The sequence below is a fragment of the Amblyomma maculatum genome, chromosome 11 (assembly GCF_055883805.1).
Source record: "Amblyomma maculatum isolate TAMU_Amacu chromosome 11, ASM5588380v1, whole genome shotgun sequence".
NCBI classification, from domain to species: Eukaryota; Metazoa; Arthropoda; class Arachnida; order Ixodida; family Ixodidae; genus Amblyomma; species Amblyomma maculatum.
The window spans coordinates 72684310-72828488 of NC_139354.1; the positions used below are offsets into that span (position 1 = coordinate 72684310).

General features: G+C 43.0%; 1 protein-coding gene and 1 non-coding gene across 2 annotated transcripts; both read left to right on the forward strand.

The window, feature by feature from the left end:
* Positions 1-4790: 4790 nt before the first annotated feature.
* Positions 4791-65660, forward strand: LOC146174155 (uncharacterized). The gene is made up of 15 exons (XM_084585328.1): positions 4791-4806; positions 7251-7414; positions 13223-13312; positions 14429-14561; positions 14910-15485; positions 18437-18496; positions 30353-30474; positions 37481-37555; positions 43793-43938; positions 44415-44464; positions 47743-47851; positions 48940-49107; positions 63612-63753; positions 64101-64202; positions 65607-65660. The coding sequence occupies exons 1-15, from the start codon at positions 4791-4793 to the stop codon at positions 65658-65660; spliced, it is 2007 nt and encodes a 668-aa protein (XP_084441454.1).
* A 51406-nt stretch (positions 65661-117066) lies between these two features.
* On the forward strand, positions 117067-117139 carry TRNAS-AGA (transfer RNA serine (anticodon AGA)). Its single transcript has one exon. It is a non-coding gene; the product is annotated as a tRNA-Ser (tRNA).
* Positions 117140-144179: the final 27040 nt, after the last annotated feature.

Sequence of the window (144179 nt, forward strand, 5' to 3'; positions counted from 1 at the left end):
CGCAAAAGAAGCAATGACGCAAAAGAAAGAGAGGAACTTTGGAAGGCGAGCCATTCGGTCCTCGTATCATTAACGCTGACAATCGAAAAAAAAAATTCAAAAGACGGTTCCCACGGGCTTATTGTGGCTTCAGTGTGAGCAAGGTATCAGGTGCGAAGAAATGTATTGGGATAAAATCTACGCTGATAATCAATGATAGCTGCATTGGCTGAAAACGTTCTACACCAGGGCGGACGGTGCTAGATACACGTGCAAAGGCATATGACAATGTGTCAAACGCCTGGAGAGTTAACAACATGGAAGATACTGGAATTTTTTCACGTTTAGAAATATGTTTTACTCTTGCTTTACTACGAGGTATTATCTTTTCGGCCAAATAAGAACATATTTAGAAAAGCACAACGTCAATAGCTTTCACGCCTTTTAGCGTGAAACTAAGTTATGTTCAAAAATATAAAATGTTTATTTATTAAATGATAACAACACAGACCACTCACTGAGACCTACATGGGCCAAAACTTTATCTACAACTACTAATAACGCATTGTACATGCATGTTCACGAAGCAGGCCAAGAAATTGTGGCGCAGAAGTCGAGATTTGTTCACATGGCAAACTATAACAGAGGAAATGTGGCCGGGCTGAGAGCCCCCAGAGCCTGAACTACTTGCATCATGTAAGGGAAGTGATTGGCTTCCTAAGACAAAAAAGTATCAGCCGCAATGCGCTTGAACAAACGAATCTCATGGAGAGAATGAGGGGCTCGTGGCGATATACCTAGGCGACCTGTATGGCCAGTACTTCATCCCAGGTATACTGTAGCAAATCAATGCCATAGAATCAAGAAAGAGCACTGGGTGGAACTAGTAAGAACAAATATAAAAGAAAGGACAAGACTTACGAATTCCCCAATAGTTCAATAATAGACACAGTTGAACGCTATGAGTGAAATTATTCAATATTGAAAAGAAACAAGAATGGAGGAAAAAGGGTTTGCTTTTGCGGGGTTTAATGTCCTAAAGCGACTCAGGCTATGAGAGACGCCGTAGTCGAGGACTCCGGAAATTTCGACCACCTGGGGTTCTTTACCGTGCACTGACATCGCACAGCACACGGGCGCCTTGCTTTTCGCCTCCAGTAAAATGCGGTCGCCAAGGCAAGGAGCCGATCCCGCGTCCTTGGGCACAGTAGTCGAGCGCCGTAACCACTACACCACCTTGGCGGGGAGGAGAAAAAAAACCTCCAGTGCTATTTCCAGATGTCAGCAGCTAGGTTCAAGCTAACATGAAAATTATATGTTCGGCTCCCATGGCCTAAACAGAGATTACAACTAAAAAGGCTACTAAACTTCCTCGTGGTGGGTAATCAGAACACAACCGGTGATTGATAAAAAGTTTCTAATTTTATAGCTTACGCAGCCACATCGGGCATTGGAACGGGTGAAGAAATGATAACCGTTACGAAAACATTCAAAATTTTTAACACACCATGATTACGTAACGCACCACCCACTTTTATTTTCAATGGACCTTAACGCTCTCTGTGAAGCAATAGAGTCTAACAATGTCATAACATCTCTAAATGATGTTGACATTTACGCCAACTCCTAACGGCTATGAAATGACTCGAAAGATACAAAAACTTTAGTATTACTCAGAAGAAACATGCCGTGAATAATAATGTAATACAATATATTCAGATACATCGGATACAAATGCCCCAGTTAGTTAAGAAGAAACTAAACAATCATTTCTTTATTTTAATATTGTGTCGGTATGTCATGCAGGGTAAGATCTTTTCCTTCCCAAGCAAGCACCGAAATGCTCAAATACTTTTTGGAGTATAGTTGTACACTTACGCATGCAAAACATCAGAGTTATAATGAACTTTTGCTTTTTCTCGCAGCCATCACCTATTTGTATGGTTAAAGACTGTAGCAGGACATACATGAATGTGGGTGCTATATATTACCTCTAGATATTTGATTACGAAGGGATGTCGCAAAGATATATGGAAGCGTCTTCCTCATGCAATAAAAGGAGGGCGCACATAGTTTTCAAAAGACAAGCCACTAATACCACTTGACCACAAACCCTTTTTATTGATGTATTTTAGCCCATTTAATGACTCCGGCCCCACCCCGCAGCTGGCACAGTCGTTATCGCCTTCCTCTTTAAAGGATGTTTTGCGGCACCGGATGACATCATAGCACTCCCAGGACAAAAATGTACAACGAACAAGTACTAACATTTAGTAGGAAAATGAAACACTGGTGAAACACACTTCTTCAAGAGTCTTCCCATCTGGCTTCTTAACACGTACCAAGAAGTGAACAAAGTACCGCGATTAGCCTCCATGTGGTCACGTGAGACCATACTTGACACCTAAGTGACCAGCCCTCGTATCCGAATAAGAACAGCTCTTTTTTTGCTTTTTTTCTACTACTACTGACATGAATACATCCAAGCGCACCAACAAAAGGTCTTTTTTTTTATAATACCTTCATAACACTTTCATAATAATTCATAAGTTTCAGTTAGCTACAACTTCACTCAAAATTCTATAGTAATTTTATATTGCGTCCTTTAAATGCACAGTACGGACTTTAGTTAGGTTTATCTGAAAATTTATTCTGAAAATGAAAATAACCAAGCTTACCAGCAACCACAATATTCTTGGTCAGCCTTTGATATGGAATAAAAACGTAATTTCAGTCAGGTAAAACTTCGCTCCAAAAAAGTTACCACATCGAATTTGTTTTGCGGCCTTGTAATTTGTTTTGCAGCCTTTGTGTTAACAGCTTCAGATTTATTTGAACGTTTATTCTCACTACGAACATAACCATGCCTAGAAGCAACAAACATTTTATTTATTATTCTTTTATACTAAACAAAAAAATGAATTTCATTTAGTTGGAATTTCTCTCACGAAGTTATCAGACTAAACTGGTTGTGCAGCCATTTAATGCACACAAATGCCTGTCATTTCACACAACTCTTACAGCTTCAGCCAAAAATTTATTCGCATAATGAACAGCCAAGCCTCCTAGCAAATAATCTTCTTGATTATCATTTGCTATTGAAGGAAACAGTGAATTTACGTTTGGTAAATATTCACTCACAAATGTGTCTTAGTTGATTTGTTCTGTGGCCTTTTATTCAGCACAAATGTTTGTGTTTATCTGCTACAGATTTACCTGAACAGTTATTCTCACTATACTTCAGCGCCGCGACTGGCTGTTTAACGTATCCAACAACTACCTATTCTACTGGTATGTTGACTGAGGTAGCAAAGAAAAGTAAATTTTACTCGTTAATAAAGCTGCAGGCTTCCCATTGATGCCGTTTGGATGTTCCAACGTTCGCATTCGATTCGGTTCTGATATTAGGTCCACGCAGTTCGCAATGGAGGTTCACCTTTTGTGAAAGTCCACATTAGGAAAATCGAAATTACTTGCCAGCAGCCATCAATCAAAAGAACATAGACAGAAACAGCGGCCTAAGTTGCCTAAGTTACACTACCTCGCCAGCCTCAAATTTCATGAGGCGTTCAATATTCCATACATAAATTTAATCTAAGCCGTGTCATATAATTTGAAGTTTGCAGTATTTATTGATGTACGGAGCAAGCACTTCCACCCAAAGCACAGTGCACTGAGCTTTCCTATGTGTCAAGTTCAGTTCGAGTTTGGGTTCACTAAATTTATTTCATAGTGTCTTTTTTCTCTTGTGACGAGTCTTATTGCTCTTACTCCTAATGTCATGACGTACGCGCATTGGTGGTTCTTTTATTGACATTTTCTAACGTTTGCTTTCGGTCGTACCTTTAAAAAGCTGTGCTGTGTTATTTTTGAGTATTGATTTGCATGTGATGCAGAAAAAATTTCCTTTGACATTCCATGTGTAGATCGTTGAGTGTAACACCCCATGTATATAAAGCTTTAGCGCCAACTCTCCATTCAGTTCATTAGCTCATTTACAGACATGAATAATCTGGGTGTTGCTTGGTTCATCTTTTCGCTTGCAGCATGCTCCTGCAGGGAAAGAACAAAACTTTGTATCGCTTACTTCTTTAAGTGCAATTTAATTCGTCGCCCTTTTCTTGTGGAAACAATCTAACGCATACTTGACGAATGCGGCTGGGCTAATATTGAAGTGTGTGTCTAGTGGTTGATTTTTGGTTTCGCACTTTGTCGTAGCTAGTTTATTAGCCAATTACGAACCACAGCGCTTCGCAATCCTCCACCGGGTTAAAAAACAAAAAAAAAACATTCTTGTGCTGATGGAGCCATACAAACAAGATCGGGGTGTGATCTGATGCCGGTGAGCACCTCCGACAACGCATTCTCTCACCATAACAGGAGTTCGCCACCCTGATGCAGTGATTGACCACAGCGTCCCATGATCAGTCCTATAATACCCTGGCCCTCAGTCTCCAGTGGCTGCGGAGCAACTGACTACGGCGGTGGTCAGACCTGTGACGCAGCGGAGGGCGCTAAGAATATCTGGCCCCGTACAGGCCGCCATTGGAAATTGAGCACGACAACGTTTAATGCTAGACCGTCGCTAGTGAAGCCAGATGAGCAGTACTGTTAGAGGAACAAGAGGGTATGAAATCAGATCTCATAGGCCTTAGTGAGCTTAGGAGTCCGGATGATGCATATACTGCGTTGAAGTGGTGGCATGACAGTGTTAACGAGGTTTACTAGGGAGCAGAGATCTAGGAGTAGGTTTTCTTGTCAATAAAGATATACCTGGCAATATAGAGGAACTCAATAACATTATTGAGGGGATGACAGGCAACGCAAGTAGGCTTAATAGGCGATATAAACCGATGTTTGTACAGGACTACGCACCTACATGTAGTCATGAGGAGCAGGCATTTGAAAGCTTCTACGGTGGTATAGAATTGGCAATGCGGAAAGAAAATACAATAGTGTACTGCAGTAAGTGGCGACTTCTATTCCAAGGTAGAGATAAAAAGAAGCAGGAGACCAGTAAGTGGAAAACTATGGAATTTCTTGTAGGAATAACAGGGGGAGTAACTTGTTCAGTATGCAGAGCGTCAAAAATTAAGAATAATGACTATCTGCTTCATGAAACGGAGGTGCCGGAAGTGGACATGGAAAAACATAAGCAAGGGGAGACTAAAATAAATTTGGCTTCATACTGCATTCTAACCCCACTATTATGTAGCATGTAGATGTAATCGGGAAAGTGTGATTCAGTGACCACAGGATGATGAGGTCTCGAATTAGTCCAAACCTGAAGAGCGAACGAAAGAGATTAACAAAAAAGTCTATCGACAAATTAGCGGTGAGGGAGAGGGCATAAGAGTTCAGGATCTCGCTACAGAACAGGTATTCGGCTCTAAGCGAGGATGACTATTACCCTTGAAGCAAAGAGCAACAACATCAGAGATATCGTTACTGACTGCGCTGTAGAAGTGGGTGGTAGAATAGTCCAAGGAGACGAACGATTTGATTAATAAATAGCAATGTATAAAATCTTCCAAATCAGCAGACCAGATAGAACTGCAGAGATATAAAACTAATCAATAAGCGTAAAGGGGCGGATACAATGAAGTATAAGATGAAAATAATGCATGCTGTGAAGAACGGGGGAAGCATTAAAGCAGTGAAGAAATAATGAAGCATAGGCAGAATCAGAGGTATGCGCTAAGGGACAATGCGAAAAATGTCGTCAGGAATATGTACAAGATAATCAATGTTGCGAGGAGTTCGATATTGATCTGTATAGTATCCGAAGAAGCCAGGACAATAATGAGGTTTGCAGTAGGGAAAAGCAGCCAGGCGTTCCGTCAGTGACGAAGGATGAGGTTAAAAAAACTTTAGATGCTGTGAAAAGAGCGATAGCCACTGGAGGGGATCAGGTAACTGCAGATTTCTTGAAGAGAGAGGGAATATTGCGCTTAAATATCTGGCTTCCCTGTATACGCAAATCATGGTGTGATCGACGGTACCAGAACCATGTAAGAAAGCGACCGACATCTTAATTCATAAGAAAGGGGGTGCTAGGGACCTTATAATGTACAGAACACTCAGGTTACTATCTCTTACGTATAAGGTATTTGTTAAGTTGATCGGATATAAAATCAAAAACCGTATACTTCAATAAAGGAAATGGTTAGGCAGGTCATTGGAAAGGGTACTCTATTTTCGATCATAACCATACCATCAACTACGTGATAAAAAAATGTTCGGAATATATCCACCCTCATGCATTGTATTCATTGAATAAGAAAAATATTTTCGCTTTTCTAATAACTTCGGCAGTCATGTAGCCATTACAAAATCCAGGTATAGACGAGCTGTTCGTGAAAATACTGGAAAATATCTATAGTTGCTGCACAGCAACCATACTTATGCATAAAAAAAGTGAAAATGTTTCTATAAAGAAATGTGTTTAGAAAGGGGACATGATCTCTCTATTACTATTCACGCTTGTTGATAACATTGCCTTGCTGAGTAACTCAGGGGATGAACTGCAAACAATGATTGATGACCTAGACCGTAAAAGCAGAAAGGTAGGATTGGAAATCGATATGCAAAATACTAAGGTAATGTTCAACAGCCTCGGAAAGGAACAGCAGTTTGCGTTAGGTAGAGAAGCACTGGAAGTAGTAGGCGAATATGTCTACTTAGGGCAGGTAATAGCCACAGACTCGGACCATGAAAGGGAAATAACATGGGTAATAAGATTGAGATGGAGGTCATTTGGCAAGTACTCGCAGATTATGAGCAGCAGCTTACCGGTACCGCTTAAGAGGGAAGTATATAACACTTGCATCTTACCTGTTATCCCATATATTGGCTGAAACATGGGGGCTAACAAAAACGACTGTACTTATTGTGAGGACAACGCAGAGGGCTATAGAAAAGAAAGGTATAGGAGTAAGGTTAAGAGATAGGACGCGCCGAGGGGGTCCGAGAAATAACTCAAGTTACTGTCAACGAATGGAAATCAAGAAAAAATAGGCTTGGTCAGTACATGTAGCGCGAAGAGAGGATAACCGATAGTTGCTTATTGTAACACCCTGTATTCCAAGAGTTGAATAGCGTAGCTGGAGAGACAGAAACGTTGGCGGATGAGGTTAAGAAGTTCACAGGAGTCACGATTATGCACCTAGCACAGGACCAGGTTTATTGGAGGCATATGGGTATAAACCGTCGCCCTGCATTGAGTATAGAACGGGTAGATGATGACTAATTAAATAATTTCTTTGGTCCAGCACCAAGGCTTGTTTATCCTCAGATGCTTGAAAGCAGGACTTCAAATGGCGGAAAAGTGCTCAGAATAACCGATGATCTCACGCTGAATCTCGAAAAAAGTACGATTTTTCCAAAAGAATTCTTTGTTTATACAACTCTGGAGAACACACCGATAACTTACCACGTACGTATATTACCACGTTGCACCGAAGTATTTCTAATGTTTTCTTAAGGCTAATGTATGTGCTGGGATATAGTCATTTGTCGTGCCTGCCTCACCTTTGTTAATACATGCAGATGTATCATTCGTCGCCTCGCCTCTGAATGTTAAGCTATAATACGTGAGCGGAGACGCTGAAGGTAATGCAAAAAATCTTGTTCTCTGTACCATTGCTCAACGTGGTAAGAAAGGAAATCTGGAGTACTTTTTGACACCCTTGTCCACTAACCTGCCCCTTCTAGATAGCGTGAAGGTTTTAACACAGAGCCCGCGCATGGATGCCAAAAATTTACTTTAACCGTGTCCTTTTATGACTTCTTTCTTTACTCTGGTATGCTTGAATCGAGTAGGCGTAACGCCTACACAATGACAGTTTGCCGCCATGCTTGGCTGTCCTTCATGCAATATGCTGTATATTGAACCTCTCCTCCCGTTTAACTTGTAGGCATTGCTTTTAAGGCATAACCTGCGAGTTCATAACAGTGAAGAATATGTCTTCTGGAGCGTGACATTTTCCTTAGCGCCATCATTTTATTGCACTGTAATAATCGGTTTGGTTTTGCTTGTGGGGTTTACCGTCCCAAAGCGACTTAGGCTCTGAGAGACGCACTATAGAATTCATTGTAAGAAATTATAAAGGGTCCTAAATCACCTTAACTTTCAAATGAGATTGCAAAACAATGCTGCTGCACGTTTGGGCTCCTACAGCTCGAACCACTCTTTAAATGTTGAACCACAGCTGATGAGTATTTCAAATCTGAATAGTTCATTAACCTTTCTGACCCCTCCGTTTCAGCTGCCGCTTCGTGCAGCATTTATCTGTGCCAGGAAATTTTACCTTGGTTTATAAACTCTTTAATCAAGTTATGGATTCGAGAGGAAGATCTCGAATCGCATTTTTGTTCCGAAGCTGTTATTCGTTTTTTTCTTAGCTATTATATATTAGCTTGTTCTGAATCCGGCACAAGGGCATTGTTTTGTTTTAAGTGAGAGGGTAAGGGCCCGTGTCACAGAAAGGCTGGTGTCGGCATTGGTGTTGTCCGGCATAACGTAAGTGTCCACAATTGATAAAAGAAAAATATTAAAAACATCCTCCGTGCTTGTGAAACGCTATTGCATAAATAATGATGATGTCTCCTCGGCGTTGCATAAACACTTAAAAAACTACTTTAGCGTGTGTGAAAGGCTATCGCATCTAAACCTTAATAGCGGAGCTACGGCGTTCCCCTAGTTTTGTTTAGCAATAATACACACATTCGTGGTCGAAACCTACACCTTTACATCCTGATTACCGCAGTTCTCGAGTTTCGTCTGCACAATGCTGCTGAGTCCATCGCCGTGAATAGCCTTATCTTATAACGTGTGCATTTGCGAACTGCCACTGCAAGTCCCTTTTCAGCAATGGATTGTGGTATAGTTTTGTCATATAAAACGCTGAACAATAATGACAGGCCATTCTACCAGGTTCCTGCTATGTGCCAGTGAACTTGCTGTCTTGTATAAAATAACTCTTTCCCCTTCTTAAATTAAGACAGCAGTATTTAGCCATATCAGGTAACGTTTTAAAGTCATCCACTTCTCTACAATCATATATTGTCTTCGAACAATCCCACACCGTAAAAGCTTCGAATCTTTCATAATATAAAAACTTTGATTTGGCCCATCTTCTTGTATGTCACTTAGCTCCCCGTCATTTGTAGTGAATTGATACAGGATAAATATTGAATAAATCCTTGTGTGCAGGCAGCACTTATACCTGCTAAAGAGCTTAACCCTCGCCATTTTGGAATTGCTAAATATCCTTTCTCCTATATCATACGTGCTGGCTAAAATTGATTTAGGCTTGTGTTAAGAATAAAATTCATGAAAGCGCACAATTGTTTTAGCAAGAAGGCAGTGCAAAAATGAATTTCATTGGTAACACGGAAACATGAAAAGCCTTCAATATATTTTAGGACTTTACAGGTTTGAAGTAAAAGAAAACTACTCTAGAAAGAAGCTGCCCGTTTCTTTGCGACGCAAACAAAACGTTTTCTCTTTCCAGTGTTAGAGTGAAGCAAATGAAATCTTCATATTGTTCTGGCAATTCAGCATTATAATATTCACAGGTTTCTAGTAATTAAGCCCTAATAGTGGCTTTAAAAGCGTAGAGTTTTTTCAGCGCCATCAGTTACTTAATTTCTTGTTCTTCTCATCTATAACTGCAATTTATTTACTAATAACCCCAAAATTCTGTTTTTAAGTCGCACTTAAAACAGAGCGCTCAAATGTATGTTTCTGTTTAGGGTGTATGACATATCCACTTATTTTCGGCACTACGTATTGCGCAACGCGGAGCGGTGAATATACTTACCAGACATCATATGACCAAACATTCTAGAAATTGTATTTACTACAAGAAACTGAAGTTATGTTCAAGGAATTTCACAGCAGAAAGCACCGGGCGAAGAATTTCGCCTTCAGCGCGAATCACTATCGCGGCACATAAAAAAATAAGGTGATAAATAAACGAATTCTTTCATTGGTACAGGACAGAAAGCTTAGGAGCGAGGAGATTTCGCGCTGACTTCACGGCAGGAAGAAATAAATACCTTAAAATCAATCCCCCAATTATGCCATTCCGAAGAGCGTCGTTCTGACTTTTGAATTGTACATTTGTATTCTGAATTCACGTAACGTATGGGAGTAGTCATTATTGATTTGGGAGATATAGCTCCTATCAAGTTACCGGATAATTGGCAGGTTTGCGGCCGTACTATTCAATTAACTGCCTAACACGGTGAAGGTGAGAGCGGCAAGTGGAGAGTTTAGGCTAGGCGCTAGTATCAGAGTGGAAATGCAGGAATTTACATTACTTAGCTGCAAGAAAATTGTTTCAATAAACAATTATTTTATAGTGTTGTGAAGCCATTAGGCATTTCACTTTCTACACTGTATTAGGGCTATATTTCATTTGTCATTGTTGGGAACCGCTTTTGACATGAAAGTTGCTTTAATTCAGAAACGTTTAGAAATAGTAAATAGAGTAAATCTCCTTCCGGCTATCCAAAACACCAAGCAATGATTCAGCAATTAAAATTTTATGCAAGAGCAAATCTAGTTCGATTTGTGACATCTAGTAAAAGCGATGCAAAATGAGAACAGCAAGATAAAGTATGATATCTTCCACACTGCGTGCAATTCTAGAAATATTTTCTTGTTGCGGTGTTACACAGTTGAAAAATAGAACACCTCCACAGAGCTGCATCTCTGTTTCCTCCAGCTAATGCTGCACTGTTCTTAACACATCCATACGGTAGCATAGCAGAGGATACCACGTTGTTCTTTATGGCGACGTACAGGTAGGTACAGCAAGATCAGTGCAGGGGAAAGCAGCAGCACACGTGGTTGTAAGTAAAAGTGTTCAAAGCCAAAGAAACCATTTCTTACTCAACAGAAGCGATCAGGTTTCTCTTAGAAGGACGCCGCTATATATTTGGTCTAAGCACGCAGAAGCCGAAACGGTAACTTCTGAAATTTGCGTGCATACGGTAAACTTTTTTCGACGTTCGTGTTGTACTTTCTGGCACTTTAGACTCGTTATTCCGCTAAGCACACAATGTAAAGTTCTCTAATGGCCATCATTATTGTCGTCTCCCGCTAGAGTTGGAATTTTTAGCTCGGCCGCCTCGACTTCTATGTCGCCCTTCTTTCACGGTTATTTCAACCAAATTCTACAGCAAAAGGGTAACCTCTAATAATGAGGCATTTCCGATGTGCGTTCAACACTTTGAGGACCAGCACTCGTAAAATTTGCATTTTGACACTGTGCTAATCAATGAGCGGTACTACGACCTCTGCTCGTACCACCAGCACAAAAGCCAAGCTCATGCAGGTGATTTCGTATCTGCCGACTAATGTTTAGATTTTTTTTCTTCATTTTTCACGAGACCTTAATACGATGCTGCTTTATAAAACTATCTCCCTTTGAGTATTGGTGTCCACTCAAACCAATGTGCTGCAAATATGCATAATAATATACGGGGTGTGGTGAACGTTTCTTGAAGCTGTTATTAGTTTCAATTGTATTGCGTTTCGTATTGTGCGTCATCCTATGTTAAAACAATATTGAAGGAATATAATATTTTAGTATGATTTAACATTATGACCACTTGTCGGCGACAATACGTAATGCGACACAACGATATCTCTCAAATTCTTTGGAATGTTGAAGGCTTACCATGACATGCATGTCGTCAAACTTCGTAATCATCACCTTTTCATTGTACTCAGCTCGGAAATCTAGGTCTGGCAGCATATAATGTCATAAACATGCTTATCACCAAAATTTGTATGACGTAAAATACATGAATTATTTGTAGTGTAATTTAAAAAATGTAGTGAGAGTCGTATTAGTCCTACATGGTAGTATGCCTAGGTCGAAGAGGAGCGACCATACATTTTCCTAAATAATGTGCAGTAGCTGCAATTAAGATATTGGCAATCCCCCATGATACAAGATCGATATACGCGTTTTGCAAGTGAAATTGTCTTGTGATGTTGACATGCGCGTTAAATTGACTCTGTCTCTATAGCTAAAAAATGAGGCTTTGATAACTGAGGTTTTTTGGTAAAAGCGGTGTGCACCGTGCATACACGAATAACTCTGTATGTCCACAGTCCCTATTATATTGCGGGCCTATAGGAGCATTTCTGACAATCATCGTGCCAAGGACCAAATTATAACGCATGAGACATGCATACTAAAAGAGGCATTGACAGAAAAATTCCTATTCTGGCCGAGAATGTGGACGACATGAGAGTCTACTGAGATATTTTCAAGCGCTTCAGACTTGTTTTCACTCAAGTGATATCTTTAGGTTGAAAACAAAAACGGCTCTCACATTTTTAATTTTGAAATGAGGCTGCCGCAGCGGCTACCTTCAAGAACATTGTGTCCTCGTAAAGCCAGTGTGAACGAGGAAGAGCAACCAAGGCTGCCCTAGAGAACCAGCCAAAGCGGCTGATATCTTCCCAGTGCAACATGAATGAAACCTTACGGTCAGTTCCTAAGGCACTTAGCTTTACTCATATCCCTCGACAAGCAGACAGGCAGAAAATTGCTCCTGTCTAAAACAAATCATAAAATGCTGTTAAAAGTTGCTACAGGTAAAATTGTGGGCTAAGCTCTAAGTATTGTTAATCCAGGGGTGGAATGTGAGTTGTGTGCTGTCAGACACGTACTTCTCGTTAGCTGGATTTAAATTACAATTGTTCCAAAATTACAAAAATGTTTTCTTTTTAAAACTATCAACGTCTGGGTATTGAAAAAATTACCATTTATTGATAAGCGGCTTTAATTATTTGATGTTTGTTAAAAATACAGCAGTTTATTCACTGATACATTTTTAGATTCTATACTACAGATGAGATCAAAAAGAAAAATCACTATAATTGTTTTAAAATACATCTGAAGTTTATAATAATGTGCATATATTATGCATTGGAAACATTTCCAATTTATTTACATTAACCGGAACCGGACCCGTTAGTTACAAGGCATAGATAGGCCTTTCCCCCCGGAGCACTTTACTGTTTATCAGGCTGTTACGTTCAGCTGTGTGAAATCTGCAATCTTTGCGGTTATCTAGTTAAGGTAAAGCTAGCTTGATTTTGTAGATAAAAGTTCCTAGTTGTAAATGCTCACCCGCAGTATTTTTTGGTGAAGAGATTTTATTTCATAGCATTAAAAATATTTCCAATAATGTGTTCCCTGGCTCTATTTTCTTGCAGATGTTGGGAGCCCAGGCGGAAAGGTTTTTGTACCATGACGCAAAAAATTTAGCATCATTGCATGTATCCGATGAAAATGGCCTAGAAATAGTAAGTTCCTAAACTGAAGTGATGAATGCCCTTCTGCTAATTAGGCTGCACATCACTTTTCCTCGTCTGTTGTTGAGATAAAAGGCGAAATAGCGAAAAACGATGAAGCTTTACAGAACATTTACGTTGTTTTATTGTTATGTTTTGAATCTTGTGATAGTGGATGAACGTCTTCGACATTTCATGAAGTACACCCAGTGTTTTTGTTTTTCTGTTTCTTGTTGACTACAAATTTTTAATTTGTACGGATTGTAAATTCATCCACGTCGTAGACATTTGGTACTTTTTTAAGACAACTGGTTTTAATTTCAGGATAAACCAGGACGGCTGTTTGGGAAAAGAGGCCAGAGTCTTTTAACCGTCCATTTTTGGTATTCATTAGGTAGATCGTACCAAACATTATTTCAAAGCTGCCACCAACTAACTCGTGTTCCTATAATTCTGCTTGTGGCCTGGTTCCGAAAATGTCACTGCTATTCAAGAGATGAGCAGTAACCAGAGGAATATTAGCACAACACCGCACCAAGTTTCTGAGGACAGGAAATATTCCCGCAAGTTTTTTCTCAGTTCGTATTGGCATACATGGGAAAAAAATATGCCAAATGAAATCTATAAATATTTGCGTGCGAAAGAAATCACCGGCAATATTGCGTGATTCAAATTGCCCCTGTTCTCTATTTTCCTTCACCAGATATCCCTTGGCGTCTAAGCATAATTATCGTTTTTGGCATCTGTTCCTTGTATGGAAAAGGCTTGGAAGCCTCACTGTAACTAATCAACATTGCATTGTCGATGCCCATGCTATACTTCCTGAAACATTAAAATGTTTCTAGCCAGGGATAAAAAACTGTATTGATTCCAAATTTTTGGCTGCTTCGATAGTCGTGTTCAGCCCTTCAGCTGGATCTTGCTGCTCCTAAATAATCTGTCAATGTTCCTCCATACATTATTACATTCGCAAGAAGATCTTAGGGGAATATCCCTAATATCCTCTAGACGGAAAGAAGTCATTACTGTTCAAAAGTACTGTTGATGCTGTGCACTAATTGTCAAACTTGTAAACAACTGCTTTTAAGATAGAAATTGTTTATTTAAGACTCCATGTGTTTTATACAGGAGGGTACTCTTGGTCACACTCTGCGCATCAAACCAGCAGATCACGAGGAAAGATCAACTGAAGGCCACAGAGTTCACATCTTGTACCACGCAGTTGATTTACAACACGATGAGCTGTCGCTCAATGATTACGGTAAGTGCGCCCTTTCAATACATACTGTGCACCATGTTCAAATTTCAGACGACATCCTTAGCGCAAAAAAAAAACACACGCACACGAGAGAAAAGGCGGGACAAGGGACAAGCGCTACCAACATCTGCCTCATTCTTAAGAAAACTAACAACGCATCAACGTGCCGCGCAAGATACATCGCATTCTGCCTTCGAAAGGGTCTTGTACCATCGGACGTGAGTGCCTTGTTTGGGTTTTTGAGACCATCTCTAGGGCTACTCAGGCGTGTTTGCAGGTGCTTGAAATCTGAACTTTGGCGGCAGGTGCGACGCTGTCAAGACATGTTACGTGTTCTATGTTTTGCCTTAGATCCAGGTCGGCTGACTGAGATTAAGCTGCGTTCGATCAATCAGCTTTCCGCCCGATTGACAGACCTTTGGTGGCGCCTAACCCTTAACTCCGTGCTACTGTCTGAGAGGACCAAGAAACACAAGGAGCCTCAGAAAAAAGATGTGCTGAAGGTGATAGGCGATGTGCAGGTTCCTGACGATGTTAGCGAGGTACTGGAGAAAGGGCCTAAATTCAGCTTTGAGCCGCGCGTTGTAGCACATGAGATGCTTGCGCTGAACCGGCGTATTGCAGGGAAGACTAATGAAGAGGACTCCCAGAGGTGCCTTCTTGATGGGGTGGATGCCTTGATGAAGTCTACGAGCTTCAACTCTACTAGAAGAAGCACGGATTACACAGCCAGCGTGGTTTCTTACTTTCGGCAGAATAAACTGAGACTTCTGCAGTCCGACAAAGAAGGTGGATTTGTGGTTGTTACAGGAGAGGAATACCGAAAAAGGGCGGATGAAGCTATTTCCAAGAACTTTGTGCCTGTGAAGTCCAGTGAGACCAGAGTTAAAGGAAAGGCCGTGGGGTTGTGCAAAAGCTTGGAACTCGGCAAGTTGGCTAACGCGATTGGTGATAGCAGGTGTAACTCCTTATCGGTTTTTTTCACAGCCAAAACACACAAACCGGGCGTACCTTTTCGGTCTGTGGTCAGTGAGAATGGTACCTGGCAGCATGTCCTGAGTTTGTTTCTTAAAAAGCACCTACACACCCTTAGTGTGCATGACCCCTTCTTGACAAAGAGTTCGATCGATGTTGTTAGTTTTCTTAAGAATGAGGCAGATGTTGGTAGCGCTTGTCCCTTGTCCCGCCTTTTCTCTCGTGTGCGTGTGTTTTTTTTTTTGCGCTAAGGATGTCGTCTGAAGCTGAAAACCATCTAGCCCGTCTAAAACTTCTTTTAAACCATGTTCAAATTAGGGGTAATTAAGCTCTTGAAGAGAATAAGGGGTTTAGCCCAGTGCAAGCTTATAAGCGATGCTGAAATTCACATGCTTTATTTAAAGTGGTTTGCCAAAGATGTTAGTAATGAAACAAAACTTAGGCACTTGTCTAATTACTGACTAGAAGAACAAACTGTAAACGCACGTTTTTAGATGTGTACAAAAATTTTAAAGCTTACGAGCAGAGGGATATAGCGTATTACGTTTTACATATATGCAATATTGATTGAAAATCTATCGAAATACACCTGCACCGTTCTAATGCATAAAACAATCACTGCGCTACAATGGGCTTGCCTGTACTTCTCATTAAAGAATTTACCTTGCAATTTAAATAATTGAAGTTAATAGATAAACTTCCCTACATTTTATAGTAGAGCATTGATATTCCATTATGCGAATATAAGGACATCTACAACCTCTATAGTATTTAACTTAAACAACATATTACACTTAACTATACATAGCATGCTGCTCCCATGTACATTAGGGAATCAAGCTATGTGCATGTTACGCTATTCCGGACACTGAAATAAGAGTTACATTACACAGCATAATACGCGCTTACTGTCAGTACTGTTCTTTGCCTGTATTACGATAAAGCATGCTATGTACAACTACTGTACGCACACCATTATATTATAGAAGGGGGCATGTGTTAGCTTCCGCACAAACGCAGCTGTACCAACGAGCATTGCCGCTTAAGAGTAGTCCTCCCATCGGGCACGAATTGCGTTCGACTCAAAGCCTGAAATTAAGGCTCGTGGTAGACATTTCTTATATATAATTTATTTATTTACAGTTTCAATATGATTGCTTATAGATGTTATTATTTACCCTTTTTTATTTATATTTCTTGAATATTCCATGAGACTAGCCACCTTGCCCATTCTGACGCAACTGTACCGTAAATGGTTGAAAGGTTTTTTGAATCCTCAAATTATTATACTTGACTTACCTCAAAACCCCTCTGCAAAATTCCAAAAGTAAGCCATTATTGGGAGCTGAAAATCTCAGGTATTTAACGTTAACCTTTTCATTCTGCATTGCCAAACGGTACGATATAACCTACATTACACTTCTATCTTGACTGCATTCATATTGATAAAAAAGTTGGACCCCCAAAATTTAAGATCAAAAGTTAAACAAATATATCGGATAATCCGCATTGCTGTACATTATACCTAGACCGATTGCATCGACCTTTTCTTGAAGGGATTAAAATAACGACCTGAAACGTAAAAAAAAAATCATGCGGTACATTATCGCACTACCGTGAAGCGCCCCGTTCTGTCATCTCGGTGTTATCATCGTCCCCGTTACGAGGAAATATTTTGAGCCTGCTTGTACGAGGTGGTAGTTGGCTGGCGATATGACCTCTCGTTCCTCGTGGAAGTGTGTTGAGAAGCCACAAGAAACACATCACATGACAAGATTATCAGGACCGCTTCGCTCAGAGAACTCAGGTGAGAAGGGAGACCAACGCTGTTATTGCGTGGACGCTTTGTTTGGTGCTGTCATGCAAAAGACGTCCTAAGCTACTTCCCACTCTTAGTGATTTCTTTGACACAGCCCCGATTAAATGACATGATTGCTCGTCTTATGTGTAAGGCGCCTGGAAAAGCATATTGCTGTGGTCCAGATCTCTAAGACGCCGCTGGCAATGCGGCTTCTATGCTTTAAGATCGGTTGCCTTGGTTTTGTATTCGTGCCCAGGATAGCGTCAGGCAAATTGACGAACCTTCAGGGTAGATGACGTGAGGCCGGAAAAGGTAGTAGCGAAAATGTTGCGATTACTCAGCTGAAGAACAGCTTCTTTTTGTTTAAATGTGTGCCGTCTTCTACGGCTACTGAAAGTATCTACTGACAAAGGAGGCAGTATTGACCTTCTTAGCTGTGAATAAAATTTGTTTTATTTCGCATTATTGGATATTGCGCTTACTGTGTCCACCATATAGTAAGACGATTTAGTGCCGCTGAAAAAATTGTGTTATGCAAACAACGTGGAGTAACCGTTGGTCATAACGCATGCGCAGACCTACTGGCAGCTAATTATATGTATATCTTGACCTGGGATGCAATAGGTATTTTTAGCGCTCGGTATTGCTGTCGTTTGGCCTAAATATTCCTCAAACTTCATAAGCTATATGGCTCAGCGACGCGCTGCAATTCATTCTAAAAACGTTTCTAAAATATTGTCTGGGGCGTTTTATACAAGACATTAGTCAAAGGCTTATATGTGTCCAAAACGCTTAATCTGGGAACTAATATTTTAAGCCTATTGAACATATTACTCAGTTATAGTATTTCAGCAACTCTTTAATAGCAGTGCACTTTTTGAGGCGTTTTGGGGAAGTAAGTTGATGGAGGAGAATCATTTTTAAAAACATGTTCTCTGTCAAAAGCAAGTACTACAGTATACAAGAGGTGATAGTAAAATATAAGTAGAATATTTATAGTAATTTCTGCAATGCATTGGATATCTTTATCGAAATGCAAATGTTTTTCCCACCCTCTGTATGAATTCTAGCGCTGGGTAACGATTTCAATTTTTTTCAACAGGAGTACCACCTAATAACGCAACTTCGCCTTCTTTAGAATCCAGAAGCCTGAAATCCGGAGGTAAGAGAAGCTCAGGTACCAAGAGTAGTTTATTGGGGCAAAGAGAACGGGCATCACAACTGGAAAGACCATAGCACGAGTTATACGGATCTTGGTTGGCAGACTAATGTCTCTGCTCTTTACTAGGCGGTCAAGGCTAACCATTGCTCTCTTTCCCAGAAGCAGGCGTCTCCTAATTTCATGGCTGCAGTCACCTTTCGAGGCAATCTTGGAGCCCAAGAAGAGAAAATCTGTCATAGCTTCCACTCCTTGTCCATTGATGCTCCAAGACTTGATAGGGCAAGACGCCATGATCTTTGTCTTTTTAATGTTCAGTTTAAGCCCAAACTTCTCACTCTCTTCTTGTGCGCGCATCAGAAGTCTCTTGAATTCCACTTCACTTTCTGCCATTAAAGTGGTTTCATCCGCATATCTGAGGTTGTTGATACGTTTTTCAGCAATCATCACTCCAGCTGAAGACTCGTCCAGACCGGCCTTCCTCATGATGCACTCTGTATATAGTTAAATAGGCAGGCCGACAGTATGCAGCCTTGCCTCACTCCTTTCTCAATCGGAAACCAATCAGTAAGACCATGCCCAGTTCTGACTGTGGCCTCTTGTCCTTCATACAGGTTCCTGAGGAGACAGATGAGGTGAATTGGAACTCCCATCTCTTGGAGAGCTTGCCGCAATCTGCTGTGACCTACGCTGTCAAACGCTTTCGCATAATCAATAAAGCAGAAGTAGATGCGTTTCTGGAACTTTCTTGCTTTTTTCATGATACAGCAAAGGTTGGCAATTTGGTCTCTAGTTCCTCTGCCCTTGCGAAACCCAGCTTGCACGTCCGGAAGCTCCCGATGCACATACTGCTGCAGCCTAACTTGGAGGATTTTCAGCATCACCTTACTAGCATGCGAAATAAGCGCGATCGTGCGGTAGTTGCAACAATCTTTGGCACTGCCTTTCTTTGGAATGGGGATGTACACTGACCTCCTCCAATCCTGTGGCCACTGCAGGGTTGTCCAAATCTTCTGACATAATGTATGCAGAATATTAAGAGCGTCATGGTTGAGGTTTTGAAGAAACTCAGCTGGAATGCCATCAATTCCGCTAGTTTTGTTCTTAGCAAGGCTGGCTAAAGCCCATTCAACTTCACTCTTCAGAATGCCCGGCTCGAGATCAGTAATCACAACCGTCGTATGTTGGGTTTGCACATTCGGGTCCTTCTTGTACAGTTCTTCTGTGTATTCCTGCCACCTCTTCTTTATCTCTGAGTCTTCAGGGAGGTCCTTGCCTCGTTTGTCCTTTACCACGCCCAGCTCAACACAGAAGCTTCCTTTGATATCTGATTGTATTATACAGAGCTCTTGTGTTCCTTATTTGGCTGTTGTCCTCAACTGCTTGGCACTGTATGTTCAGGAAGACATTCTTATCTCTCCTTGCTATTTTCTGAAAATCTGCATTGAGAACCTTGTATCTTTCTCTTTCCCCCATAACTTTTGCCATCCTCCTTTCCTCAGCTATTTGCAAAGCCTCTTCAGATAATCAGTTTGCTTTCTTGCATTTTTTTTGCTTTGAAACCACCTTAGTAGCAACTTCATGTATTATATCACGAACATCAGTCCACATCTTTTCGGGCTCTCTGTCTTCTAGATCTAATTCTTGAAATCGATTCCTCACTTCCACAGCATATTCTAATGAAATTTGATCCAGATGATACCTGAAAGGCCTTCCAGTTTTCTGCGTTTTCCTCATTCGAAGCTTAATTTTGGCAACAAGAAGCTGATGATCGGTGCCACAATCGGCCCCAGGCCTTGTTTTTACTGCTTGTATTGCGCTTCTCCATCTCTGCCGACAAAGAATATAGTCCATCTGATTCCTGTACAGACAGTCCGGTGAAGTCCATGTGTACAGGCGCCTCTTGTGCTGTTGAAAATGAGTATTCCCTATGGTTAGGTCGTTTTCTTGACGAAACTCTACTAGCCTCTGCCCAGCTTAATTTGGCTCGCCAATACCGAACTTGTCTATAATTCCGAATATTTGTCACTCCCGACCTTAGCATTCCAGTCTCCTATGAGAAAAACGACGTCTGATGATGGGGTGCAGTCTAAAAGGCATTGTAGGTCCGCATAAAATCTCTCAACGTCCGCTTCTTCAGCAGTAGTGGTCGGTGGATAGACTTGGATAACTGTGATGTTGAAAGGGTGACATTGGATCCGAAATGAAATCATTCGGTCGTTTTTGGGGTTGTACCCTAGCACTGCTTTGCCCATTCTTCTGTTTACTATGAGAGCGACCCCATTCCTTCTCTTGGATTCGTGCCCACAATAAAAGACATAATGGTCGCCGGAGTTAAATTCTCCCATTCCGGTCCACTTGAGCTCGCTGATACCCAAGATATCAATGTTCAATCTGTCCATTTCTCGCTTGACGACATCCAGTTTACCTTGCGTCATAGATCTTACATTCCATGTTGCGATGTGATATATCTCCTTGCAACATCGGACTTTCCGGTCGCTTCCCGACACATCCACAGCTGAGCGTCCTTTTGGCTTTAGCTCAGCCGCTTCATTCGTCCTGGAGCTTCTAGGAATCGCCCTTTGTTCATCCCCAGTAACATGTGGGACGCCTTCCACCCTGGGGGCTCATCTTCCGGCGCCATATCTTTAATGGTATTGTGACTGGCCATAGGGTTTTCTTGGCAGGAAATACTGGAGTGGGTTGCCATTACCTTCTCCAGTGAATCACATTTTGTCAGAACTCTCTGCCGTGACCTGTCTATCTTGGGTGGCCCTACACAGTAGGGCTCACAACTTCATCGAGTTTCGCAAGCCCCTCCGTTACGACAAGGCAGTGATCCATGAAGGGGAACCTGATCCTTACATAGTTCAATACTGAGGTGAAGAATCTGACCTTAACAATAATGATAAAAAACTATAAACATATGTAAAACTTTTAGAAACATTCACAACTCAGAACGTCTTGCAGAACTCCCATTTGTGAAAGAAAAAAAAATTACATAAAGCCGGTGAAACAAAAGAACCTATACATATACCAGCTTCCTGCAGAAACAAACTGCTGGTCGGTTATTATAAAGCAGATTGTAGGTAAAATTGAAAAATGCCTACCATATTATCAACGTAGACGCCCACAATGTTCTGAAAACAAACACGGTCATTTCTTTTATTGCGATCTCTGATAGCATTAGGCAAGGATTCGCGAGGAAGAAGAAAAAAAATCAACAATGTTCTTTGCAAAGGCGCGATAAATATCTGGTTTGTGACTTTAGAAAAAGGTCAACTTAAGTCTTATGTTTTCGTAAAAAACAAGTCTTCTTTTATCAGATATATATAAATATCAAACAAGTACAGGCTTAGCTGCGTCTGCTGTTACGACCATGCATCCGCATTTGCGCGCTCTATTGTTCGCCTGTGGGCATGGATAAGTGCTGTGAATATGTGGTGATGGTCCAATGGCTCTAAGTGAGCCTGTTTCCAGGAATCCTGTTTTGTAAGCCTGTTTTGCTTTGTGGACTCCCTGCAAATGCCAAATTGACCCTGTCAAGAGAACGTCTGGAAAAACACAAAGAAACGTCCCCCTGCGGGAAATGCAGGAAGTGCTTTCTTTCTTTTGTTCACCCTTCCAGTCGAGAAGCCCTATCGTCCAGTGAGGAATGCCTACTTTCCAAAGGAGACGACAGAGTGACATGTCCGCTGACGTGCAGGACAAGAAAGGAGCATGACGCATACAGCCATTAAGTGATTTCCCAGGAATGCAGGAAAGATTTGCAATTGTCGAAAACGGACAATGCTGGGAGCGTATGCGGCGCCCACGTGCACTTGGGTTTCTGAGAAGTAAACCCACTTGTCAGAACCAGCCTGTGGTTTCTTTGCTGAAGAATAGAAATGTACCTCCTCTCCTCGCCGTTCCCAAGCTTTTCCCGCCAACAAGTGATCACGCCCAACGAATTAATGCCGGACCAGTCAGTGCTTCAGACCATCAGTGCAGTGATGTGTTCGATTGGATGCCGATATCTGAGGGGCGTGCCCTGGATTTGGTTGGTCAGCATCTTCAGAGAGGGGCTGGACATAGGGGGTTTTAAGGACGCTGCAGAGCACGAAATGTCGCTCTGGGCCCTGGGTAAACGGCTCATCCAGTCGCTTCTCGCTATGAACTCTTAACGCTTGCCATTTTACTGATGTACCCTTCTTTTTCGTGTAAATAATCTTGTAAATAACTTTCTTAAAGTGCCATTAAACCTGCTTGTACATATTTCACCAACTTCGAAGATTCAATCCTACTTCAACCCCGAGTCTCTGCACGCTACCAAGTGAAGGCCGGGTCGACGTAGCCCCAGCGTCACGACAACTGGTGACCAGCGTTGGGATCTGGATCTACAAGCTACAACAACTGGTGACCAGCGTTGGGATCTGAATCTACAAGCCACAACATCTGATGACTGGAGGTGGGATCTGGATCTACAAGCTACAACATCTGATGATTCGAGGTGGATCAGAATCTACAAGCCACATCTTGTGATCGGAGGTGGCATCTCAAGCAACAAGCAGGCGCAACAATCGGCCAACAAGAAAGCAGCTCGGAACATCGATCGCATGTGTGGGTGAGTGCTTGGCTTTTCTTCTGATGTGGACCAGGTTCTAGAACAGGGTTAGATTTTAGAACTGGTAAAAAGTGTTGAAACGCCTTTAGGTTTGGTAGTTTGCACTGTTGTTTTGGAAGTAGCCGACACTCGGAGCGATCATGGACCTACAAAAGCTGCAGAAACCGGAACTGTTGCAATTGTGTGAGGAATTGGGAATTGATACAAGTGGTTTGGCACGAAAACCTTTGATTATAAAGGCAATCACAGATTTGGGAACCGATGATGAGGAGCTCAGTGAAGCATGGAACCTCATCGGTCAAAAAAAGGAGCAGCTCAGACAGCAGAAAGAGCGGGAAAAAGAGGAAAAAAGGCGTGAGCGTGAACTTGAGAGGGAAAAAGAGGAAAGGGAGCGTGAACTTGAGAGGGAAAAAGAGGAAAGGGAGCACGAACGTGAGAAGCTTGAAAGAGAAGCAAAAAAGCTGGACCAAGAAATTGAGCTCCGGAAATTAGAACTAGAGTTGAGCAAGAGGTCGGGCGATTGTCCCCAGCTAGCGGTACCTCGTCTCAACAAGGAGGCAGATTTCAAGATGTCAAAGTACATGCAGCCATATGTGATATCAGGGGATATCGGTCTGTATCTGGCTAACTTTGAGCGAACCTGCGAAAAACTGTCCTTCCAGCGAGACACTTGGTCTCAGAGATTATTGACGGTTCTGCCCAGCGAGGCAACGGAGGTTGTCGCGCGGCTAAGCAAGGAGGACGCGGACAACTACGAGAAGGTCAAAGCTTGCCTTCTGAGAAAGTATAGGCTTAGCGCCGAGGCGTTCAGACAACGTTTTCGGAACGCTACTAAGTCCAGGGACGAGAGTTAGCCTGAATTCCTGTACAATTTAAGAGTAAATTTGGGCGAGTGGCTAAAGAGCACAGATTCCTACAGTGATAGGGACGCTGTAGTCGAGCGAATTCTTTTGGAGCAGTTTTATAACTGCCTCCCAGAAAAAGAAAGAAATTGGTTACAGGACCGAGGCGAAATCAAGTCGGCAACTGAAGCTGCCGAATTTATTGAGGAGTATGCTTCGCGCCGACAATTCAGCAACCCAGCAGTGGATAGGCCCCGCAATCCCAAGTTCAGTGTGAAAAACCGTCAGGAAAGGCACTTTGCTAGAGTTGGAAACGAAGAAATGAAGGTTTCTTCAGGCAAATTCCCTAGAAAGGACGGCAGTGAGAAAAGTGGGGAAGTGACCAACGTGCAGAACACAAAGAATAAGCTTGAGGCTAGGAAGCCGCTCACATGCTTTAGGTGTAATGAGCAGGGTCACATTGCCGTCAACTGCCGGAAAGAAAAGATTGCTTTCTCGTATGTCAGGGACTGCGATGAAAATATGCAGCTTTTAGAACCCTACCTGCATGACCTAGTAGTCAACGGGAAGCCTTGCAAGGTACTGCGCGATTCGGCCGCAACGATGGATGTTGTCCATCCGGCGTATGTATCGCCTTCCGACTATACAGGACAGTGTGCATGGATCCGACAGGTAGTTGAGGAACAGAGTGTGTGCTTGCCGATCGCGAACGTGGTCATCGAGGGCCCTTTCGGCGAATTAACAACCGAGGCTGCCGTTTCAGGAAAGCTTCCTAAGTGCTATCCGTATTTGTTCTCCAACAAATCGGACATGCTGCTGCGAAAGAGGGGCATCCTTTTCGGAGACAGAGTTGTGCAAGCATTAACACGTTCAAAGGCGCGAGAACTAGCTACACTGCTCATTCCAGAAAAATCCACAGCGGAGGAAACGGCAGTTAAAACAGTGGTAAATGCGGAAGATAGCAGGTCAGAAAACTTTGAGAGCGAGGCATCTCAGATATGTCAACTTGAAAGGGAGCTTGATGAGACGCGGAATGAGGACGTTCTTGAGAGTAACCTCTTGCCGCCAGTGTCTGGTAATCTCACGAGACTTTTAAGTGGAACCCGAGAGGACTTAGCTATAGAGCAAGCCAATGATCCCAAGATACAGGAGATAAGGGAGCGCCACCGCGCCACTAAGACAGCAAACAATATTTCTTTCGAGATGAGAAAGGGAGTGCTGTATCGCTTATTCAAGGATAAGCGCGGAGTAGAGCGGGACCAATTAGTCGTTCCCCAAAAGTACCGCGGAGACTTACTGCGACTTTCCCATGGCAGCTCGTGGTCATGTCACCTTGGAATAAAGAAAACAAAGCAGAGGCTGTTGCAAGAATACTATTGGCCTGGATGTTTTAAGGACACGGAAAATTTTGTACGGTCATGCGACACGTGCCAGCGGGTTGGAAAGGCGCAAGATAAGTGAAAAGCTCCGATGGTGTTAGTACCAATCATTACCGAGCCGTTTCACCGGTTAGTAATAGATGTAGTTGGGCCGCTTCCTGTGACAGAGTCAGGGTACCGTTATATCCTCACTATGTTATGCCCAGCCACAAAGTTTCCAGAGGCTGTTCCGCTGCGCGAGGTGACGTCCGAGAGTGTAGTGGATTCGCTGCTGTCAGTGTTTGCACGAGTTGGATTCCCTTCCGAGGTCCAAAGTGATCAGGGTAGCGTTTTCACGAGTGTTCTCACCACCTCATTTCTCGAGCGATGCGGCATTAAGGTAGTGCATAGCTCGATCCATCATCCGCAGAGCAACAGCGTAGAAAGATGGCACTCTGTTCTCAAACGAGTTCTGAGGGGACTGTGCTATGAAAAACAAGCGCGAATGGGATACCTGCCTGCCTGCAGCGCTTTTCGCTTTGCGGTCAGTGCCGCACGAATCCACTGGATTTAGCCCAGCCGAGTTGGTGTACGGAAGGTCACTGCGCTCACCTTTGCGAATGGTGCGCGAAGCCTGGGAGGGGCGCGGAGAAGACCCAACAGTAGTAGAATTCATTCTGAACCTCTTGAATCGCTTACATAACACTAAGGAACTCGTTGAGGCCAGCATGAAGTCAGTCCAGGCTCGTTCCAAGGTGTACTATGATAAGACAGCCCGTCAAAGGACGTTTTGTATCGGGGACCAGGTGATGTTGCTGAGAAGTTCAAGGCAGAATAAGCTCGAAGTACAGTGGGAAGGACCGGCTGAAGTCGTTGCAAAGCTTTCTAACACTAACTACGCAGTGAAAATTCCCGGTAGGCGTAAAGAAGTGCGCATTTATCATTGCAATCTTATGAAGCCTTATGTGCAGAGGGAAGCCGTGGTAAATCTAACGTTAAACCTTCCCGAGGAGATGGGGGACAACTTGATTTGCCTCAGCGGAAAAGGAAGCAACGCTCAGGAGCTTCTCAGAAAGACGGAGCAGAGAGGAGAACTAAAGAAATCCCAGCTGTCCGATCTGGGCGAAATAATAACAGAGTTTGAGGCCTGCTTCGTGGACAGGCCAGGCAGGACTGATTTGACTGAGCACGATATTGAGCTGACTTCAGACGTGCCAGTGCGATCAAGGTGCTACCGATTCTCTCCAAGGCAAAGAGAAATTCTGGATAGGGAAGTAAATCGCATGCTGGAATTGGGAGTAATAAAACCCTCGAAAAGCAATTATGCTTCGCCTATGATCTTAGTAGAAGCTCCAGGTAAAGACCCTAGGCCTGTGGTAGACTACCGAAAGCTAAATTCTCTCACCTGGGATCAAGTGTATCCTATTCCGAATATTGAGGAGAGAGTAGAACAGGTCAGTAGAGCGGCATATGTGACTACGCTGGACCTTACTCGAGGATACTGGCAAGTACCGCTCACTGAACGCGCCAGCAGATACGCGGCTTTCGTCACTCCGACGGGCAGCTACCAGCCAACAATGATGAGTTTCGGACTCAAAAATGCTCCATTTTGTTTTTCCCGACTCATGGATAGGGTTTTAAATGGGTGTGAAACATTCGCGGTGCCTTATTTAGATGACATTGCGGTTTTTTCCGACTCATGGGCGGACCATATGGTACATCTAAGAGCTGTACTGAGCCTTTTGCGTCAAGCTGGACTAACCGTAAAGGCCGAGAAATGTTGCCTGGCAAGGGCGACCGTGGACTACTTGGGTCACAATGTAGGTCAAGGTTTCAGGAAACCCAGCGAGATTAAGATTTCTGCGGTAGCAGACTACCCGCGGCCGAGCACGAAGACGGAAATTCGAGCATTCCTGGGTCTGACGGGATACTACAATCACTACATCCCTAACTATTCAGCTTTGGCTAGCCCTCTGACCGACGCTCTCCGCAAGACAGAACCGACAAATGTAGTCTGGGACGAACAAAAGGAAGCCTCCTTCGTAAACCTGAAGGCTGTGCTGATTAGCCGTCCGGTATTGCGAGCTCCAGACTATGACCGAGAATTCACGGTCCAGTGTGATGCCAGTGATCGAGGGCTAGGTGCTGTTCTCTCCCAGAGAGATGACGACGGTAATGAGCACCCCGTGCTCTACCTGAGCAGAAAACTGAGTTCTAGAGAGAGGGCTTATTGCGCGTCAGAGAAAGAGTGCGCTTGCATTGTATGGGCCATTCAAAAATTGCAGTGCTATCTTGGAGGGGCCAAATTCACCGTAGAGACGGACCATTGTCCCCTGGCTTGGCTGCAAACTGCGACATCGAAGAACAGTCGCCTTCTTAGGTGGAGCTTGATTTTACAGCAGTACAATTTTGAAATAAGATACAAAAAGGGGAAGTTAAATGGGAATGCGGACGCGCTTAGCCGCTCTTTCTAAGCGGTCCGAGATGTTCCTCACCATGTATCCAAATTGATAATCAGGTTTTTTTTTTTTTTTCGTGCGCTTGTATATGTGTGGCTATGTAAAGCAGCACGTTTGGTTTTCTAGGAATACGTGGGTCCTGAACGTCTTGAGAGTGGGCTTTTCTCGAACAACAATGGCAGTTTTCTTTTGACCTGGTCACTTCAGACGGGAGCCGAGTGCTTGCTTCGACATGTGGTTGAGTTTCAGACAGCTCGAGCAATTTGGCCTACGACAATCAAGACAACGCGACAAGCAACAGCGAGCTTCAAGCGTTCACGTGCAGGCCATTAAGTCGTCTCTTCATGCAGCAGCTGCGGCTGCTGCCCTCCGAGACTCTTCTGGCGGGGGAGGAGGCTGTTACGACCATGCATCCGCATTTGCGCGCTCTATTGTTCGCCTGTGGGCATGGATAAGTGCTGTGAATATGTGGTGATGGTCCAATGGCTCTAAGTGAGCCTGTTTCCAGGAATCCTGTTTTGTAAGCCTGTTTTGCTTTGTGGACACCCTGCAAATGCCAAATTGACCCTGTCAAGAGAACGTCTGGAAAAACACAAAGAAACGTCCCCCTGCGGGAAATGCAGGAAGTGCTTTCTTTCTTTTGTTCACCCTTCCAGTCGAGAAGCCCTATCGTCCAGTGAGGAATGCCTACTTTCCAAAGGAGACGACAGAGTGACATGTCCGCTGACGTGCAGGACAAGAAAGGAGCATGACGCATACAGCCATTAAGTGATTTCCCAGGAATGCAGGAAAGATTTGCAATTGTCGAAAACGGACAATGCTGGGAGCGTATGCGGCGCCCACGTGCACTTGGGTTTCTGAGAAGTAAACCCACTTGTCAGAACCAGCCTGTGGTTTCTTTGCTGAAGAATAGAAATGTACCTCCTCTCCTCGCCGTTCCCAAGCTTTTCCCGCCAACAAGTGATCACGCCCAACGAATTAATGCCGGACCAGTCAGTGCTTCAGACCATCAGTGCAGTGATGTGTTCGATTGGATGCCGATATCTGAGGGGCGTGCCCTGGATTTGGTTGGTCAGCATCTTCAGAGAGGGGCTGGACATAGGGGGTTTTAAGGACGCTGCAGAGCACGAAATGTCGCTCTGGGCCCTGGGTAAACGGCTCATCCAGTCGCTTCTCGCTATGAACTCTTAACGCTTGCCATTTTACTGATGTACCCTTCTTTTTCGTGTAAATAATCTTGTAAATAACTTTCTCAAAGTGCCATTAAACCTGCTTGTACATATTTCACCAACTTCGAAGATTCAATCCTACTTCAACCCCGAGTCTCTGCACGCTACCAAGTGAAGGCCGGGTCGACGTAGCCCCAGCGTCACGACACTGCATTATCTATTTTTCATAACTGTAGTTCTTAAAAGTATATCTGGCTCAGCATTTTTGCCGAGCAATACTTTCAAAGCAGTTGTTATGCTTTTCGCAATCTGCTTACCAAGAGGGGCAAAACAGACTCCTAACCGAAGTGAATTTCACTGTTCTTAGGTTTTGGAGATTTCACTCTAATAGACTTACTTTTCTTTTACACTGCCTCGGCTACTCTTTCTGAGCTACTCGGCTACTCTTGAGACATCTACACAAACCGGCCCTCTTTATTCCATTCCACTTTAACATTTGTGCTTTATTCTTGAACGGGTATTATTTCAGCTGATTCATTAGTATTAGAAAAATAGGCGACGTCTTCACAGCATGAACATGCGGGCTAGAGTAGAGTGATACAAAAGCAAATTATAACATCTATGTGATGTTATGTTCATCCATTATGGTAGCACATTGTCCGTGAGGAGATTTCAGCTTTCACCAAATGTGTTCATGCCAAAAACCAGGTGCACAACGCCGTATTAATAGAAGACATCTTTTTTCACACTGATATATGAGGGCCGATGTTTTCTGTGATCACTGCTGCAGCGTTGCGTTAGCTTTGCCTGAATACAAAAAAACCTCCTTCGAATTTTTTAAGATGCCTTCAGAATTACGACCAGATTTATTGCTTCCAGTGGTCCAATTTATTTCATCATTTAGTAAACAATATAGACGAATGGAATTTCTAAATTCAAAGTTTTGTGCGTGACGGAAGAATTTCACTTATATTTGATGTTACGCAATGGACTTCAAATTGTAAAAGCTTCACAACCTAGGATTTGAATGCAGTCTTATTCCATTTCGAAGTATAATGTGCGAAAACGTTGGAAAAAAAATGGAATGTATGCAGTGCTGAAATGCCTGCCGGTCATACACGCGTTAGAATGACTCAAATTATTGCTCTAGTAGATCCTACTTGCAATTGAGAGTAACTCCGTAAAGAAATGTTCAAAACGTACAGCGTGCACTGAATCTTTCTTGCACATACCATTTCAAAGTTAGGTGGGTTTTCCCATGAATACTTGAAGAAAAGTTGAACACATCTCCACTGGGAAGCCACACACTTATTTTATTTTTAGAAACACATGTCAATGTTTGCATTTTAGTGAGTGATGTAGCAACGCCATTAGAAAATGTCTGTCTCTTTCATTAAAGTCTAAACTTCTAATTCCAAATATGCACAGGGGATCGCCTTCCGGACAAGATATACCCAGAAGTGCATATCGTTGCAGACTTTGAGTTCTGCAAGGAGCTCAGCTTCAACGTGCCTAAGATTCTGAAGTATTTGGCAATAATGGGAAATTCGGTAAGTTATATGTCACCACATCAGCTGATAAGTACAATGCCCATCAAGATGTGCAATGTTAACGCGGCACGTAAAGGAGCTCGTGCGAAGAAGCTCCTGTGACATCCTTAGGTCCGGAATCTGCCAGAAAAAATGATACAAGATATTCACATTAAGGTCAAGATTGAAGAGTGCTAAAAAAAGCTATGATGTATTTACTACTGATTCAAAAGTACTGATGTTTTTTAACATAATGCGGTTTATATTAAGGTTTTTGATACCAAGTCAAATTCCTATTCGTGCAGAACGAGCACGCAACTAATTGGCCAGAAATAGAGTTTAGCAAGTGTGTAATGGTCCTCCTGCAAACTCTTTAGAGGTGTGTGTATCGTAGTATAAATGTGTATGACTACTGCAGGCGCGTACATAAAAAGAGAAAAAACAAAAATAGGCTTTATCAAATTTCACCCCAGATGCGAAGATCAAGCAATCTTCATTTTGTTACAGATTTTGAAATGAATCAATACTAAATATTAACTAATATTTACGTACAGCATATAATTTTATTAACGTGGAAAGAACGGATAGTTGATCTTGACATGACGATTACATATTTTAAAGCAAAAAACGTTGAGCAACACACGAGGGCAGCGCTGCTTCCAGCAACAGAAAAATAGAGAGGTGTTGAGGCCCTTCAAATGCATAACGAAGGCAATAATTGCGTTAGCAAGCAGTGCCTCTGCATTCTTACCTTGAAAACATTCGGAATATCTGAGCAGTAGGATACGTGCATTCTGGTAATTCTGGCGTTGTAACGGATGCGAATGTATGGGGCACGCGCTTGCGTGAAGGTGTTATCAGTCTCTTATTGTATATATTTGATGTTCTTGCTATAAAAAATCACTTGAACCTCTGCGTCCGCCTTGCGTCTGCCTCCTTTCTTCATTATGTGGTTTTACGCTGAAATATGCATTCGTCATATCATTTGGCTTTAAATAACAGAATTTTCTTTGTACGGAAGGTACTTGTTTTCTTTCTGTCTCTTGAAAATCAGATCCCATTAACATTACATACACCTTAAGCCTGATGTCACGCGTTTTGTTTAAACGCACAGCACGGAATAATATTTGTCAGCCAATGACTGCTTGACTACATGAGATGGTATTGTGGCAAAACGAATATAGCAAATACCGAAACATGAATGAAAATTCCGAAATTTAATTTACAGTGTCGGTCATCTCCGATGTGATAAATAAGCTTTTATCAATGATAAAATGAAGAGGGTTGAATGATTTAGTGTATAATGTGTGCATATAATATGTATCCCGGAAGGAGACTGCAGCCATGAAATTAGGAGACGCCTGCTTCTGGCAAAGAGAGCCATGGCTAGCCCTGACCGCATAGTAAAGAGCAGAGACATTACACTGCCAACCAAGATCCGTATAACATGTGCTATGGTCTTTCCAGTTGGGATCTATGGATGCGAGAGTTGGACTGTGAAGAAGGCTGACCGCCGAAGAATTGACGCGTTTGAATTGTGGTGCTGGCGGAGACTCTTGAAAGTTCCTTGGACTGCCAGAAGATGAAATCAGTCGATATTGTAGACCATATACCTGACTGCTCATTTAAGGGTCAAATTCTAAAGTTAAAGCTCAGCTGCTTTGGTCATATGATGAGAAGAGAGGAGTCGCTGGAGAAAGATTTGATGTTGGGAAAGGTTGAAGGTCACCGGAGAAGTGGTAGGCAGCGAACGCGATGGCTAGATGGCATCCTCGAGGCGCTGCAGATGAAGTTAGGTGATGTTAGGAAGATAGCGAGAAACCAGAAAACGTGGAGTGATATTGTCCATAGGGTTACGAAGAGTCGGACACGACTGAACGCCTGAACTGAACTGATGTGCATAACATGCTCTTTACAATGTGCCTATATCTCATAGTATGTGGATATTTGGTTTTATGCCTTTGTCGAATCCTAAAGGGGAGATCTGACTGGCCCCATGTTTCGTTAACAGAGCAACCACCAAAGTAATGCCCTACCAGGCACATAAAATGTTAACTGCTATAACTGCTGTAACTGTCTATTAACTCGTAAAGTGTCTTTTAAACGTAAAAAAATGGCATATTACCTAATAATTTAAAGCTCAGTGCTAAATATGGCGCTTTAGTACAAAATGTTTTTTGCCGTAATATTGTTTTAGGTCTCTACGTCTGATGATAAGCGCCGCGCTAGCCCATGCTTCACGTGGGGCCGCGGTAAACGGAAGCAAATCTTCCATTTTGACATTTTGAACCTTTCTTGTAAGGCGAGGGCGGGCAAAAGCAGGGACCGCTAGCGATGCGAGGCAGGCACTTTTCTCTCCTCCGAGGTAGTGAGGCCCAGGGAAAACGTTCTGGCATTGTTGCATCAGACAGTAGGAAGCAGGATCGGCGCGTTTTTTTTTTTTTTTTTTTTTTTAAGAGTTTGATTCCCATAACCTCTTCCTCCCAAATATTTCCTCCAACTAATGGTCGCTTTTGGTAATGCTAACGCCACAACGAAAGATTGAATGGTTCCTGACTGAGGTTGAGTTTATGACACACCTCATGATCGGTGTGTTCAATTCCTTAAACCAAAAAATAACCTATTCAGCTGCGCCTCCCGGTCAATTTATGACATCGCACCAATATCTTCACGCCTTGACACTTCAATACCGGCGCTCGATCACATTCCTGTGGGAATATTAGCACGGGATGTTCTGCTGCTTGACACTAATTGCCGCAAACATACTATGATTATATTACGAACATAAATAAGTAATGCAGTGGTAAGACTCTTGCAAAATACTTGGCTGAACTAATCTCATGTAGTTTGAGAGCTCTTTTCGGCTTTCAGATATCGTAATCATTACAAATAAACGATATCTTCTAAACGCCGCCTAGCTACTATTAGGTAGTGTTTCTCCAACTTTAGTGGCGTCATTACAATAAACCCACCAGCCATGCTAATAACATATTTATCAATTTTTGTAAGGTTTATAGCCTCGCATACTCGCGGGTTTTCACCTCAATGATGCAATCGTTAATAAACTGCCTGTTTAATAGCTTTCAGCGGCGCTTAATCTCAGTTCAGTTCAGTTCAGTTCAGGCGTTCAGTCGTGTCCGACTCTTCGTGACCCTATGGATCATGTCACGCCACGCTTTCCGGTCTCTCACTATCTTCTTAACATCACATAGCTTCATCTGCAATGCCTCGAGAATGCCATCTAACCATCGCGTTCGCTGCCTACCCCTTCTCCGGCGACCCTCAACCTTTCCCAACATCAAATCTTTCTCCAGCGACTCCTCTCTTCTCATCAGATGACCAAAGTAGCTGAGCTTTAACTTTAGAATTTGACTCTCCAATGAGCAGTCAGGGTTTATGGTCGACAATATCGACTGATTTGATCTTCCGGCAGTCCAAGGAACTCTTAAGAGTCTTCGCCAGCACCACAATTCAAACGCGTCAATTCTTCGGCGGTCAGCCTTTTTCACAGTCCAACACTCGCATCCATACATCACAACTGGAAAGACCATAGCACGGGTTATACGGATCTTGGTTAGCAGACTAATGTCTCTACTCTTTACTAGGCGGTCAAGGCTAACCATTGCAATCTTTCCCAGAAGCAGGCGTCTCCTAATTTCATGGCTGCAGTCTCCTTCCGAGGTAATCTTGGCGCCCAAGAACAGAAAATCTGTCACAGCTTCCACTTCTTGTCCATTGATGCTCCAGGACTTGATAGGGCAAGACGCCATGATCTTCGTCTTTTGAATGTTCAGTTTAAGCCCAAACTTCTCACTCTCTTCTTGTACGCGCATCAGAAGTCTCTTGAGTTCCACCTCACTTTCTGCCATTAAAGTGGTGCCATCCGCATATCTAAGGTTGTTGATACGTTTTCCAGCAATCTTCACTCCAGCTGACGACTCGTCCAGACCGGCCTTCCTCATGATGCACTCTGCATATAGGTTAAATAGGCAGAGCGGCAGTATGCAGCCTTGCCTCACCCCTTTCTCAATCGGAACCCAATCAGTAAGACCATGCCCAGTTCTGACTGTGGCCTCTTGCCCTTCATAAAGGTTCCTGAGGAGACAGATGAGGTGAATTGGAGCTCCCATCTTTTGGAGAGCTTGCCACAATCTGCTGTGATCTACGCAGTCAAACGCTTTCGCATAATCAATAAAGCAGAAGTAAATGGGTTTCTGGAACTCTCTTGCTTTTTCCATGATCCAGCGAAGGTTGGCAATTTGGTCTCTAGTTCCTCTGCCCTTGCGAAACCCAGCTTGCAAGTCCGGAAGCTCCCGATCCACATACTGCTGCAGCCTACCTTGCAGGATTTTTAACATCACCTTGCTAGCATGCGAAATAAGCGCGATCGTGCGGTAGTTGGAACAATCTTTGGCACTGCCTTTTTGGGAATGGGGATGTAAACTGACCTCCTCCAATCCTGTGGCCATAACAGGGTTGTCCAAATCTTTTGACATAATGTATGCAGTGTGTTAACAGCGTCATGGTTGAGGTTTTGAAGCAACTCAGCTGGAATACCATCAATTCCGCTAGCTTTGTTCTTAGCAAGGCTGGCTAAGGCCCATTCAATTTCACTCTTCAGGATGCCCGGCTCGAGATCAGTAATCACAACCGTCCTATGTTGGGTTTGCACATCCGGGTCCTTCTTGTACAGTTCTTCTGTGTATTCCTGCCAGCTCTTCTTTATCTCTGAGGCTTCAGTGAGGTCCTTGCCTCGTTTGTCCTTTATCACGCCCAGCTTAGCGCAGAAGCTTCCTTTGATATCCTTGATTGTCTTATACAGAGCTCTTGTAATTCCTTAATTGGCTGTTGTCCTCAACTGCTTGACACTGTATGTTCAGGAAGGCATTCTTATCACTCCTTGCTATTTTCTGAAAATCCGCATTGAGAACCTTGTATCTTTCTCTTTCCCCCATACCTTTTGCCATCCTCCTTTCCTCAGCTATTTGCAAAGCCTCTTCAGATAACCAGTTTGCTTTTTTGCATTTCTTTTGCTTTGGAACTACCTTAGTAGCAACTTCTTGTATTATATCACGAACATCAGTCCACATCTCTTCGGGCTCTTTGTCTTCTAGATCTAATTCTTGAAATCGATTCCTCACTTCCACAGCATATTCTAATGGAATCTGATCCAGATCATACCTGAAAGGCCTTCTAGTTTGCTGCGTTTTCCTCAATCGAAGCTTAATTTTGGCAACAAGAAGCTGATGATCGGTGCCACAATCGGCCCCAGGCCTTGTTTTTACTGCTTGTATAGCGCTTCTCCATCTCTGCTGGCAAATAATATAATCGATCTGATTCCTGTACAGACCGTCCGGTGAAATCCATGTGTACAGGCGCCTCTTGTGCGGTTGAAAATGAGTATTCGCTATGGTCAGGTTGTTTTCTTGACAGAACTCTACTAGCCTCTGCCCAGCTTCATTTGGCTCACCAAGACCGAACTTGCCTGTAATTCCGGATATTTCTTCACTACCGTCCTTAGCATTCCAGTCTCCTATGAGAAAAACGACGTCTGATGATGGGGTGCTGTCTAAAAGGCATTGTAGGTCCGCATAAAATCTCTCAACGTCAGCTTCTTCAGCAGCAGTGGTCGGTGCATAGACTTGGATAACTGTTATGTTGAAAGGCTGACCTTGGATCCGAAGTGAAATCATTCGGTCGTTTTTGGGGTTGTACCCTAGCACTGCTTTGCCCATTCTTCTGTTTACTATGAGAGCGACCCCATTCCTTCTCTTGGATTCGTGCCCACAATAAAAAACATAATGGTCGCCGGAGTTAAATTCTCCCATTCCGGTCCACTTGAGCTCGCTGATACCCGAGATATCAATGTTCAATCTGTCCATTTCTCGCTTGACGATATCCAGTTTACCTTGCGTCATAGATCTTACATTCCATGTTGCAATGTGATATATCTCCTTGCAACATCGGACTTTCCGGTCGCTTCCCGACACATCCACAACTGAGCGTCCTTTTGGCTTTAGCCCAGCCGCTTCATTCGTCCTGGAGCTACTAGGAATCGCCCTTTGTTCATCCCCAGTAACATGTGGGACGCCTTCCAACCTGGGGGGCTCATCTTCCGGCGCCATATCGATATTGGTATTGTGATTGGCCATAGGGTTTTCTTGGCAGGAAATACTGGAGTGGGTTGCCATTACCTTCTCCAGTGAATCACATTTTGTCAGAACTCTCTGCCGTGACCTGTCTATCTTGGGTGGCCCTACACAGCAGAGCTCACGACTTCATCGAGTTTCGCAAGCCCCTCCGCCACGACAAGGCAGTGATCCATGAAGGGGCGCTTAATCTCACTATGCCTTAAAGTCTTATGTTCCTCTGGTCGCAGCATTAGCCATTATTTACGGCATAAAAGCACGGTTCTAAAACAGTTTGTTCCTCTGCGCTTCTGCATATCCCCGTACTCTTGAAAATACATCCGTAGTGTGTTCAAAAGCCAGAGCACAGTATAACTGTTAACGCAGTGCAATAATGAAACAGTAAAACGCGGCAATGGGTTTCATCTACGTTTCTTTCTTGTGCTGCCACTGCCCTATGCAATTTCATGCAGGATCTGATAAGCGATACTGCATTCGGAAAGAACTTCCTCCTTTTATTTAATCAGTACGAGATCGCCTTGTTCATGGCTTTAGGTGGGCACTTACACTAAACATCCCTTGGTTTTCGCTAAACAGAGTTCTAGCTGCTTTACTTATACACATGTTTATATATGTTTATTTCTCTAGCAGCTGCCTTCGCCCAAACTAAACCCTTGTCTCCCGTAAAGGTGTTCCTATGCTGAGATCTATCTTCAGGTAAAATTATAGAGCATTCGTGAGACGTAATTTTCTGTTATGGAACTATGTTGTACTAAATTGTAGCCCATCTCATGGGTGCACCTTGTTACTGCATTTGATATCACGGTGTAGTAAGATTGGTAAACATGTATTTGAGTGATTAATTGGAGAAAACGCCTTTTCTCGCGCGTTATTTTCAGGCGAACCTTAGGTACAGCAGCATTGTGCAACCCAGAGTACAGCTCAAGATTGTAGGTGTTACGGTAACCAAAAGGGTAAGAAATCATCTTTTTTTTTTTGCAAACATAGTGCCACCCTTATCTAAAAATAAAAAATTCTGATTTGGATCCCAACGTAGCGGCTGACCGTTGCTTCAGCTCATCAGAGACTGCAGCGCTTCCGTGTCACTGTTGCTAGCGTCCGTGTATGCCTCCATGTTTGTCTCGTCCTTGCTACTACTGCGCTGCAAGCTGCAATCTGCAATGTGCTTTTGCGTTTTCCTCGCTAAGCGCCTGAACCACACGAATTACAATGCACACATTTAACACGAAGCGCACAAAAACAAAAAACAAAAACGGACGCCAGAGGACTGGTTAACGCTTTCTGTTTACTGTTGACTGGTTTTTGAATAATATATGAATTCCTTATTCAGAAAGACCAAAAAATGTACTAAAATGATGCTAATTTCTTCTCTTTTATATGCCTTTCGTTCTTTGTGTTCACAGTGAATAACCAACAATTCCGAGCTCACTTTACTAAAATTAGTTACCGTGTGGTCAATTCGGCTACAACAGCTTTTTGTAGAATGATAATGATTGCTTTCAATATGTGGTCAGATACATCATAGACATTTACATAGGTTGTTTTTACAGCTGAAGCATTTAGCTAAAGTTTAGTACACAAGTTCGACGATATACCTTTACCGGCGTTCAATATTTGTATGGCTATGTAAGAAATATATTCTTTAACGGCAAGAAAGATATATGGTCGTATGCCGTGATCTTATAAGGCCCGATATAGTATTAAAAGTTTAAATTTCTTTCAGTAATGTGTAACTACCCGGTTCATTAATATCAACTGACGTCCAAAATAACAGGAGTATATCTGTTTTCCTTACACCATAAAAAGGATGCTTACATCAATTTGAATTACGTCTTTATACTCAGTACTCACGCTACTAATCATTCCGCTTCACTGGAGGTCCCTAGTATTCACGACGACTTCATATGTTTAGGTGTGAATGTTCCGGTTCTAGTTACCCAACACCTATCTATAGTAAACCATGCAAACTTCTATGTTGCAATTACTTCAACATGAAGTGTCAGTTCGAAAAGCGATGCCGTCTCAGCGACCAGCCTTTTCCCAATGCGAAGTGCCATAGACTAGGGCTTCTTAGAAGGGACCCTACTCCTTCACTTTCTTTTAGAATATGAAAATATTTGATGCATTTCAAGATATAAATGAACAGCAGGCGGCAGAAAGAAATGAGATTTTTATGTGACTACAAATACTGACGAAGTATCGGTACCTAAAATAATGAGTACCATGAATACAATGCCTTGTATGAAATTATATCTATACTCTTTAACCGCTGTCGTCAGTGCCGCAATAACAGCCGCTATTGCGATATATGCTGCCCGGCCACAACCGTGTAGTATTTCGACTATTCAGTGTTGCGGTGCTGATATTGCTGCAGCAGATCAATCGCAAGTAATAAAGCCCTCCATTCTGCTGTCCTTATGCAACACAGATATTTTTCCCAAACGCCCTTTCTTGCAATTCGCCCTAAACAACATATATCAAGTGCTCGCCATTAAAGACATAATTCAGCCGAAACATGAATGGGAATTTGCGGGCAGTCGTAGACCAGAAATGCATTTATCGTACACAGAGGAAACACCATTTCTCAGGACTTCGCATAGAAAGCTGACAAACAAAAAATGATTGTTCAGTGACAGACATCATGGGCTACAGCACACCCTTTCTGTACTTCGGTCACGAACAGTGAAGGATGGCCATGTTTACTGGGTTGAAAATAGGGAGAACTCAGAAGAGAGAATAGTGACAAATTTACTTCTTAAAAAATGACAGCCGAATTTTTTTCTATTTCAGAATATCCATTTGGGTATCCATACAGATGATAATTGTGTAGGGAGCTCTCAATTATGTTGGGAGTGGAAACAACGCGAGCAAATATTCAACTATATCATGTAGTTATATTGAGCATAGAGACAGGCAGCGGATGTAAAAGTGTTATCGGCAACTGCGCGACAATTTTAAAATAAATCAAACAATTATTTGTAAATCATAATTTCCACAATTTGCACACCCAGTAGCGAATGTAGTCACTCAGGTTTGCGGACAGGAATATTTTATTAAAACCATCGGCTTCCTCGTGCATTCTCTTTTACAAACTTGGATAATATCTTTGTGCATAGCAAATCATTGGGCGCGTACTTCTCGCTGTATTTCTCCGAGAAAATTCAAGTAAGTCAAACTGTTTATTGGGGCACCCTGCTCACTTGATATCTGCGTGTGGCGCTGTATAAAGCAGGCGAGCAAAGTCAGAGAACGGCATAAACTTATGCAGCGCGGCCCACAACCTGCCTCTATTCGGCTTATTCGGCTGTTATTGCTTCTCTGCCCTACAACATAGCGCGCGAGCTAAAGAGGTGCTGGGGGGTTGGTGCCTAGACAGGATTGCTCTGTGAAGGCGATGTTCTCTGCTCAGGCGCGAAAAAGATTTGGAAAGAGGGAGCCCTTAGGGTTCGAACTACAGAGAGCAGGAATGATTTCCGCTGATTCCGTAGTTTCTGGGACGGAGTAGTTTGTCCAGTTCAAATACGTGCTTCGTTTTCATCAAACGTTGGAATATCCTACAGCGCTTTCACCGCTCAGTTTAAACACACAAAACTAGAAGAGGTTCTTTATAAGAATAAACTAACCATTGGTGCATTAGAGCGTGCTTCATTCATTTCACAGTCACAGGAAAATATCAAATTATGTAGTAAGAATAAACAGCATGCAAAGAGGCTCTGAAAGTTTACTGAATGTGCGGTTTTGGCAGGACAATGCGAGTGATTAATTGTCCCTACGAAATGTCTCGCTGACATACGCCATAAAGATCTCTTCAGTTTTGTTCGTACCTCCTGTGCAGCTTAGTTCGAACTTAGTAGAAAGTTTAACTTCTGAAAACTCTCCGCCTGCGCTGCACATCTCCTGTGGCGCCGTGCCGCTTTCCGAAGTAGGTGCGCGGCGGTCGAAACAAGCTACTGACTGTACCCGTGGTGTAGACGCGCAAGCTAGGACCTGATGGGATGAATCAGACGAAGGGAAGCCATGATCACCCTAACCAACCGTTGTTTTTGATAAGGGAATAATTATTTATTGTCATCCACCCAAGAGCAGCCATGCCGCTACAAAGGAAAGCTGTACAGCTTTCTCAGAAACCTTGTATTGCACCGTAGTGCACTCTTTGTAGTGCACTGTAGTGCACTCTTTGTTGTGCGCTGTAGTGCACCCTTTGTTGTGCGCTGCAGTGCACCCTTCGAATGCACCAACTGCGGATCCACTGCAAAGTTGGACTCTACCAGATGTGACCAGACCCGACAGCTGAAAGAAACCACCTTTCCTGGACGAGATGGCCAAACTAGAATCATGTACATCCGCCCACCCCGCTATCAGCGTTGGAAGAGCGGGGTATTATCTGCAACCGGACAGCGTTTTCTTGGGGCACGACACCACTTTCACCATGAAGAACTCACCGTTTGTGTTTTTCAGGTCATTTCAATCATGACACTTGATTTGCTAAAGCCTCGATTCGTTTTTTGTTTGTGGTGCCGTGCCCCAGACACTGGTTGTATGTTTTCATTGGTTGTAGGACTGGAGTGGCACTCTGCATTAGCAGCATTTTTGTTGTACTTTCTGGAGATTAGAGGTAAATCCTGGTCCGCGTGGCACCGATCAGGAAAGCGTCCTGACAACTGTACTTGGGACAGTGCAGAGAATTGAATCTTGAAAGGATAACATCAGGGAGGACATGTGCCCTAAAACAGTGGCATGCATCAGTGGGCGTGAGTTAAAACAAATTTCTGCAAGAATTCGCATAGTCGAGGTCGAAAGCGTAGAAGTGAAATCAAACAATTCTACACCATACACAGAACTGTCTGCAATAGGTCCCTCAAATATATTATTACCTCACGATGTGAAGACAGAGAAAACAGACTTCTCCGCTCCAACCTGCTTGTCTTTGGTATGCCTGCTCATAAACGAAGGTGTTGGAGCTGTGTGGAACACCTTCGCTAGACACTTTAGAAAGCACAAATTGAAAGGGACCATCGACTTTGTCGATGCCGAAGAAAAGTAGACCGATCATTGTCATGTTCGCGCACTATAAGGACAAACTGCAGATCATAGATAAAAGCCGCAAGTTTAAAGACACGCAGTAAGTCGTTCGCGACTATTTTTCTTTCCTAAAACTCCTGGCCAGGAAAAACACTGTTAGATTTCGCAGTCGGAAGGCGGATCGTTTAAACTTAGAGTCGATAAACTGCACATGAGCAATACTGTATACATGTACGACGCTACTTCCGACACTGTCAAGCAATGCACCCGATATCAAAAACGGTGAGCGGTTGTACACAACGAAGACTATCATCCTGAACCTCAACAGGGCGGTGGTGCCCAGGTGCTTCGCTTTCCATATCATTTACTAGCATCCTCCCGAAGCGCATCGAACTCTAGTAATATCCAGAAGATAATAATCCTGACATCTTAACTTTAACGAAGACGTCGGTGCATTCGGATATAACAGATGATGAAATCTTATTGATTCACGCGATTTTGTTATTTACCGGAATGACAGACCTAATAAAAGAGGCGGTGGTATAATGATCGCAATATAAAAATACATTCCTTCCTTTTATGTCAAAATTTCATCCCCTCTAGAAATTTCGTGGGTTTACAATTTGTCCTCATCTTTTCCTCATTACCGACGTGACCCACCTGGGGTCCGTATGAGCAAGTTTGGCTTGGGCAACTACAATAACACCCATGAAAGCCCTCTTTAAGGACCAAGCGGGCAATCACAAATTGGGCTTGCCCCTGCTTTTTCTATGTGGGCATCACATAGGCATGGAAACGGCTGAGTACATATTTCCACATCTGGCCTTCAGAGGTACCGCTTCGGGATTTTAGAGCCGATGCAAAGAAAATTTGGCGCTTTCTTTGTCATTTCTTACTTTCGCTCTTCACGTTGTTGCACTAGGATCTTCCCATATGCACACACGTATTTCAGAATGTTTCGGAACATCATGGGCAATGCGAATTGGAGCCCACCGGTGCTTTAGCGCGCGCTTTAGCTTGCTTATAGCGAAGTCAAGGGTCTTTAAGCATGAACGCAGCTCTTCTTGCACGTAATGAAGCTACAACGCAGGCAGGAGTACTCTTTCAAATTCAGGTCGTAGACAGGTAATATAAATTTCGCATACCATTCCACTCCTATTATTGGGATATGCGTCTGAATATGACGAACTATGCCAATGGCGAAGAGGCAGCAACATAATTACAAAATTACACCATTAACGACGCCGCTAGATTGCACAACAAGCCAAGTCAATGCTTTAAACTCTCATGCACGCCGATGAAGCCGATGTAGCCACCGGCAAATGCACCGTCGCGCTGAACCCTGGTTGGACTGCAGCGTCCTCGCCACGCAATACAGCAACCGCGCCGCGCGGCTCTTCAAAGTTGTAAGCTGAATGTGGTTGTAGCACTGTTGGCATATGTAACCAGCAATAGTCGAAGTTCATATCCTTTGTATGCTTTCTGTTCCTTTTATCTCTCTCTCTTTCTTCAGCAATAAATCTTTTTTTTGACGAAAATACCAATTCTGGTGAGGCGTGTCATTTTGCCAACTAAATGGGAAAACACGGCAAGTACAATTATAATACTTCCCCGCAATTTCTATACATGCTAAAGAGTCGAAAGAAGACGAAACTATTAGTGGTGTCTGAATGATGGTAGTGAAGCCACAGTCTAACAGCCAACGTACCTAAACGTATTTGTCCTGATTTAGAAACGTTGTACAACATATGTACCCAAGACTTATTTTATTTTCACGGTTACGGGGTTACAAAATCAGATAATTATATAATCATTAGCGACTATAAGCATCCGCAATTATCGATTCTCCCGACTCACCGGGCCGTCTTCCAGCGACTATGAGTAAAAGGCGGTAAAGGCTGCTATGGCGCAAGTGTTTGCAGTATCTCGTTAATTGTTCGACGAGTATCCGAAAGCATTCATGTGCAGTTGCATGTTCAGCTATTTTTTTTTTCAACTGAGAATTTTCGACTAGCCACCAGAAAAGCGAAAAATCTTGCTGCACGATCGGCTGTGCGGCATGGGTTAAATTGTATGAATTATATTTGTCTTTGTTAAAAAATATGCATTACTGTATTTAAGCAGCTATAAACGCACCTTTTCTTAATCTGATCCGTTTGGCATTTCAGGATGTCGACGAATCCTACATGGTAGAAGTTAAGGGCTACGAAGCAACCAAAAATATCTTGTATGTCGAAACACTAAGCAATTTCAATGAATACGTGAAGACACAGACATACTATCAGGGGTCGGATATCATCTTTCTACTCACTGGGTAAGTTCACTGGGTACAGGTTGAGCAATTAAATAGGGTTGGAATTGGCCATTAGGTTTCCTGTAGAGCGTTTAAACAAAAATGACAGGACAGATGGTCGTTGGTGCATCTTTTTCCAAGAAATAATTTAGCCTCAACGATAGTGTGTTGAACAGAGAGCACAAAACAAAGACTGACGCGAATGATTAAGTGCAATTGAAGATTGACGCAAGAACCAAGAAGCTTTTAAATCACCGTGCCACCCTTGAGGAGTATAACATTAGGTTTTGACTCACGTGTGATAGTCCTAACTGTTTGACGCAGGAAGTGGCATTTATATTGTGGCAAAATAATTAAGTTTGAGAAGAAAACAATTTCGTAATTTGATTTTAGCGATCAGCAATAGACAAGCCCTCCTCACTGACTAATATATTCATAAATATATTTACCATTTATTTAAGTATCACTAAGGCTTCTTGATTTTATTTTTGTTTCAGGCGCAACATGTCTCACTGGGAAGGCAGCATTTTAAGGACATGGACTGGCGGTAAGGAGCAATACTTAGTTTACTTGTAACAATTTATTTTTCTAACATCAAATTATTACGCAATTATTACAAACTTTTGCTGTATTGAGTGGCTCAAAATCACCAAACGCATCGATTCTCCAGCGTTAACTTTGTATATTTTATTAGTATAAAGTAGAGAGAAAGAAAAAGATAAACTGCCACTATACACTCATTCATTTAGGTTGTCAGTGAGTACTATTGCATTCGGGGGCATCCCGAAGGCATGGCTGCCATCATACGTTCGCAACAAAATTATCTGATTATATCGAGGGTTGCTTGATTCTTTACCTCTTGATCATCTACGTATCATCATCATGAGTTGGGAACATTGCAATGGCAAGGTTCGTTGGGCGACTGACTACTGGAAAGGTATGACTTGAGATGCTTAACTCGCAGGGGGGTTTTACGAGCGCCGCCATCTACAGTTCCAGCTCCGTATTTTTGTCAACGATCCAGCTTCTAAACAACATATAAGCAAAGTCTAGACTGCATCTTTCGAAGACCTTTAGTAATCAGTTTTTTTAGATATACATTCTAGAACAGGGAGAAGGGGAATGGATATAAAGCTAAATTGGTAGCTCCCCCAAGAATAATTACAGTGTGCGCTGGCAGCTATCCAGAGTGCTGTTCCTATACAAGTTGAAATTGGCCCTTCTGGCTTATTTCTGAATTTATACCCACGTTGAATCATTTATTTCGTTAGAAGTATTCTATAAATTTGATCAGGAATGTTTCTCGTGGATTGTGCGCAGCATGCGGACGTTTAATCTCACTGGGTTTTTTTATGTAACCTTATGATAGCAGCAGGAATCCGTTCGTTTTGATGCTAGTGTTGGTGTTACACACAGAAATTAACAACTTCAATACTCCCAGATAGCAGGCGAACTTTCTTTTTGAATTGCACAGTCACAAGATAGCCGCAATACTCCTGCCTGTACCTCAGAAAAAATTGGTATATTGTCCGTAGTTGCCTCATTATATACAAGCAGGGATTTCTTACTCATCTGACTGTCATCTCCTAATCACTTCATATGAAACCTGTCATCACATAACCGATCGCAAATGCATTCTATATTCCTTTTTTACTAATTCCTATTATTTTAGCATACGTATCTGCAATATGAGCGGTGTTTGTATACTAAGCTTAAAAGAAGCAACGAATATCAATTATCCTTACCTTTCTATACAGCGCTGGTCCTTAAAAAACACCCTCTACTTTAGTTCCAAGAGATCCGCCGAATAATTACCATTGCCCGTAGGGCATGACGGGTCAATTCGTTTTTATCCTGTTTTCCCTTAACGACCACAGCGTTTATTGTTGGCTTATGCTACTTTTTCTCTATAGAGTACTTTAAGGTATGTTATATTCATTCCATTTTAGCCTCTCCGAGGTGGCGCAGTGGTTAGGGCGCTCGACGACTGTGCCCAAGGAAGTGGGATCGAATCCCGGCCTCGGCGGCGGCGTTTCGTTGGAGGCGAAACGGAGCAGTGTCCGTGTGCTGTGCGATGTCAGTACACGCTAAAGAACCCCAGGTGGTCGAAATTTCCGGAGTCCTTCACTACGGCATCTCTCATAGCCTGAGTAGCATTGGGACGTTAAACCCCACAAACCAAACCAAACCAAACTTTCACACTTGGTAAAACGGTCGTTTTTCAGTCAGTGACATTAGGCCACAGATAACCGCACAAGGATTGAAATCGTAGCGTTCGAGTTTGTGAAAGTAGAAGAGAGTCAATCACCCTGCCTTTCGCCAGCCGCAAATTGGAATTTTACCATCCGCCACCATATTCAAAAATGTCTAATCGGAATGATCAAAAAATAAATGTAGTAGGGCATCGCTGTGAATGCAAGGTGGTTGTGCGATCACAATGGCCAATCCGTAGAAAAATAAATTCTAGAAGGCACTTTGGACCACTTAAGTGCGATTAAGCGAAAGCCATTATAGGGCGGTGCATCGTAAACCCCTCCACAACAGCGCCTCTATCTTCCTCTCTTCTTTCACTCCCACCTCCCTCCCTTTATTTACGGCATGTAACATGTGTCCGCGGAGATTTGGGACAAATACTGCGCCTTTTCTATTTTGCAAATCAATTTCAAACGCCGCTGACGCCTGCTATACTAACGCCTCCTAGATATCTGGGCCTGCTTCTTTTTGATGCGTGGTGTGGGGTTCGAGGAAGCGGCGATTGAAGGCGCTGCGCGGACGCTAGAGCGGACGCCCGGCACGGTCATCTATGTATATGCATAAATCGCCCTAAAAATTTTGTAGCAATTGGGTTATCCGTGGTTTTATAAAAATGAAAAAGAGAGACATTGGAACAAACTTTGGACCGTGGGGCGAATGATAAGTCTAAGAAAAATCATTGATTATAGAAATGATGCATCACAAAAAAAGAAACTTCAGGAGGAGGAGGAGGAGGAAAAAAACTTTATTTCACGAGCGAGTTTGGACCCTTCAAGGCCCAGGGCCACCGCACGGCCCTCACATTACGCGCATATGTCCAGGTCACGTAGGGCCATGGCACTGGCACCCCGGTCCACACAGCGAAGTTGGATGTCCTGGTCCTTCGACGTAAGGAGGGCCTCCCATTCCTCCCATGATCCGGTGGCGGGCTGTCCCTGCGGGGGAGAATCGGCAGGGCAGCCGAAAAGAATGTGGTCCAAGGTGGCGTGCAACTCTCCACAGAGAGTGCACTCAGGGGAGACGGGCCGGCAGTAGGATAGGCGTTGAGGGGTCAGAAGCGTTCGGGTTTGAAGACGCCTACATATGATTTGTTGGGAGTGAGACAGTTGGGAGTGGAGAGGGGGGTAGAGTCGACGGGCAAGGCTTGCTTGCTGTGTGAGTTCAGAAAATGTATGTGCCCGCTCCCTCGAGAAATCCCGGCATGGGTCGCCATTTGCTCGGCTAATAAGTCCTCGGGCTATGTTATCGGCGGCCTCATTTCCGGGATTGCCAGAGTGTCGTTCTATAGCGCAAGATTTAATATAAATATTTCGCTCTAAATGTTCTGCGTGCTGTCGGGTCTCTGTACTTTGTACCAGCAGATTCATAGGAACATGTGTTGCTCAGAAATAGGGCAGTCAATCTTTCCTCCTTCACCAATATGGATGGCAGCCTCATTTGTTTAGTAGAGAATTGTTCGTCCCAGCGCGTGATAGCCATGAACCATGCGCTAGTGCAGTGTTCAGGTGGCACTTACTGCTAATATTTTGAGAAAACAAGGTTTAGAGCTGAAGGATCTCTCATTTTTTGCAGGATACGCATATATAGGGGCGGCATGCACTAAGTGGAAGGTCGGAATGTCAGAAGAAAGAGCTGGAAGTTTTTATGGAGTCTACGTACTCGCCCACGAGATCGCACATAGGTAATGCTGGGCTTCACAGGTTGAAATAGAATACTGGTATTAAGCTTTAGGTATTACATAGCAGTCCTATGAGGCCCTAGGTGCTTATTGTTTAAATACAATTGAGAGGACTAGTGCAATGTACAAACCTTTCATAAGCATACATTCAGCAATAATGGTTTTTGAATAATGCATTGCCAGGGATCGAAATTTGCCTGCAACGAGATTAAGTGCGCTTACATATCTGAGACCAGGGATATCTACGAATTTTGCTAACCCTAGCCTTCAATACACGAAACATTCATTAGGTTATTTATTTTTTATCAAGAATGTTCGTGAAAATAAGGCACCATTGAATCTCTCAAACCGCCAACCGTGTTTTAAATTGCGCATATGATCCTCATTCAGATATTCGAAGATTCTCACTGGCCGGATTTGAAACCAGTTCCCAAACATCTTTCTTCTTGTGTGAATGAAGTTGTGTCAATGTTGTCTCAATAAAGGCGTTTTCTACGATACCGTTGTTGTTTTGAGACAGATGGTTGTACCTGCGCTAAGACATGAAAAAATTCAAATTTATCAAAATTTAACATTCATTCTGGAGACTAAAATGGAAGACTAACGTTAATAAGCTTCCAACGTGTTTGTGAGTTTGGAGCTATCGCAAAGTTTTCTCTTGTCACGAAAGAAGCGTTTTGAGGTTCTGGAGAAGAGGACTGATGGTCCCAAAGCAGCTTGCAATGGTACTGAGATACAGTCTACTTTTCCTTTGGGGATTGTTATGAGATTAACCGCATTTAAATTTCCTTTTACAGCTTGCTACTCTATTATTATTGAATTTTCGATGTCCGTTATAGAACGTTTCAATACTTCCTTCCGTAATTTCTCATGATTGAGACCACGCAGTGTCGGAAGTTAGCTTTATTGTGTAAATCCGGTTCGCGAATTTTACACTGAAGCGAAATCGAGAGTAAATAGCCACATAATCTGCATTTTTGCTTGCATTTCCTTACAATATTTTTGCGCAGCGCTATCTTTTCCTGATGATTACTTCCTCTTGCCACAAATTCTGGTACTCGTTTGATAAATTTCTCCTCTTTTCGTTGTAGTCTCGGCTGTGCTCATGATGGAGCTAAGCCAGAAACGTGGCCATCTGGACTCATTGGATCAGAAGACTGCTCCTGGAATACCGGTTACATGATGAGCTACAAGTTTATCAAACCATATATGTACTCTTTTTCACAGTGTTGTCAACGTGAAGTGCTCAACCTTAGGAAGTAAGTAGTAATAAAATTATTTGTCCAATCAAAACACTTTTCGGGAAGTTCCAAGCAATGGGTAAACCAATATGGAAATAATAAAAATTGTGCAGCGGCGCACTCGGCTTAGATCAGAATAATTTGCATAGATGAGTTCAGAATTACACTTTATTTCTTATATTTTGAAGCGTAAGTATTCGGAGATTACAAAACAGGAAAACAGCGAAAACTTCTGGTTTGTTTGCGGTGCTTTTGTGGTTTTCGTGAGGGGTTGGTTTTATTTCAATCCGTCTGTGCAAGCAACTCCATATGTCGCAACAGGTACTGAAACGGTGGCGATTTGCATCAGTAATGAGAAGTAATATGAATTATTCAAGTATTACACTCTTAAACAGGAAGTTTGATGTAATAGTTGACTGTTTTTTTTTTGCTATGTTTATTGCCCCGGGGCATAAAAAGAACGTTCTGAAGGATCTGGTTATGATCAACTAAATGAAAAAAGGTTGGCTGATGTAATGAAGTCGAGGAGTGAACGATGATGCACGCCCTGCGTCCAAGCGGCATATGAGACGGATTATGGGGGGAGAGGTCAGCTGCAACCAGGTGCCTGATCCGCGTCTGCTTCAGCTCTGGACAATCTCACAGCAGGTGGTGAATATCTGCTTCCGTGTCTCTTTCTTGTTAAATGTAGGGTTACATTATGCCATTTTATTTGGGTTGGCGATGTCAAAATTTAGGTTAAAAGACGGGTCACAGCATCCGCATGGCTTTGAGCAAGTGGCTTTGAGTCATGCGGAGTCCATTCAATACGAATTCACTGCGATATGCGTGCCGCTAGACTGTGTATGTTCTGGCAGATATCTGTGCTGCTACTTACGCGTATAAATAGTTTTTTCATTTGGAGGGCAGCAGTGCGTATTACAATATGGGCCTTTGTAAGCTTGAGAATGGCTTTCATGCAGAGAAGCGCCTCTTGCACAACAAGCAGTTCCGCACAAAAAGAAAGTGGAGATTCAGGTATTTGAAACGTTGATGCCTTGTTCAGTGAAGACTTGCTAGGGCAGTAAACTGCAGTTCTCACTTCGCAGGATTGGATGCTTGCGTCAACGTAAATTACAATGGAACCTTGCGGCAAGCGGCCGTCTTTGTTCCAGAATTCGGTCGCGAAATGACGGCATCGATTTTTGTGATGTCAGTTGTCATAAATCAGTTTGCTTGTTATCTCTCAGCTGCACAAAATGACAAGGAAGAAGAACTGGCAATGGCGGTGGTAACATTTAAAGTGAGGAAGCATAAGCCTTCAGAGCGCATGTTGTGCCAGAGCCTTAAGCCTGCGAGCATCCCGCCGTTGCTGCACCTGTTCGTCTATTGTGTTTCAGCTGTGCGTTTACCACACAGCAATGGTATTCACCTTCTTCCTGGCCGTTAACCCACGGAAACCCTTGGTTTCAAGACATGGTCCAGGGTCACCTGAATAACTCAATTCGAGTTGAACAGCGCAACGGCACGAGGCCACAGTACAAAAAGGAACTAGACACAGCGCTGTGTCTAGTCCCTCTCGTATTCCGGCCTCGTGCTGTTGTGGTGTTGCATTCGAAAATTATGTCTCACCAACGTGCATATTAGCTATTGTTATATAACACTCTTCGGTATCTTCGTAAGGCACTAGGTTGTCGAAGCCTTAATGGTCGCTTTACAGGATGACTGTCCCGGTGTCGAAAATACAGCGTGATCGGTCGTTGTACAGGAACGCTTGCCTTGTAAACTGTCTTTAACAGAAGAGGACCCCATTCCACTGTCTCATGAAGGCCGTTTCTGTGAACCGCGCTGTGCCACACGTCCAGATGGTAGAGCTGAAGACATGCTCATTGGCGTGCTCGGCCCACACGGACACTTGTTGGAGCTCCTTTACCAAGGGGAGGCAGGTTAGCCATTTCCGTCCTCCGCCTTGCGGACAGATCAATCACGGCCTGATGTACATTTTGGGACGGAAGAATATGTGCAACCGGTGCTCCAGGAGCAGGAACCAGGAGTTGGAACCCAGGCTAGGAAGTCAATTATTGTGCGGTGGGTAATGCTGTCGGGACAGGCGGCGCCGACGAAGGTACCTCAGCCAGCGTGCAACCGAAGGCACTAGGTCTAGTCTTGGAGCACAGCTCATCTCCAGGAATTATATCATGAATTCCACACAATCAGACAATACATGAGCGTTCGGAACTTCCTCGGACTCTGTAAAGCCAATTCTCTTTATGTTAGTATCGTATGTTCTCGAAAGGTAACTTTTTCACTCATGCGACTAGCAGCCACCTCACATATTTACACACATTGGGTTCTTTCTTTTCAAAACACCCACCCAACATTGTGCGATCATTTGACGTAGCCTGTTCGCTACGTCATCGCCAAATCGACGTTCCTGTCTTATTGCATCCAGAGAAACACTGCTTCTTAATATGCGCACTACCTGTTGCAGAAGTTTGCAGCCCAAAGCGCAGGTCGGGGGAGCAGTACCGCTCCCGATAGGCGGCACTGCACCCGCCTGTTGACGCAGCTATAAAGAGTGAGGAGGCTTGTTCTATTCCGCTCATCCCGCGGCTGAGAGCGAAGATGTGCGATATGAACCGCGGGATGAGCGGAAGAGAACAAGCCTCCTCACTCTTTATAGCTGCGTCACCAGGCAGCGCCGGCGAGCCCAGCGCTGCCTCTCGGGAGCGATACTGCTCCTCCGCCCATCGCGTTGGGCTGCAAACTTCTGTAACAGACGGTACATCTTTCGATAATCCACGGTTCAAGGCTAAGAAATATTTTCTTGCACAGCCGCCGCCTGCAAAATGTACCTTGTGAATGTGAAACAAGCTATCCAGAAAAATAACTGACTTTCTGAGTCAGTGCCTTAGAATGAACTTTTGCTTTATGCTGGTTTGTGTAAAAGCCGCCTCTCATGTGCTATGTTTGCCTTTGTGTTTACGCAGACCTCATATCTTTGTTTATTTCAATCAAACTGCGCAATGCGTCAGATAATTTACTGAGAAGGAGGTGATTAGGAGTTCTAGTGGGTCCTGTGATGTCTTGCAAGACCATAATTGCATCAGTAGGCTGTTCGGCCAAAACGAATGGACCGATTTTATGATATCAGTCTTGTCTTAACCAAGGCTGCAAACTATCCTCCAAATATAGTCTACCGCTTAACCTGGTCCGTGTTCTACTGCCCGTTACCACCGACATTGCGCCTAAGTTGTAGTTGATACGCGCCTTCTGTTGCTTAGTCCGGAATATTCCATTCACTCACACACGCATCCTAAAACCTGCACGGTGTTTACTGTGCAAGCTATTGGTGCTTGTGAACTAACGAGTTCAATACTAGTGAGGCGAGCGACGTCACCGACACTGCAAAGTGAGGTACGATATATGGACTGCTAAATTTATCAATTAATGCCAAATATAGGGTAACGAAAAACTGGTATCTTGCGCGTTTTAAGAGAGCTTCGTTTCGTTTTACGTTATCCTATATTTGGCCTTAATTGATAAATATAACAGTTCATATATCGTACCTCACTTTGCACCAAAAGAAGCGATACTCTTTATTCTTCAGATAGTAAATGTTGTATCCAATTTAAACGGAGTAAATCAAGGCGCCTTGTTTGCGCATTACGATTGTATTCTGAATATGGTAAGCGTGCCATCGACTGAACCTAGAAGAACGCGCAGAAGGCTGCAGTTGAACCAGTTGGTCGAATACGCAGCTCTTAGATTCGCCTTTGTGAAAAAGTTTTTTTCTTTGAGGTAGAAGAGGCAAATTGGTGTTCCTAATATTTATTTGTGGCAGGCCAATTTAGATGCTGTTTTTGTCACAGAGTAGTGTAAGCGCGCCTTTTTGTCGAAATAACTAGTTCGGAGTTTATGTACTTGATTGAATCGCTAGCAATTTAGAGCGAAGCATGCCAGACATCCCGATAAAGTAAGTCTGCTGAGAAATAAAGTATCACGCGCAACTAAGATCTGGTACATTAAACTGCAATGTACAGTTACATCATCCTACTGCACAGAACTATTTATCACTATATGCATTTGCTTATTGCTCACTGTTCAGCATCAGCATTGCAACCGATATATATATATATATATATATATATATATATATATATATATATTGCTATGCCCTTTGCGCCGAGACCGACACGTTTTAGCCGGTTCAGTACGCCAGGTACACACGGTGAGCGGGAAGCAACACAGGTGCCACAAGACAAGGTCGAACGGGCGCGCACACACTTCTGCTTCCTCTTTCTCCTTTACGCCTCCGTGCTCAACTTGAGACCAAGTCCGTAACACTACTCCCGTCGCAGGCGATGTCCTCCGGGCGAGTCAATCGTCAGCACGAAATGACAGGGTTTCAGACGCCCGACTTGAGCAAGCTAGATCGGGAAGAAAGGCGGCCACTTTTGATGAGGCGCGCAATCCGATAGGTGAGGTCACTAATTTTCTCGAGGATAGTGCGAGAGCAGTTTCTGACTTAAGCCACGCTTCTTTAGTGGACGCCAAAGCTAGACCATCTCGCCAGGGAGGTAGGTGATGTGGCGATGGTGGTCGTCGTAGCGGGATTTCGAGCGCTTTTCAGAAGCGAGGATTCTCAGTCGGGCTATCCGGCGGGCTTCTTCAGCCCGGTAGAGGATCTCAGCAATCCCAGGATTGTGGTCTGTGGAGAACGAGAGGATGGCGTCGAGGGTTTGTCGAGGAGACGAGGCATAGAGGAGAAAGAATGGACTGTAACTTGTTGTTTCCTGTTGGGCGGTATTGTATGCGTATGTTATAAATGGTAGTACAGAGTCCCAGTCCTCGTGGTCGGCGGCGACGTACATTTAAAGCATGCTGGTGAGTGCCCGGTTGGTTCGCTCAGTCAACCCATTTGTTTGCGGGTGATAAGGGGTAGAATGTCAGAAATTTGTTTGGCACAAACAAAGAAATTATTCGAGAACGTCAGCGGTGAACTGACGACCTCGGTCGCTGATCAATACTCGGAGACGCCCATGGCGCAGTATAACATAGCGCAGCAGGAAGAGGGAGACTTGGCGCGCAATAGACGATGGAAGAGCTGCCGTCTCACAGTAACGAGTGTGGTAATCAGTGCAGATGACGATCCATCGCGTGCAAGAATGAGAATTGGGAAAGGGTCCCAAGAGGCCTACACTAACCTTCTCAAAATGGCATCTTGCAGGCGTCACAAGATGGAGACCAGGAAAAGTGCCGGTGGCCCGTTTCTGACCTGCATACTGTGCGCAGCTAGCCACATACTTTTTAGTGATTTGACGCATCCGCGGCCAGTAGAAACGTTTATGGATGCGGTAGAGCGTCCGCGTAGATTCCAGGCGCTCCGATGTGGGGTCGACGTGCATAACGCGCGAAACAGGAGCCTAAGCTGACGGGCACCACCAGAAGGTAGCAGAGATCAGTGGCAGAATAGTCCTTTTTGTACAAAAGACCATCCCGTATGCAATGGGGACTGGAATCTATAGGGTCCTCTGCAGCGGTAAAGAATGGTTGGAGATTCTCATCTTTCCTCTGCTCAGTGCGGAACGTACGGGTATCGGTGAATGGAGGTAAAACCGCAGCGATATAATGATCACAATTGTCGGTGTCACATTCCTTCGTGAGAAGCGGCAAACGTGAGAATCAGTCCGCGTCAGCGTGCCTGCATCCACTCTTGTACGAAACTGCGTAATCGAACTCTTGCAAACGGATTGGCCACCGTGCAAGGCGGCCAGATAGGTAACAGAGGTTTATCAGCCATTAGAGGGAATGATGATCAGTAACCACTGTGAAGGGTCGTCTGTATAGATAACAGCGTAACCGCTGTACGGCCAAAAATACAGCGAGGCATTCTTGCTCAGTAATTGTGTAATTGCGTTCGGGTTTGCTCAAGGAACGACTGGTGTAAGCAATAACGTGTTCCTTGTCGCTGTAACGCTGAATCAGCACAGCACTAATACTAACACCACTGGCGCCCGTGTGCAGTTTCGTTGGAGCAGAAGGGTTGAAATGCCGGAGAATCGGATTTGAGGTTAGTAAAAACATGAGCTGGCCAAGAGAAGAGTCGCACTCTGATGTCCACTCGAAGGGAACATCTTTGTGGAGAAGGCACATGAGCGGGTTAGCGATGTCAACAAAACAGAGAATGAAGCGGCGAAAATACGACCAGAATCTTAGCACACTTCGCCGTTCCTTCACGTTCTGAGGTGTTGGAAACGATGCAACGGCCGCGGTCTTTTGTTCTGACGCCGTAACGATCGACGAGGAGTCCTAGTACTAAAGTCTGATGCTCACCGAAGCGCCACTTCTTCGAATTAGTAGTAGACTGCTCATTTTTATGCAGTCCGGCAGGAGAGCGAGGCGTTCAATGTGCTCATTGAATATCCGGCCAAATATGACATCATCAAGGTAGCACATACATATTTGCCATTTTAGCCCACTTAGGACCGCGTCCATAAATCTCGAAAGTTACAGGAACATTGCAGAGCCCGAAAGGCATTGTACAATAAATTCAAACAGGCCTTCGGTTGTGATAAAAGCCGGATGTGATAAAAGCCGTTTTCTCCTTGTCGTCAGGGTGCCTATATCCCGATCGCAGATCGACAGGTGAAAAGTATCATGCAGAGAACAGACAATCTATGGCGTCATCGATCCGGAAGCGGATACACGTATTTATTTGTTGCAGCGTTCAGGCGGCGACAGTCGACGCAAAAGCGCCATATACCATCATTCTTCTTGACCAGAATTACAGGGGTGGCCCAGGGACTGCATGACTCTTGAACAACACCCTTTTCCAGCATATTCCGAATCTGCTCACTTATGACCTGGCATTCTGTTCGCCACACACTTTACAGCTTCTGTCGAATTTGGTGTGAATAGCCTGTGTCAATGCGATGCCGGGTACGTGCCACGGGAATGCACCATGGACCGCTGGGCTCCGAAAAATCAGATATGGAAGAAGACTTGACCAGTAAGGCTTCCAAAACGCCACGCTGGTCACTGGTTAAAGAGCGGCTGACCATCCGATGCAGTTGTGAGTCAGGGGCTGGAGCGGAAGTAACTTCGCCTTGTACATCAGTAACCAAAGCCACCTACGGAACGTCATCTTGACTGCAGGTCAGAACCTTCTTATTCCCATGCAAATTAAACTGCAGGTTGTGAAGAACAATTCATGGCCCACAGCCGTGAGCAGCCCTTGACCATCCACAGTAGGCAATGAGAAAACAGAATGTGTTTTCTTTGCGCAGTTGGAATGAAGCGGTGCCACCGTAGTGTCGAAGGTGTCGGAGGCACGGCTGGGGCACAAAACTAGGGCGCACACCATAAGCAGGGATGGTACATTCGTATCCTCTGTTACGCCGAACACATCCTCACGCACGTGTGTGACGAAATCGGCGCCCATTTTCATCAAGCCGGTACGGCGCGAGGCCCGCACGGCGTCGCGTGGAAGGCATGGAGAGAAAAGCCACCTTCGCCGCGCGGGAGAGCGCGTAGCTTTGTACGCGTTGCCGTGACCCTCTTTCCCATTGCCCGGAGAGGACGGTGGTTCATCGGACTGGAATCAGCCAGAAAATTCCAGCATCTTCTATGGGACCTGGCCAATGGCGACACGCGGCTCGACGGGAGGAAGAGAGAGCGCTAAACCAGCGAAGCTAAGTGTGTGTGCGCGCTAGCTTTGACGCGTGCTAACAAACAGACGCGGCGCGCCCTATTTAAAGAGACCGCGCCGCTTGATGAGTCAGTCAGTCCGTTCGTCCGTGTTTTGTGACGTATCGCCTGTGCTTCGGCTGGACTCCCGGGGATCACCCGCTGCTGGCAAGCCCACGGACTTTCAAGGGAGCGGCGCTCGTCTCGTATGGCGGCCACATCGTGACTCTTGAGGCGTCGGACTGCAACAGTGCCCGGTGAACAATTTGGTGTTTGTTTATGTAACTCTCTCGTGTTTGATCTGTTGTAAAGCCTGTGTTATTGAATCATTCTGTAATTGCATGCTTAGCGTTTGTTATTCTGTGAACCTCTCGTCTGTGTATTTCAAGTGATCTTGTGTATTCCTCTGTATCGTCTCTTGCTGTACATAAATTGTGTTTTGTTTGTTACTTCTGACTCCGACCCTTACTCTGACTTGAACCGGCGACCGCTGGGCACCAAACGACCACCCCCTTCTGTGACTACAAGGTAGTTGAATTCCGGCTGAGCTTGCCACGCAGGTCGAGGACATCTCCTTTGCGACCGGAACAGCTACCCCCACTCACTCTAAGGGTGTCTGGGAGTGTGCGCACCGTTAAGGGCGCATCGTTAATAATACCCCCTAATTATTAACGGGTGACAATTATTCTGGCGTCCGCGACAGGACGTTTGATGCATTCAAGCTCAGAGGACGGAGAACGAGTTAGAAGAGTTTACGTAGAGCTCGTAAACTGTGTAGCAGCAGAGCGATAGCGGGAGGTAGTGCCGTGCGAAAGCGTTTAGGCGAGGTTCGCTAAGCAAACTTAGCTACACCCAAACAGTTCGCGCTTCAGATATGAATCTGAAAGAGTTGATTGAGGCTGGCACCCAGCTGGGGTTGTCCGGTGCCGAACTGCGCAAATGGGTTAGCCAGAGAGAAAAAGAAGAAAGAGAGAGAGAAGAAAAGGAACGAGAGAGGGCTCGAAAGGAAGCCGAGGAAGAAAGAGAGAGAGCAGAAAAAGAACGAGAGAGGGCTCGAAAGGAAGCCGAGGAGGAACGAGAGAGGGCTCGAAAGGAAGCCGAGGAAGAAAGAGAGAAGACTCGAAACGAGCGTGAAGAGGAATTTCAGCGAGAAAAGGAATTACTTACTATGAAACTTCAGCTCCAAAACTCAGGGAACAGCCACGGTTTAGCTGAAGTGCATAGCGCCAGAGAAGGACATAGCAGCTTGCAGATAGACGCAAGTAAATTGATCCTGAAATACGACGAGAGAAGAGACGATCTCGACGCGTTCCTCTTGCGCTTTGAAAGGATCGCCATAAATGCAAATTGGACAGACAGTGAATGTGCTACCATCTTGAGCACTTGCCTTAGCGGCGAAGCATTAAGTGTGTTTGGAAGACTTCCTCCTGAGGATGCAGGCAGCTATCACAAAGTGAAAACTGCATTACTTAAAAGGTTTAGATTTACGACGGATGGGTTTCGTGAGAAGTTCAGGACTGGAAAACCTAAGGACGGTGAAACGGCAACACAGTATGTTGCGCGACTGAGTCATTATTTCGACCGCTGGACGGAACTCTTAAAAATTAAACTAGAGTATGGCGCACTTCGCGAACTCCTAATTAAGGAACAATTTCTGGGTAGCTGTCACCCTGGTTTGTCGCCTTATTTAAAAGAAAGAAAGGCACATACATTGGACGAAATGATGGAGCTCGCAGACCAGTACTTGGAAGCCCAGGGAGGCGAAAATTTGAGCAAAATTGTAAATTTGGAAACCCCTCGAAAGCCCGAATTCCGACAGACACAACCTATTGTAAAATCACCCCCGAGGTGCTATCTCTGCGGACAACTAGGCCACATCGCACCTAACTGCCGTAAACTCGTAACCAACAATCCATCCTCGTGTTGGAAATGCGGACAGAAGGGCCACAAAGCAATGTCGTGTCCCGACGTTGACAAGGCAGCTCCGCAGGCGGCATGCGCGAGGACTGCGTCAGAGTCGGAATATCGCCTGGAGGAAGAAGATGCCGATGGCTTTGTTGAGCTTAAGAACGGCAGGAAAGTCCACGTGGTGCACGACCTAGAGGAGGAGGAAGCAGAGAAGGTGGTTAATCGGAAGGACAAGAAAATACGGGTGGTGAACGCCGTAGTACATGCACAACCTGGAGCTGCGGTGAATCGGATGCCGGATTCGAGGGGAAAGAGGAAGAAAATCAGTTTATGTGCTACGAGATACAGGTAGCAGTGCCGTAATTATGAAACGCAGTTTGATTCATGAGAATGATCGACTGGCGAGAAATGCCCTGTGAGGCTAATTGACGGCTCAATTCAATTGCTACCTGAGGCCAAATTGGAAGTGCAGACGCCATACTATTCTGGAAAACTGACAGCCCTGTGCATGGAACGCCCTATATACGATTTAGTGTTGGGAAATATCAAGGGCGCAACATTTCCCGAGGATCCTGATCAAAGTTCCGCGCCTGTACGCTGCAAGGAATCTAAAAAGAAAAAGGCAAGGCGAGGAAAGCAAGGCCATGAGAAGCCGGAAGAAAAGCCTCGAGACATGAAGAAACAAAAGGAAGCACCTCAGGAGGACACCGAAAAGAAAGCGACAACACGGGAAATAAAGTCAGCAATGCCTAGGCCTTCGTTGATGCAGGCAGCCCAAGTGTTTGTCCTACTTATGGGGGCGTTACTCGGGATATTTCACCTTCAGCGGAAGGAATACCGGTGCCTAGGAAAGAACACTATTACAGTGATTCTTTTTGTTGGTCTGTGCGCGTTGGCACAGGTTCCCGTGTATCCGTCGGCGCTACTGGTTGTAGTGGCAATTATCGGCACACATTGGTTGTGTGATTTACAAGAGGATAAGTCCTGCCTCAGGGAATTTTCAGTAGCCCGATCGGAGAACATAGAAGCATCTCAAATGCGAGAGACTAGAGCGAAGGCAGAATCCCTGGCGGACAGAAGCGTGTCACGCACTGATCGCGGGTTAGAATTACGCTCGGAAATTTAGGTTTGTGCGCTTTGCATTTGAAAAGCGGTGTGTTGTTGATTCTTATGTGTATCTGACGACAGTGTGTTGCTATGTTTGTGAATTTCATGGCATTGATGTGTAAATTTTGTAATGGGTTATTACAGTTTGTGAAATTTGTGCAATGTGTGTGATGTGGACATTTGCCCCATATAATTGTGAGCGCATGAATGAGCGCGCGATGTTCGTGGTTGTTGTGAATATTGTGGGACAATATTCTTTAAGGGAGGGGCAGTGTCACGAAATCGGCGCCCATTTTCATCAAGCCGGTACGGCGCGAGGCCCGCACGGCGTCGCGTGGAAGGCATGAAGAGAAAAGCCCCCTTCTCCGCGCGGGAGAGCGCGTAGCTTTGTACGCGTTGCCGTGACCCTCTTTCCCATTGCCCGGGAAGGACGGTGGTTCATCGGACTGGAATCAGCCAGAAAATTGCAGCATCTTCTATAGGACGCGGCTCGACGGGAGGAAGAGAGAGCGCTAAACCAGCGAAGCTAAGTGTGTGTGCGCGCCAGCTTTGACGCGTGCTAACAAACAGACGCGGCGCGCCCTATTTAATGAGACCGCGCCGCTTGATGAGTCAGTCAGTCCGTTCGTCCGTGTTTTGTGACTTATTCGCCTGTGCTTCGGCTAGACTCCCGGGGATCACCCGCTGCTGGCAAGCCCACGGACTTTCAAGGGAGCGGCGCTCGTCTCGTAGGGCGGCCACATCGTGACTATTGAGGCGTCGGACTGCAACAGTGCCCGGTGAACAATTTGGTGTTTGTTTATGTAACTCTCTCGTGTTTGATCTGTTGTAAAGCCTGTGTTATTGAATCATTCTGTAATTGCATGCTTAGCGTTTGTTATTCTGTGAACCTCTCGTCTGTGTATTTCAAGTGATCTTGTGTATTCCTCTGTATCGTCTCTTGCTGTACATAAATTGTGTTTTGTTTGTTACTTCTGACTCCGACCCTTACTCTGACTTGAACCGGCGACCGCTGGGCACCAAACGACCACCCCCTTCCGTCACTACAAGGTAGTTGAATTCCGGCTGAGCTTGCCACGCAGGTCGAGGGCATCTCCTTTGCGACCGGAACAGCTACCCCCATTCACTCTAAGGGTGTCTGGGAGTTTGCGCACCGTTAAGGGCGCATCGTTAATAATAACCTCTAATTATTAACGGGTGACAACGTGTCGCTTCTCTAAAAGTCCAGAAGGGAGGGAACCATCAACGCACAGTTCCCCAGAGCGACAGTCGACTGTAGCGCCACACATTCTGAAAAAGTCAATACCTAGAATTATGTCATGCGTGCATCGCGGAAGCACTACAAACTCTGCTCTGAATACCATTCCACACAGGGAAACCGAAGCAACACATTCCCAGGGGACACAAACCCTCAGCACCCGCGCCATGAAAATTCACATTTCTGTCCCAAACAAACATAACTTTGCGTAGTATCCGCTACTGAAACGATAAACAAATTATTGAAATGGTTGCCACGGTATACATTAAATCCATTGTCTCCACATCATCCACAAGCGCATAGACCGTTTTCTTTAACATAACAAAAGATAGAGGAATTTCTATAGGCAGCGCACAGTCTCCAGCGGCTTGACTTCCAGCGGTCGCCCTGGCTAGTTTTCCGGCAAAGGCGATGGAGACCGCCGCCATGGCCGTGGTGACGGAGAGCGGCGCGCAGAAGAGGCAGGTGGTGGTGAGAAACTTCGGTCATAAGCAGGAGCGCGGCTGCGCGGTCTATCGATCTGGGGCAATTGATACGAAGATGGGGGCTATTGCCAAGGAGAGTCGTAGAAACGGTTACGTGGCGGAGCATGTTGGACGGGCCGATCGTAACGGGTGAGTGGGCGGCTGCTGCAGTACCGAGCTATGTGCCCCTCAGTACCGCAAGCGAGGGAACACGGGGACTGTGCGACGAAAATCTTGTTCCCTGGATGGTTCCAAGGAGTCAGGACGCATTGAATGACGAAACTCATCTTCAGGCCTACGGCCTGGACGCCAGAAATAGCGAGCAGGTGGTGGCTGAGGACGGTACGCATATTGGGGATCGTAGTGCGACGAGAAATTAGCAGGACGTGAGTCGTAGCAACGCGAATGACCAGGGCTATCGAACCTTGGCGTCGGGCTGTTGGAGCAAGCGTCGGAGTGTGCCGTATTGATAGAATTCAGAGCGGGCATCGAGGGGGGCAACGAGGGAGCCCCTCGAGAGCCGACAACGTCAGAGGGCAAGGATGGTGGACGCCGTGCAGGGGGCTCGAACCGCTGCAGTTCCTCGTGAACTATTTGACGGATCGTTGAAGACAAGTCCATGAACCTGTCTTCAATGCTCGCTACAGATAGAACGTTGGCAAGCCGGCCAAATTTTTTGCGTTATGCGACGAGTCTTCAATATCTGGAATGTGCCAACGTGCCGAATGACATCATAGACGGCTTTCAGGTAATCTTTGGCAATTAAAAAATTGTAAACATAATCTGCGATGCCCTTCAGAAGATGTCCCACTTTATCTTCATCGGTCATATTAGCGCTTTCTGTTTTGCATAGCTTCAGGACCACCTATATGCACGTTGTGCATGTTTCATACGGTAGCTCAGCTCTGTGTGCTAGCGCTTGTTCAGCCCGCTTCCTTCGCGCAAGGCAGTCGCAAAAGCACTGGCGCAATTCGGTAACGAAACGGTCCCAGGTGGTAAGAGAGTGCTCGTGGCTCTCGAACCAAACAAGAGCGGTATGTGTTAGGAAGAAAACCACGTTTGCAAGCTGAGCGGCTGCGTCGGATCGGTTGTAGCGGCTCACCCGTTGGTAATGGGTCAACCACTCATCGACTTCCTCACCTGCCGCTCCCGCGAAAGTCTGAGGCTCCCAATAGTGATGCAAGGAACCGTTCGCTGCGACCGCAGGCCGGTCTTCAGCTTGGATTACCGCGTCACCACGACCTGCTTGCGGGTCATTGGCCGAATGCATGGCACTGGTTTGTGGTTCGAGGCCTGCAATGCGACGACTCCGGCAAGGCTCCAGTTGTATCGGTGCTAAGTGTAGCGCTAGGGATCATTGGCCGGCTCCTCCATCACCATTTTACGCCCTTAGCATAGCGACCGAGACGTTCTAGCCGTTTCAGTACGCAGGTACACACGGCCAGTGCGAAGCAAGACATGTGCCTCAAGACAAAGGTCGAACGGGCGCGCACACACTTCTTCCTCTTCCTTCTTCCCTCCTCCGTACTCTGCTTGAGACCACGTCCGTAATAATAATATATATATATATATATATATATATATATATATATATATATATATATATATATATATATATATATATATATATATATATATATATATATATATATATATATATATATATATTTATATATATATATATATATATATATATATATATATATATATATATATTTATATGTATGCATCTCGTTTCTTACCGCTGGCGTGCAACGTTCTGCATCTAACAGTCAAATGCTTTATGGCAGAGACAGAAAATGGTGCCGTAACCGATTTAGCCACGCGGCTGCGTTAAATCTCTCATTCAAGCGCAAGCTCGCCTTTGTCGTTGTAATTTCTGACGCTGTGAGCAAGAAATTGCGGGTTTCGTCTGCTAGATGTGGCATATATTTTCATTCTTTATTAGGCTTTATGATTTATTTTTGCAGTACAACAATCGCAGCTTGCATTGAGGATGTAAACAGGATGTAATATAGGAAATTTGAAGAGCAACATCAATCTAACTTTTCCATTCGTATAATTATGGGTGTATTGAAGTACGACAAAAATATTGACGCTTGTTTACATTATTCCAGCCGGCCAGCGTACCGCTGCCTCATAGAGAAAAACAGCCTTGAAATAGGCGTCACCTCTAGCCGCCTTCCAGGTGAGGCATCAAGCCGAAAGACTTACTGCCAGAAGGTTTATCATGAATACCCAGATGCCACCGTCGACAGGGTAAGTTTATATCAGCATTCATACAATAAAAATGAGCGTGTTTACAGGTCTTCTTGTATTTTCTAAGTTCCTGCTCTTTTCTTACTTCTATTTCCAAACTAATTCTTGCTAACGGGGAGGTTTCAGAAAATGGTCATGGTGCAAATAAAATACCAATGTAATACACCCAATTAGTGCGCAGCTATTGGGTGACAACATGTGAGCTCAATAATAATATATTCTGCATTGATGAATGGTGCCAGTAAAAAAAAGTGTAGATGTCACAGTAATGACACAGTGAACTTCACACGCCGCTTCTTTGAGCATTGTTTAAAACTGTAAATTGTGTTTTTTTATATATTTTGCAGGAACATGACATGAAGGACTGTGTAGTAAGGTGTTACATCACGAAACAACTTGACAGTATGCTTATTGGTGCAGTTGATGGCGTAAAATGTGGACGAACAAAGGTGAGAAAAAAAAAAAACGCCTGATTACCTATCAAATAAAAGCGGTAGCCGAATTCCCTATTTTATCATAGACGAAATATATTTATTTTATGCCTCTCAATCATTTCCGAAAAATGACAAATATGAAATACTATCTTCAGAAAAATATGAAAGGATAAGTAGAAGCAATATTTTTGTTAAGTTCTTTTAGAATCCCCCACAGAAATTCACTGCATGGTTAAATTCAGGTAGCAAACCTAGTGACACGTTTCTACCAAGAAACAGGTGTTTCAAGCGGTTAAAACTTTCACCGCAGGATTATTTTCGCCTCAGTCATTTTGGTTCAAAATAAAAAAACCCAGTTTTTTAGAAAAATATTTCGTCTGCATAACAAGCTTGAAAGTACTCTTCGAAAACCATAATATGTATTGTTTTTTTTGTAGAGGCTGAAAATATTCCTAGGCTGTGGGCTAGTGTATATTGTAGTTACTTGTTATAATTTTGCTTGAAGCCATTCGCTATGAAATATAACAGTATTTTCGTAGCGCCCTTTTGAAGGACCAAAACGCGAATAGGACTTCATGATGCATATCAAATTGAAAACTACTTTAGCAAACTAGAATTTTATATGCTATTATTTTAATATAATGCGAACCGTAATGAGCTAGCTGTGCCTACAACCCGCCGATGTAACTCGTTTTTAGAGGTAGCCTATCAAGAATAGGTGAAAACTGAGCCGCGAAACGATACGTGGGGCACCGTCATGGGCTGGCTACCGCAGCGGACTTTATGCATATTTGCTAATTAGATGGCGTTTTTGCGTTCTAGCGTACTTCACGTCTATTTCGATACGCAGTCAAAAAATATGCAATAAATATAGTAATCGCTTTGTATGCAATATGTGGTAGATGTAGATTTAGCGTATCTATGAATGGTGTCTTATATTGTGATTTTGAGCAATGAAATTAGTTTCCGGCGATTACTGATTACTGAAAGAATACAACGTGATGCAGACAAATAATTTTGCCTGTGTTTGTGGCTGAACTCGATCAGGTGTGATGGTACCTGCGGTTACTACTAGGGCTGCATGGTCGTTTCAAATTGTACAAGTTGCGAGTAATATGGAAGTGGCTTCTTTTCACAATACGTCTTTTCATAATGTTGATGATCGGTGACGAGGAATACTGTTAGAGGGATGTCAGGGAGACGTAGAAATCGACTGGGTGTGATGTAGGTAATAGTTTGAGGCTTAGCTGAGATTGCCGAGCTAGTAGGAGCAATAAAACTGAAGCAAAGAGCGCTAACGGTATCCCGCATTCTCGTAAGGCGCAGCGTTCTTTTAACTTTTTGTTCGACGGACACCTCTAGTAAAAACATGGAAGTTTGCTTCTTCACTCACATTATGTTTCTTTTTTTTTTACACAGCAGTGCATCCTTGGCGAGTGTAAACAGAAGCAAAAAAAGAAGAAAGCAGAATAGCAAGCAATTTGTATGGGGATGCTTTTTCTGGCTGGTGCTCAGTTGTCAGTTGAATAAAGCGAAGTTGATAAAACGCTTGAGCATCTTTATCTTCAATTTATGAAGCCGACGTTTATCATACGTCATATGTGCGTTTAATGTAGCCATTTCATCCAATAAGCGCTGATATATAAAGGTTAATAATAAATATAGCACAATATATTTCTTTTCATCCCTTCGCTCCCTTCGTTAGCGAACCAGCCATCCTACTTGCTTCGCCTGCTTATCCGCATGCCATTGTGATGTCTATGTTTAGGCGATTCTACACGTACAACTGTAAAATTTTGCCTGCTTGCCAAACTATTTACGACGGGTGGCGGAAACGCGCAGGAATGAGCGTCATGAAGCTGCAGCGTTCGATCGCATCACGCCTGGCCCAAATCACAACGTTATGAAGGAATTTAATGCAAATGCTTCTAGATTATAAAGAAATCAATAAATAACTAGGGAATTAAAAAGACACCCACCATTTTGGCCACGGCTGTAGACGCCAAGATCTCCCAGATCTGGTGGAGAAGTTGTACAGATTGCTACCCCTTAGGTGTTCAATCGACCTTTGCTGCTACTGCAGAGGGTGTACATAGTATATGGCATTCATCTGTGAAAAGAACGTATATCCTATGGAATAATTTCTGTTGCTCATTGTTTAATGTGAACGTTTAAAACTAACGGCATTTCGATGCGTACAAATAATATACTGACAGACGGAAACTGTACATTGTTTTCAATCCTTTTAGCACACAAAATTATCTCAACAGTAAATGTCACTTAGATTGTGTACTAGAGCTACAAAGCCTCAGTTCTTTCATTTATACTGCGACGTAAACAGAGCAGCAGAAGGCCCTTATTTAATAATAAACAAGTTATTACGAATGAAAACCATTGCTCCGGCTCCTTATATTACACTAGTTAAAATCCCACTGAACACAAAACGTATGCTTCTGTTTAACTATCCCATGTTTAAACTATCAGCAGTATTAAAGAGGGCAGACTCGGCAAGCCATTATCGGGGCTTAGCTTTCTACTTTAGCTACCCCACACAATGGTTCATCAAACCACATCTACAAATCAGCATCAGTATGAAAGAGGACAGACTCGGCAAGCCATTATCGGGGCTTAGCTTTCTACTTTGGCTACCCCACAGAATGGTTCATCAAACCACATCTGTGAATCAGCATCAGTGTTAAACAGGGCAGACTCGGCAAGCCATTATCGGGGCTTAGCTTTCTACTTCAGCTATCCCACACAACGGACCATCAAACCGAATGTGGACACTCGAGTGGAATTCAATGAGACGAAATAGACATTAAATCGAATAGAGTATAACAGATGGTCGCTAATGGTACCACATTAGTTTTGAAGGGAGGCAAGTAGCAGAGGTGGCAGAAAACTGGCTGGGCGTATTAGATTAGGTTCGCAGGGGTCACATCAACGCAGCTAACATAAGACCGAGTTAATTGAACTAATATGGGAGAGGCCTTTGTCCTGCAAGCTGTAAATCCGGCGATGATGATGATATTGAGTGCATGTGAAGAAACTACACGGCAAAGTGAACGGCGCACCAAAGTCTGTTTTGCCCAAGGCAAAGAGAGGTAATACGGCTGGCTTAGTTCACGAATCAGATATTCCATTCAAAAGGCGCCAGTGATGAGTAGGAGTGGAACGCTTACGAACTGGTGGTGGCACAGCGGTGTAGAATTCAAAATAATCATAGATAAGAGGATAAAAGAGATCCATAGGGTTCGATAGAAGAACGAAATACTTTCCTCTTCGCTCTTATACTTCGGCCTTTACACGAAAAAACATTCTTGTATATAGCGGGAACGGAAGTGGCCTCCTTTAGTCCCTCTCACGTTAAGGCTTAGCTTTTAAGAAGAATAGAACTGATTTTCAAAAACCTCGTTGCACAGAGATGTGACCCTTTTTAGCACGAAACTGAAGCAGAGCCACTTGTCGTGCAGGAATTATGGCATTGGCGTCAGTTCCGACTGATGATGTAGGCAGTGATCACGGCGCGAAATTCAAATAGCCCGCTCCATTGAACCCCTCGTTTCTCCATTGCTAACAAACGTAAGCCCCTAGCTGGTGGCTTACGTTTGCCTATATTGTATATCCTGGCGACTATTGGGAGGGTCTCGAAAGTCGATTTAGGAGGAGGATCTATGTAAGGGCCGAGGGTATGCGTCACTACCTCGCAGAAGCTTTGAACTGAGTAAGCAGCTGCTCCGACGTCAGTTCGTGATGCATCTGTGTAACGACCGTGCAATCAGTAGGATGAACATGATTGGAAACGCGAGCGGAACGTCTGCCTGGGTCAGCATCGGGTGAAACGTGTTTTCGAAGGGGGGATACTCTTAAGTTTTCTGGGAGCGGGGAAGGAGGGGTAGTGATAGGGAGGTCGATAGGTTTGAGTGTAACTTGTTGAAGCATCCAATGTCATTGTTTGCTGCTTGAAATGCGTGTCAATTGCTGGTCTCGTATTGCTGTATGAGGTCTCCTAAGGGCATGAACAGCCCTGTTGAGTATAGGCGCTCCGTGGACGTATGCACAGGGACGCAACCTTAATTTGATGTCTTTGGCGGCAGGTTAGAGTGAGGCATGGAACTGTATATAGAATTTTGCTTAGTGCTAATGCGTGGACAAGCTGCCTTACTTGATCCTCAGTAACCAAGCGTGATTATAGACATTGCGGCGAACTAAATGCTTAAGCTGATTGCAAACTTTAATGGATGTAGAAAAATTGGCCTGATTAGTTGACTCATGAATATGTAGTCTATGAATCCGGCAGGACGATACACGAGGGATGGGGTGACCTGCCCTTGTGAGATTGATTAGACGGTTATGCCGTCGTTGATAGCGAGTTTTTGCAATCAGCAGCAATTCGGATTTTTCAGGTGCGGGAAGTAGCCCTACTTTGTCAAGATATCTAGCCAGCTGAAATCGATACTTTGCTGTAAGGTCTCCTCTACTGCTCCAGGAGACCCACAAGTAACAAAGAGTAATGTCGTCTGCCTAGAATGTATGTTTTAGGTTTGGGATAGACGTTAGAATACGAGATAGGGAAGCCATTCAAAGGTTAAAAAGTGTGTGTGACAGATTAGCACCCTCAGGAGTGCCACGTGTGAGGGCGAAAGGATCAGAGACAGAATCGAGGAGACTGAACTTGGCCGTGCGGTCGCGGAGAGATGCAGTGAAGTAGTCGTACATCTTTGGACCACAGTCAGTAGAGGCCAAGATGTTTAAAAGAGGATCATGGGCAAGGTTATCAAAGGCCTTAGGCACATCAAGGGCCCCTATTGCTTGGATATGGTAAGAGTGCGGAGGATCAAATTCGTGCATGAGGAGAAAAAAAGAGGTCCTGAGTAGACACACCTTTTCAGAAGCCAATTTTTTAATGGCGAAATAAATCTGTGGATTCAAGATGGGCCTCGAGCCGACTGAGCACCATACGTTCAATGGTCTTTCCAAGGCAAGATTTTAGAGAAACGTTGCGGAAGTTTTGAAGGGCAGGTTTCTTTCCTGTTTTTGGCAGGAGGGTTATAACTGATTGCTTCCAACATGCTGGAAGCGTGCGTTCGTCCCAGTGTAACTTTATATTGCTTAGAAAATGTTATTTGTCCTTGTCAGAGAGGTTTAGAATAAGTGAGTACGTAATCTGGTCCTCACCTGGGACAGACTTGTTCTAGTGCCCAGTCTAGATCCCAGAGGGTAAATGGCTCATTAAGTCTTGCAATGGAAGCACCAGTGCACAGAGGATAAATACTAGGTAGCGGAGGAGGAATGTAGAGATCGCGGAGTTGGGGTGTTAAAGCATCCGCTCCTAGTAGAGAGTAGTGCTTCTCGAGATTGGGAACAGGAGCCGGTTGAGGCCCGAGGAGTTTTCTAAGTATGGGCTAGGTTCTTTTTAGATTTAGCGTGTCGTTGATGGTGTCAGACTTTTTTTTTTCCATTGATTTGTGTCAAGTGTAACGCAGTGTTCTTTAGCCTGTCGAGTCAATTCGGTGACACGCTGAGACAGGCGAGAATTGGGCTGAGCGCGATGGGTGTGCAAAAGTTGTTTTTGCCTCTTCCAAAAGCGTACAACGTAAGGGTCCAGTTTATCTGAGGGGGCTGAAGTGGACGTCCCCTGCGTAGCTTGTTTCTTTGAGGGCTTTTGTCCAGCTCTGAAAACTGCCAGAGTATCAAAGGTGTCGCGAATAGTGCGAAATGTATTCCAGTTTGTGTGGGAAATTTTACGTTTACGCGGACGGGTACAGCTAGGGATAATGATTTGAATAATGTAATGACCGCTGCGTAGTTTTCATCGGTAACCTGCCAGGTGACACCTCGCAGTCCGCCGCCCACTGTGAGGTCTGGCATGGTCGATTGTTGGTGCCTGTAACCTTCCCAAGTAACGGGATCTGGAGTGTTATAGACAGGTTTTTGACCTCCGTTCAATGTGCGGTTGAGTACGCAGCCAGGTCGAAAGGTGCGTGGGTAACCCTAGCTAACGCGCGAGGCATTAAGGTCCCCATCCACCAAGAAGTCGGAGCTTCAAAACAATCTAAAAGTGAATGAACGGTTTGAAAAGCGCGTACTCTGTAGGGGGTTATAAGAACTGAAATTGATCAAAGGGCGAGATGAATTATCAGAATACAGTGTAAACGCAATGAGGTGACGATCAAGGTGGGAGGGGACGCCGATGGCCTCGGAACGGAGGTCCCGACGAATATAAGTGGTGACTAATGGGGCGCAATTGCTGTCGTGTGCTGCATATGCAGGGCGCGGTAGCCCGGAATACCTTTAAGAGCACGCGAGTTTTGAATGAGAATGACGTGGGGCTGCGAAGATAAAGTCAGGAGCCATTGGATGAAGAGAGTTTCTGCTATTCCACTGTATAATGTGCATGTTACTGTTCGCAGCCATTAATGAGCTAAGTTAGCACGCTTCTCGTGGGGGACAGATGAGGATGCAGCCGGGTCTTCCGTAGATGTAGCTGGAAGGGCCCATTGGAGAGAATGAGTTGAGACTTTCATGCGTATGCATGGAGGGTATGCATGGTATGCGAGGAGGGTATGGATAACTTCGAATTCTTGGTGAATCGCAGAAATTTATTCTGCATGATACCAATTTATTGGATCATTCCGATGTTTTATGTGGCGCATATAGTTTTCAGATGTAATAACTGGTGTGGAATCAGGAGATGTACAAGATAAAGTTTTGGGAGGGGATATGGGAAGTGGCTGGCTTGGCTTACCCGATTTGAGTGCAGCTGGCTTGAGAAGCTGACGTGAGGCAGCTGGCTGTTCCTTGACGTTTCGATGCCAGAAATTGGTTCGAAGGGGTTTTGCAGTCTTCTGATTTGCCGATGATAGTGGGGGAAGTCACCGCGGCTTGGAGGGCGATGGGGTTGCGTATCCTTTTTGCCAGGGTGACCTGACGACGTTTGTCGTGTAGTCGATAGTCGATTTTTAGTGGGATGCCGGGAATTAGATGACTTCTTCTGTTCTTGGTCGTAAGGTTCCAGCTGTTTCCTGAGCCTCTTCCTTCGGACATATGCAGCTTTGTGGCTCTTTTGGTCTTGTTGTTTCTGTACAGGCCAGGTCTTTTCAAAAGTAGGGCGGGTTCCAGCGCAGTGTAATCAATAGGCGGAGCAACGATGTGGCTCATCTTTTTGGTCGAGCTGGGCTGAGCAGGTGGGGCAGCGTGTATATGTCGGAGGGTGAAGGCAGTTCAGCAGTCGATGTCTATTCATGACACCTGCTGCATTTCAAAGCACTGGGCCTTTCAGGCTTGCATCAGTACAGGAGGCGGCGGAACAGAATTTGTTGTGGAACATGGGTGCCTTCAAACGTGATTAGCACTGACTCATCTCTCCCATCATATGAGCGGACAGAATCGTCCCATGTCATGATTTAAGGCTTTTTAAAAGTTCGGTTTCTGAAAGATATTTCTCGATTCCATGAATTACGCCTCGACATGAAACCACGGGGGCCATCACGAAGGATTGGAGGGTATGAGTTTTGGCTTGAATGAATAAGGATGTAGCTGCTGCTACCTTTCGTGCAGTGAATTCCTTGGAGGTCTTCAGAAGATTGGCATTTTGGGGGGTATTTGATTTTCAATCACAGCCTGACGCTCATGTGGCGCCAAGTCTGCTGCTCAGGCAATGGCTTGAGGAATACCGTAGGGCTTAACCTGGGATATATTGAGCATACTCGGTGCCCTGATTACGACGGTTTTCAACGTTGAGAAAGGTGTCGCCGGAATCTTTGGTTTGCCTTTCCTTCTGGGGGGTAATTCAGTCAGACGCATCTTCGGCGGCATGAGCGCGTGCTTCGACGCCATCGGAGGCATCAGCGTGTGGTCCAGCAGCGTGGGCACGTGCTTCTGCAGGAAATTCATTGGTGGCACGTGGCAGCTGCGACAACGGTGCCGTTGCAATGGTAACACAATCGAGGTCCGTGGCAAGGCTTAGCGAGCCTCGGGCATCATCAGAACCTACAGATGGTCCGTTCTTAGCAAAAAGGCGATCGAATTCGGCAAATGTCTGCAGGAAATTCATTGGTGGCACGTGGCAGCTGCGACAACAGTGCCGTTGCCATTGTAACACAATCGAGGTCCGTGGCAAGGCTTAGCGAGCCTCGGGCATCATCAGAACCTACAGATGGTCCGTTCTTAGCAAAAAGGCTATCGAATTCGGCAAACGAGGAGTCAGAATAAGCCTGGCTGCTTGCCGAATAACGTGAGCTGGACGATTGAGGTCCCAGGGTTGATGATTTGGCACAAACACGGTAGATTCTGGAGCTTGGTGTTCCGCCGTCTTTCCTAGGCGACGCCACCTGGCCGCGGCGAGGCAATATTACGTTTCGCAGGTACTCGGTACTCCATTGCGCGAGGCACTACATCCAAAGATTTCACGGAACGTTTCGGACATTCATATGAATCTCTAATTTTGAGCTGAGGCGGTGCCATAACCTATTCAGGCCTGTTTCTGCGGGCGGTCTGTTATTGACACATCTCTATATCAGACAGTTGCTTGTTTCTTCCGTAATAGCGCCCACCCATTTACCAGAGCATCCCTGCAAACTAACTTTGTAAACCTTCTTCTCAACTTAGTCGTCGTTTCAAATATTAACCGATCGGCCCTTATTATTTGGTTTTATGAAGGACGTTTGCAGTTCATTGCACCTGCTAGCAGCTAGCTCGAGTACTTATTCTCTGTTTTAAAACAAAATTACACATAGAATTAATATCTATGCTGTTCCCATCTCCACTTTATCGCTCTCTCTATTCAAATTGTATGGGGCATGATGTGTACAGAAGAGTACATAAAATGCTCATTTTGCCTCGAACTAAAACGCCTTTTTTTATTTCATGGCGCATTTCATACCTGGGGATGTGTGGCTTCGGAAAAAAAAAATTGTTGTGTTGATTCTCAACTATGTGACACACCATAAAACACTGTTTAACTGCCTGCAAAGATGAGATATTATTTTGGGACGTTATACAAAGATCACTGAAGGAAGGTTTTATATTGATTTCTCAAAGTGCTGGTGCCTAGTGTTCACACAACATGACCATGAACCATTTCCTTTGATTTTTCTCCTTGGACTGCACAGCCTGTGGAAAACTCTGATCTTGGACCGGATTGCTGAGTGACTAGTTTCTCCTGGTGCTCATTTCAACCAGACGGTGGATCAGCTGAGAGGCACATGTGAATATATTGAGTATCACCTAGACTGGCTCCCGTTATTGATGTCTTGGTTTGCTCGGCCACCGTTTTATTGCAGTTGTGTTAAGACTTGTTTTAATTATGTTGTGTTGTATGCTAATGCCGCTGGTTTGTGTTGATGTGATTTTCTTAGCGACTGCTTTAATCTTGTGTTAAGACGTATTTGAGTCGGTGTTGTATATTTCAATTGAATTTATTCGGCTACAGGCTGATTACTTTGTAAATAATGTATGTAGTTCACTTCTATCTGTAAACGCGTGTAATAAATACCATGGTGAAAAAAACCCGGCCGTGGCGCAGGGAGTGAAGCCCTCCGCTGAGAAGTCGAGGGATGGAGGTTCGATTCTCGGTGGAGACGTTTTTTTTTTGGGTGAGGGGGAGACCGGCCCATCGGTGTGACGTCATGCCAGATGGCACTGCGAGCGTGCGGCATGTGCTAGCTGCGGCGGTTACTAGGCAACTTTTCGGGTTGTATACACGCTAGATGGCGATGAGGTGCGTGCTGGGCAGCGGCGCTAAGAGCGGTGAAAGCACGTTGGAAAACGGCACCGCAGCGAAATCGCTGTATCGCGGCTAGTGAAGCTTCAAAATTTACGCCGGTGCTTTAGAAGTCCCAGGCGTGGTATGCGTCGTCTGCAGAGGAAGCAAGCAGCATTGAGAAGCTAATTTCATTTCCTTTTCGGCGAGGATCAGCCCGCATACGGATTCCTCATGTTAACCAACGACGGGATTCGGAAGGTTTAGGTGGTCAGCTGCACGCGCCATGCTCCCACTGCGGATATCTTCAACTTCTTCGGAGTCAACATACCGTGGGTGAGATGCAATGTGCGAATATTCCAACAACGTCTCGGTGAACGCTAAATTCCTCTTTCGAAGCTCTAGCACTTGTGTTTTAGCCATAACTAGAATGACTATTGACCGGGATAAATTTGCAAGCTGTTACGGTGTCCCAGTGATATAAAAAATCTCTTACACGTCCATTTCACTTTGCGTGTTGTGGTGTGGCTTGCGAAAGTACATTAAATTTTTATATGAACAAACCCGTACGAAAAACAAGTTTATCCCTCCAGAGGGACAAAATTAGATGAATAGATCGCAAATGTTAAAAAGTAAAATCTTAGAACGAAATTCGATTCAAATTGAATCGAACCTTTTGCAACTAATAATGAACGATACCTTTGACAGTCTAGGCCAGTTTGTTGAGTTGGTCAAATGAAGATTTCCTGATTATCGCGGCGATTAGAAAGTAAGCTTAGTGGAGAGAAACAAGCAATAAAAGCATTGCTCCTGTATCTGAATTGAGAAGTAATGGAACCCAGGCTTCCTAAAGTAATCATTAAGGCTAACGGGACGACAGTAAAGGTAGAGCTCATGTGTCCGCGAATTTGCTATTGGACGTCTTAACGTAAGCAGTATGCCTGGTCGCCGGAAAGTGTACAAACCAGACATTTGCAGAAAATTTAAACAACAAAGTTACACCAATGTAAAGACCCACCCATAAATTTTTAAAGACATGAATAGATTTTTCACCAAGCAGAAACTACTGCTCTTTGGTGCTGTGTTGTTTGTTTTTTCTTGCAAAGTATATTTGCAGATTTAACTACTTGTTTTAGGAATATTTAGAAATAGGTTGATATATACGTCATGCGTCTAATGTTTTGCACGCAAGTCGAGGTTGGTATCGAGTAATCTCACATTTTCCGTTTTTGGCTAACAAAGCCACGTCCCTGAAACACCTGACTCAAGGAACCAAATCTCATTCTGAGGAAGCATTACTAAGCCTTAGTTTCCTGGTAATGTTACAGGCAGTGAGAGAAGAAAGAACAATTGGATATTAAGTGATCTGGCATTGTTTTGCAGAGTTCCGTCGTTATCTTCGCTCTAAAGGGCACGTTCTGGAGACGGCTAATGATAGAGCTCGCTATCCAAGCAATTATTTTGGTCATATGTCTTTCGACCATAAATTACCCACTACGTGCAACCAACCACAGACCTTTGTGTCAAGGGCAATTATCGTATTGTGTCTAGCATTGTTGTGCCTGTAATAATGAATTTATATTATTTGTGATTTGATTTACGTAGTGTTTACGAGCTGTTAGTTTTGCTACGTTTCACTAATGGGCGGCGTCATACTTCATGACAAACGCGGCATGTTTTTATAGCTGCCATTGTTTTGATGAGCCTTCGCTGCGTGTACCGATACGTTATACTGGAATGAAAAAGGAAAACTTTCACACAGCTTGCTTTCCATGCTTTGCAGTAGAGTGCAGTGCCTGAAATTTGCAAAGCAATACGCGTGTATTTTCAGGTCCGTTACCGTCTTAAAGGCCATGTGATAATATATAACGATTTTCAATGCGTTCCTAGACCCTAAATCCTTGGTATCTAATTTAGCTATGAAATATGCGTGATGTGATTAACCTGCTTTCATCAAGAAAGAAGCAACCAAAGTTTCAAATCATTAAGTAGCGCTCTTTTTAAATACTCGAATTATTTTTCGTGTTCAAGCTACTCTTGTCTGCAGTGGAGTAAAGTGTGACAGTATATTATTAACCAGGAGCTCCCTGCCTGTTACAAGTTCTGAATTTGATGAAAGAATGAGAGAAACGTGGCGTGGAATTTGCTTAAGTGATAGGTTCTACACAAAACTTAACTTGATGAACCACACTGCATTGAGAAAGATGAAAAAGAATACACGTTTTGCGACCTCATATGCTACACCTCTGCATTTATTCTGAACTGCAGCATAGCCGTTTCAGACACCTCCTTTTTTTCAACGAGAACCTGTTTAAAAAGGCAATATTCTCGTGTATTCTAATATTGCACCATAACACTAAATTCATGAGTAAAATGTTAGGAAGAGAAGCTTTAGTGCTTTTCTGCTGTTATTTTTGAAAGGTGCTCTTCATTAATTTGTTTCCTGTAGCCTGAAGAGCATCTTAAAAACCAAAATTTCGTCACGCACTGGAAGGCTAGACGGTATCCATCAGCCTATTTATAATATACGCTTAGTATAATTCAGCCCTACCTATCATTCGAAAGTTATGAACTACAAATATTGACCTGACTTAGTAAATCGAAAGCTAGCATTATCGGATGCTTTTCTTGTGTTCAATCTTATTAACAGTTTAATACTTCGAACAGAGCAATATGAAACCTTGCTTGAATATAAAGTCCGAACTATTCATCTTATATTGACGACGACAATGTGTTCCGGAATGCTCTATATGTTGCCGGCGCTAACCTGGAAAAAAGTGTTAGGAGCAGTTTCATGTGAAATAAGTTTAAAAGCTTTAGGTTTAATGTGTGCAGAAAGTACTAGGTATACAGAGTCAAAATATGTCATTTCCACAGAGGAACACGCCAATAGCCACTATTAGTTGAAGCTTTAAGCAAGCCGAGGTCCGTCGGCTGTCACCGTGTGCATATTGTAGCATCGCAGGGTGCACTCAAACTTTTCCCTGTAATCAACCACGCCTTCAGTTTCTCAAAGGAGGGTTTTTTGAGCATGGTCCTGCGGCAGCGCGCGCGTGCGCACGCAAGCACGCACCCCCCCTTCCACACACACACACACACACACACACACACACACACACACACACACACACACACACACACACACACACACACACACACACACACACACACACACACACACACACACACACACACGCGCGCGCGCGCGCGCGCACACACGCACACACACACACACACGCGCACACACACACACACACACACACACACACACACACACACACACACACACACACACACACACACACACACACACACACACACACACACACACACACACACACACACACACACACACACACACACACACACACACACACACACACACATTGCCACCACGTCCAGGAGGTGCGCGAAGACTGCGGCTGCGTTGTGCTCTCGGATACCGCAGAGGCATCAGAGACAGACTGGGCCACCAATGCAAAATGCGGTTGTCGTGGGTAGCTAACTTTGCCTAAGATATCCAGAAGAGCTTTTATCTCGTCTCTATTGGTTAGTCAAAGGACCATTAGCAGCTCTGCGACATTAGTGTCTGCGACTGGAACATATGATCTGCTGCAGGACAAGTTTCTTCAATGCTGTTCCTCGAATTGTGCTTTTCCAACGAACTGTGCAGAAGAGCGGTTTGAAGAAAACGCATTTTCAGCGACAGCATCCATGGAACTTCGAACGCAGCAGATAGTTCCCTGTATACGCGTGCACCGTCATTGCAAAGATGCTTTCAAGAACTTACATCACAGAAATACATAAAAACAAACAGAAAAATATCCTTGTCGACTTCACCATTAAAGCTGCCCCAGCTAATAAATACATCGGTAATGGTTTCCGTTACCTGTGAAATATATATTTATTTAAAAATGGCGGACACATAATTTAGGTGAAGTTTGTATCTCGCTAAGGATAAGTTCTAATTTCTGGACAAATGTTTTTCCTTGCTTTTGGTAATAGAAATTGGTCGGCTCGCGCTCATTTTTCTGCGCCTTTTTCATTCCCTCCTTTAAAAATTGAGGGAATAGAAGGAATTGTAGGATTTTAGTTTTGCGATTATAAACTATGGTCCCACGAATTCTTCTGGGAGTGGTTACTATAAGGTAATCAAATTTTTTATATTTAGGAGACATATTAATAACATATTAGTCCCACCAAATGCATTGAATTACTGTCTCCACTCCTTCCATACATCAACATAATACGCAGTTCATGACATGTATATGGAGATATTGCGAGAGTACCTTACAATTACCTACTATGCATGTAATTTTAACGCCGGCATTTACTGCGCATTTCTTCTTAAAATAGGGGAAGTATGGAGTGCAGGACTACGTCTATGGAATCCGACCCAGGTTTCTCAACCTTGTTATCATTAAGTAAAATTCTTCTTTACACTGCTGCTTCTTTCCTTGCTGAGGAGACTGAATTCTGTATTCAAATATGCTTGATACATATTGGTAAGAGTACCGATTGGCAGCTCCACAAGTTTATCCGCGCATTTTGCCATTTTATGACAGGCATAAAATAGCGCTTTTTGTATCACAACTAATATATATATAAAGCCATACTCGTAGACCATTGGGAAAGCATAACCATTCACAGTATTATAAAGTAAAATTTAGAAGCCTTTCTATCTTCGTTTTGTGGGAGGACAGGGAGAGCGTGTTGGTAGAATTGGCTCTAGATCATGACAACACTATCTATTTTTATTAAAACGGGATTTTAAACACACCATGCGTAAAAACGGATTTGTTGCAATGCCCCTTCATGGATGCCCCTTCGCCTTGTCGTGGCGAAGGGGCTTGCGAAACTCGATGAAGACGTAAGCTCGGCTGTGTAGGGCCACCCAATATAGACAGGTCACGGCAGAGAGTTCTGACAAAATGTGATTCACTGGAGAAGGTAATGGCAACGCACTCCAGTATTTCCTGCCAAGAAAACCCTATGGCCAGTCACAATACCATTAATGATATCGCGCCGGAAGATGAGCCCCCCAGGTTGGAAGGCGTCCCACATGTTACTGGGGATGAACAAAGGGCGATTCCTAGTAGCTCCAGGACGAATAAAGCGGCTGGGCTAAAGCCAAATAGACGCTCAGTTGTGGATGTGTCGGGAAGCGACCGAAAAGTCGATGTTGCAAGGAGATATATCACATAGCAACATGGAATGTAAGATCTATGACGCCAGGTAAACTGGATGTCGTTAAGCGAGAAATGGACAGATTGAACGTTGATATCTTGGGTATCAGCAAGCTCAAGTGGACCGGAATGGGAGAATTTAACTCCGGCGACCATTATCTCTTTTATTGTGGGCACGAATCCAAGAGAAGGAATGGGGTCGCTCTCATAGTAAACAGAAGAATGGGCAAAGCAGTGCTAGGGTACAACCCCAAAAACGACCGAATAATTTCACTTCGGATCCAAGGTCACGCTTTCAACATAACAGTTATCCAAGTGCATGCACTGACCACTACTGCTGAAGAAGCTGACGTTGAGGGATTTTATGCGGACCTACAGTGCCTTTTAGACCGCACCCCATCATCAGACGTCGTTTTTCTAAAAGGAGACTGAAATGTTAAGGTCGGCAGTGAAGAAATATCCAGAATTATAGGCAAGATCAGTCTTGGCGAGCCAAATGAAGCTGGGCAGAGGCTAGTAGAATTTTGTCAAGAAAACAACCTGACCATAGCGAATACTCATTTTCAAAAGCACAAGGGGCGCCTGTACACATGGACTTCACCAATCGGTCTGTACAGGAATCAGATCGATTATATTATTTGCCGGCAGAGATGGAGAAGCGCTCTACAAGCAGTAAAAACAAGGCCTGGGGCCGATTGTGGCACCGATTATCAGCTTCTTGTTGCCAAAATTAAGCTTCGATTGAGGAAAACACAGAAAACTAGAAGGCCTTTCAAGTATGATCTGGATCAAATTCCATTAGAATATGCATTGGAAGTGAGGAATCGATTTCAAGAATTAGATCTAGAAGACAGAGAGCCCGAAGAGATGTGGACTATGTTCGTGATATAATACAAGAAGTTGCTTCTAAGGTAGTTCCAAAGTAAAAAAAAGCAAGAAAGCAAGCTGGTTATCTGAAGAGGCTTTGCAAATAGCTGAGGAAACGAGGTGGCAAAAGTTATGGGGAAAAGAGAAAGATACAAGGTTCTCAATGCGGATTTTCAGAAAACAGCAAGGAGAGATAAGAATGCCTTTCTGAACATACAGTGCCAAGCAGTTGAGGACAACAGCCAATCAAGGAACACAAGAGCTTCGTATAAGACAATCAAAGATATCAAGGGAAGCTTCAGTGCTAAGCTGGGCGTGATAAAGGGCAAACGAGGCCAGGACGTCACTGAAGCCTCAGAGATAAAGAAGAGGTGGCAGGAATACACAGAAGAACTATACAAGGACCCGAATGTGCAAACCCAACATAAGATGGTTGTGATTACTGATCTTCAGCTGGGCATCCTGAAGAGTGAAGTTGAATGGGCCTTAGCCAGCCTTGCTAAGAACAAAGCTAGCGGAATTGATGGCATTCCGGCTGAGTTGCTTCAAACCCTCAGCCATGATGCTGTTAACATTCTGCATACATTATGTCAGAATATTTGGCCTACCCTGCAGTGGCGGATTGGAGGAGGTCAGTTTACATCCCCATTCCAAAGAAAGGCAGTGCCAAAGATTGTTCCAACTACCGAACGATCGCTCTTATTACGCATGCTAGCAAGGTGATGTTGAAAATCCTCCAAGGTAGGCTGCAGCATTATGTGGATCGGGAGCTTCCGGACGTGCAAGCTGGGTTTCGCAAGGGCAGGGGAACTAGAGACCACATTGGCAACCTTCGCTGGATCATGGAAAAAGCAAGAGAGTTCCAGAAACCCATGTACATCTGTTTTATTGATTATGCGAAAGCGTTTGACTGCGTATATCACAGCAGATTGTAGCAAGCTCTCCAAGAGATGGCAGTTCCAATTCACATCATCTGTCTCCTCAGGAACCTGTATGAAGGGCAAGAGGCCACAGTCAGAACTGGGCATGGTCTTACTGAGTGCTTTCCGAGTGAGAAAGGAGTGAGGTAAGGCTGCATACTGTCGCCCTGCCTATTTAACCTATATGCAGAGTGCATCATGAGGAAGGCCGGCCTGGACGAGTCTTCAGCTGGAGTGAAGATTGCTGGAAAACGTATCAACAACCTGAGATATGCGGATGATACCTCGTTAAAGGCAGAAAGTGAAGTGGAACTCGAGAGACTTCTGCTGCGCGTACAAGAAGAGAGTGAGAAGTTTGGGCTTAAACTGAACATCAAAAAGACAAAGATCATGGCGTCTTGCCCTTTTAAGTCCTGGAGCATCAATGGACAAGAAGTGGAAGCTGTGACGGATTTTCTCTTCTTGGGCTCCAAGATTACCTCGGAAGGACACTGCAGCCATGAAATTAGGAGACGCCTGCTTCTGGAAAAGAGAGCAACGGTTAGCATTGACCGCCTAGTAAAGAGTAGAGACATTAGTCTGCCAACCAAGATCCGTATATCTCGTGCTATGGTCTTTCCAGTTGTGATGTATGGATGCGAGAGTTGGACTGTGAAAAAGGCTGACGGCCGAAGAATTGACGCGTTTGAATTGTTGTGCTGGCGAAGACTCTTGAGAGTTCCTTGGACTGCCAGAAGATCAAATCAGTCCATATTGTCGACCATAAACCCTGACTGCTCATTGGAGGGTCAAATTCTAAAGTTAAAACTCAGCTACTTTGGTCATCTGATGAGAAGAGAGGAGTCTCTGGAGAAAGATTTGATGTTGGGAAAGGTTGAGGGTAGCCGGAGAAGGGGTAGGCAGCGAACGCGGTGGTTAGATGGCATCCTCGAGGCACTTCAGATGAAGTTATGTGATGTTAGGAAGATAATGAGAGACCGGAAAGCGTGGCGTGACACGGTCCATAGGATCACGAAGAGTCGGACACGACTGAACAACTGAACTGAACTGATACAAGGAAACATTTTTTACAGAGTATTGAAACTTACATGCCTTCATTATATTTACTATTTTTGTAATTTAAGCACACTGCGGTGATTTACCTATGCCTACAAAAAACCCAGGCGTTTTTCCGGATTTTCCTATTTTGAGCTAAGGTAAAATATTTATATTACCAGAAAGCACATGACAGAGTAGATTGTTTAATCGAAATCTTGATACCAGGGAAACACCTTCGATACGTCGAGTGAAGAGCAGCGAGTAACACTAACATTTTTTTGTACAGGAAATAATTGCTGCGTTGACAGTCGTAGCAACTCTATCTCCAGCACAATGCTATTAAGAGTATGCACTCCTGGAGTCATATCAATATTCAGTGAACATTACTAAAATGTGAGAACAAAATGTTTTTGCAGCTGTTCATGACTCTTTATTTGCCCCTGCCAACGGCCGCCTGTATGTAGCATAAAGGCTGGTTATAGCAAGTAGAGTAACTACCTAGTTCTCCGAATATAATAATGCGCATACTGATTAAGTGTGTATGTTTTAGGTTTGGCGTCCCCAAAATATGCGCACATGATTTCGCTTTAACCAAACGAGTTAGCAAAAAGTAAATGACCGCCCTAGATACACGAGGAAAAAATCACATCTTGAAATGATAGAAGAAAATTGAGTAATCAGATAAATAATTACAACCAAGGAATACAATGTGATGTCGAAATAGGCAGGTACACTCTAAGAAACACCGGTTTAACGGGAATGTAGCGTACTGCGCAGTTTAGTCCCGATTGGGGGGTTACTCTGCAAGAGAAGCAACTGCGGTGAGAAGCTTGCCGTGCGTAAGTTTGGAGGGATAATGTTTGGTCCTGGCTAGAAAAAGACTGAAGAAAGGAGAAATGGGAAAACCAAAATTTTACATGATCCTCGCCCACTCCCGACCTCTCTCCGTGGACATTTTGGGTACAAAGCATGTGTTTCTCGATCGACGGACAAAATGTGCATGCTATGTTTGCAGCACTGCGAAAGGCTGGAAAGTCCTCGGCCATTCATGAAATGCGATAAACAATAGGTGCATGATTGCGCTCCGGCGCGCCAATTTCCCCTCAAATCGGCGGGGGCAACAGGGGGAGCACAATATCCTGTTATTGTACCCTGTGGGGAGAGGAGCGGAGGAGCACAATTACACATTATATTGCACAGGTTCCTGATTGGTCGCGGACGCCGCTGCATTTTCCAGTGCTGCGAATACTTTATGTGCTCAAGTTTAAACATACAAGGCAAACCCAACTAGTGTGGCATGGGTGTTTTTCACTAGAAATCGGGCTCTGCAGTCAAAGTAGCTGATTTTGCTCATCGGGCAATGCTTCCTCCGCTGCCACTGCATGAGCGGGCATGCAGTCATTGCCGATTAAATAGTCACATGACCTGCCCCTCATCTACCGCGATGACACACGTCTGGACTCAATGTCTGGACAGCCCTTGTTGGCGAGGCAGTTGCAGCCGCTGTTCCTTGGCGCACTCCGCCTTTTTTTTCTGTCGACAGATCGCTTGGTTGTGTGGCCCCGTCAATTTGTTTAGCATGTCAGGAGAAATGATCTCGTCGCGTTATGGAGGTGGAATGACTTCAGACTCAAACAATGTCTACCTGACTGAGGTAGGTATACTGCATATTTACTGTACTTGATGAGGACTTTCTATGGCGGCGCTGTGTGATATACAATCTCATGAGCCGTACACTGCTTAAAGCGGACGCTCATTTATATGCGAATCATGCATCTGTGAATTGAATAACCTGTATTCGTAGCGTAAATCACATGGGTACATAAATCTATTTGTGATACTCGTTCGCGTAGTTTAGAAGACGTGGACGTTTTCTCGTGTGTTCTAGACGCAGCGCCCTTCATTTAACGTCCCTAGTGCGCATGGCCCAAGATTTGGAAATACCGTTTTATTCTCGGTGACTATGGTCGCTTATAAAGCTGAACACATATGTCCTTGTTTTGTTGTCACAGTAGTTGAACCTTAAAAAATTCACTTATCACATCAGTCAATTGTCTCATCATGTCGCGATAAGTTTGTTGTAGTGCGAAGAACGTTTTTTTCAAACTGCAGTTATATATTTCTTTATTTCTGAAACCATATACAGCTGAACTGCCTAACTGGTACACTGGCGCTTTCCGACGATGTTATTGACTGCATAAGAAAGCTATGTGTACGGTGCAACTAAGGTTGATTCTCAATGAATCATTTGACACACATGGTCTTGCTGGTTAGATTATGTACTTTGGCTTACCAGCGATAATGTTTCAAATTGCATGAAATTTTATATCTGCTTCCTCTTTTTGCTTACATTGTTGATGCTGACTGTAAACTATATCCTGAGCGTCATTGATGTTTTTTTTTCCTAATTCCATTCGTTCTGTGCTTCTGACATATAATACCTTGCTGCTCACTGGCGTTATATTTATTTTCCTTGCCATTGTTAGTATTCAATTGAGGAATTTCTGCATTGCCAACACCATTTGGCTTCATACCATACAATGTACTGTATGCCTATTCTTCCCTCCCTCACTTGGTTTTTTGCTTTATATCTAGTCTCTCTACAGTCTACGTTGCCCACTGGAAAAAGATAATAAATGAGAAAAAAATGCAAATTGAAGTGGAACTGTCTTGTTTAAAATTCCTACACACATTCGTGCAGCGGTGATTGAAGCAGAGAGGACCGGAGCTGGCATATCGGCGGGGGAAGATAGTGACGGGCCTCCAGATATAAAGTTTATATAAGTGAGTAAATGGTTACTCTTTTGATATTAATTTATATGAAGGAACAGTTAATTTTGAGGCTGTAATATTTGCACTCCCAAGGATAATTTCAGAGCATGAACAGGTAATCCTGTCGGAGCAATATTTCCACTCCCAGACATCGTTTCTGAGGAACAACTATTAGTTTTTAAAGGAGTACCATGGGCTCTGTTTGGTACCATTTTTGAGGATCACCTGTTAGTCTCTTGGTGAACATCTGCTAGGGGAAATCTTTACTCCGTTGACTGTTTTTACTTTAGAGTCTACAAATTTATCCCGCTGCAGTTAGTCGCCAAAATTATTATTAATTGCGTCAAATTCGTTTGTCCTAAAAAGGAATAGCCTCCATAACCCTGTTAGTTCTTTTCTTTAGAGTAAAACAATAGTTACGTCCGGTGAAGCCACACTTCTGATCACGTGGTGCATGCTAGATTCACGTGAAGTCTGGCAGGGGTCATGTGAGCGAAAGTATCATGTATCTGCATGTTTCTCACGCGACCCGAATTTGGAGTTTTGTGAAAAAAAAAACAGAAATAAATTTGGAAAAATTGATCGCAATATGTGTAAAGTGTAGATTAATCGAAGATAAAGAAAAACCTGCCAGGGCACTGTAAGATCTGTACTAGAGAAATGCGAGAGCCTGTTGGTTTCTGCTGCATATAGAACTTCGCGCACACTTTCTCAAACACAACGACCGTTCCATTGAACTAATCAAAATTCATCGGCCTTATATAATTGATTTACTCGAAAACAAATACGCTGTATCTGTCACTCGCGAAATCTCGCTTACACATGTTGCGGACCTCACGGACTCCAGATTTCCACCATGAGCCTAGTAATACCTTCGCCGTAAAAAAAATATAATAAAAAGACTATAATATAATAATAATAAATAAAAGAAATAAGAAACAGTGCAGCTGCTATCATCATTTCCATAGTGTGAAAGCATTAAAAGGGGCCCTTATATGGTGTGCCACCGAAACACTCAGGCTTACGCATTTCTACAATGCAGATTCTCCAGCGCTCTCGTAATTTTAAGGCGAAAGCTTTTCTACGCTCTTGCAACGCAATGCCGTGCGTGTAAGTTTTGCGTACGATTTGCGCGAAATTTTTGCGTCAGACCTGTGCATGCGTTATGTGCGCAGATGTGGCATTTGTCACGCCACGTGAAATCCTCATCCTGAGGACGTTATCTGAACATTAAAACTCCTTTCGCCACCAGGGACTAAACCTCTATCTCCGGGATCCCCAGCCTAGGACTTCAACCAACTGTGGCACGACCGGAATCGCGAAACGAGCATGTTAATTCTCCTTTTCTATCGTGAAGATAATAGTTGCGATGATAATGACGCTGAAATTACTGATAATGAAAATCATAGTAGTAGCAATGATAACGGCGGTGCATTAGGTTTATAATAATGATGAGAGCGAATGCAATTCAGCGTTTGCAGCAGCACACGCTGAGTTTCTTTGCATTTCTCCAGTGTAGATTCCTGTCTTCTGAAATTTTTTTGCTCTTTCCTTCCTTGCGCAGTCTTCGGTAAGCGGATTATTGTGTCCTTTGCAGGGCATAAACGTTCCGGTTTATCTTGGACGAAATGCAAAGCCGAGCAAAACTGCCGAGGCAGCGCAAGTTATTTGTTCTATTGCCGCCGGCAACGCTTGCTGGTAATGTCGACGCCGAGTTGTTTAGGTTAATGGGCTCAAATTAGCCCTCGAATAGTTGATTTGATATCCATGACGTCTTTTTCATTTGTTTCGCACGGTTATGTCGGCAGCACGTGACACTGGCTGATATACAGAAAAGTAGATACATGAATGCATTGTGGTGCGACCGCGAAAGGTCAAATAGAATGTAAGTGAAACCGAGTATTTAAGCTATCAGAAAATTTTCGCTAACGTAGATTGCTATATTTCATTAATATATATAAAAATAAGAAGTATTTTGTTTTCACAGATGTTCTTTCTCAAGGAAAACTCCATCTGGCATATCCGTGTCGTTCTGCGCTGTATCCTAATACATGTCTATGATGAAGTAATCTTTTCTTGAAAAAAAAGGCGACCTAAGCTTCGCGGCTTAGCGCACTAGATAGTGTGGTCTGACTTGTATTTGACACCAGAAGCTCTAGAATGTCAAAGGGTTGCATCACGGTACCCTCATAGTTGCCCACTTCTCGGCAGAGAACTTAAACAGCTCCTTTTGGTCTCTATACCCCCTTTTCCAGCGACCGCTTCACATGAGCTGCCCCTCCACACACACACACACACACACACACACACACACACACACACACACACACACACACACACACACACACACACACACACACACACACACACACACACACACACACACACACACACACACACACACACACACACACACACACACACACACACACACACACACACACACACACACACACACACACACACACACACACACACACACACACACACACACACACACACACACACACACACACACACACACACACACACACACACACACACACACACACACACACACACACACACACACACACACACACACACACACACACACACACACACACACACACACACACACACACACACACACACACACACACACACACACACACACACACACACACACACACACACACACACACACACACACACACACACACACACACACACACACACACACACACACACACACACACACACACACACACACACACACACACACACACACACACACACACACACACACACACACACACACACACACACACACACACACACACACACACACACACACTCACACACACACACACACACACACACACACACACACACACACACACACACACACACACACACACACACACACGCACACGGGCCCAGGGGTACTAAATACTAAAGGGTAGAAAAACAGCTAGGCATCAGTGAATTTGGATACCTTTCTTATAGCTACTGCAAGTCGTAAATCTTGGATGTAAATGTTTAGCGTCAGTACCGGTAATAGCGATGACATTGATGCCTTCAACGGCAATAACCGAATGCTTTTGGTCGGAATTCAATTCTAAAGGTATCATTTGCTCGGTCAATGCTTCGGTTTTGAGGCCACTGCCACAGTGAGGCGTGCGATCGCCGCTCTGTTGTGCCTCGGCGTCTGTGGAGCCATCCGGTTGCCATTGCTCTGTCAATTTTCCACGCGCCATGCATGGATATCGTCGTCCTCGTTTATGTCTTTGCAGCTTACGTTATAGCCGAAGAGTTAATGTACGGCTATAATTTAAAACAGCAGTATACTTCACCTTCACAAGAGAGAACGGTAGTTATATGATGCTGAGTGTATATATTCCCGACGCGGCGTCGACTGAAACTTCGAAGGGAGCAGTGACCGATTTGGTGAGAGGCAAGGTTCGGTTGCGTAGAAGCATTCCTCTAATTAACTGCAATGTGGCCATGGCCATCATCGTGAGGCGCCTAAGTTGAAATATAAATCCAAGCCATTTCTGCGAACAAAAGTTATGGATATGAAAAACATTGGCCCTCAGGTAGCACGAGAGCGGCAGTTCCTATATAATCCAGCTCAATAATCCTTGACAGTATGCTGTACCAGCTTAAAGGAACTATCTGGACTTGTATACGATCGAGTGGCACAAATTGATTCCGAAGAACTCCGAAAGAGAAGGCAGGCGGCACCTGTCGTGAGGGCTGAAATTATTGAGTCGTGGCCCCTGGCTGTAGCTAGAGATTTACAAGTTTAACGCAGTTGGAGTAGTTATTTTCTGGCGCAGAATGACATGAAAACATTAACATTTGTTTTCGGACAGCTTTTGATGAAAGTAGTGTCAGCGGCGGTAGTAGTTTGTCTCATAAATGTCGTTTTGGGAACAGATACATAGTTTGTGCCATCTGCTTTAACTGCCTTAACTGCTTTAAAAAATTTCAAAGAAGACTGCATCCAGAAGGTCATACTACAGGAAGAGCATGTACAGTAATTTGGTGGTGGACTGCGCAACGGTGGTCGGCGTATAATGACAGATGACTGCTGACAGGGCTTGCTTCTCGTCAGTCATGAGTATGCACCGCTTCTTGTCTTAAAACCAATTATCTATTGTCGAAACAGTGGCCGCTATCGTACGAATGCGAAGGCAATGCATGCGACTAGTTCATGCTGGTACATTTATCGTACGCACCGTGTGTCACCTCCCTTTCCGCACAGACCTCCATATATATTTCATGTATATGAGCTCTTTGAGCTCTAAGACGAATGGCGGGTGGCGTCCTTTAGGCTGAATCACTGGTACAAAATCATTGCGGTGTACACTATTTTAACTCGATAGCATTAAAAAGCTTGTTTCTGCTCAACGTCCCTCGTTGATGGTATTGTGAGATGAAAACAAGTGTGATCGATATTACACGTGACGCAAACGTTTCCTTGAAAGTAGAAATGGTACACAGAAAAAAGAATATAATACACACTATAATTGCCTCATCGCTTTCTCTTCGTAATTAGCACAAACAAACTTTTCTCCCACAGAATATATCACTTCAGTTCTAATCATCACCGGCAAAATGCTGTTGTTTCTAGAATATGTAGATACAATCCGTGAAGACTTGCTATTTTGAACAGCAGCCTGCCAGCTGTTGGCACCATAAAAAAAAAATGACGCGAAATGCACAACTGCATTTTGGTTAAGTATTGATATTACCTTTGAATTTTCGATTCTTTCCGTATATCCAGTCATCATTTAACTGTTCTCGAAATAACAAAACTCAAAAGCACGTTTGGACATATCGCTTTTTTATCGATAAAAGCATGTACAAGTAAAATAAGTAAACAATAAATTAAGAAATATTTTTGCCTCTGCTGAGTAAAAACGGGATCGATGCATCTTCTGATGTTATTCATTTTACTCAGCATGTTTCTTTTCCTCAAATGAACCATTTCATTTTTCTTTTTTCAAAGCACTTACACGTGTATAAGGGTTAGGAGAAGTATTGATATTTGTAAACTGCGTTTCTTTCCAAATAGTTCGCTAAGCACATGGGCTCAGAGAGGTTTATCATAATTTCTACTAGCCAGCAGCTTCTATAGGATTTACAGTTTTCACTGCGAGAGATATGCTGTGTAGTGTTCAACTTTTTGTTGTCACTATGACTGTCATTGCTTCGGTTCAAACAGCATTTGGTGAGTATAACGAAATCTATGTACGCTCCGTGAAATAGTATTTGAGCTGTTTGTAAGCGAGGCGCAGAGAAATTCTGGCTCAGGAAGGCGGACCACTACAAGGTATTATCACTTTTTAATTAAGTGACGTGGTCTGGGGAAACCTGCTCCAAAATGCATTTTCTTCTGCAATTTTTTATATTATAAGCGGTGTAGATGACATGAACTAATGGCGGAACAAATGACACTGACGAAAAGCTCAAAGTTTATCCGCTTTTAGTTATAGAGATAGCGACATTAGCTCGCGCCCAGCTCGAAGCAGATATCTTGAGTATGCTGGTATACGTCGATTACGATAGCATTTCGGTCACCGCGTGAGCAGTGCTTTAACGGAGAAGTGTAAAGAGACCGTGAAAAAAATCTCAGGCGCATTATCAGGGCAGAATACTTTCTGATAACATTCCACTCTAAACCGCTTCAAACTGGGTACAGGCATTTTTTAGGATTTTTTAAGATTCGTCTCGTTCTTCAGAAAATGCGAATATCAAAAATAGCCTTTTTTGGCCTAGAGTTGATAGAGCTGATAGACAGATTAGAAGAATGCTGGCATTTCTTTTGGAATTTGCAGCCTCCTCAATTTTTATGAACCTGGAACCGCAACTGTAGAGCTTTTTAATAATAACCGATGCGAATTCATTGACGCTGAGAATTTTATTTTCTTTATTCTGGTCTCGTAATATTTACCTTGCCCATGTATGTAATTTTTTACCGTGAAACTTTAGTGTATATACCATACTGCAAAATAAGTTGAAATCTATATCAGGTTTTCTACGTTGAAAACAATCATTAACTATGAAAGTACAGAAATAAGTACTCTTACTTTGAAAAGCACAATTTCCCCTCTTGAAAACCATAGTAGGTAGCAAGTAGCAGTGTAACATAAGCTGACATTGTTTTGATCAATGAGCTCTTCTTTTCTGTCTGTCGCAGCGAGTCGTTAGGCAACAAATTTTCGGAATATACCACGCCATTTAAGTAAGAAGCTCAGATTATCTATATGAAATAAAGATGCACTGATAATTTTCAAGGCAACAGCTTTTCCATGCTCACTATGCCGTAGTGTCCGTCACACATTTCACACGAAGACCCTCCAATAGCCATATAGAGAGCACATGATTAGGTACAGTCGTAAGCAAAATTAACACACAATACTCAGTCGATGGCTGAGCTCGTTAAAACTGATCCCAACTTTATCTAGCAACAGCTATCTAAGATCTACCTTTCGTTATCGTGCGCTGTCGCGCTAGATGCTATTTCGGTGCAGTTTTCCCGAGCTCTGTCATTAGCTGAGTGTTGTATACCATTTTGCTCTTCTATTCAAATGGTTCCTCCTGGCGGCACTCCACGCCAAACTTGTGAGAAATCGCGAGAGAAATCGATCATAAATTTCATAGACTATGGTGAGGATAATATTAGTGAAGAAAAGCGCGAGAGAATTTGTGATAATGATAATGATTGTAGTAGCAATACGTATGGCGGTGCTTTTTATTGATAAGATGATAGTAGTGCCTGCGGTGATGATGGTAATAGTATGGCAAACATGATCAATTTAGTGTACGCATTCCTGTAATGTGGTCTTCGCTATTTTCGCTTTTCAGCAGAATCAAGCGCGGACTTCCCTTTCTTAGGTACCAAACAGCAGAGATACGTATATCCCAGGGTAATTGAAAGCCGAAGCTCGGAGGGGTATTTGCACCTGATGATTACCGAAAACATCTACTTGAAATTAGTAAAGGCGTCGTCATTTGCAGAGAGATTTCGTGTTGTTCATGAAAATGAAGATACCACCTACGTGGAGGAGGTAAGCTTGCTATATTCACCGCCGGGTTGTCGCCAATTATTTTGCACGAGTTTTATGTTTTTAGCAGCGTGAAAAAAAAATAGGAGCGCAGTGTGCAAAATGGATTCATGCATAAAATTCAGTGGAATGAGTGGTATAAATTATGCATAGAATAAAACATCGACGGGAAATGAGTGAAAACCGAAGTTGAAACCACAATTACTACCCTCGTACGTAAGATAAGATAAGATAAAATGTTTATTTCCATTGAACTTGGTGGAGACGAGGTAAAAAGCCGCTTTTCACAGCTTGACTGGATCTCGTCCCCTACAAACAGCACCGTGTCAAGCTGTACAAAATACCCAGCCACTACCTAATAGACAGCACAAAAATGTGCTGACATCGGGAGAAAGCGGATTTTTGAGATAACAATTATCTTTACATGCCGAGCACTGGGACCGGTCATTGTAGTCACAGTTCCGCGCCAGTAGACGCATTAAAATACTTTAAACTAACAGCCCTCAACGTTTAAAAGGTTTTCACCAAATTATAAAATAAACTGAAGTACAACCGGGCTTCTACCTCGATGGCAGAATGTTACTTTGAATCTGGCAACGGCAGCCCAGCAAACGAAGGTGATCAAAGTTTACTGAGCATGAGATAAAGGTTCATGGACTAATTCATTTAGCGACAAGACGAGAAAAAGACTACATTTTCATGTTCTTTCTTCCATACACTTCCTCTGGTGCGACTTGGTCCTTCACTGGGAACAAAATATAATATAAAATTGACAACTTCGTCCGAGAATGCAAATGTGTCTACTTTCATTAAAATTATATTAAATTTAGGATTAGTGGCATCATATTTATAATATTCCCGTCCTCGTGATTGCAAGGTGCGCTATTTAGAATATTTGCGGACTGATGTAATGATGCTGCTCTATTAGGTGTTCTTTTAGGAAATGATTGGAACATTTTGAAATACTGCTAAGGTTGTAAGTGAGCAAAGCGGCTACATAGGTGGCGCAGTTTATTAAGCAGAGCCGAAAAAAAAACGGATAACATGTCTTAAGCTGGGTTCAACCCAACTCGCAGCAAGCTTTTTATAAAATGTGGAAGTAAGCTTGCATTCAACATGAAGTAATCAAAGAATGGGGCAAAAAAGTTTGTGTACTATAGAATTCTTATTGCAGGCATTCGAGGCAACAGATTAGATCGAAACAAAATCAAGAAAACTTTCAATAACAACTGTCAAAAGTAACGCACGAAGTGCAACTGAAATTTGTATTGTTTATGCGTGGTTCAACGGCTAAGGATATATGAAAGCCTTTTCGCACAGAGAAAACTGCACGGACAAGAAGAAGCGCAATGCAAGATGGAGGATTTAGAGTTCTTTAACATGGTGTGTAGTGGGCTGAAGTCTTCATATTCGAGTCTAGGTTTTGTTCTCACTAAGTCTCATGCAGTTATAAGGCACCTCCCATGCGCTTTCGGAACCAAAGCTTAAAACTGTAACACGGTTGTCATAACGTAAATTCTATATTAGGATAAAATATCGATTTCTAAAACTTGTACATACTTGTTCTAATGCTTGTTCTAAATTTGCTTTTGTCCTCTATTTCTGTACAGCATGTGTGATAGAATGACGGGAATATCTTATTCATATGCACTCTCTTCAAGCGCCAGTCGCCATGGTGCACGAGGGCGGAGAAGGGCAGACTGCTAAAAGTGTACATACACAGCTAGGGCAGGCACAGTAGACCGCAACGACAATGTTCCTGCATAGGACATGGTCCTAATTAGCGGCGATTGTCTCAAGCGTATAATTGTTGGCTAGAGAACTACGAAAGGAGAGCGCCGCAAATTCGCTCATGCCACTGAGAGATGAAAATCTAACACCGAGTTTAAAATTGAAAATATGCATTTAGTCTTAGGAAATGAGTGCGTTTTATAAACGCCATGGTTCTTTTTGCTTTCTCTTTACTTTGCACATTATTAAGATGCATGTTCATTTATGAACCATAAAAAATAACGTGCCAAATACAACTCACTTGCGTGATGGTCATAGAGTGAACTGTGCAGACAGTTACAGGGGCACAGAACTTTTCTTGTAAGCAGAAGCCCGAGTCGTAACAACAGTGATTTCGAAACGCTCATGCGAAGAGCGACGAATCTAATGCAAAAAAGTCGTTATGAAAAGTAGCTGCGACATACACTTGGCAAGTGATTTCATACATGCAACGTGGTTCCAGCAGCAACCCACGACGGTACGAAAACCATTGTCAAATTCAGGCAAATGTTATTTGGGAAGTGTCAAGGGCCAGATCCTCCTTGCTCGGCATTTGTTTCAGGGCAACCGGCTCTATGCCAGCCTAATTTTCTGGTTATAGCATCGGTGCAATGATGTTAGGTGATAATCGAAAGTACTGGGTTCCTTCACCAGCAATTACAGTGGCTAGTCCTAGGCAGTACTGAAAAGTTTCCAAGGCTTTGTTAAAGCGCCTCAGTGCAGCTGTGTTGCTCCTGGCAGCTGGCGACAAATTTATCACCCCCTTTCTGAAGAGCAAGTTTTTTCAGATGGTAGAGTTACCAGGTGACATGAAAGGGCCTTCATTAGTCGGCCGTAGCATTACTCCGAACAATACTAGTTACCGTATTATAAGGACCATAGTGTTTACAATTATAGCGCAAAATCATAACTGACCGGTATATTCATGGATGTGACCTAAGGTAAAGTAGAGCAGTTTTTGTATGAAGACTCGAAGGCTGTCTTAAGCCTTTCTGCGTTTTTTTTTTTTTTTTTGCTGTTGCTGATACTGAAGAGGAACATTGCATCTTTGAGTGGAGAGCTCTACAAAGACAAGGAAAACCAGGCTGTTGTCCTAGTTTCAAGAATAAATGGCCTCCGTGTTGTAAGTAAAAACATTTTCACAAAAATAGGTTTCGAAGAAAAGCATGTTTTGACGATTGAGTGGTTTGAATATAAAAAAAAAAAACTGCGGCTCGTCTTCTCAGAAAGATACTTTGTTGGGCGCGTAGGTAAACATCCATTGTTACTGAAAACAGCACGAAAGGGAAGGTATAAGACAAGATAAAAGGAAGCTACAGGGCAAGCTCTGACTCATAAACTCAGCCTAAGCCTTCAATCCAAGGCCCAGACAATAACAAAAGACATCAAATGTGACAGCAAGAGTTCTCTTGCTCTTTTAAACAAAAAGGTTCCTTTTGTGAGTGACCTTTGGTTCAGCAGATGCATCCAAGGATGTTTCACGCGAAAGTTTAGTTTTCGCCACAATTGTTTTTTGTCTGGGCCTTGGATTAAAGGCTAAGGCTGAGTTGTGAGTTAGCGCTTGTCCTGTAGCTTCCTTTAATATTGTCTCATGTCTACCTGTTCGTGCTATTTATAGTCGTCTTCTAAGGCTGATTTACAAACCAGAATTTACTCTAAATAGCGAAAAAAGCCGGAGAGAGAGATACAATTTGTATTTATGTTGAACTAAAAAGACGGGAAATAAATTGCAGGCTACCACAAATAGCACTAAATAACGCAGCATATAATATGCAATTGTATTGTGCTGGAAGTGTTAGGCGATGCATAAAATATATCAGGCGCATGATAATAACAGAAAAAAAAGAACATGGAGTTGGTTCGACCCCTTCGTCTATTCCCCTTCCCGCCCATTGATAAAGATTTTAACTATCATCGCGCTGCAGAATGCCTATCTTCATTTATTTTCCATTCCAGTAGTGAAGAATAGTTTTGCATATAAGCCACTAAGGAAAGCCGGCCTTATTTGCTCTTTACGAACACTTCCAATTTAAGCATTTTCATTCGAATTTTAGAATGTGTCCTTGAGTTTGGAGTTTCATGCATGCGAAGCTTCGTACACAAAGCTGGCATACGAGCATATGCCCTTTCAATGGAATTCAGTAAGGAATGTTCAGTTGTAAAAGCCACCTGAAGTAAGGCAACCTCACATTCTCCGGTTATTCGTGGGTGAGAACAGGAGTAGTGTGACTCAATCCACAGAGGTTTTCTGCAGCTCAATACAGTATCAGGTACAGTAAGATGCCTTCGGTGGGTCTGCGAGCTGTAGTAATATTTTTGGTGTTTTAGTCTTTGCCGCGATACGGTGAAGATATTCTGATTACAATTCTTCACAATGACAAGCAATTTTTCTGGACACCGGCAAGGCACTTGTCTTGCTCCTAACTAAAATAATGCTGATAGAATCCATGCTTTAATTGAACTGAAGTGGATTTGTTCTGTGCAAGTAACACCGTACAGGCATCAACGCCATGTCCAGATGTTAGTACCAACTGGAGCGCGGTCAGGTGGCATATGATCGACTGCATTTGAAGTAGAAAGCAGAGATGACCCGACGAGACCCCAGAAAATACGTTTGTTGCATTAAACATTTTATTTTGTATGTGTTGAGGTTAGCACGCTATGTCACCATTATCATTTTGCTCGACTGGTGCAAACTGGTCCTCCGCTTCGTAAGACTGCCTATTGCCCAGCTCCCAAGTGTTTGCTCTGGATCTGTGCATTGCCCATCACACGTAAAAGCGAAAACACAGAAAGGCGTCCACACCATGTGAGCGCACACTGACTACTGGAGGCTTAGTTCCAGTACGAACAAATACGAGGACACGCTCGATGACTAACGACAAATAAATAGGAGAATCTTGCGTTTTCAGCGATCTGAACTTCACGCTAAAATTTGTGGGGAATAAAAATTGTCCGGCATTCTGCCCTACGAACCGCTTTATAACTTGAATCTCTTTGGGACTTTAGCCCCACAGAGCAAGAAAAAATACACCGTTGAAAACAATGAAATGTCTCACATTTCATCAGGTGTCTTAGTTACTGCGTCGTTTTTAATTTTTATTTTATAGCAAATCTTATCTGACTCCTTACCTTACACCACCATGCTCATGATTCAGCTGTCACATTTATGAAGCTGCTTAAAGTCCTAACATTACAAACGCCGTGGGCTGCCTTAAAGTCTACCGATTTGGCCTTTTGCGGACTTTTCGGTCGACATACCATCCACGAGCACGAGTCAAGATTCCTGCGGGCCCTGTTCCTTAGAAGGAGCATAGCCACGTTTAGCAAGGCGCCCTTTGAAGAACAAGATGAGAGAACCAGTACGCAATAGCTTCAATGGTGGAATATGAGTACACCGTTACAAACCTTAAAATCATTGCCGGAGAATGATTTGCCTAGCCGGAAGTTAGGAGTCTTCCCCTGTCCGTGATTCTATAGTATAACCTATACTATAGAATACTATACTATACTATACTATACTATACTATAGTATAACCTATACTATACTATAGTATAACCTATACTATAGAAGTACTATAGTGATTCTATAGTATAGTATAGTATAGTAGGCCTTATTGATACAAGTTATGCAATTTATTTGAAACTTGCGAACAGGATTTCACGCTGAATAAATAGCGGTTCAGGAATACGGCAATATGCAATCGTCATTCTAAACTTTTTCGTACTTTTCTGACGATATACACTCCTCCCGGTCAATTTATTTTTAATCGGCACAAAAATTCATTGATGTCTTAACACATGTATCCGTTAGAGTAATAGTAACTAGGTTTGACTGGAATGTAGGCTTTCATCGGCATCACATTTTTTTTCAAACTGATGAATATCATAAGGTCTCAGTAAAACAGGAAATATGACAAACGTTACTGGTACCTATTTTCTTGAAATGCGATGGATTTCAAAGGTTTACATTTGACATGCGCCTTTATTTTGCTACAAATAGTTAAGACTACCACGAAAACGAAATCTGAAGATATTTTAACGCAATATGAGGCATATCTGGACCATTGAAAGATCATGTGAAAATAAGGAGGGGGGAGACAGGCAAATAGTTTGGCGCTTTGGAATAATTTGCTTTTAACATTTGGACTGCATTAGCACTGAGCAAAACCGTCACTAATAGAAACAAAGAACTTGCTCTTTCAACGACAGATGCGACTACAAGCTTCTCGTAGAAGGATCACCGGACATATATCCACACATGTTCAGCCTATATTGTGGCCGTACACGAATTAACAAACTACCATTATATAGAGCGCTCGCTCACTATCTTTGGATCAAAGCACCTACTAGATCCATATATCTTGAAGGAATAATATTGCACAAAAAATTGCGTACACTGAAAAATACACGCGCCTCAAAGACATTAAGCACTGGGTTGCTTAGAAACAGAAGAATTGCGAATTTCTCACCGTTGTGACAATTTTAGTGAAGACGAGGAAAAAATTCCTACCGGTGTTGTATATATGCTCTATCTGAATCTTCCCTGCCCAGAGGGGATTATTGCAAGGCCATCTTATGATTGACCACGATGATGAAGCTGTAGCCGAAAAAAACATTGTTAAACACCGCCTAACCCTAAGAAAGCAGCCAGCGAGAAACTATTTCCATGGTGACAATTCAGGTAAGCACATTTTTTCTTCGTAGTGCAACAATTTTGATTATTTTTTTATTTTCGAATTGCATATAAAACACTAAATATATGCCATTATGCGCTTCATGATGTTCTGAACTGAATTGTACCGCTGTCTGACGATACTTTTGGATTTACGAACTTTGGAAAGTGTATTATTTTTCACTGGCGAATGCGATCGCTGAGAAAAAGGAGCACTAGACCGCAGGTTGTGACGGGTCTAAACTTGAAATTCATTTTTATTTTTTTAGTAGTAGTATCGTGCTGAAGTATATAGGAGAAAAACTGAACTTTATTTCAATTGCAAACCATGTATATATATAGGACAGTTCATACAGCGTGCACAGATGAGCGCAGCTAGACAGCACAATCATGGACCAATATTGGTACTTTGTTGGGAGCTCATTGGCCCTATGTTGGGCCAACATTTGCCAATACACTACCAATGTCGGGCCATTGGTTTGTGCTGCCTAGGTAAGTGATTCGGCGGAAGGGAGGTTGTGAGGGTTGCCTATAACACAGCAGCGTGTGAGGAGAGCGGATATTCAATATATACGACAACAATATTTCTTCTGCAAATTCGTATTGCTGAGCCAATAAACACAACTTTTAGATTTTATATTATTTTATTTCCAAAAAATTAGTAGTTTAAGTAAGCAATGCTGGAAAATTTGACTTTTTAACGTTTCTGCACATCAAAAAATATTGGTTTTGCTCAGTAAACATGTTTGAATTAAGACGTGAAGAGGGATGAAACCTCAAATTTTCAGTTCTTATCGTCTCAGCTTTCATTCACAAAATAAGATTAGCGTGTGAGTTTTCATGGAAAACCTTTCTGCCCTCGTTGACTGAACGTACCTAAGATTCCTTCCTGTTTTAGGTAGTAACCCAGCTTTCAGAAACGTTATAAGCAGAAAAGTACCGATAATTTTAATTGTATGATTAGTGGAAACTGATTGATGGTGCGGGAAATTGAAATTGCAGGTTAATAAAGATGAAATTTGAAGTGTTGAAAGGCTGCTTAAGCTAGCCTTGATGTCCTGCTGACTCAGCCGGCCATCATGAAACACATCAAGGTTCTCGATCTTGCTCTTTAGTGTATTTTCCAGCTTCCTTCCTCTCCTTCTGCAGTACCTTTCCTGCACTATTCCTAAATACGTCCCTACGCCCCTTTGTTCACTTTGTTTTGCTGTGCTGGTAGTTGTAGTACATTTAACCTCTTTTGTGGCCCATGTAACTTGTACAACAACGACGCTAGTAAACCCACGAAGAGGACTTTCTGTATTCAGACGTTCTCGGTGGCACTTATCACAAGAAGAGTTATGCAATTTATTTCTTAACTGCAAAAAGAAATACCTGGTGATCAGGAGTTTGGCATAAAATTTCTAAGCCTGGCATATCAGTAAGAGAAATATCTGCTGTGCACCCTTCTTCAATAAATATTTTCTCCAGAGTTGAAAGTTTCCGTTATATTATAGCCAGAAGCATCAATTTTTCATCATATCGACATCAGTTTTTTATTATACTGACGCATGTAAATTCGTGTTCCGTTGTATAAGTTATGTCAGTAGTATGGATTTGGCTAGAATTTGTTTTTAGAAATAAATATCTGGAATTAAATTTCCGTACTTTCAAAGCTGGTTCTGAATGCGGTTTCGCCATGTCCTAGCTGAACAATTTAAAATATGGGGTAACTTACGATGCAGACTGTTGAAGCATTCGATAGTAGTTTTTGCAGTATCTCAGTAAATACAATTGCACAAAAGATGAAGTGATTTTTTGTTCACGATGGAAGCCACCAAAAAGTCAGACTTCGTGCCCACATAAAGAGTTTTATTATTTCTTATTGAGATGTGAACACATTAAGTACTATCCATCTATACCTCCCGAAAATGCTTATAGCCTTTACAGACTGTCGCTGATACAATTCACAACTTATGTCAAAAGTCTACACTAGATTAACGTCTTCCGCAGTCAGAATAGCTACGAATATGATTTTCAGGACATCCGTGCAATTTTTGATAATGCCGCCATGAAGATGTCAGATATTGGAGGATAGAAGGAAGGAAATTACCGCCTGGCCCATAAGCCTGTGCTCAGGTCACGTATATTGTGCGCCTTGTGGAAAGTTGCAACTCTAGACGATAATGCCAGGCGATTGGGTCTTGAAAACATTATGCAAACTTATATTGTGGCCATCTACAAGTTCTTGTTTATAACATATTTGTTGCCTACAAGAACTGCGACACGATAGTGTCCTAAAAGAACGTAATGTATACAGAAATTTAAATGCTGCACGCATGGTACTAGATTAACTGCTTTAAAGGGCAGTAGTGCTCCTGATGCCGGCCCATATGATTGGTCTCACTGAACTGGAATGCATGGCGCCTACACTCATTTAAAGAACGGAACAGAAGGAATATTAGTGACTCTCTTTATACATTATTGCATTGGCACGATGGTTAATCGTTTTATCATGCTATATGAACTGATCGCGCCGCATGGGGCTCTTCTAAATATCATTGGCGGATTACGTTGCTTTTTCTAAGCTCTAAACATTCGCACTTTGAAAGCAGCCGTAATAATGGTTTTAGAATACCATCAGCTACGCTTGTTTTATCACCGTCGCCGAGTTGCCCAGTTGTTTATTGCCGGAAGGCAACAAAGAAAGAATAAAGTTCAGTCTACCTCAACGTACTCGTCTTCAGCCCCAGCCTTGTCATCATTTTGTAAAATTATGTCAAGCGGCCTTTGAAGACGTAAAGGGTTCGTTTGTAAGTGTGCTCAACGAAACGTTTGTTTTCAACATTTGCCTCGGAGATACCTCGGGGTCACCGTTAAACATGGCATATTTCTGAAAATTGAAACAGGTGAGCATTTCACGCTCTGAATAAAGATCGTAACATTTCTCTTCAGTGTAAATGTATCAGTCATAAGATGGCTCGTAAACTTTTGCGCGGTGTTTGTGCATTTCATGTTAGAGAAGACCACTCATTCTGGAAGATTTTGAAACTAAATTTCTTTCTAAGTTCAGCATGTACCTTCATAGGAAATGCAAAACAAACACTGAGTATGATTCGTAACTACTTTATATCATTTTCTCCAGATGACTTGAAAATTATTGCTGAAAGACAACTCAGCCAAGTCAATGATCGCTATTCCTATAAATCAGGTGAGTTGTGTTCAGTTTCTGCTTAATTCTGTGATATCAGCATTGTCAAGGCACCTGTTTTCCCTTGAGCTTATGTTAAACAACTTATACTAAGTAGATGTTTTCCGTCCCGGTCGCTGGCACATATTTTACAACTAAACAATTATCCTAAAATATATCAACACTATTGCTTTCTTAGATCTTTTCTAATTTATTTACACCCTCGTTGATATCATCGCTATGGAGACCATAATTAACACCTTGATAAAATAACGTTAAAAGAATCAATATAAAGTAGTCACTATGGCACAAATAACTGCTCATTTTGTACCATATTGGGCCACCGACTTCAAGAAAAAACATTAAATGAACGCAAAACCTGTTCGTTAATCACCATGAGAAAACCATTTATTTTGAAGGAGAGTACTTAAAGGCGTATGCTATTTAAATAACCAGATGGTATGTATCATTGAATTGAACATTAGTATGAAGTCTTACCTAAATAACCTTAAGTGAACATTGAAAATTAAGCCTGGTAAATCTCATCTAGACATGAATGTTGGTTGATGGCAGTGACTGACATTTAGGGAAATGGGCTTCGCGTTCTTGAGAGCTCTCGGCGGCATACTTCGCTCGCCCCGCCTCTGTTCGTCTATGTGGGGAAGCCTCCCGGCGAGCTACGTCTACTGGACGATCGGATTCGACTTATTTTCGCAACTTGTGAGATGCGGGTAGTTCATGCGGTGTCTCGCGCTGAGTATTCATGGTGACGGCTGCCGTTAAATTATCGAGAGCTATTGCGATCCGATATCTCCGGCTAAGAGGCAACGGAGGCTATCTAGACAGAGCGAGTGCCACGGCTATAGCTTAGATGTGGTTGAGGAACGTCATTGATGTGACGTAACTAGGTAGGGGTGAGGACGCGATTACTTTGGTGTTGGCGGCGGGACCGTCGTAAGGGGCAGCAATTGAGCAACGTTATAGCTGCCACGTGGTTTCTCCACTGTTCGAGGACTAACACACGCATGCCGCGAAGAGCTACGGAAGGGAGTAGTAGAAGTTTTTCATTTTGATCTGTGTGTAAACACCCCACAATTTGCTCAAGCCCCGCTTTACTCAAGTTGCATAAATCTGCTTACCGACTAGATGTTACAAGCCTTCCACAAAATCTAACGGTGACGAGTTCGAGTCCCACGTCACCTTCCCATTTTATACACGCGAGATGGCATTTTGGCCCTTTGGTAGAAATCTAGATAAAATAAGTGAATATAATCTATGCGACCTGCCAGTTCTGAACTGAAAGACGCATGGACGTTATTTTTCACTCAAAACTTCAACCGGACAACCGAAATGGCGCCTACCGACCTACCGTTATCCTCCGCTTTTGCGGTGATATTTCACCTTATCCTAACAACAGCTCCTGACATCACAGTTAAGGCACCGCGGCAATTCCGTTCCCATTGCTCGCTATTGCGTGCAGTGTTCGTAATGCTTGCAGTAATTGGACACCTGGAGTACATTCCCTATTCATGGTACGCTTAAGCTTCCCCTATATGTGTAATACTTTATAGGTCACCACACTGAACTAGCCGTATGAGTTGCAGAGGGTGATGCAAGTTTGCAAGAGAAATATAGAGTAAAATCATACCCCCAAGATTTGCCATCATCAAATGCAATCTGCCCCCTGAGCCGTCCAACGCATGGCACCCAGTGACGCGGATGATGATTAGAACGCCGCTTAGTTCAGAAACTGTCGCCTAAGAGACTTATTCAGAAGAAGAGTCTGAAGCCTCCAGACACAAGGTGGCAACTCTCATCAGCAAATCGCAGATTACTCAGGTATTCTCACCCTTATCCCTAACTGCTCCCAATCCATGTCTCTGAATACTTCCATTAAGTAAGCTGTGAATAGCAGTGGGAAGATTGTGTCTCCTTGCCTAACACCTTTCCTTATGGAAATTATGTTACTTTCGTTATGCAGAACTATGGTTGCTGTGCAGCCACTATATATATCTTACAGCACTTTAACGCATGGCTCGTCTACCCCCTGATTTCGTAATGCCTGCATCACAGCTGAGGTGTCAACAGAGCCAAATGCTTTTTCATAATCAATGAATGGTATGTATTAGGGCTGGTTATATTCCGAGCATTTTTCTATCACCTGATTGATGGTATGGTTTGGTTTGGTTTGGTTTGGTTTGTGGGGTTTAACGTCCCAAAGCAACTCAGGCTATGAGAGACGCGATTGATGGTATGGATATGATCGACAGTAGAGTACCGTTTCCGAAAACCTGCTTGATCCTTTGCTTGATTGCAGTCTAAGATTGTCCCGATTCAATTAGCGATTGCCTTAGTAAATACCTTATACGTAACAGACAGTAAGCTGATCGGTCTGTAATTGTAAAGGTCCTTAGAGTCCTCTCTTTTATGAACGAGGAGAATGTTTGCATTCTTCCATGGTTCCGGTAACGTCGATGACACCAGTCACTGCGTATACAGGGTGGCCAGTTTTTCTAGCACGATATCCCCCCCGTCCTTCAGCAAATCTGTAGTTATCTGACCCTCTACAGCTGATTTCCCCCTTTTCATAATTTGCAATGCTTTCTTGACCTTGTACTTCGTCACTGGTGGAACATCTGACTGTTTTCCCTACCGCCAATCTCATTACGGTCCTGACTACTTTGGCTACTGTAGAGATCTGTATAAAACTCCTCGGCTACTTTGACTGTCTTGTCCATATTCGTGATGACGTTGCCCGCCTTGACCCTTATCGCATACATCTGGTTTTTGCCTATGCCCAATTTCTTCTTTACCGCTTTAAGGCTTCCCTCGTTCTTTACAGCATGCTCAATATTCTCCATGTTATACTTCCTTATGTCGGCCACCTTGGGCTTATTCATCGGCTTTGATGCCTTGGCCAATTCAATCTGGTCTGTTGGATTGGAAGCTTTCATACTCTGGCGTTTCTGAATCAAATCTTTCGTCTCCTTAGACAGCTTACCGGTATCCTCTCTAACTATCCTACCGCCTACTTCTACCGCGCATTCAGTAATGAATTCTCTGAAATTATAGTTCATTGCTTCTAGGGTAATGTCGCCATCCTCGGTTACAGCTGAATACCTACTCTGTAGCGAGATCCTGAAATCTTCCGCCCTTCCTCTCACCGCTAATTCGTTGATGGGTTTCTTTCTCACTAATCTGTTGGGTTACTTCTTCTGATTTAGGCTAATTCGGGACCTCACCATCCTGTGGCCACTGCATCGCACTTTCCCGACTGCCTCTACATCTTGCATAATGGCGGGGGTTGAACACATTATGAAGTCAATTTCATTTTTAGTCTCGACGTTAGGACTTTTGCATGTCCATTTCCGATCCTTCAGTTCGCTGAAGAAGGTATTCATGATTCCTAAGTTACTGCGCTCTGCATACTCAACTAGTAACGCCCCCCTGCTATTCCTAAGGCGAATGCCATAGTCACCTACTCTCATAGTTGTTCCGCAGCCGCTGGTGACTGAGGGCTGGTGTTTTATGGAGCTTATCATGAGAGGTTGCGGCCAATTAGTGCACCAGATTGGCCAACTCCTGTTTTGGTGAGGCAGTGCGTTGCCGAGGTGTTCACCGGCATCAGGTCGCAACCCAAACCTGTTTATGCAATTCCATCGACAGGCAGATTTTTTTTTTTTATCCGGTGGAGAACTGCGCGGCACCGAGATGTGAACCCTGGTCCTCTTGCATGTGAGGCGGAGGTTCTCCGCTACGCCACCGCTGCGCTCGTATTAGCTACGTGGCATCACAAACAGACGTTTTAATGTTGGTCTGATTTGGTTTGTTTTACATGTCTTGAATTAGTGTCAAATGTAATTAAAAGCCAAAACAGAGATAATATAAGTATATTTAATACTTTTGAGGAAGTGACTGGGCTCTAAAAAATGGTCACTCTGAATAACATTATTGTCCAACTATGATAATGAGAAAAAATCAAGCTCAACATCATTCAATCTCCGCATTTGTCATGCAAATAATTTCAGCTAGACAGATGGTAATGCAGTTTTCAAAGGAAAATATGTATTTCACGCCGCTGGCCTTCAATTGCGCGAAAATAATACGCAATATTATTTTTAGGCATTATAGTGGCTGATATTCAACATTTATAACCTCAGAGACGTGCGCCTTGCTCTGACCCCACGGGCACAGGCCACCCACACGCACTCATCGCAGTCTTTAAATACGGTTTTGAAAACGGTAAATATGTAATCACCCGGAATTTTTCAATGCTTGTTTCCTCCTGTTTCTACTTTTGCCAGAAATGTTGCAAAATTTTTAGCAATCTATGTTACAATCGCTGTTGTATGGCATTCATTAGAGGGCACGGAAAGTATAAAGCGTTAGAAAAAAATTGTTTTAATTGTTGTGTTCACTCCGTATATAAAGCGCATTCGCCTGGGGTGAGAATCATTTTCCTATTTAGAAAAAGGTGATTACATTCCTCTTCAATAAAAGTTTACTTCTTCAACTAACCTAAATTCAAGCCGTCTTCAAGGTTCTTGAGAGCGCTGCAAATATTCGTATCATCTTTTTGAACATGTGGAAGCAGCTCTGCGCTGCAATTGAAACTTCAAATTGGCCACGATCCTGACAGATCGAACAGCGGGCTCCCGAGAATTTACAGGTTTCGCTGCTACAGTATTGTATCTGGAGAAAGATGTTTCACTTGCATCTTCCTTCTAGAATTTCAATTTTGTAATTTATGGTTGTTTTTTACTCTATAGCTGATATTTTAACGCATGTCATAATGGTACGTTTTAGTTCCTTCTTTTCCAGAAAACGAGCTCAAACATTCTCAAGGGCACATGGCGCACAAATACGAATGATTTTTATTCTTTTGGGCTTTTCAGGACTGCAGAGAGCAACTGTGGAAACAACTCTTGTTGTCAGTCAGAGCTACATAGCGCAATTTAAGAATTCAAAATATAGCGCAGTGAATGAGGTCATTGACTACTTGGCGGTGTTGATATGCTTGGTAAGTACTAAATATTCCCTAATATGTGTCAGCATTAAAGCTTCATCGAAAGGTAAATTGTATATACTATACCTGTTTTATACCAGTGGGAATTTGATGCTTCCTGCAGATCCTTTTCCACTGTGGCGAACGACCACAAACTTTCGCGTTATTTTTGAACAGTGACCTTGAGTTTCGACACGGCAGATGCTACGCAGACAGTAGTATAAAGCGCTCGAACCCTGTGCTGAAATAGCGCGCTGTGCTTCTGCAGCAGCATCAGCAGAGTCCAACATTTTAGTCTGATTAGTGAGCCAGACTCTGTGCACTATTTAGATGCGCTATTTTTCTTTACCAAGGTATTTATTTATATGCTCACTGGATATTATTGCAGTGCCGTTAGCTAGAATTTAAGGGTACTTCTAAGATCAGTGCAGCCATTAAGTATATTTCAGAGTACACAGACTACCTTATTTTTATATAATCCATGTCTTGAAATGAACTGTGTTGATATTCCTGGTTTAACGGGCTATCTTTATCAAAAGTTTTGTTTCTCTATTCTCACTGTCTAACGCTTCAGTAGCCAACTTTAAATATCATATACTAAAGAATAGCCTTTACGCCTTGAGGCCAAAACAACGTTATCAAAAATGCTCAAAATCTTAGGATGAAAAAGACGATGCTGTAGAGAGGCATTCGCAGATAATTAAAACAGTTTCATATTAATCGTGCTTGGTTTGCTTTTCTAGTTTTAATTAAAAAAGGGCGTCATTTTATGAGGGACGCCCTAGTTTCGGAATCACAATATTTTCAAGCCCGAGGATTTTTATTTAGTACGCGCCAGATATCGCATTGTACACGACCACCTTGCTTTCCGCCTCCATATATAAACTGCTGCGGCGGACACCAAGACCAGCTTGAAGCAAATAATGGTCGTCAGAGAGATTTGTGGAGGACATTAGGCATTCGGTGAATTGCATTCCTCTTCACATCTAAAAATATAGAATGATTCAACCCAATTTTTTGATGAACAAAGCGTCTTTAGGGAAAAGAAAATCTTTCCATGAGGCCAAAAATTTAGCCCTGCAAAGTTGGTTTAAGAATACGCTGTAGCAAGCCTGCCTTTTGCAGAAAGATCAAGTTTTGTGGCCCAATGATGAATCTAAATGAAAAAGAAAGAACACCAAACTTTTCATGAAAACGCGAGCGATTAATAAATTCGAAGTTTGATGATAGCGGGGTGCCACACTTTATCTAGAAACGTGATTCTAACGCGGTTGAAGTAGTAAATGCCTTCAAGAGTTTATACAATGTCCTTGTTTTAAGGTCGAGCATAGTGCAGACTTCGAGGTATATAACTCACGCTTCTTTTACAGGCTTCGAATATATGCGCTTGACAAGCTAACCTATATAGAGAGCCAAATTCAACTTTCAAGCGTATTGTGGGAAAGCTTTATTAGCTAGAGTTTGTAGCTTTTGCCTTGCAAATCTTTCTTTGCATACATGAATTTTAATATTTGCTTACTTCATAAACGCCTAATGTATGAATCATTATCTGACAAACAGTCGTTAGGATAGAGTTGTATTCTGTCAAACTATGTTGCAGTCCAGCTGAAATGCATAAAAGGCATTTGTAACCAAGTAATAAATCTGCGAAGGCGGGACCTAGGGGTTGCATGTCTGTTTGAAGTATTGCCATCCCAATTGTCATCATTGCAACATGTCACTGTAGCCCGAGATGGCAACCCTTCAACATGGTCATACAGGGTGGACACGTGTTGCTAATGAACCCATCGACCACTCTACGCCTGATGTGGCCTCCATACTATTGCCTTCTAGGCTTCACACTAATAAATCAATTCACAGTGTCTACGCGTAGTGAAGCAACGCAATATTGTCAGCATAGGCTAGCACAGCTACTTCATTAGCTTACAAGGGGAATCGTCGTTGTTATCTTTCATAGGGCAAGCCAAAATTTACGGGCCACTGCGGATTCGCTGTTTCAAAAACATCCTTGAAGTGACAATAATTGCAAATTTACATTTTTTATTATTGAGTTGCTTTTTGTTTTTGTTTGTCTTAGATTTTTTATATTCTATTTATTTTGGTATTTTACTTGTGGATTTTTTTTTATTCTGAGAATTTACCACTATAATAATTACCATTTTTACATACCCTAATTAGCTTTCATATTAGCGTTTTTGGTGCAATTTTCGCGTTCACATTTTGGACTCATGAACCTTGCGAATTAACGCTCACGAATTATTAAATCGGCTTAATGTCAGAGCATAAAGAGGCGGGAACCTCAGACAGTCTTGTTGAAAAGACGGAGGATTAGCACGGGTCAATAAATCTAAACATTAAAAACCAACTTTATGTAAGTAGATACATTTGCTCTCTAAGGAAGGAAAAAAGAGCCATAAACGGAAAACACGTCGAAATTGTTTATGGAATGTGATATGCGTCACAACTAGCGAATCATGATAAAAGGAACAATAGTGGAAATTTTCGCGTCTGCTCGGGCGTCGAAGAGCATATATGGCGAAATGCATTCAGCATTCATTTTGTGACATCAATCGAAGTTCTTGTGCAAAACTGTGCAACTGCTGACTATCTCTTTATAGGTTTCCGTGCTTTATGCACGTGCCGAGCAGTGTAACAGATTAGAATAATTGCGCTGTTACAAACTAGTTCTGTTTATTCTGTCAACACAAAACTCACACAACTTTCCTCGTTTGCTTTTTCAAAAGGTTAACCTTGTCTATGAAGAGTTCGATTCTGAAAAAATTGATATTCAACTCGCTGTGGTCTCCGTTTTGCTGCTGAGGGTTAGTACCTTGAGGTCAATCAACCTCATCCTTTTTCTGCAGTAATGTAATAGTCATTCATTATTTAAACTACTATATATATATATATATATATATATATATATATATATATATATATATATATATATATATATATATATATATACACATATATATATATATATATATATATATATATATATATATATATATATATATATATATATATATATGAACTGTATTTTCATTGTATGTTTTGTAAAGCCAGGTGCCTTTTCATCATAAAGATCGAAAAGATGAAAATGTAATAAGATGCATGTTAAAGAAAAGAATTGCCATCAGTACAGAAAAAGAAGAGAGAAATGTTTCAGACGTTATTCTCTTGCTCCAGTCGAACGAAGGCTCCTTACAATGTAATATAGTATTTAAAGCTAAACCGATAGAAACTGCTGGAAAATAACCTTTAATTCACTGAGTGTAGTCGAATCAACAACCTCATGCAGCAGAAGCGGTATAACCTTTTTATTCTATACAAAATCACAGCCCGATCATGTCGACGGCCTCATCGATGAAACGACGCTATTCTAAGAGTCAAGCCAGTCTTCCCACGGGTTGACTGAAGGTGTTGCCCTACTGCCCAGCCACCGGACAATAGAATAGGGGATTGCAATGGGGTAGGTTCGCAAACGTGGAGGTTCAGTTGAGAGAGAGTTGCACTCGTGTGTATCACTCACCGCGCTGGGACCTGGCTTTCTGTGATCTGTTCAGTGAATTTACTCACAACCATCTGCCTCCTCTTCGTCTGTTGGAGTCAATTGGACCAGCCGTTTCCCAACTGTACCTCGATCTATATGAACTCATCTCATCGCCCATGTCTATTTACTGCGCGACTGTTGAGTAGCCGGGAAATAGCATAGTAAATAGAAATGTACTGGTCTTCAAAAATTTATTCTAGTCTGCATCTAGAGAGTGGGCGTTTTTTGTCTGCCAGCGGTGCAATGTTTCTCAAAGCTCCCTTTGGTGTAATAATGACAGCCCTGTATCGAAACGGAGAAATCTTGCACGTTGCCCAAGCAGTCATGAAAAGTAAATGTTTTACTAAGGAAGGAGCGTCTGATATTTCACCGGTGCTGATAGCGGCTGCAACTAGCGTTTGTACAAGCTCGTCTCATAAATGATATAACTCTTATAGGACTCTAGAATTTGTAAAGGAGGCGCCATATATGTAAGGAAATGGTTAGCCAAGCGCATGAAGATGCGAAAAAAATAAATCGTGAACCAGCCAAACACTTGTTGCCCTAATGGAACCACGCCTCAAGTTCCTTATGTTAAGAAAGACAAGCGTTAAGTGTGTATCCATTCTTATCGAGTTTGTTGCTATGCATAAGAAACATGCATAACCAAATAACAATTTTGAAAACTCTAGAATATTGGGAAGTTTGTTAAGACTGTGTTTTTTACTTGCTCACAGCATGTGAGCTATGCTACTGGCTCCAGTGTTTTTAGTTTTCCATGGAAATATTCGATTTGTGCTCCAAGGTATGTGCTGACTGGTCCCATGGCTTCTGTTCTTACAAGGCTGGACTATAATTATCACAATGCTTCATTTTCAATGGTTCTTTGTAGGCTTCCCTCCTTTCATCATACCTAGTTGTCATCGTCGGCTATAGCAGACATTACGAACCATCATTCAAGATGCTGCACTGCGTTCGCAGTGATGCCACGTGCTCAATTATAACCTGCAGTAAAGGAAATGCAGCAACCCTTAAACAAATTTAAAGAGTACCGGGGGAAATAAGACAATGACGTTGGGCTAAATTGTTGTGCCTAGGATGGAGCCATAGACCAGTTCCGCTGTCAGACAATAACCCCGTGTGTAAAGTCTTGTTGCGAGGTGCGGGGTATGACGTTCCCAAGACTTGAAAGAGTGATCCCCAACTTGAAAAGCGCCGGAGACTCCTTCTTGCTGACCTGCGGCCATCTGTGCCTACAATGGCTTTTGACAGCAACGCTCCGAGATTCGTGGCGAGAAAGTGATAGCAGCATTACCAGGAGCCGCATTCGTTCATGGGCTCATCCTGTGACGATGTGGACGAGTGGCTTACCCAGTACCAGCTCCTGAGCGGTTACAATAATAGGGACTCTGAAACCCATCTGCCCCCTTGGTCTTCACTCTTAGTTACATAGAACCACGAGGGCGATTTCCCTGCAAGGTTCCTCATTGCGGAAAAAACATAGAAGTACTTCAGACACTGAAGCGAAGCGGGATCTGCAGCGTTTTCTTAAACAGCTGAGCTGCCTAGTTAAATATGAACGAAGCATATAGAAGAAGTTTTGAATATGAGCAGTCTTGGCCTTCTTCGCGTGACTAAAGATGAGAAAGGCGGCCACCTGCTGAAAGGTATTGCCGAAGGCATTTACATTGACCTTATCGGCGAATCAAGCTTTCACTCCGCTGTTGCGGTATCAGCACTGCAATACGTTTGAGCACCTGCAAAAGTGTTGAATCATGATAAAGCTTGGTAAGGTCGTTGGTACCTTAAGGTTAAGGTAATGTTCAACAGCCTTGGGAAAGAACAGCAGTTTAGATTAGCTAGCGAAGCACTGGAAGTAGTAGGCGTATATGTCTACTTAGGACAGGTAGTAACCGCAGGTTCTCACCATGAAAAGGAAATAACAAGAAGAATAAGATTGGGATGGAGCGCATATGGCAAGCACTCGCAGATTATGACTAGCAGCTTACCGGTATCGCTCAAGAGGAAAGTATACTACAGTTGCATCTTGCCTGTACTCACCTATGGGGCTGAAACGTGGAGGCTAACCAAAAGAGTTCTACTTAAGTTGAGGACAACTCAGAGGGCTATGGAGCGAAAAATGGTAGGGGTAGCATTAAGAGATAGGAAGCGTGCAGAATGGGTCAGAGAAATAACTCAAGTTACCCACATTCTAGTGGAAATTAAGAAGAAATGGCATGGGCAGGACATATAGCGCGAAGAGAGGATACCCGATGGTCGCTTAGGGTAACAAACTGGATTCCAATGGAAGGAAAGCGTACCAGGGGGCGGCAGAAAGTTAGGTGGGCGGATGAGGTTAAGAAGTTCGCGGGGGTCAAGTGGATGCAGCTAGCACAGAACCGGGTTAAGTGGAGAAATATGGGAGAGGCCTTCGCCCTGCAGTGGGTATAGTCGGTCTGATGATGACGATAAAGCTTGGACGTCTGGGTGGCTGAGGTCCGTTGCTACTGCTAACGTATAATAATCTGCCGTTGTGGCTCCTGCGATTCACCAGACATTTCGTGAAGGAGTGCCTTGGTCGCTGTAATTAGCTTGAGGCTCCACAATACTCCCTGTATTGTATTCGCCCTGTCCACCTCCGGAAGCCGTGGCTAATACAGGGGACTTCGACGAATAGCCACAGCACTTGAGGCAAAGTAACAGGCTGAGAGATGGTTTCTGTGAACGAGCCGATCCGCTAGAACGAGAAACGGTTGAACTTTATCCGGTCATCATCTCTCACAATGGCCGGCACTACTCCTAACGGCTTCACCTGTTCCTCGACTTCGTCTGTGCTACAGATGCGGCGAACGGGGCCACATATCGAGATTATGTCGTTTTCTTCTGCTCTTCTTTAACATCGTCTTCGGGTCAGCAACAGTATAAAGACAGGAATCAAAGGCGCTAATAAGTCCATCATTTGTTCGAAAGCAGCATGTCATGCCTATCTACGACACTATTGACACAGCTAATTATGGGGGGTGGGAGGGAAGGCAGCTGCTTCTCGTTGCTCGGGAGCATATCCCAAACCGCAAAGTAGGGCGAAATGAATGTTTTTTTTTTCTAAACATTCAATAAAAACATTATTTCGCCCAGCTCAGGGCCTTTCCCTTGCGATGTTTTCAGTCCCTGCAAACTCAGAAACCTTCCAAAACGAAAATAGCTTGTAGAGAGCTCGCGCAACCAATCCGGCTGTGCGGAAATGAATACATATTTATGTAGAAAAATTGAAAACAGAAAAGAAAATATGCAATATTGGAAATCCTTCCTGTTGCTTAGATAGCAACTGCAAACCTTATGCCAAGACGTAACCATGATATTATTTCTGGTAACGTCAAAAACAGTCGGAATGGGTGCGCAGTATAACTGGATGTGGCACCAGCACGTCACTCATTTCCCTGAAGCTGCATAAGAGGGGCGTGTCTGTGCTTCCTAAAAAAAGTCAGATACCAGATCGAGAGAGCAATTGGTTGCAAACTCTAGGGGACTGAAAATAAAATGTGCACTGTGTCGCACGTTACAATAGTCGGGATAATTACGATTCGCCGGCAGTTCTGACGCTTCGAAAAGCACACACCGCGAAATACTCAGATAGGTGTGTTCCTAATACGCGAAAACACCTACTAACGACACTCATCACATTGCCCAGAAAGCGCTAAGGCATATCAGAGTCGAATAGACATACTGAAACTACTTTCAGACGGCTGGTAATACTGACTGCGCAAAGAGTGTTCCCAATCCACGTCATCGCTATAGTAGCCTTGAAAAGAAAGCCTTGTTGTGATCGAAATGCAATCATTGGGTACATACCTACTACCAAATTCAGCGAGACAACTTTTTCAGAATTCCCAAAAGAACAGTAAATCGGATGTGCGTTTGCAAACTTCTGCTGTGAGTCCACCTTCCCAATAAGGCCCAGCGAAGCCAGTTATGCACTGAATCGTTTTGGAGATGCTGATATTGGATAATATTTGTTAAGACAATGTGCGAGGTGGATGAGTTTAGATTATTATAAAAATGTAATCTTAATCAACTTAAAACAAGTTGGTATATTTATTATTCCGCATTTTTAGAAACCATCGGAATCATTCATTAGAACCGTACCGAAAGAAAAACACCAGATATATGGCAGCACGCTCGCAGAACTGAACAACTTCGTAGAGCAGCGCAAAGATTTATTTGGCAAGGAAGACATCGTCGTCTTCATCAGCAAGTAAGTATGGGGCAGTACTATTTGGCAGTAAGGTTTCGCTCTCACAAAAAAATGATGTTTTTAGAAATAAAAAAACTGGCGCTATAAGCCGTAGCGCTCTTTCCTTATCTTAAATGTGCCAGCTTTGCTCACAACTGTACTGGTGCTACTAATGCCTTTTTTTTTTCAAGACTTTAAAAGATACCTATTTTAACATTTTAACGTACAAGATATTTCCACATCGCAATCATGTTACATCTAATAACTGCTAAGTATCTAGTTCTAAGCTCTTACTTCAAAATTCATATTTCTTTTTGGCCTTCAGTGCTGCTAGAAATTGTTATTTTATAAAACCTGTTGATGATACTTTACATATTTACGGCGAGGCATCTACCTTCTGTCCTGTTGTTTACATTTTCCAATAAAGTTTACATTTTCCTTTGAAGTTTACATTTTTCAATGTAAACTTCAAAATCATATATATCAACATCTTTTTGGTTGACAAGTAAAACGCAGGAGTTCTATGTATCGGTTTATTTTAAACGTAGAGCGAAATATATTGAATAAATCTTTTGGTAAATAAAAAAGCCTGCTCTGCTTACCATTTTACATATCAAACAGTTTGGTCGCATAATATATATAAGTGTTATTTTGACATACATTAAGAAAACCTATTACATCTGAATTTTCATTTTCTGAACATTGCAGCCACACTATAAAGACCCCGGAATCGCATCTTAGGAGGGGCTCCTACACAGCGGGTAAGTTAATCGAACCGTTCTCCTTGTATGAGATATAGGTGTCGCGAAAATCTTTTAAAAACGGTGTGTGAACTATTTATTTCCCAGTATACCAGTGATCCTAAGACATGCTCGAAACAAACAAAGACCCTTATATCTAATTTGTTCGTATTTCGCAGCAATTGCTTCTCACCTAAGCGTGGCCACAGTTGGCCTGAAGCAATAAATGTTCATCTGCTACAGTTAAGGAGAGCATCCTAATACTTTTCTCCCCTGTTTTCAGTAATATATATATATGAAGGAAAGAAGCCAACAGTCGGCGAGGCCAAGGAAGGCGTTGGGGATAGTACCTTGTCTTCTTTTTATTTTTTTTTAATGCTTACTTGAATAATCACAGAAATTAGTAATGTAATCTGTTTAGGGGAAAGATAATTAAACACAAAGTAGAAGAAAAAACAACGTGCCGATGGTGGGAACCGAACCCACGACCTCCGAATATCGCGTCCGGTGCTCTTCCAACTGTGGATAGTCTTGAAGCCATAGGTAGCGTAAGAGGGTTCTAGCACAGCTGTCGCCCTCGCTCTTGATCACGTTCTACGTGACGCTGGTGGTAACAAAGCCCCTATGGCTGAGGGTGGCGCTGGTGAACACTCTCAAGGTTCGTATACAGACAACATAAATGCCCAAGCAAGTAGCAGGGGGGACAGCGGCCGATGTAGTTCAGTTGGAAGAGCACCGGACGCGATATTCGGAGGTCGTGGGTTCGGTTCCCACCATCGGCACGTTGTTTTTTCTTCTACTTTGTGTTTAATTATCTTTCCCCTAAACAGATTACATTACTAATTTCTGTGATTATCCAAGTAAGCATTAAAAAAAAAGACAAAGTACTATCCCCAACGCCTTCCTTGGCCTCGCCGACTGTTGGCTTCTTTCCTTAATGTATTATAACGAGCACCCTCATTTCCCCTTAATTGATCTGCTTGTAGCTTACGGGGGTCTCGGTTCTGGCAGTCTTGAAGCCATAGGTAGCGTAAGAGGGTTCTAGCACAGCTGTCGCCCTCGCTCTTGATCACGTTCTACGTGACGCTGGTGGTAACAAAGGACGTTCCACGTCCGCCCCTATGGCTGAGGGTGGCGCTGGTGAACACTCTCAAGGTTCGTATACAGACAACATAAATGCCCAAGCAAGTAGCAGGGGGGACAGCGGCCGATGTAGCTCAGTAGGAAGAGCACCGGACGCGATATTCGGAGGTCGTGGGTTCGGTTCCCACCATCGGCACGTTGTTTTTTCTTCTACTTTGTGTTTAATTATCTTTCCCCTAAACAGATTACATTACTAATTTCTGTGATTATCCAAGTAAGCATTAAAAAAATAAAAAGAAGACAAAGTACTATCCCCAACGCCTTCCTTGGCCTCGCCGACTGTTGGCTTCTTTCCTTCATGTATTATAACGAGCACCCTCATTTCCCCTTAATTGATCTGCTTGTAGCTTACGGGGGTCTCGGTTCTGGCAGTCTTGAAGCCATAGGTAGCGTAAGAGGGTTCTAGCACAGCTGTCGCCCTCGCTCTTGATCACGTTCTACGTGACGCTGGTGGTAACAAAGGACGTTCCACGTCCGCCCCTATGGCTGAGGGTGGCGCTGGTGAACACTCTCAAGGTTCGTATACAGACAACATAAATGCCCAAGCAAGTAGCAGGGGGGACAGCGGCCGATGTAGCTCAGTAGGAAGAGCACCGGACGCGATATTCGGAGGTCGTGGGTTCGGTTCCCACCATCGGCACGTTGTTTTTTCTTCTACTTTGTGTTTAATTATCTTTCCCCTAAACAGATTACATTACTAATTTCTGTGATTATCCAAGTAAGCATTAAAAAAAATAAAAAGAAGACAAATTACTATCCCCAACGCCTTCCTTGGCCTCGCCAACTGTTGGCTTCTTTCCTTCATGTATTATAACGAGCACCCTCATTTCCCCTTAATTGATCTGCTTGTAGCTTACGGGGGTCTCGGTTCTGGCAGTCTTGAAGCCATAGGTAGCGTAAGAGGGTTCTAGCACAGCTGTCGCCCTCGCTCTTGATCACGTTCTACGTGACGCTGGTGGTAACAAAGGACGTTCCACGTCCGCCCTGTGGCTGAGGGAGGCGCTGGTGAACACTCTCAAGGTTCGTATACAGACAACATAAATGGCCAAGCAAATAGCAGGGGGGCAGCGGCCGATGTAGCTCAGTTGGAAGAGCACCGGACGAGATATTCGGAGGTCGTGGGTTCGGTTCCCACCATCGGCACGTTGTTTTTTCTTCTACTTTGTGTTTAATTATATTTCCCCTAAACAGATTACATTACTAATTTCTGTGATTATCCAAGTAAGCATTAAAAAAAAAATAAAAATAAGACAAAGTACTATCCCCAACGCCTTCCTTGGCCTCGCCGACTGTTGGCTTCTTTCCTTCATGTATTATAACGAGCACCCTCATTTCCCCTTAATTGATCTGCTTGTAGGTTACGGGGGTCTCGGTTCTGGCAGTCTTGAAGCCATAGGTAGGGTAAGAGGGTTCTAGCACAGCTGTCGCCCTCGCTCTTGATCACGTTCTACGTGACGCTGGTGGTAACAAAGGACGTTCCACGTCCGCCCCTATGGCTGAGGGTGGCGCTGGTGAACACTCTCAAGGTTCGTATACAGACAACATAAATGCCCAAGCAAGTAGCAGGGGGGACAGCGGCCGATGTAGCTCAGTTCTAAGAGCACCGGACGCGATATTCGGAGGTCGTGGGTTCGGTTCCCACCATCGGCACGTTGTTTTTTCTTCTACTTTGTGTTTAATTATCTTTCCCCTAAACAGATTACATTGCTAATTTCTGTGATTATCCAAGTAAGCATTAAAAAAAATAAAAAGAAGACAAAGTACCATCCCCAACGCCTTCCGTGGCTTCGCCGACTGTTGGCTTCTTTCCTTCATGTATTATAACGGGCACCCTCATTTCCCCTTAATTGATCTGCTTATATATATATATATATATATATATATATATATATATATATATATATATATATATATATATATATATATATATATATATATATATCTGTGTCTCCTAATACCATTCTCAACGCCATTGCAACACCAAGATTTGAATTTCAGTGTCCAGCCGATATGGCAGGCTGTAAGCAGCAACGACTCTATTTCAGTGCTTATTACCGAAAGAAAACCGAACTCAGCTTTTGCGCACAATATATTTCAAGGCAATTGTGACTGCATTATATGAAAATTTCTCAAGGGTAAACCAAGCCGAGCTGTAAAAACAACTCAATGGAGAATAAGGGCGAGCTGCAATTGCTCACAGTATTGGTATAACAGAACACAAACATTTAGTAAAAAAGGGGCAAATTTCTCGTTATTATATTGGTAAGTAACCTGTAACCTGATATCGTTGAGAAAGAAAACTTCTCTAGATATGGTCAAGGGGCGCAAATTGATAAACCGGTGTCTAGTTTTGAGGTTACCTTCTGAAGGCGTTTACCGGTCTTAGTTACCTCTCATCCCACCTTTGCTTCGGCACCGAGCGTGAGCCGTTATATATATCGCCGCTGTTAAGCCCTTTTCTACTTTATTATAAAGCTTTAAACTTGCACCGAGATAGTAGCCAATGATATCGCAACGAAGGATTTTATTTTTCTTGCTCTTTTTTATATCGCCCTTCATACATTGTTCTCAAAATCATCACCTTTCTATTGATTAGGGGAGGACGGTAAGCCATGTGCATAAATGCGAAATTTGAGCTCTGCCATGAACATATGATGCTACTGGGTAAGGATTGTTTTCAGCAACCTAAGGTCCTCTAGGCTTATGCCTTAAAAAGACAAGTCCTCTTTTGTACATACTGATACTCATACAAGGCAAGACATCATACAGCACATTATTGAAATTGTCTCTGCGAAATTATCAATTTTTATACTTACATATCGTAGGGGCGTTTGTATGGCGTTACGAATAGAAACTACATTGTTAAGCAACTTCCTTAGTTCGTTCTTTTCTTCATTATCAATATTTCTTAAAGGTGCTTACATTTGTCTTAATTGCACTGGTTAGAAAGCCTTTCTGCGACTCTTTATCATCCGTCGCTTTTTCACTTATTTGTTTCTCTATTTTCGCGCTCATTTTTCGCTTTTTCTTACGTTTTACCGCGAGTTTTACGTTTTTTCCAGAATTACGGCGTTCATGGCTTTTAAGAGTTCTCCACACTGTTTCGACTTCTTTGGCAATTTTGATGTTGAACTGACTTCTTGGCTCTATTTAAAACCTAATTATTCCACATAAACAAAGTTTCGTCCACAGACACTTTTTTCGCCCTCCACATCATACAACGTTCATTTGCTCATCAATAAATTCATTTCTGCACCGTGATGGTCTGAATCCTGCCCAAAGGCAAAACTGCTTTCCACGCTCATTAGCCTACAACTGTTCTAGCCTTAATATGCTTATTTTATTGAATGCCGACGCACCCCAGCCCCTACCGCCTTCATCTGTTTATTTTCGCTGCAAGGTTCCGTCGCTAGCCATTCGCCTTTTATTTTCTATTTTATTTCGGGGGCTAACAAGCAAAATATGAACAAACCAAAGGAGAGTAAGCCAATGACACGCTTAGGCTCACGTCCACAATTGTAAATTAAAATGACCTGACTGATAGTAACAGCTTAACCGTCCTAAGAGATGTGCTTAGTATTTGGCAAAATTCCATCAAGATCATAGCCGCTCTCCTTAAGGAGATCTATTGTAAACTAAAATATCTGATTCCTGAAAGCCACACATGCCTTTTGCGCCGCTCTACTATTGTCGCACTACATGTACAGAGTACCATATGCAAAACGCCTTATTTTGTTTTTGTTGCAAAAATATATAATAAAGCGATAAGACCCTTATGCCAGGTCGTTCCCGAGCTCCTTCATAAATATAATATATGCCTCATTGATTCAAAGTAAAAACTGAAAATTAATTATGCGTGCGCAAGAAACGGAGAAAACACGGATAAAACCACATTACTTGAATGAAGCCCGCATAATACTTATATACTCACATGGAACACAGCCACAAACCTGCACAGAGAGACAGCATACGTGTGTATATAGTGCCTAGCATTTCTGATTCTTCCCTGCCAAGTACACCTGAGTAAAATTGATCAGAAATAAGGCTTTCGTCTAACAGCCATTTTTTCTTAGACTGGAAAAATTTGTTTTGATAAGCAGGCACATGCCTATAATGCCGCATAATCCGGGGGTAAAGTGGTAAACAATATCAAATGGACACGTGCACACAAACACTAGTCCAACGCACCACCGAGATGAAAATAATATGAGGGGTCACTCCAGCGCCGCCTTTTAAGGGCCCATAAAAAGCTATTTACCAGAATTATAAAACGCGCGCTAGAAATAGGTATCTCTTATACTATCAACAAGGCAAAACAATTTAAACCAGACTCATTAGCACTGACCAAAAGGGCGATCGTACATGATACTCCTGCTCTCGCCCTCAACTCAGCCCAAGCCGGTGTGGAAGAAAAAAGGAAGAAAACACGCGATAGCGCCGCTCGCCTAAATTGGGAGCGTCCAAGGAGTGGTCGCGCCATCTGCCCAAATTGACTCAAGCGGTCGCCAGGATCATCTTTTTAAAATAATTGACGAATTATAGGCTTCACACAAAGCCTTGAAATCTGATCAGAACTGACAACCTCTATGAATTGCTTACTTTAGAATTTCATTTATCTAGCATTTCAACCAGCCCACACATAAAACAGCGCTTTAGCGAAGCAATATGAATATGCCCGCGTGGCTATAGGTGTAACGTAAATGCCAGTGTCCTTTCTGGCAGGATGATTAAAAAATCTCCAACTCTTATGAAAGGAGTGGCGGGAGTTGGGAGCTCCTGCTAAATGTAATGTCAGACCAGCGCACGGCCGTTTAAGATGCCATTGACCCCCTAACAGTGCAATGCTCGTGATTTTTCGCTCACAACGCCAATGCGGTGTACGGTAGCCGAAGCCGGATTTTCGGATAAGGAGGCTTCAATGCTATCGCGTTATTACAGCCCCCTCAACCTCTTCCTTTTATCGGTGACTGCCACTTTCAGTGTTAATACTAAGCCGAATTCTGTCGTGGAAATTGTAAACGTAATCTTTTTCATAGACCAGACCTTACGGCTTACGTGATTACCGCTGCAACTTCATACGCCTCAGGTAATGGAGGAGCTCTTTTGCCACCTGGTGGCTCTAACTAGCGATCGCCTATGTGTTTCGGCTAAAACTGGTAGTTTATTTTGTTTCAGTTGAGAAATTATAGCAATTTAGCATTAAGAATCTGGCCCTTACTAGAGTGGAATGCTGTTTTCTGAAATCTATGAAATCCTCGTTTCGCTATGATCAACGCATAACAAATTGTTCGCTTTCATAGTTCCGTTTGGTTTAACTTATAGGGTTTAACGTCCCATAAAGGCTCAGGCTGTGAGTAACGTCTTAGTAGAGGTCCGCAAAATTTCAGCCACATCGGGTGCTTTAGTATAAACTGGCATCTGACACCAAAAGGTCGTCGGCTCGCCTGCGCCGTAAAGCGGCGGGCGCGGCAGGAACTTGAGTCCGCGTTCATATAGCTTCAGGATTCCAAAGTCCCAAAAACTGAAACACGACGCGGAGCTTCATTTCTCACGACGCATTTCTTTTTCTACAGCATTTGTATACAGCTGCCTAATAAAGATTGTTTCCCAACCATTTGCTTCAAAAAATACAATTTACATACAAAAATTGCCAAGTCAAAATCTTAGATGAAAATACCAGTTTTACATTTCCATGTTTTGCTTTAAGCCTCTCATGTTTTACATAACGTCTTATCTGCATAAAGGCTTTCTACTATGAAGTAACAGCCGCTGAGCGCACGTGCTGGCTGCATAAATTTTAGGGTAATTAACATTTTGATGAAAGTAACAAACATTATATAATTTTAGGTTTTGAATGCTTTCCATGGTGTTACATAATCTGCGTAATTCATTGTGCAGTTTTTTCATTTTCTGTTAGGTAAGATCACCAAAAGAAGGGACGTAAAACGTCATCAGACAACACTTTTGTTCGCATGAAAAATCTTTTTAGGTTTGTTAACTTCTCCCTTTGATAATAATTCGGAAGGCCTCTCTATGGCGTAAATGTGGATATTAGGTTTTCAAGGATTGTAAATTGAAGTTGACTTGCAAACAACTTTTGTTTTATTTTTATTTTCTGAATTTTCAAGGTTATGCGACAGTAGGAGGAGCCTGCACACGGAATCACAGTGCTCTAGTTCGAGATGACCCGAAAACATTTAATGGAGTGGACACGATTGCGCACGAAGTTCTCCACCTGTACGTAAACCTGCTGTTTCGATTTGTAGTTGATCGTGCGTGTCCAATTTAGTGATGAATACCAAGGATAAGATGATTACCATTCATACCCTTGTTACGTCATATAGTAGTAGCTTCACAAACGTCGAGCCCTATGGTAGACTGTAATACAGGAGGGAGCTTGCAAAACTAGGTCATGGAAATAGTAATGGGTCAAATAGAATGTTCTGCACAATTATTCTTGTGGACTGTTTATATTTGTCGCTCGCATGCCAATCTTGACGTAGCATAGCACAACTTGTATGTAAAATGCAGTTTTCATAAAAGGATTCACGTACAAAGCTTTATCTAATCATTTTTAAAGCAGTGATGCACCGTGGCCATTTAACACATTTTGACCTTGCGGAGGTTGAGTGCGTTGCTGGAAGGAATTGCATCTTCAGGGCTTTCTGTCAGAGTACTGCTTTGCGGACAGTAGAAGTAAATGTACTGACCAATGTTCTAAATCCGTTATTATACCGTCCTTGTTATGGCTGAATATAATCGTACCGATCATTAGTGCCAAAAGGAATTTTGAAGTACTGGAGCTATGTTGAAGTGCTAGTGATGAGATCGGCGTAAAACTGCCTGCCAGTTCTCTTCTTTTACCCATGCTTGGCTCTAATATAATCTGTGGCAGGTACTTGTGATTTGAGGTGCTCGTATAAGTGTCCTAAGTATCGCTTTGGTCGAATGTTTCTCGCAAGCGTACGAGCGACCGAAAGCAGAACGACCGGTCCTGTTTGTCCCCATGTTTGTTTCTTGTTTTGAGGTAAATTCAGCCGTCTCGCAGCTGACACATTGAATTGCTGATTGCCTCAAGTGGCGATCATGTAGATTACATAATAATACTGAAAGCCCCACTGCCAGAGCCCATGCTGACTGATCTAGGTTATGTGGCCTTCCAACCTTACACAACCCGCGAAAAACGCAGCGCTCGCGTATGTCACCTCTCCCGTGCAAGAGCACCTGCCAATACAAAAGCAATTTTATATGCTTAGTGATGAGCTTAAAGATTTGTCCAGGTCACATGATCCCTCAGAGTACTCACATTTTTTTGTGACTCTCTTGATAAGTCAAAGATTTTTTCGACACACTCGGAACCCCTGTGTGCTTTCTCTGAACATGGCTCTTTTGCTATCGTATTACCCATAAACGTGTACAGCTATAGCAGTGTAGCGTATTAGCTACTACGTAAATGAGAGGAAACAATAAAATGAACACTTTAAACTTTTCAAAGATGTCCCCGCCGGTGTGGCGCAGTGGTTAAGATGCTCGACTACTGTGCCCAAGGACGCGAGATCTAGTCCGGGCCTCGGCGGCCGCTTTTCCATGGGGGCGATAAGCAAGGCGCCCGTGTGCTGTACGATATCAGTACACATTAAAGAACGCCAGGTGGTCGAAATTTTCGGAGTCCTACACTACTGCGTCTCTCATAGCCAGAGTTGCTTTGAGACGTTAAATCCCACTAACCAAACCAAACTTCGCAACGTATGTGTCGGCCTGAGACACAGATTCATAATTGTGATCTTTCTGACCAAAATCAACCTTTTAAAAGATGAATCAGTTGGTCATTAAGGGCAAACAAGGGAGTTTGCAATGGAGATGACTACCGCTTCCCTCTCAGACGACCATTAAATTAAAAAACGTGCAATATATTAGGAACGAGGCCTTGAATCCTGGACTCAAAAAATATCATGAGATATCTAAAAACCATTCATTCGAGAAACGTCTCTTAAGGAGCAGTAGTATGAGCACCTTGTCGAACTAATAAAATTAAAGAGCACTGCAGAATTTTCATTGGAGTAATGCGAAAGCACGGTGCTGCTGTTGGTTGCTTCTGGTTGCTTTGATTTAGTTCATTCACTTCTTGTTTACCCATTTTAGTCCTTGGTAGTTTCACATTCCCTTCATCCCTTCATATGGCATTTTTGGGCTGTACTTCCGTCTGCGTGACATCGCATGTTTTTAGTCATTGGTAATTTCAAATTTCGCGCCAATTTCTGTCTATCTGCTTTTTTCGCTCGACTTCACATTGCGTGACATCACATCTTTGACGTCACCATTTATTTGACTGTTTTAATTACCTATTTTAGTACTTGATACATTAAAATATGGCGCCAAGCCATTGTCTAATAAGACCATTTTCGCCTTTAGTTTTACACTTTTTGCCTCTATGAACGAATTAACTGATTGTCTAATCATTGTCTCGGACATAATATTACTTCACCCACAATCGATTGGCACCACTCATTAACCTCTACCAACACCTAATTGCTCACAACTGCCACGGAGACAACTTTGCGTGTTTTGCCTCTAATTAATTACCTAATTAACTTATTGGCCTAATTAGTTTTTGCTAACACAACATTACTTCACCATTCTTTAATTGACACCACTAACTAACCTCTACCCTTTTTTCATCATCATCATCATCATCATCATCAGCCTGATTATACCCACTGCAGGGCGAAGGCCTCTCCCATGTCTCTCCACTTAACCCGGTTCTGTGCTAGCTGCATCCACTTGACCCCTGCGAACTTCTTAATCTCATCCGCCCACCTAACTTTCTGCCGCCCCCTGCTACGCTTTCCTTCCCTTGGAATCCAGTTTGTTACCCTCAGCGACCATCGGTTATCCTCTCTTCGCACTACATGTCCTGCCCATGTCCATTTCTTCTTCTTAATTTCCACTAGAATGTCGTTAACTTGAGTTATTTCTCTGACCCACTCTGCGCGCTTTCTATCTCTTAATGTTACCCCTACCATTTTTCGTTCCATAGCCCTCTGGGTTGTCCTCAACTTAAGTAGAACTCTCTTGGTTAGCCTCCATGTTTCAGCCCCATAGGTGAGTACAGGCAAGATGCAACTGTTGTATACTTTCCTCTTGAGCGATACCGGTAAACTGCTAGTCATAATCTGCGAGTGCTTGCCAAACGCGCTCCATCCCAATCTTATTCTTCTTGTTATTTCCTTTTCATGATCCGGATCTGCGGTTACTACCTGTCCTAAGTAGATATATTCGCCTACTACTTCCAGTATTTCGCTACCTAATGTAAACTCCTGTTCCTTCCCGAGGCTGTTGAACATTACCTTAGTCTTCTGCATATTGATTTTCAAGCCTACCTTTCTACTTTTCCTGTCTAGGTCATCAATCATTATTTGCAGTTCATCCCCCGAGTTGCTTAGCAAGGCAATGTCATCAGCAAATCGCAGATTACTGAGGTATTCTCCATCTACCCTTATCCCTAACTGCTCCCATTCCAAGTCTCTGAATACTTCCTCTAAACATGCTGTGAATAGTACTGGGGAGATTGTGTCTCCTTGCCTAACACCTTTCTTTATGGGAATTTTGTTGCTTTCTTTATGTAGAATTATGGTTGCTGTGCAGCCACTATATATATCTTCCAGCACTTTCACGTACGGCTCGTTTACCCCCTGATTTCGCAATGCCTGCATCACCGCCGAGGTTTCAACTGAGTCAAATGCTTTTTCGTAATCAATGAATGCTATGTATAAGGGCTGGTTATATTCCGAGCATTTTTCTATCACCTGATTGATGGTATGGATATGATCGATAGTAGAGTACCGTTTCCGAAACCCTGCTTGATCCTTTGCTTGATTGCAGTCAAAGGTTGTCCTGATTCTATTAGCGATTACCTTAGTAAATACCTTATACGTAACAGACAGTAAGCTGATTGGTCTGTAATTTTTAAGGTCCTTAGAGTCCCCTTTCTTGTGAATGAGGATAATGTTTGCATTCTTCCATGCTTCCGGTACCGTCGATGACACCAGGCACTGCGTATACAGGGTGGCCAGTTTTTCTAGCACGATATCCCCCCCGTCCTTCAGCAAATCTGTAGTTATCTGATCCTCTCCAGCTGATTTCCCCCTTTTCATAGTTTCTAGTGCTTTCTTGACCTCTTCCTTCGTCACTGGTGGAACGTCTGACTGTTTTTCCCTACCGCCAATCTCATTACGGTCCTGACTACTTTGGCTACTGTAGAGATCAGTATAGAACTCCTCGGCTACTTTGACTATCTTGTCCATATTAGTGATGACGTTGCCCGCCTTGTCCCTTATCGCATACATCTGGTTTTTGCCTATGCCCAATTTCTTCTTTACCGCTTTAAGGCTTCCCCCGTTCTTTACAGCATGCTCAATTTTCTCCATGTTATACTTCCTTATATCGGCCACCTTGCGCTTATTGATTAGCTTTGATATCTCGGCCAATTCGATCTGGTCTGTTGGATTGGAAGCTTTCATACTCTGCCGTTTCTTAATCAAATCTTTCGTCTCCTTAGACAGCTTACCGGTATCCTCTCTAACTATCCTACCGCCTACTTCTACCGCGCACTCAGTAATGATATCTCTGAAATTATTGTTCCTTGCCTCTAGGGTAATGTCGCCATCCTCAGTTAGAGCTGAATACCTATTCTGTAGCGAGATCCTGAATTCTTCTGCCCTCCCCCTCACCGCTAATTCGTTGATGGGTTTCTTTCTTACTAATCTATTGCGTTCCTTCTTCAGATTTAGGCTAATTCGGGACCTCACCATCCTGTGGTCACTACATCCAACTTTCCCGATTACCTCTACATCCTGCACAATGGCGGGGGTTGAACACATTATGAAGTCGATTTCATTTTTAGTCTCTCCGTTAGGACTTTTCCATGTCCATTTTCGGTTCTTCCGTTTGCTGAAGAAGGTATTCATGATTCGTAAGTTATTGCGCTCTGCAAACTCAACTAGTAACTCCCCTCTGCTATTCCTAGAACCAATGCCATAGTCACCTACTGCCTTGTCTCCTGCCTGTTTTTTCCCTACCTTGGCATTGAAGTCGCCCATTAGTACTGTATACTGCGTCTTTACTTTTCGCATTGCCGATTCTACATCTTCATAGAAGCTTTCAACTGCCTGGTCATCATAACTACATGTAGGTGCATAGGCCTGTACAACCTTCAGTTTATACCGCTTATTAAGCCTAATTACGATGCCTGCAACCCTCTCATTAATACTATAGAATTCATCTATATTACCCGCTATATACTTATTGACAAGGAAACCTACTCCTAGTTGTCGCCTTTCTGGTAAACCTCGATAACACAGTACATGCCCGTCCTTCAGTACAGTATATGCCTCATTCGGCCTCCTAACCTCACTAAGCCCTATGACATCCCATTTCATGCCTTCTAGTTCCTCTAACAGCACTGCTAAACTAGCTTCACTAGCTAGAGTTCTAGCATTAAACGTTGCCAAGGTCAGTTTCCAATGGCGGCCTGTCCAGCGGAGCCAGGCTTTCTTAGCACCCCCTGCTGCGTCACAGGTCTGACCGCCGCCGTGGTCAGTTGTTCCGCAGCCGCTGGTGACTGAGGGCCGTGGTTTTATGGAGCTTATCATAGGAGGTTGTGGCCAATTACTGCACCAGGGTGGCCAACTCCTGTTCTGGTGAGGGAGTGCGTTGCCGGAGGTGTTCACCGGCATCAGGTCGCACCCCAAACCTGTATATGCAATTCCATCGACACGCGGATTTTTTTTCATCCGGTGGAGAATTGCGCGGCACCGGGATTTGAACCCCGGTCCTCTTGCATGCGAGGCGGATGTTCTACCGCTACGCCACCTCACAACTCACTCACAACTGCTGCGGACGCTATTTTGCAGACACGTTCTGTGGATGTGGTATGTGGACGCGGTCTGTGGACACGTCTGCGTACGTGGTCTGCGGAGAGAGATCTGTGAACATAGCGAAGTAAGGCTTTCACATAATTAAATTTGGAGCTAATTTACTTTACCTAACATCATATTCTGAATATAATTGTCATTATGCAACAAAAGATTTTTGAATCGAGACTATATATATGTGACTTAGACTGGCCTTACGTTTATCAAATAATTCGATCAGCTTTCATGAAATGTGATACCAATAATTCTAACACGGTGAGGGCATGCATCAAGAAACAACGCCTATCAAATGGTTCTGAAATCCGGTCATCATGGCCATGAGTTTGGTCTAAGAGCACATTATTTAGGGCTTTTTAAAATACTTGCTATATCTCAATGTTTTGAACACCTACCACCTCTAAAATACTGGTAAAAAAAATGAGTCAATAATTGTTATATCTCTGTTCACTTATAACAGAAATATATTGTGGATCACAAAGAAGAAAAGGCGTTTTGAATACATTAGTTCATTAAAAATTATTTTGGGGTTGGGAAACAACAGGCGTAACTCATGTGTGCTGTCGGCATCCTGTATTTTTGAGAAATTACTGTGCGCCTAAAATGCGCTTGCACCCGCGCAGCTCAAAGAGGATGTAAAATATTTTAATCCTGATTTTGGAGTATATAGAATGCAAAAGAAATCTTCTTGCTGCTTTTTGTAGTCGTTTGTTCTTTCCTGAGTCAGTTGACACCATTTTATAGTTTATCAAAAAATACGGAGACATGAGATTGTGACTTCAAATGGTAATTCAGTTATATGCGCGTCTGTTATCACCATTCGATGTAAATTTGCGTTTATCTTTCAAAACGTTCCTCAACCCCTTTTTACTGTATTCCTTCAGCCGTCTGTCGTCTTTTCTTTGTACTCCGTGACAAAAATTGTTTTGTCAGCTTTAGTATATATATTGGTACACTTTGGGCAAGCATGCATTTGTTCATGCTGTGAGAACCCGGAACGATACGTTGCAGGTGAGAGAAACACACACCACAAGACCTAAATCACAAACAGCATATTTTTTATTGATAGCGATGGATGTTATCTATTCACCTCTTCCGTCTAAGTTAACTTTAGTTTTTGCTAACCAAACTTTTCCTACGGGATCTGCAGCTTTATTTGCCGTGTTCTCTCTGAAAGTGTATGTGAGTCTGTTTAGAATATATTTCTCGTGCAAGGATAAATAAAAATGTGTATTTTGTCAAAACAGTTCACCTAATTACATTGGCCAAAGCGTACCGCTTGCATGGTAATCGTGCCAAGTTTTTCGTTTATTTTAATGAGACGGATGTATCAGAACCAGGGTATCTCCTATCATTACCGCAATTCTGAACAGGGTGAAGCAGTCTGATACAATACTCAATAAACATGCGTGCACGGCCCAACTAGAGAGGGTCATCTTTTTTATGGCATCCAAAAATATCACTCTGTAGAGAAAGAGTGACTGTTTGGTTTATATGAACCAACCTATAAGCCGAATAATGAAGGGCCATTCATGCCTACTTTGTATAGTCCATGGCGTTTTCCTTATTTCGAAACATTTTCTGGATGAACAGCGCGTGTGTAATTTCTTAAGATTCAAGGTTTGGGGCCAACTTTGCTTCTATGCTTTCTAACACACCGCATGTGTGTAAATTTGAGCGGTAGGAGGTATTTAACAGGGAACAAAAAATAAAATGGAGAATTTTTAGGTTGGTGGGGAAAATTCTTGGCGCTTTGAAAGCTTATACATTCGTTGCCTGAAAAGAAAAGTATAATATAAGCGTTGTAGTGGCAAACTCAGCGAGCGTAGGGAAATAATCTTGGTTATATAGTTAAGAACATTTTGCTCCCTAGGAGGAAGCCGATTTGTGGAGGAGATAAATATTGTATTCTATCTGCACCAATAGGATTATAGGAATACAGACATAGTTTCATAGGTATATCGCGTAAAGCAGTTTTCTACGCCCCATGTGGCTAATATTATTCTTATAGCGAAAACAGTTCGGTTGAAGAAAAGAATTCTCTTCGTTAGGAGAGAGTTACGTGAATTTACCTGAATTTATTTCTGAGCACGAATGTTAACATTGTAACGCATTGAATGCCATTTCAGTTTACCTCATGTGCTTACTGGAGACATAAACATCGACACCAACTGTTAAATTTCAGTGTATAATTGGATCTCATTCGACCCAGTTCTTTTTTTTTTTTCAGACTAGGTGTTGTTCATGACGGTGAGCAAGCCCCCAAATACCTCACATATAGCCTTGGAGCATCCTACTGCCCCAGCCGAGGAGCAACTCTCATGGCTGCTTTCTCTCCGCCAAACGTTAAACTCACTATATCACAGTGTACGCAAAGGCAAATTAGGGATTACTTAAAGTAAGTATACCTTGAATGAAATGAAAGGTTGATAAGCGGCTTAAAAAGCGAAACTGTACACTCCGATGATAAAAGAGGATGCAGCTTGAAGAGTTGAAAACCATATAAAGTGCCTATAGGTAACCTAAGAATCACTTCGTGGCAGTTCGGAAAATTTCAACATATTTGGCTTTCCAGCACATTTCTAAAGCTTGAGCCCCAGACCTCCTGCCCAATAGTTATACACTTCTAAATATAGGAAAAACGCAGTGTATTCTGTCGTCCTCTCTACAGCCGTGTTGTAGGCGAACGTAACAAAAGGAAGGATTACGTCCCATTTTCGATGGTCCTGGTCTGTGCACGTAGACAGCATGTCACAAAGCGTGCCCTGGAATCGCACAGTCAACCCATTGGTCACAATATAGCCACTTTTTCGAGTACAGTTACGGTGGCATGTGTTAGGCCTTGAAGATTCAATACTAAAAAAAAATAGTGGGGTACCGTCGTACCCGAACCAACTGAGGCACGTGAAAGAATTTGCGCGCAGAAAGACCTGATGCATACGATCCCATGCAATGAATGTAGAATATTTTGCATGTGCACTTGTGGTGATTGGTTTAGGCAGTATCTGCGATGTTGCGGAATTCTAGGACTCGGGTCACTTTTATGCTGATTGCTTTTGTTATTCCGAGGCCGGAATGTAGAAATTTCTACATTCTGAGTTTGGTTCTACCATGTGAAAGATTGGATTCGGATCTAAATTATCTTGGGCAGTTTGACCTGGTTGTAAAAATAATGCCGTCGGAAAGTAATGCTTGAAATAAGCGAGATCATTGCTCGAATCTGGGGTTTAATAAATATTTCAGGGATTTATTAATGAGGAATAAAGTCTTGCATTCCACTGATTCGTTGCAGAAATGAAAGATCACGATGTTTACATGATCGAGCAGTTCGCCACTACAGGAGCATCCCAAAGAAAAAATTACGCACTGTCTATGTCGACACAGCTCAGTTATGTCGAAAATTTTTCCCTCAAGAAGACAAACTTCAGTTTATGCCTGTAAGTACAAAAAATACTCATTTGATGTGTTTGAAAACTGTTTGCTACAACACATGTAGCACAGAGACGTATGAAACCGACTTCGTTTTCTCGGAACCCAATACAAGAAATAATTACAGCCTACTCTGCATATGTTAGCCAGATGCTGGCACTTTGAGAAGTCCGTGTATAATGTAGGGACGGGAATAAAACAAGACTTCTACCTATATTATTGCCCAAAATTTCCCGTTATGGATTAATATGAAATCCTTTCAACGCATTGAAAATCAAATGAGGCATTGTTGCCTTCTCATCTTCAATTTATTTGAAACATAAATGAATTGTGAACGGTGCATTTTACTCTTTATATATACGCCACCAATATAGGGGAATGGAATATATGAAAAATTGGTCTAATTCTGATTTCTTCATTTGGACTGAAGCACCTCGTCTTCCGATCACTTGGCTAGTTCAGATGGTAGACAGATAGCCGTGGACAGGCGGTAGTTCTGCATATCAGCAAAGAACCAAACAAGTTTTTGTTAACGTGCTAAGGTTTGTAAAAGCTATATATTTTTACCTTGTAGTCCTGCAACAGCTCTTCTTTAGATGCTGTGAATACTCACTAATTTTTTTATATATACACCCTATATTTTATGTCTACTATAGAAATCACCAGCATAGTATTCCTAGTGAATCGGCACCGCCTACTATATTCAAATTCTCTGTTGTATATTGGAATCTATATTTCTCCCGTGCGAACACAGATGGTCATGTCCGTCGGAGAAATCGACTGAGACGCGAGCCGGCATCACTCCTGCTGCTTTTCTACGTGCGCCGCGCGGAGGCGGAGGCGCACGCTTTTTAATACACCTGCCCAATTGTATTCGTACCGGTACTATTTCCACCAATATCATTTCCTGACACAATGCCACATAGCCTTCCAGTTTTTTACCAACCCTTAACCTCAACTGCCACCAGTACCCATATGACTGGCGTTCGAGGAAATCCCCTTCAAAATGCCCTCGACACATTCGTGTCGTCTACAATCGGTCTTTGGACAGTCAGGCATTCGGCGGCGTTTTTTTGATGCAAGCAGGTAGTCATGAAGGATTTAAACCACACAAAACCTTTTATCACCCTGTTTAATGCAGCTCCCGCCCTTCAAGTAAGGTTCAGCGGGGTTAAAGACAATTTTTTACTGATGTGAATGTTGGTCTGCAATTATACAAGTATGGTGAAAATATAAGGATGAGAAGGGTTATTTCTCATTTAATGTCAGAAGCTGCGATAAATATCACAAACGCTAATGTGTTGGCAAATATTTTTCGGAGGCTTTTAATTTTATGGGAGAACATAATTTTCGTCACTTCATTTGATTGATTTCTCTTCAATTATACACTTACTGACAGTTAAGGTTTGATGATATTTGAAATGGGCTAGATGCTAGTAGGAAAAGAACACCAGCTATCGGGGTTGGTCACTGACCTCACTTAAACCATCACAGACCTCATTTCAACCATCTGCGTCTCTAACATTCTTTGTTTTACTTGTTACCTGTTGGCTTACGTTACATCTCGTAGGGGCATATTCTCATCCCAATCCCCTTATACAATTGCCAATAACCAGATCATCACTTCTTTGGTTGAGCAGTATGTTTACCGTGACCCTGTTGCTAGATCAGAACGAAGTTGAACACTGCTGTTAGGGAAGCTGACATTTCATTTGAATTACTTTTTCGTGATTTGTAAGATTAGTACCCAACGTTATTTAATAGCATATTTCTGTACACCACTTTTGATAGTCTGTGAGCTCTATTCATTTATATGCCATCAGCAAAAACAGTCATCATCCTGTGGTTGAAAATCAGTGTTAGCGTAAAGCAGTTGCTGAGTGCTTCAAAAAATCTCTTGGAGGCTGAGAGTTGTAATCAAATACTTTCAATTTTTTATATTTACCCTCTTTTATTTGAGCAGCCCTTCTTTATGTGGGCAAAATTTTTATATAACCCCATTCTTATGCCTTAAGGACACTAGCGATAATGTTGGGCATCTGAATATTTATTGGAAAGTTCTTAACTATAGCATCTCACCGTGCTGTAGCTGATCCGCTCAAATTTTATTTAGTTTTTGATATCCCTTTAACCTTTTTTGCCTGTTATTTTGTCTCAATGACGAGAAACAGTTGTCTAAAGAACGCATTCTTTAATGATCCAAAAATAGAGTAGGTGCCCTTGAATATTTTACCACTGCGGTGATAATCAATCTTGACGATAGCAGCCGGTATTATTTTCTTTCCTTATAACTCACTTCGCACTCCCAAACTTTTCCACAAGCAACCATCTATGTTGCTCAGATATTTATGCTGCTGCATACTTTTCATGCCTTTATGCATAGCCTACTCAAGCAGCACACCACTATTCGACCATCGATGGTCCAATATTGGACAACCGATGTTTCATAATCAGACCTACGTTGGCTCTATGAAAAATTACTACTTTTTCCTACATTGGAACATCGTTCAGCCATCAGTGGTCCAGCGTTATACAACTATGGCACAATGAATACGCGTTTACTATTGGCGTATCCATTCATAGCCAAATTATGACGGCCTTCCTAATCCATTGTCATTCCAAGCTAGGGAAATCGACAGTTTTTTTTATTGTCATATTAATGGCTTTCCCATTCATTTACCATTATATTTCTGCGCATTTCGGAGGCGTTGACAAGCCTTGCAGCAGTTATGTACCCACTCACTAATAAACCTGTCACTTGTATCTTTCTGCAGCAACCAGTGCAATAAACCTTTTTACTCGCAAGCAACAGCGCATTCAAAAAAGAGGCAGCAAAATTATTAAAAAAAGAGTTATTTGTCTCATCGATACATGCATCAGTGCCTCCTCGCACAACACGAACGGGAGAGGAAGGTTTAACTACTGGCTAATTTTTTAGAGTGTGAACAGCCTTTCAATATTCAGAATATATTTATTCAAAATTTTATACCTATCCGGTATCATTGTTCAGCTGCTGGCAATTAAATGTAACCCAATACTTGTAAGAGAGAAATCGCTAAGTTTAAAATGAATGGATGTGACTCGCGTCATCCAGGGAGGTGAGACTACGCCGGGTGGTGAGGCGCCCAGGGGTTCAGAAGTTCTCCAGGAATGGCAGCAGTGCCCTTCTGGAGAGCTTGCGTGCAAATTCGACAACCATTTGAATATGTAATCATGGGAATCAGAAGCAATCATTCCTTTCGTTACCTGTTGCATCTGAAAAAAAAAAAGAGAAACACAAGCGCTATAGAACCACATAGAAAACCGAATAATTGTTGAAATACAAAAGCAAGAAAGGGCGAGCATACATATCATTTCTAACAATGAGTCCCATGTTGCAAGCAATATACAGAGTCAAATATTAATTTTAAAATTGACAAAGCTCTTTCGTAAAAAGCTGCTATGAGCTATTGCGAAAACGTCGTGGTTCTTGCGCTGGTTGGTATGCAATGCCTAGTGATGCCAAGATGGCATTGGGGGTGTAGGCGGCTGGAAATTTGCAATGTCGTCCTGACAACAAATAGACTCAAATGGCAGTGGAACTCTGTGCTGATTTTAGGGAATCTGCTATTTCACTGTTGAGTTGTTCCCAGTTGTAAAATCTTCATAATTAATTATACAAAGGTCTTATTTATCTCCTCATGCGAAACGACAGAAGGATCATGAAAAACGAAAGAGAATAGGACGAAATATGCAGCAATACATGCGAAATGTAAAAAATTGTCTTTCTTGCTATTTTTGGAATACGTATCTAAGCTAATTTACAAAGCAGACTGTGTCTGGTACCTAATCGCTCCGAATAGAGAGACAGAAGAGGGAGAATGTTTCACCTGTATTGAACAGTTTATCGCACAGGCGCCTAAATCTCCAGAACGAGTTAATTTCAATGCTTTTTTTGTGCAGCATAATTTAAAGAAAACACAAATCTACGTCGCTGTTCATGCCGTAGCTCAGGAGAAGACATCATAAATTAAAAAATCAGATGCGACAGCCTCCTGACAAAGCAGTTATGGGTTTCTCATACAAAAAAAGCTTCGGCAGAATAAGCTGAACGTATGAATGGCAAACCTGGAGAAATTCATGTGTGCATAAAATTGGCCATGCAAAAAAAAAAAATACAATACGTAAGCATTACGCACTTTAGTAAAGAGAATAAATGAAAATGAAAATGCTCGCTATTTCTGCCACCTCGTTGCAAAAACAGAAGTATTCTGAGCGGTTGCGACGGCTCAAGCAGGATGAACGACAAGGTTCCAGCAAGTTCGAAATATTTGACTGCAATGCCGCGGCTTATGACGAAATTGGTGTAATTTGCATGTGACCTAGATTTAACTGGCAGGCTGCATTGCATGAGCTAGTACTTCCGACCTCCGGTGGATGGCCGACATGCTCCCCAACACAACCGATGGCAGACGACATGACACAGATGGTCCGTATTTCAGAGGATCAGTCTTGCCAAAGACAAAAATTAATATTCACACCATTCGTTCAGCGCTGCTTTGGGCACATGTTAGGTTTGGCGGTTCTCAAAACTTATCAAGAACTCATCTCAGCATTCTCGTTTTCAATTCCTACCGAATAAAATAGAACGTGTCCCATATATTGTAGTATTATTCGAACATATGACGAGATAAAAGGACCGGGTCACTCATATAGGGGCTTCCAGGCCGAGCTTTATTGTGCGCTGGCGCTCCACAATGTGTCAGATGTGCCATTTCGTTTCCAGAGTCTACGAAGAGCTCGAGATGTGCTGAGTTGAATCATTCGGGGGTGAATCTTGTGGAGGAGGCAGTGACGACACGGAGACGCGTTCATTTACATGAACAACAAAAACTAACTTTTGAATCACAAAAGGGGTCGTCGGCCAGATGCACTGCACGAACATCTTTCCGGTCCAAACGGCGAGCGAAATGAGGGATTCAGGGATCCAAGCGCGAGCGCCTCTTTGATTAGATGAGCAAGTACGTTTCCCTTTCACTCTAGCCCTTCAGTTTCTGACGAAGAAACCGGATTCTGGGTGTGCAGCATCGAGCGTTGCCGAGCAGACATGAATCCCGACGCGCTGGACAGCTTCCCGAGAGTTCCTCATGCTATGCGCAGGTTCTGCGAATGACCACCAACGCAAGAGTATGGCGGGGGAGGGGGACAAGACAAAAGGCGAAGACCGCGGGAAGAGTCACACGGACCTAGAGCTCACAAAGCCCAATTCTCCCTCCTAAAGCTAATACCCCAGTAACACGGTCATTTTTGAAGGCGATTGAGTTGATAGCCTTCGAGATTTTCAACCGCGATCGAACTCGAAGGAGTTGTGCCGCTGCTACACGGCAAAACTCGAAGGCTATTTAAATAGTTCTGGTGTTTGGCGCCAAACTTTTATGGCGCCACTATCGTTACTTTCGGTTTTGCTTAAGGAACTATAATCTCTCTATAAATGAAAAATAAAATATAACTGTTACCTTTTTTTAGTAACTGCAGGTGTTTAGTTGTTATTCAAGGAAAACTTTTTTTTTTTTTACGCGTTGGCGTTCATACGACTGTGCTTCTCATTGTGTGTTTTTCTCGGCGGCGCATGCTACAGTAGTAGAGAGAGTACATAAATAATACGTCTAAAAAAAGAGCGATACTATTTTAAAATTATTACGTGTATTAATATTTTACTGCGTAAATTGAAGATATAAAATAATAACGCTTGTTCACGCTTTTGTATCGTAAACGCGCTGTGCACGTGTGTGCGTGACGCTCTTCGGGTCAACGCTAGCAACCTTGCGCGATGTTTGAAGGCCTTCGAGATCTCGATAGAGTTCTGAGCTGTTCCGTTGACTCGATAAACTATCGACTCAATGGCCATTGAAAACGCCCGTGTGCCAGCTTTCGAGGGCTTTCGAGACGATAGGAAGTCGGTTCGAAGGCCTTCGAAATGCCCGTGTGACAGTGGTATGAGATAGAGGGAGAGCGAATTCACATGCGGCGGGTAGTCGGGTAAGAGAGAAAAGAAGTTCGAGGCGATAAACATGTAAAACCCCACAGAACAAATTGCGTCTCGCGCCGCGGAGGATAGATATCTACAGGGAAAGGGGCTCAGCAGGAAGGCAGTGTTCGATACGTTATTTTTATGATTTGTCGGTCAATGGCAAACCGTTTTACGCGGAGTGCGCCCCCCCCCCCCTTTTCCGGAGCTGTGAGCGCGCTGGCTATACACGTTGTCTGCGTGGGTCGCAAGCTCATATGCTTAATTTTACTGGGCCTCTGACCTGCCCTTTCGCCCTACTACTGGTCTCTTTTATTTCCTCTTAGCGTCCACTCGTTCACTCATTCATTTGCTCTCACACAAATATTTTTATTCCTGGGTGTTTTACTTTATTTTTACAACCTCTTGGTTGAACTAATTTACAATAACCTCAGGTAAATATTCCTCTAACGTAGCTCTAAATATAGTTAAATGTGCGGTAGTGTGCTGTTCGTTCATGGTGGAATAAGAAGGCTACTCAGAGAAAACAAGAATCTAAGACACTTTGAGGGTAATAATACTAAGAATTTGGCTTTGTGTTAAACTACAATTTCAGACATCCAGCCAACTCCTATCGTCAATGCATTCATTTCTCGCAGATCAACGAAGCCATAATTTTTTTTAAGTATTAATATGTTGCTCATACACGCGTCAATAATACACATCTAAATAGGGTGACGTTCTGTACGAGGCACCGATTTTAAATGTACTGCAGCTTCATGAAAGAAACAACTAAAGCGAAAAAAAACGATCACAATACAACAAAAAAACTAGCCCTGACGCATTTTGTTCAATAAATACCACGTTTATTAGCCAGAACACACTACAAAGATCCAAAAGCCTGTCCCAGTGCAAATGGATAAAAATTCCGCAAGAGTGGAGTTAATTACCCAGGACACAAGAATTTGCTACATCATCATCGGCAGTCTAGGACTAAATACCTCGCCAAAGAACCCAGGGTAATGCGCTGGTATATGGCACGACATAAGGAATTTTATATTGTGTACGGAGCGGTTCACAGTGCCTTTCTAGTGATATATGCGAATTCCTCAAATGGCTGCAGTGGAACTCTTTGTGCAACTTGAGCTGAATAGAGAGCTACATTCAGGCCCTTTCAACACAATGAATGTTTACATTGCATGAACTGTATTGTTTGATCGTTTTTGCTTGAACAGTACGATGTTGCAGAAGTCTATATGTTTATTCGTGATAAAAAAAGTTTGCCAACTCTTTAGGATGAGATTCAGAAGAACACGGCTTGACATATATTGGCTTATCAACATTGACCAGATCGACACTTGCGGCTTCCGCTTACCTCAGAAAGCTCCATTCGTGCGGTAAGCGGCCTTCCGATTGCAAAATGGTGACGTTGCATCACTATCCGCCCCTTATTTATTATGTCACTCGAAAAGCGAGATTAATTGATCGCAATGAAACATATGGGGAGTGCAGGCCGGCAGCACAAATTGAACACCGCTCAAATCTGATCTTAGCTTTCACAAACCACCTTCCGAACATCAACAAAATAATACAAAAAGACTAACATCACTGAACCTAGTGATCGCCTCTCGAAAGTTTTGTGCGGTTCAAAAATTTACAAAATTATGTAGTCCACTCTACTGTCGATAAAACAGATCCTGTCGGATGCTTCCCATGCCGAAAGAATAGATGCCAAGTTTGCAAACACATGAATGCAACAACCACAGCAAAAAGCACAGTCTAGTTTTAAACACTCCATTCGGGGAAACTTGAATTGGGACTCCGGGAACGTGGTATACATACTCGAGTGGGGCGAGCGTCGAATGCAATACATAGGGCAGACCGAGAATCCCATCCGAATTCGATTCAACAACCATCGCGCGCACACTAAGTCTTTCCCCCACCTTCCCCTGTGCAAACACATTCAACAGAAAAGTCACGAATTCGACAAACTCAAAGTAATCCTGCTCCAGAGTGGCTTGCATAGCAACTGTGTTAGGAAACAATGATAATCGTTCTTTATTTTTAAATTTAATGCCCTACAGCTCTGTATAAATGAGAGCCCTGGTATTCTTTCTCCACTTCAAAGTTCAGTTACCTCCTAAATTCCTCCCTCAAACTCATCCTAACTGCCAAGTTAAGCTTACTTTCAGCAGCCAGAAGGAATGTAAGCCTCCCTGACCATACACACAATGAAGGCCACACAACTCCTGCTTTCATCGCCTGTGGCCATACCTAATACAGCGCTTCCTTCCATGTGCTGTTTTTCAGTCTCTTCTTTTTTTTCACTCCCCACCTGAACTTGTTTTTTTATGTCTTGCTTTTTACCCCACCCACCACTACAATACCTTGTACTTCCCTTCTGATAAGCTCTCTTTGCCTATTTGCTTCTCCGCCACCTGTTTCTCTTCCCCTTGTCGCCTTTATAAGCTACCCGCACGTTTACATTCGCACTCCTGATGAAGGCCAGCTTCTGCTCGAAACATTGGATTCCAATGAAAGGTTTCTTTAAATGAAGCGTACACTTGGTTCTCTAATGTTTTTAGCAGCTAATATATATATAAATAGGGAGAGAGAGAGAGAGATTTGAAGAACCCCAGGTTGTCGAAATTTCTGGAGCCCTCCACCACAGCGGCTCTCATAGCCTGAGCTGCATTATGACGTTAAACCCCACAAACCACAACAAAACAGAGATTGAAAATATAGTATTCAATAATAAGAATAGATAACACATTCAGTGATAAAATGTATTTTTGTTTTTTTTTTGTGCTTATTTCAGCATGTGAATGAAGAAATCAACATCTTTAAGTGCAAGCTCGTGTGCGCTTGGAAAGACACAAAATACCTCAACTACAAATATACAAATGCACCAGATTTCACTCACTGCGGAAAAAGCGAATACGATTTTAAGGTAATGTGATGTTGACATATGTTCCTCTGAAGGGGTTCTTTAAGAAACGGTAGTGATTACATATCTTCTATATTTTCTGAGGTATGAAATAAGTTTCAATAATTTCAGGTCTAAAGAAGACCCCGAAAGAACTGTGGAAACATATCGCTTCATCTTTGGCGCCGATAGCATCCACTAAGTTTTCGAGCTTTCGGTGGCAAACAGCAAATAATATATTATTATTTCGCACTTCGAAGCGAAGTAGCCCTTCGATATTTCAGAATGTTTGTCTTTATCACGCGGGAGGCAACAGCCTTAATTCCCATAAGATTGTTGTACTGGTGCATATAGCCCTTGGCTTCACGGTGACGGACGGAGCCAAAAATTTCAACTCAATCTCGCTGCTTTAGTTGAAATTTGAGTTGAACTCAAGAGCAAGAAAGTCGCGCCACATCTTCGAGGCACGGAACGCTTTTTGTGCATGCGAATGTGTTACCCGGTGTTCACTCTGATATATACTCGCGCGGAAACGTAACAGTTCATTCCTTTCTAGCTGCCTTGTGTCATTGAATATTTTTTAAATTCAGGATGTCAGTGCGGCCATTTCTAAAACAAAGAACCATTTTGAAATAGCAGGTAATGTCTGAAAAGCTGTTGTAAATACTTAAATGATCATTGTTTTTTTATGTTACGAAAACTTTTATTTTGCTCTCTTGTTATGTGTACCGGATTTGGATTTTCATTGCCGCAGAAGTCAAGGATTTTGTGAAATAAGTGATGTGAATACTTCTTGCATGCTTCAATAAGCTCGATAAACTCTGTCAGCTTTAAGGTGATGAGAAATGCAGTTAAAATAATTGGTTTAAAAATTCAGACTGAGACGTACGGGCTAAATATTCAGTATTGCACCCTGCACCTGTGCATAGAAGCTGTTTGTTACACTGGCGCTTGACCAAATATTTTTTCGAGGCTTGGGTACTGGGCTACGATTTAAAGTTTGAAGATTTAAAAATACGTTAGTATAACCTAACACACGCTTTCGAAACGCGAAAACGTGTTTGCTCGGAGCACACTGGGCGTGACCCTCCGCCTCCTTTGCAGTTGCTGGCCACAAACAGTATAAGAACCAATAACATGGTAACCTACCGCTAGCCACATTAGTCCCTAGTCACGACGTTGCGTCCGCCACGGTGGGCACAGACAGAACTTATGCTTTCTTCATCAAGGGCTGATAAACAGAGCTATACCAGAACGTTTCCGCACGACCTAGAGCCCCTGCTAAATACCGTTTGGTTCGTTAGCACGCTGGACTATGCCATATTCTGATCATATTCCCATATTCCCATTCCCAACACATGGAGGTAAATATTCAAAAGTTCGGCAACGTGTAGAGAAGAACGTAGAAATCAAGGATAGCCCCATGATGTCATAAAAACGTCCTGTGATCGTTACGAAACCTATAACAACAATGAAAAGAAAGTGGCACCTAGCCTAACAGCCTAGTGCGTTTTCGAGGAACGCGAGAGTAATGCAAAAGGTGGTGCATTTTTTTACACGGTTCTGTTTGCTTATTGCTCTCCTTTGACAAGCACGCAAGGGTAATAATAGGCGGGCAATCGTCAGGCACAGTAAAAACAAAAGCTGTGATTTGGAAGAATGTTTGACAATACTCTTTTTTTCATCATCATCATCATCATCATCATCATCATCATCATCATCATCATCATCATCATCATCATCATCAGCCTGATTATACAAACTGCAGGGCGAAGGCCTCTCCCATATTTCTCCAATTACCCCGGTTCTGTGCTAGCTGCATCCACTTCACCCCTGCGAACTTCTTAATCTCATCCGCCCACCTAACTTTCTGCCGCCCCCTGCTACGCTTTCCTTCGCTTGGAATCCAGTGTGTTACTCTCAGCGACAATCGGTTATCCTCTCTTCGCACTACATGTCCTGCCCAAGTCCATTTCTTCTTCTTAATTTCTACTAGAATGTCGGTAACTTGAGTTATTTCTCTTACCCACTCTGCACGCTTTCTATCTCTTAATGTTGCCCTACCATTTCCTGTTCCATAGCTCTCTGGATTGTCCTCAACTTAAGTAGAACTATCTTGGTTAGCCTCCACGTTTCAGCCCCATAGGTGAGTACAGGCAAAATGCAACTGTTGTATACTTTCCTATTGAGCGATACCGGTAAGCTGCTAGTCATAATCTGAGAGTGCCTACCAAATGCGCTCCATCCCAATCTTATTTTTCTCGTTATTTCCTTTTCATGGTCCGGATCTGCGGTTACTAGCTGTTCCTAAGTAGACGTATTCGCCTACTACTTCCAGTGCTTCGCTACCTAATGTAAACTGCTGTTCCTTCCCGAGGCTGTAGAACCTTACCTTAGTCTTCTGCATATTGATTTTCAAGCCTACCTTTCTACTTTTCCTGTCTAGATCATCTATCATTATTTGCAGTTCATCCCCCGGGTTGCTTAGCAAGGCAATGTCATCAGAAAATCGCAGATTACTGAGGTATTCTCCACCTACCCTTATCCCTAACTGCTCCCATTCCAAGTTTCTGAATACTTCCTCTAAACAAGCTTTGAATAGTACTGGGGAGATTGTGTCGCCTTGCTTAACACCTTTTTTTGAGGGAATTTTGTTACTTTCTTTATGCAGAACTATGGTTGCTGTGCAGCCACTATATATATCTTCCAGCACATTCACGTACGGCTCGTATACCCCCTGATTTCGCAATACCTGCATCACCGCCGAGGTTTCAACTGAGTCAAATGCTTTTTCGTAATCAATGAATGCTATGTATAAGGGCTGGTTATATTCCGAGCATTTTTCTATCACCTGATTGATGGTATGGATATAATCGATAGTAGAGTACCTTTTCCGAAACCCTGCTTGATCCTTTGCTTGATTGCAGTCTAAGGTTGTCCTGATTCTATTAGCAATTACCTTAGTAAATACCGTATACGTAACAGACAGTAAGCATATTGGTCTCTAATTTTTAAGGTCCTTAGAGTCCCCTTTCTTGTGAATGAGGATAATGTTTGCATTCTTCCATGGTTCCGGTACCGTCGATGACACCAGGCACTGCGTATACAGGGTGGCCAGTCTTTCTAGCACGATACCCCCTCCGTCCTTCAGCAAATCTGTAGTTACCTGATCCTCTCCAGACGATTTCACCCTTTTCATAGTTTCTAGTGCTTTCTTGACCTCGTCCTTCGTCACTGGTGGAACGTCTGACTGTTTTTCCCTACCGCCAATCTCATTACGGTCCTGACTACTTTGGCTACTGTAGAGATCTTTATAGAACTCCTCGGCTACTTTGAATCGACTACAGTTCCCAAAGACGCGGGATCGAATCCCGGCCTCGGCGGCAGCTTTTCCATGGAGGCGAAAGGCAAGGCGCCCGTGTGCTGTGCGATGTCAGTGCACGTTAAAGAACCCCAGGTGGTCGAAATTACCGGAGCCCTCCACTACGGCGTCTCTCATAGCCTGAGTTGCTTTGGGACGTTTAACCCCACAAACCAACCAGCCAACTTTGACTATCTTTTCCATATTAGTGATGACGTTGCCCGCCTTGTCCCTTATCGCATACATCTGGTTTTTGCCTCTGCCCAATTTCTTCTTTACCGCTTTAAGGGTTCCCCCGTTCCTTACAGCATGCTCAATTTTCTCCATGTTATACTTCCTTATATCGGCCACCTTGCGCTTATTGATTAGCTTTGATATCTCAGCCAATTTGATCTGGTCTGTTGGATTGGAAGCTTTCATACTCTGGCGTTTTTTAATCAAATCTTTCGTCTCCTTAGACAGCTTACCGGTATCCTCTCTAACTATCCTACCGCCTACTTCTACCGCGCACTCAGTAATGATATCTCTGAAATTATTGTTCCTTGCCTCTA

Bases quoted from the DNA above. Each gene is read 5' to 3' on its own strand.
- LOC146174155 (XM_084585328.1), top strand. The intron at 30,475-37,480 runs GTAAGTTATATG...CGTTATTTTCAG, and splicing joins TGGCAATAATGGGAAATTCG to GCGAACCTTAGGTACAGCAG. The intron at 63,754-64,100 runs GTAAGTTTATAT...TATATTTTGCAG, and splicing joins CAGATGCCACCGTCGACAGG to GAACATGACATGAAGGACTG.